At 42.5% G+C, this 121,896-nt stretch overlaps 1 protein-coding gene, 1 non-coding gene and 1 pseudogene across 2 annotated transcripts; 1 reads left to right on the forward strand and 2 right to left on the reverse strand.

The window, feature by feature from the left end:
- Positions 1-60,520: 60,520 nt before the first annotated feature.
- Positions 60,521-106,939, reverse strand: HSD17B3 (hydroxysteroid 17-beta dehydrogenase 3). Its single transcript, XM_028122215.2, has 11 exons — positions 106,786-106,939; positions 103,723-103,769; positions 75,036-75,111; positions 73,045-73,152; positions 71,913-71,980; positions 70,590-70,625; positions 67,747-67,781; positions 66,358-66,439; positions 65,641-65,706; positions 64,117-64,266; positions 60,521-60,619 (listed from the first exon to the last, which is right to left on the reverse strand). The coding sequence occupies exons 1-11, from the start codon at positions 106,937-106,939 to the stop codon at positions 60,521-60,523; spliced, it is 921 nt and encodes a 306-aa protein (XP_027978016.1).
- Positions 75,998-76,103, reverse strand: LOC114223403 (U6 spliceosomal RNA). Its single transcript, XR_003612142.1, has one exon. It is a non-coding gene; the product is annotated as a U6 spliceosomal RNA (small nuclear RNA).
- A 13,530-nt stretch (positions 106,940-120,469) lies between the features above and the next one.
- On the forward strand, positions 120,470-121,412 carry LOC114223372 (syntaxin-18 pseudogene; annotated as a pseudogene).
- Positions 121,413-121,896: the final 484 nt, after the last annotated feature.

A 121,896-nucleotide genomic window follows, 5' to 3' on the forward strand; every position in this document is an offset into this window, starting at 1 on the left:
TTGTTTCTATCCCATTTTCAGACTAAATTTTTACAATTAAAAAAACTGCGCAATGGTTGAAAGTAGACCCTATCTTTAAAATATACTTGTAAGTTTGAAAAAAATGACTAGCCCCTACTCATTTTTTACCACCTTATCCCAAAGTATGCAAGTAATAATGTTAATGATTAATGTAAGAAGAAAACATGTTGTATCTGTATTTAATATCCTTTTACTATTTGATTTGAACCTATTTTTAACACAAAGTATTGATAAGGTTGGGGTTTTTCTAATTCTAAGCTCTTTGACCACAAATAGAAACCAGCTGAGGACAGAAGGCTCTAAAATTGTCCTGCTTAGAAAAAAGTACTACGGAAGGAAACAGAGGGTATGCAGCTAACCCTACACATGAAAGAAGAGGAACCTTACTAATTGTTGGAATTTAGAGACAACTAATCAATTATTTTCTGGAATTAGCAGACAGCAGTTAGGGAAAGATTATCCCCGGTCATTTGAAGATTCCAAAGGAGAGCTAAGCATTGAAGAGCTGCAAGGTTTCCAAATCTCTAGTAATGAAAGTGAGAGAAAGACATAAAGACTCTGTTTAAAACAACATAAGAAAATGAGAGAAAAAAACAGTAACTAACAAATTTTAATTTGAGATTTGCACCCAAGTGCTTGTATTCCTTTAAATCTTGCTCTATGATACATTATACTTGAAAGGGCATTTAAACATTCTTTTTAATGCCAATATAAGTAAACATTATCCTTTTTAAGCTAAAAATTTTTTAACTAAATGGGAAAATGCTCTATATTCTATCTCTTCAGTCAATCACAACTATGGGAAGCCCCCTCTTTGGACCACAGAACTTAGCACAGGAGCCCCCCTTCACATGTATCAACACGCACAGGAAAATAAAGGTTTCCCTTAAGCATGTCTCATAAAACCAGGAATGATGAGAAATTTCCCCAGTGCTGTCAACATGGCTTTGAAATTTCCCATCTAAACTTTTAGTCTTCCTGGCTAAGTAGACAAGCCACAATTCTCAAGGCAAGCATAAAATATGATTCAAATAAACATCTACTGAGTTTTCAGTTTTAAAATTTACCTAATATTTATTGAATGTCTATTATATACAGGGAACTTGCTGAACATTTCCAGGAAACAAAGATGATCAAGACATAGATCTTGATCTTCAGGGAAGTTACAAACTACCAGAGAAAAAGAAAAAAAAATGTCTGCACAAATAATATCAAACCTACAGATATTTTCTTTAAGGGGAAATACTAAGAACTATCTTAGTATTCAGAAGATGGCTCCAACAGAAGGATCAGGGATGCGACATGAAGAAACTGTCATTTAAGCTGGATCTTGATAAGTTGGAGGGCATTAAGGGAAAGGAGCAATGACACAAAGCAATGGAGTTTATGCAGCCCATGGCCAAATCCAGCCAACAGATGTGTTTTCTTTGGCCTGAACAATGTGTGTGTGTTTTTTTAATGTTGAATCAATTGCCAGCATTTTAAAATTGAGATACCACAAAAAATTCTGGATTTTTAGCTTCTTTTGAAAAAATTTAAAGATGCTAACAGTGGGTCCACATCCCCACATACTAACAAGAGTCAGCTAGAGCTCTGTCACAGCTGCTCAGTCCAGAAAGGGCAACAGCTCACCAGTGTACCAGGAGCCCCACTCAGCCCACCTCATCCTTTATGGGTCCTGTGAGCCCCACCGTGGGAGCTCGCCAGTGACTCCTGATTTAAAGTAGGAGAGTGGGTCAGACCAGTGGTATGATGGTGAGTGTTTAGCAACAGACTTTCTAGGAAAGAAATTGTTTTAAAAAGCCCTGATTGTAGCATTTGCCAACTTCTGTGGTGGACTCTCACGACGGTCAATTTCAAGCTACCGTTTTGTCACTGAACGTGGAATTGGGAAAAGATGCACACTATGTGCACTCACAAGCCAGTAAAACCAACCCCAGCAGATTGCAGACTCACAAAGACCTGAGTTCCAAGTCAGGGCTTCCTGGGGATGTTCCTTACCTCTCCAAGCATCAGTGTCTTCCTATGTTAACAGGGAGAAACAACTACCTGCCTCTCAGGACTACTGTGAGTTTTAAATAGTTCCACAGGTCTGTCTACCAATTCAGCAGTTCACAGTTGTGACTAGCCTCCTGTGTAATCCCAATCCTGAGTTTTTTATGTCATACTGCATCTTTTTTATTTCTGGAATTCATATTTGGCCCTTTCTCTAAAATTTTCTATTATTTTAAAATAATATCTTGTGAATGGATGAAGAAGATGTGATATATATAGACATAGGTATAGATGTATATACACACACACAGTGGAACACTACTCAGCCACCAGAAAGAGTGAGATCTTGCCATTTGCAACGACATGGATAGAACTAGAGGGTATTATGCTAAGAGAAGTAAGTCAGTCAGAGAAAGACAAATACCATATGACTTCACTCATGTGTGGAATTTAAGAAACAAAACAAATGAACACAGGGGAAGGGAAGGAAAAAATAAAATAAAATGAAAATTGAGAGGGAGGCAAACCATAAGAGACTCTGAACTCTAGGAAACAAACTGAGGGTTGCTGGAGGGGAAGTACGAGGGAGGGATAATTGGGTGATGGGCATTAAGGAGGACACTTGATGTAATGAGCACTGGGTGTTGTATGCAACTGATGAATCACTATTCACTATATTCTACCTCTGAAACTAATAAAATAAATAAACAAACAAAATATCTTGCTTTTGCCTTCTGTGAAGTCATTACTTCCGTCACCTCCTTAAACAAGATGCTTCAGGTGGCCCTTTGTCTGTGCTGTTGGAGTGTGTGAGATCTCTCAGTGTTGCCTCTATTTCACTGAGGGCTTGTTTTCCACTGCAGTTGGAAGTTTTTCATGAGGGATCATCTTCAGGAGTTTGCAGGAGAACTGTAGCCTCTGCTACGACATGATGCAGTTGTGCAGATCTAGCCTACATTTGATATTAATTTATGGGCTCAGGATTCCCATAGTGCAGGAGTAATGGAGACTCCCAACTGTACATGGACAGCCTGAGGTTTAAATTTTAGCCTAAGTTTCTTTTTCTTCCTCAACCTTGAATAGGAAACCTTTCCTTGCCATAGCCCTGAACTGGGGAGTAGAATTTTTCTCCGGTGGTAGATGGACAGTCCTTAGAGACCTTTGGCTTCGTGCAGGGGGCTCACTTCCAGCCCCTCCCCATGCCTGGACTGAAGGCCTTCACCCCTACATGACATTCTTGGTCCCAATACTCTCTGACTCTGGATTTAGCTCCTGCTAGCCTCTCTGGCTTAGCTTCTGGCACCCAGGAATTCCCTTTCTGAATTTTGATTTTACGTTGAATTTTTGTGTTAAATCTGTTATATTTGGGTAGCAGGAGGAGACTGTTGACAGCCTGTCTGTGAGCAGTAAATGAGATAGTATAGGCTAAGTACCTAGGACAGCTCCTGGCACACACTAGGTGCCCCATAAATGCCGATCAGCCTCACAGAGGCAGGAAAGGCTCCAGCACCGCCTGGTTGTGGAAACACAGGACCACGAAGAGGGTCCCAAGGATGAGACTGAAAAGGGGGTTTCATCCAGGTCATGCGATGTGAGGGAGGCCACTATCAGACTATAGCATGGCCTCAGACAAGAGAACAGAATGAAGAATTTTGAACACGAGATGAGAGTCCTGCTTTTAGAATTAAATTCTGGAAACAGATCCAAGAGGGTTAATTAGGAGCCTCTTGCCACAGTAAAAGGAAGAGGCCCTGGAAATCTGAGTGGGGGACTAGTAGGGTAGCAACAATGAGGGAAGAGATGCAGGATCAGTACATTCTGAAGCCTGCCTAGCCGTGGACTATTACCAGGAGCATGTGTGTGTAGGAGGATACAAGAGTGAGGACATAGAGGATTTATTTAATTATATTTTGGCTGAAGTCCAAACAATAGAAGAAAACAGGGGCTGAGGCTGGTGATGAAGTTAATGCTACCTTGTGCTCACTATGGACTTAGTGTAAGTAAGGGGCAGGCACATTGGGCAGGAGTCCTTCCATTGGCCTCTCTAGGTCTACTCTCTACGTTTTCCAATGCATTGGGTGCCCTGGAGGTTGACCTACAGCAACACCATCAGATTACCTACCTTTATGGTTCCTGTTGGGTTTGGATAGCAAGGAGCCCTAGCAGCATCTAGAGGGAGGGAGGACAGTGAGGTTTGGCATTTATTCACCCCTTCTCCCCATAGGGTCACTTCAGTCTTTCTGCACCCCACAACTGGAGCCTCCTGTCAAGCAGGCCCTCTTGTTAGCCCTCTCTAGCTTCTGGCAGTAAGTATGTGCCTCCATTCATTCAGCTCTCTGTTACATAGGCTCAGGTCCTGTAGGTTTCCCAACAAAGTGCCCACATCTTTATAAAGAGTCCTTTTTAAGTTTTTTAAGCTGGTAAGAGCCACAGAAGTCATTTTGATCAGCTTCTGAATTTTATTGAAGAGGACATTGGAGCCAACAATTATGATTTGCACAAAGCAGGTCTGTGGCAAAGGGGGAACCAGGTAGAACACAGGTTCCCTGACTCTCCATCCAGAGGTGTCCTTCCAACCCATAAGTCCTGGCCTCCATAATGGTGGCATCATCCTTCCAAAGTCATGAGTGAGCCCATTGCATGTGTGGACCTACACACATGTAGACATACACATGGATAACACACATAAACAAAGACACACAGACACACACATAGAGAAAAACACACACACACAGAGAATGACACTCAGAAACAGATACACATATACAGACACACACACAGATACACACAGCGTTATGCAAGTAAAATCAGGTTAAAGAGGTTGTAAAAAGCCTTCTTGGGAAAATAAGACAGGAGCACCACAAGGGGTATATAGGAAAGGAGAGTAGAACTGTGCCATTTGCCACCCTGGTAGTAGAGATACCTAGGGACTGACTGCAGCCCAGCCTCAGGCTTCTTCTTGCACCCATTGGTCATGTTACCTCCTCTATTTGCTTGCTTCCTCACTGGGAGTGAGCACGGGTCCAGTGGATATGATTACCATGCTTTCCAAATCCCAAATAAGGATACATGCTTCAACATAGACCCATGGAGTGGCTTCCAGATACAAAGGGCAGTATGAGAGATGTGGTTTGAGCACTACTATTCTGAGACTTCTGGCCATCCCAATGGTTTATAGGGGAACAAGCATGAAACATAGGATATATATACATGTATACTATAATGGAATATTTCTCAGCCATCAAAAAGAATGAAATCTTGCCATTTGCAATGACATGGATGGAGCTAGAGAGTATAATGCTAAGCAAAATAAATCAGTCAGAGAAAGACAAATACCATACGATTTCACACATATGTGGAATTTAAGAAACAAAACAAAGGAGCAAAGTGGTGGGGGAGAGAGAGAGACGAACCAAGAAATAGACTCTTGGCTATAGAGAACAAACTGATGGTCACCAGAATGGATGTGGGTGGAGGGATGGGTAAAATAGGTGATGGGGATAAAGGAGGGCATTTGTTGCAACGAGCACTGGGTGTTGTATGTACGTGTTGAATCACTATATTGTACACCTTCCCATAGCCTTCCTAAAGGAAAGGACAGAGGGAGAGAAGATGGTGAGTGATGACCAAGTAGAAAGAAAGTCATAGAGGATGGTGACACACAGAGGACTGTGGCAGACCCCTCATTGGCCCTGACTGGTCTTGAGAAAGCATTAACGTTCCCAGGGGGCTACAGATGGAAGCACCCTTTTGTGTGAAAAGCTGTTGTTCAGGAGCATTTTATGACCTCACAGCTTTTTAACCAGAGGAACTTTACCAAGGAAAGTTTCCTTCAAAGTTTCTTTATGAAGTGTGTGAGCTGAATTCACTATTTCTCCTCCAGATTGAGCTCTGGTCTGAGATGTTTTTTTGTTATCTTTCATATTCTTTAAAAGAGAGAGAGAAAGAGAAATAGTTGAGTCAGTTTCCTAGAGAACAGTTTTAAAGAGAGGGAGAGATTACATTTGAGGCAGGAATCTCCTCTGAGGTTGGTTTTCCCAAGACTAAGACCCTGGCAATGCCCCATGGTCCATGACAGCCCTCTCAGCTTCTCCACATATCTTGTTGTGAGAACTAATTATTATTTTCCCTCACTTAAGTTCTTTTTGGGAAATTATTTGGAAAACCTGTAGTGTTGTCCTCAGAATTAAAGGAACCCCAAGCCTTATATCAGGAAATTGAAGTCACTTTGATGGCATGAAACAAAAAAATCAGGCTCGAGGAAGCACTGCCATATCAGGAGGTGACCATTCTAGAAATGACTGGTCCCTCTAACTTGGTGCTTCCCTGAAATTCTGAATTGGAGACAGTCAGTCAGCACTCACCTCCCTTGAGAATCTGTAAGAAATAAATGGCCCATCCATTGGATGGTCCAATGACAGAAGCCAAACTTGTTATCTTGGATCTATGGTTTCTTTTTTTTTTTTTTTTAAGATTTTATTTATTTGTCAGAGAGAGAGAGAGAACACAAGCAGGGGGAGGAGCAGAGGGAGAAGCAGGCTCCCCACTGAGCAAGGAGCCCACTGTGGGACTCCATCCCAGGACCCTGGGATCATGACCTGAGCTGAAGGCAGACGCTTAACCGACTGAGCCACCCAGGCGTCCCTGGAGCTATGGTTTTTATATGATCAAAAGCAAGCTACGGGTGAGGAAAGGGGGCACGGGAAGTGAGAAACTCACCAGCGCTTTGCTAGCTAAGAAGTGGGAGAGCTTCCTCACGCGGCAGTTGTAAACATCACAGGAGATGGTGTGTACGTAGCCCTCATCCAGAGGCAGTTATCATATCATTAGCTATTTTCCTGGCACTGCAATGAAAACATATATTTTTTAGATTGTGTGTTTCTGGAGAGTATCTGCAAAGGCCGGGGGAGCGTTTGCTTGTTTGTTTTTTCTTCTTCACTCATGCAGCCCTGGGGAGGTGAGCCCCTGGTTACAATGGGTGCCGACCACCTGCAGGGTGTCACACTCCCAGTAGAAAAATGGCTAGAGCTGTTCCTGATCTCTGACCCTCACTCCCACCCACCCTTAGGAGGAGAGCTTCTGTCCCAGTATTCATAAAAAATATCCAGACATTCCTTTTGCTTAGATCACACACCCACTCCTCAATGACATGCTCTGCCCAGGGATCTGGGCTGATGTTGGCTCACCCAGAATCCCCTGGAGATCCAGATGCAGTTGTTACAAAGAGGGAGGAGAGACTGATACAAGGATAATGGAAAGGTCCATGACACTGAGTCCCCTAGGTGTGCACATCTTGTCCAGGTTTTAAAGAGAAAGTATTGCGGGTTTTGTTTGGTTTCCGAAGCATTTTGTGCACGTTGCCATGAGTGAAGATTTAAGGGAGCTGTTTCATCCTCCCACTTTCTAAGTATTCACAACAAAGCAAATCACATTAAACTTTAATGCCACAATATAGAAACTTTTATGGCAGCGTTTCTCCACCTCAACACTATTGACGAGTTCAGCCAGATCTTTGTCGTGTGCTTCGAGGTGTAGCATGTTTAGTAGCATCCCTGGCCATTTGCAAGTTGTGACGATCCAAAATGTCTCCAGACATCTCCAAATGTTCCCTAGGGGCAAAATCGCTCGAGGTGAAGAGTCAGAGCTCTGTGAAAGCTCCTCTCTGGTGGCCGAGTTCACAGACAAAAACCCTGCACGGGGGTCAGGGACATGAGCTCTGGGATCATTCCATCCTCTCCTCTGTAGCGTGGGGATACCGCAGTTCCTGCCCCATGGGGCGGTTGTAAACATCACAAGAGATCGTGTGTACGCAGCCCTCATCCAGAGGCAGTTATCAATACCATTAGCTATTTTCTTGGCACTGCAATGAAAACATATATTGTTTAGATTGTGTGTTTCTGGAGAGTATCTGCAAGGGCCGGGGGAGTGTTTGCTTGTTTGTTTTTTCTTTTCTTTTTAAATCGGAGCCCTGCTGGGGAAGAGCAGCAAAGAAAACTTCTCTGCCCACTGTTTTTGTGGTTAGACCTCCTTGAGTCTTCCCTGTTCAAAGAGAGCCACTCCTTGTCTCTTGGAAAGGAGTGGCCAGTGGAGACAAAAGTCAGACAAGCTGCCGGTGAGCGGACGGCTTTCGGAGGCCGCCCCACGCAGGCCCTGGTGTGTGCTGTGGGGGCAGCGGCCACCCGACCTGCTCCCCCAGCTCTGCTCGCGAACACGCCTCCAGCTCAGTGGGCTCCCCCTGGGTGGTCCCCGCGGCAGGCGCCTGCGGCTGCCGGCGACCCCTATGCTCCTGGTGCAAGAGAAGGGCCGTCAAGATGGCAACCTTGCTTTGCTTCCCTAGAAGGCTGTGCTGGCTCTAAAACGTCAGCCATCATTTGGCTTGGCCTCCCTGCCTCCTCCACCTCTTTTTTAAAAAATCACATTCTATCAATCTCTGAAACCCTTAAGGAAGACGCAGGGGCACCAATCAGGAACTTGGGGGCTTCCCAACACGACATGGAAATCTGGGAAGCCGGACGTGGCGAATGCACTCCGATTTTACGACCCCGACTTTATGGCCAGCACAGAGGCAATAAAGAGCAGTCATCAACGAGACAGACGCCCGGCTGAATCTGCACACGGCACTTCAGCTCTCTGTGCGGCCTCTCCCTGTCCAGGGCGCCTTCCGACATGGCTTCCAGGGGCCTTCACAAGAAGTACGTCAAATGCTGCGTTCCTGGGAAACTGCGCAAGGGAGTGGCGTGGTGATCAAGCCTCGGAAATGGGAAGGCAGATGAGAAAGGGGTGGATTCTCGAAATCATGACCTGGTGAACCAGAATATTAAAACATGAAAATGAAAAGAAATTGGAGTACGTGCTAACTCGCAGCACAACTGTTCTAGATGAATTACCATCAAATTCTCGGTCACTAGTATATTTTAATTTAAGAATTTGTTTCACTACGTTTTTACAGGAAAGAGAAAAGATCCATTATCTTTTCATAGAAAATCCTGTGAGAAGAGCATTTTGTAAGTTAGATTTCCATCTCTGGGCTTTAGTTTTCTGATTTGTGGAAGTATGTGAATCAAAAAAAAAAGAATAATAATAATTTAAGGTCTCAGGACGTAAGAACAGTTAGCAATTGGCTGATGTTTCTGCTTTCCGGTTTCCAGAACTGTTTATTTTAAGACACTCTGCTTACATCAACACTATTTACATCCATTACATCCACGTAACAGTGATAACAATGTGTAATCTCATAAGGGGTATGATCAGTAGAGACTCAAAAAATGGGCAACCATGTTATTGGTTTTAACTTTTTTTTTTAATTCCATAGACTCCTCATAGTATTGACATTTCCTGTTAAACAAATGATGCCACTAAAAAAAAAAAAAAAGACGATAGAGATAGGGATCCGATTTGTGGTTAACAGAGGCGAGGGTGGAGGAGGGGAGCTGGAGGAAGGTGGTCAAAAGGCACAAACTTCCGGTTAAGAGAAGAGCACAGCATGATGACTGCCGTTAACACTGCTGTATGGGACCTGGCAAAGCCAGTGAGAGAGGAAAGGCTACAAGTTCTCATCACAAGAAAACAATTTTTTTCTTTTTATGCTTTCACTTTTTTATTGTATCTATGTGAGATGCCGGGTCCTCATCCCACCGCGTATGTAAATCAAACCATTCTGCTGCACACCTTACACTTACACAGTGAACTGTGCCAGTTATATCTCAATGAAACTGGAAAAATATGTAAATGAATGATTCCAGCTTGGAATCAATGAACAGAAAACTGAGCTACAACTTATAGAAATGCATGCCCAGGTGTGTGTGTGTGTGTGTGTGTGTGTGTGTGTGTGTGTGTGTGTGTATATATATATATATATATATATATATATATGCACATTATGGAAAAGATAACTTAATAAGCATAACTGAAATGTGCTCCCCAAAGTATTTAATAGTAAGTAATAAAGTGCAAGGGAGATTGAAAGTAAGAGAGACCAAAGTGTAGTCAGTCAATCTGGAAAGTGGAAGTCCTGTGTGGCATTATTAGTCTCTGGCTGCTGGCGGTCCTCCTTCTTGTCAGAGACACCGTGGAGTGACCGACTGTGAGAGCAGAAATCGTGGTTCTTAACGAACGACTGGGGGAACTACCGTGTGCACTCCCTTCACCTCTGATCTTGGTTGGCTATCCTGCCTTTGTCCTCAGGCCCCTCGCCTTCGGAAACGAGCATAAGCTCCCATGGCCAATCGAAGAACCAGTTGTAAAACATATTGCGATCAAGGGGGCCCAATTCAGGAGTGGCTGCGGGGAGTCCTCACAGGACGTTTGTCCCGGAGCAACATAGCTCCGCTCTCACTATCATTCTGCCAAAGAGGCTTTTCTCTTTTGTTTTGGAGGCTTCTTAAGCACTCATTTATAAACTCATTTTGTGACACGCAGTAAAGAGGCCAAACCAGAGGTCACCCTGCCAACCCAGAGGCACACAGCTTTTTCTTGTCACAAACTTTTAATATGAAGAAAGACCATGAATTTTGACTGTTTTTTATCAGAAGCACCACCCATATTTTTGTTGCAGAATGGAACCAGTTCTCAAAATCAAGATGACACAGAAGCCAGATCCAATTGGGGTCTTGTCCCAGCTCGGGAGCTGGTATTCTACTGTGTTCATAGAAAGTCCCCAAGGAAATAATCCTAAGAAACATTTGTATGAGGGCCTTCTGACAAGCTGCTGGCCACAGGGCATGCCCCTCTTCTCCTCTGGTGCACTGGTCATGACCCTCTTGTCAGCCAGGGTTGAAGGACCTGGCCTTCTGCAAGTAGATGCCTGGGACTCCAAACTCTGCAGTACTGGAGTCTGCAGGAGGAAGACCATCTGGCCCAGTGTAGCCAGATGCAACCTGAGGGGAAATATAGCCACAGAAGTCCCCTCACCCTTTAACTTGCCACTCTTTCTCTACTCACAGTGTTTATTTGGGACACCATGGGACAAAATGGGACCCAAAGATAAATCTTACCTGGGCCTATCTAAAATGCAGCCCACTTCCCACCTTAGATTTACTTGCGAGGTGAGAGCCTCAGCTAAAACTACCATGTTTAGGTCTTGTGGGCTAGCCAATCCCGGCCTCCACCACACTCTGTTTCCAGGTCACTGGTGGAAGAGTCTGTTCCTTGGTGTTAGTCTAACAAAGGGTCATGTTCTTTTTTCTTTTTTTAATTTTAAAGAGAGAGCATCTGGGTGAGGGGAGTGGCAGAGAGAGAGGGAGGAGGGAGAGCCTCTGACGCAGACCCCCCCTGAGCGTGGAGCCCAACGACGCGGAGCTCGATCTCATGACCCTGAGATTCTGACCTGAGCCAAAATCAAGAATTAAACGCTTAACTGACTGAGCCACCCAGGTGCCCCCAAAAGATCATACTCTTAAGGAGATCTTGTCCCTGAAGGATGGGGTGAAGAAGAGAGACAAGGCCCATAGCAACAGAACCTTAACTAACTACCCCAAAACTTTGTGGCTAACATAATGACTGCTTTGTTGTAACCCACGATTTTAACCATAAGAGTTTATTGGCAGGAGTTCGGGCAGGGCCTCTGCCTCATGAGGCAGCCACAAAGGTCACTCAGTGGCATTCAGCTAAGAGACGGCTTCACTGCCATGTCCCGCACCTTGGCAGGGACCGTTGGCAGGCTCACCTGGGACTGTCACGCCTTCAGCCTCCATGGCCTGGTTGATCCCAGGAGTGCCTGTTCGCGCTGCATCGCTTGTCGTGGCCCAGCCTCAGAAGTCTCATGGCATCACTCCACCACACCCCAGTGGCCAGAACAGTCACCCACCTGCCCAGATTCAGGGGCTGGGGACATGGAGCCCACCTCCCACAAGACATGTGCCAAAAACTGCAAGATGTCTCATCTGCCATTCCTAAGAACTATTCCCTCAGAATCCTGGTTCCTCTGGTCTTCTCAGTGACAGAAGGCCACCGACCCTCTGTCCCATCTTAGAGGCCTCCTCATGGGAGAGCCCCCCACCTCCCACCCAACCACTACTTTTGGTATATGTCACCAGTGACTTGTACTAGGCTCTTCTTCAGAAGAGCAGTTTGACATAACTTGTTCAAACCCCTCTAAATACGTGAATGAAAAACTTCTTTATTCCCTAGATCGAAAACCTCCATGATGCCCCATCACACACAGAATAAAATTACACTTCTACTGCAACCTCAGATAGCCCTGGCTGGCCTGACCCTGCCCACCTCTCTAAGCCTCTGTTTCTTGTCATACTTCCCCACTTGTCGTCATTAGCCACCCTGGTCTTTCTTTTCTCCACCTCACCAGGTTCATTCTCCTCAGGGCCTTTGCACTTCCTATTGCTTCTGTGGGAATGTCTACCCCTGTCCTTCACTTGGCCATTCCCCTGAGTCCTTCAGGTCCATCCCACGTGTCCTGAACTCAGGCCTCCCCTCACCACCTATTTTACTCCTGGTTACTGCACTCCATTCTATTGTTATTGACACAGACATCTAAAATCATCTCATGAGTTAAGGCTAATCTACATGAGAGCAGTTGGCCTCTGTGCAGCCAGCTCAGCATGGACTGCACTCAACTAATACTGGTTGAGTAAATGAATGAAAGAATAAATGAGTATGATTCCCCTGGCTGACTTCCCAACCCCACTGGCAGGACATGGGCTCCTTTCGGGCTCAATGTGAAATTCCACACAACTAGGTCAGAGCCCCCCAACCCCAGAATCATTTGTTGGAAGTTTGTGAACTCATCTCGCCCTTCCCGCTGTGCCTGGACTCAGATATCTGGAAGGCTGGGTGATGACTTTCAGTGGTCCCCCAGGAACAAGATACAAGTGCAGTTCCGGGAAGTCTGGGCATCCAGTAGCACTACAAGGTATGTATTCACCATAAACTATGAGTAAACCTGTTCCTCACTGAGAACCTGTCTACCACATCTGTCAGTGGATCCCTACTGCCAAGAGGGCCATTTAAACAACTTTATTCTAAAATGGGCAATAGAGCAGAGCTGACCTGGGTTCATAACCTGCTCCTCCCACTTACTCCAACTCAGCTTCCCCCCCATGCTCAGTTTCCTCAGCTACAAAATGATGTTGAAAATAATATTAACAATAATATGAGAACTAAGACACGTTAAGTGCTTAGAACATTGCATGGCACCTAGGCAATGATGAATAAGTATCAAATGATTATTAATCTGATTTTCAAAGCCTTCCATGAGCCAGCCCCCACTTACACTGATAAAAATCTTCTCTCCTTCCCTGAGTTTAGCTGACCCTCTGTCCAAACTAAACTGGTCTTCTCACTGCCTGAGAAAGTCCCATGTGCGTTCCAACACCAATGAGGAGGCTGGGAATATGCCTCCTCAATATCTAGTCTACCTCCTCTGGCCACTCTATATTTCCAAATCCCACCTTACTTTCTTCCCTGAACCCAGTTCAAACTCTAACCCCTCCAGACTAGAAAGAGTTCTCTCCTTCTGGTACAACATAATATGTATAAATTATTGATCAGTTAATCATGTGGCAGCCATTGGTTTTAAACCACAAATCTTTTATTGTCATTTCAGACTTTCACATGTTGAAGTTCTATCTCTTCGACTAGACTAAGTCTCCTTGAGAACATCCCGACTGGGCCTTCTCCAGAATGGGTGCTTAAGTCATCACTCTGGAATTGCCATGACTGCAACCTGGGATTTGCCTAGTGGATTAGGCACAACTGGACAAATAGCCTTGGTAAAATTTAAGGTCCATTAAAACCTTCAAGTCCAATCAGAAGGGAGGGAAGAATGAAACAAGATGAAACCAGAGAGGGAGACAAACCATAAGAGACTCTTAATCTCAGGAAACAAACTGAAGGTTGCTGGAGTGGAGGTGGGTAGGAGGGATGGGGTGGCTGGGTGATGGACACTGGGGAGGGTATGTGCTATGGTGAGCGCTGTGAACTGCGTAAGACTGATGAATCGCAGACCTGTACCCCTGAAACAAATAATACATTCTATATTAATAAAAAATAAATAAATAAATAAATAAAGATGAAAAACCTAAAAAAAAAAAAGAAGAGATTACTTTTAAATAACAGCTCCTGCTGACAGCTCCAAAGTCCCCAACAATCTGTCTTTAAATAACCAGCCTCCCAGAATTCAACCTCAGAGTAGAGAGGCCAAACATGTATTATATTCCCAGTCAATTGCTTGACTCTAGGACTTAGACTTTTCTGATTTTAAAAATTAAAGCTAAAGACGTTCATTGATTGTGTAAAGCAAAGACTTCATACCACGCAATAGTCTGACCCTGTGAAAAGGAATACTGACTATCCCCAAGTGGAGGATTCAATGGAAGGACTGTCAGCTGACAACTCAAGAAAGCAGTATCAACTTGCAGGGTGAATGGGGGGCCACAGCCATGAACAGCCTGCTCTGCTGGGGGAATATCCCTCTCCCGAGGACAAAGAGGTTTAATAGTTAACAGGAGTGTTGTTGGAGTGTTCTGAGCAAATGTGGCTGGTAGAACTGGGGCAACTGCCTCAGCACCCAATGGGTTTTGTTTGGGATTTCTTTCCAAAATGCTTTTAAAATTTTAGAACTGAATTTAAACTCAGTGCCATCTTCCCTTGAGCATCGCTTACCCAGAATCAACAGTTTATCCCTTTTTAATATAAGATTTATTTATCTGAGAGAAAGAGAGAGCAGGGGGAGGGGCAGAAGGAGAGGGAGAGAGAGAGATTTCAGCAGACTTCGCGCTCAGCATGGAGCCCAATTCGGGGCTCCATCAAACGACCCTGAGATCAGGATCTGAGCTGAAACCAAGAGTTGGACACTTAATTGACTGCACCACAACAGCTTATTCCTAAAGCACCTCTGGAAGGTCTTCAGAGATTTGCTTTTATGGTTTTGCTTTTCTCAAAATTAATTTTCTATGGTCTGCATCCTACTATGTGGCCATGACCACAAACCAGGAGCCCTATTGTGTAGACACCCTACAGACTAGAATTCGTCAAACTTTTCTGAATACCCATGCCTGAATAGGACAGTCTTCTGCTCTTACACTTAAGTATCTCCTGGGGCCTGGAATATGCTTCTTTTTCAGTACCTTTAGGTGAGGATTAAAACTATTTTGCAAGTGAGTTGCAGCATCTATGCCCCAGCCTCCATCATTAGCAAGCTTCTAAATCTGTAATGGACATCCACTTTTTACCAATCCCAAAATATCAATGGGCACAGACAAAAACAATCTGGAAGAAAAGCCTTCTCTCTCTACTCCTTGGAAAAGGGCAGCCCATCAGGACAAACTTTTAGATACCAACAACTCGAGTCCCCCTAAACACTTCTGCCAGCAAAGGTTGGATAGCCTAGACTTCCATCCTCACCAAACTATAACAAGGCACCCAATTCCTCACCAGGGTGGTGCCAAAGAAGGTCAAATGGGGAACGAGAACTTTCAACCCATTGGACAGTGACAAGCCCCTCCCAAGACACCGCATCCCCAGTGTCAATGGAAAACATGTGGGGAGCCTGGACTTCCACCTGTACCTGCAGGACCAAGGCGCCCCTCCCCCTCCTTGCTGGGGCAGTGTCAGGAGGCACAGTGGAGAGTCAAGACTTACACCACCTCTCAGCAGTAACAAGGCCACATCCCCCACAGTCAGTGGAGGCCACATGGGGAGCAGTAATAAGGCAACCTTCCCCATCCCAAGCAAAGTAGTATCAATGGAGGCTTAATGAGGAGCTTAAATTTTGAAAATTAAATATGGTTTATCCTTCAAGAAATTGCATGGCCCTAACTGGTGAGCACACGGGTCTGATGATTAGAGAGAACAGGTGATACCCTTGCCAGGGCACAGGATGACTTTCTCCATGTGAGGCTTTCCCACCATCTTACAAGACCTCATTCGTGTGGCTGGAACAGCCCTAAACATACCCCACAACTGCAAAAATAATTCCAATTGTAACCTGGGCCTTAAGATGCATCCACTTTGGGGAGGCATTTTTCAGGGCCTCGGCTCCCGAATTCTCGAGCTAAGTCATCTGTTTACCAAATCCAAAACCAATGCCAATTGATGTCCATGGGTTTGGGGTTTTATTTAAAGTGTGATGGAAACCGCTGGAGGGTTTTAAGTGGGGTTTATTAAGTTAGATTTATGGTTTTTAAATTTCTCTCCTTTTAGAGCACTGTGGATAATGGATTTGGGGAAGGGGAACAGGAGATCAGCAAGAGCAACAATCAGGTCACAGACAAGGGTGGCTTGAACAAAGGTGACAGAAACAGGGGGAAGGGATCAGATTTGAGTCACACTTCTATAGCAGGGCCACAAGGACCGCTGTTGGATTGGATCAGGAACATGAGAGGAAGTGAGAAACCGAGTGTTTCTCACCAAGGCAGCTGGGTGGATGGCAAAACCATTAACTGATCTGGGAAAGGCCAAGGGGAAGGAAGAAGGATAGAGACCTTCCAGAAGCAGAAATGGGGAGTAAGGAAGCCACCGAGCTCCACCTCCCACCCTGAGGGGCCGTAGTGTAAGAGAACAAGCTGCCTCTGCCACAGCAAGTGAGGTGCTCTGCTCTCAGAAGCAAGCCGGCCCCCATAAACACTGGAAGCCATGATGATGTCTGAGGGGACTGGGGATGTGGGGAACCAGCTCAGCCCAGGCCACAAGCCCCTGGAGCAGGGGGGAGGGTGGGAGAGAGGAGGCCTGGAACCATGGGGCTTTAAAGATGACTGAGGTGCCCAAGGTAAACAGGAATATGAGGCCCGTCCTGGGTCTGGAAGGAAACACTAATTGTTTTCTTCTAAGGAGTTCTGCTTTGGGGAAGGAGCAGTGGGCACAATGGGTGTGATGGGTGAGGGTCAACCTCGAGGCCTTACCTCTGGAGGGAAAGCAGAACCCCCCCACTGTTCTTCCCCGAGAAGAGCCGTCCATCTCTTCAAATGAGAAAAGCCCTCGATGTGTCTGGGAACTGTGCTCTGGGTGGAAGGTAGAGGAGCAAGCACAGGAGAATGACCAGCTGCTTCAATCGCGGCTGGTTTGCTCTGAAGACATCCAGAAGCCAACCCACTGTGCCTTAGTGAGGAATGAGTTCAGTCATAAGATGCTCATTTCTTATCTGTACCAGGGATTCATGTTTCTTCAATTAATGTGATGTTGGCCATATTTCTTATGGAATAATAAGCTTGGCTTCATTTTGCTAAAGTAACATTCATGCCCTCCCTGCCCTGGTTATATCACAAAATGTCCTCTTATTAACTGCTCATTCATTCATTCATTCATTCAACAAGTGCTTAATGAGCACCTACAACGTGACAGGCCCTGTCCTGAGCACTGGGGCTACTGAAGTGAACAAAATGGGAAGAGAAAAAACCAGACTGAAATCTCCGCCTGGCAGTTTATATTCTAATGAGGGAAGATAGAAAGCACTACAACATGAAACAATAGAAGAAAAGAAAACAGCAAGAGAAGCAACCTGTAGGCAGGGGACAAGTGCTCAGGGGAAAAGCAATGTTGGAGGCATCAGGAGTTGGTGTGGGGGCAGGGTGGCTGGAGAAGCTTCTGTGAGAAGGAGTGCTCTGAGCAAAGCTGGAAGGATATGCTCCATCCTGCCCAAACCACTTCTGAGGAACCCCTCAGTTTCTTTCCCAGCTCTGCCCGAAGGAAGGTAGAAGTGTCCGTCCACCCACATCCAAACCTTCTGAACCAGGTCCTGGCTGGAGCAGTAAATGCAGGGCCCCATTTTCTGTATTATGATCTACCACCTCTTCTCTCCCTGCTCCAGGGTCCTGCTTCTCCCACCTGCCCCCCTTTCTACCAGCTAGCCCCTCCTCCACTTGTCCGAATTGCTCTCGTCCCCTGAGCCCACTTGGAACTGATGTATGAATGCAGGGTCCGTGCAAGGACAGAGCGAGAGGAAATCCTTCCTCCTTGAGACTTACATGTGCACTAAGTTATCTCCATCTACAGCGACACCCTTCTGGCTTTTGGACCTTCCTGCAGAAGCTTCCTTCTGTTACCAACAGCGAGCTCGCATGTTTATCCAGGGTCCCTCATCTGCCCCTCTTGTTGCTCCTATGACTCTTTGCATCTCCCTTCTCACTGTCTTCGTCTTTCACAGACAACTGCTCATTGCTGAGCACAGGGAGACAGTGGATGATGAGTCCTGACTTCACCTAATCCCCAAGCCCCTTCCTGACCTGGTGGGCAAGCCTCTTTGGCCTCCTTCTGTTCCACCCAGCTGGAAAGCCAGAATGATGAGCAACCCTTCCCTGCAGACCAAAAATCACATCGGCTTCAAGCAGAACCCTCTTGGACTAATATATTTTACCAAAAAGCTCGACCTTTCATTGCCAAAAAGAGCATCTTGTGTCAATCATGGACATGAAGGGGCTGCCCCATGCAAAGGGGACTAAATTTTTAGGGAGAAGAAAAATTGCCAGAAAGAAATGAGAACATGGAAGAGGCAGCAAGAACAGCTCTTAGGGGGCCAAGTTGAAATAGAGAGAGTGTGCAAGAGCGAAAAGGGGGAGAAGCAAAACAGTAATGGGAGACAAAAGATGAGAGACTGAATAAACATGGGAAAATGGAAGTTAATAAGAGAAGAAAGCTGAAGAAAAAGCTAAAATTGGGTTATAAATACATCATGGTTCTTTTCCTTCAGCAATTGCGATGCAGCACAAAGCAGGCTCCTGCAAGCTGCCGTTAGCACATCGTTCACAGAGGAGTTTCCTCGTTGGGCTTTTATGTAGCAGTTCAGTTTCAATCCCAAAGAAATATGTCTAGGTAAACAATGAAATGTACAGCAGGGGGTGTAGCATGCTACCAGTTACATTCTTCAGCATATATATATAGATGCACAATCTCTCTCTCTCTCTCTCTCTCTCTCTCTCACACACACACACACACACACACACACACTCACATGTTTGTGTGGAGGGGGGTCATCTCTGATATGAGAGAAAAACAACTGATAACAGAGGTTGGTTGGGGGACAGGGGTAGGAAGTTACCTTACTGTTCGTTATATACCCTTTTAAATACTACATATGTTTTTTAAACATTTTACATATTACCAATTCAAAATCAAGATAGAGGAAAAACAGATAAAACTCAAGGATATTTTTTGAGCTTCAAAAAAAGGATAACACGGTGGCAGGGGGAGGGGGTTGGAATCTACAAAGCAAATTTCATTCAAAACTCTACATCCCCCCTTTTACCCCCAGATCTGAACAGAATGAGCCACAAGATAAGAGAGTACAATGCTGCAATGAAGCAATCCCAGCTTCCTTCCTTTGATCCTCTTGGGGGCACATCTTGGCTTGTAGATGTATAATATAAAATAAAATGATCTGCTCAAGTGTGAATTTACTCAGGGTTTGGGCATGTCACATGGAATAATAAATCATTCACTGTCTACAAAAAGAATCTGTAAAACAGACTACCACTGTGCCAATTTTTTCCCAAGTATCTAATTGTGGTTTCTTCATGTCTCAGGCATCATAAAAGTTAAACACCCTAAGTCCTGCATTTCTATAACCATTTAAGTGGATTGTGATCTAAACAGTAGCCAGGGACTCCTTGTCCACCCTACATCTCTATTTCTTGCTAGAGGCCTCAGGTCTATTTATCAAAATCAGCATTTTCTTTTCATTCCCCAGTAACTAAGGCTTTGCATGTTCAATCATGAGTGAAGAATTATAAAATAGTAAAACTTTCTCCTTAAGAGATCGATTCAAGTTTAGGGAGGAAACAAGTAAGACCTTTGCTTCTGCCCTAACCTGAAATAGCCTTTTACTCATCCGGACAATAGACAAACCAAGGACACAAAAGTCAGGCGATACATTGAGTCACGACAAGCCTTTAAATGAGGAAAATCATTAAATGTAAAATTCAGTGTCAAGGGCGCCTGGGTGGCTCAGTTGGTTAGGCGACTGCCTTTGGCTCAGGTCATGATCCTGGAGTCTGAGGATCGAGTCCCGCCTCGGGCTCCCTGCTCAGCGAGGAGCCTGCTTCTCCCTCTGACCCTCCCCCCCTCATGTACTCTCTCTCTCTCTCATTCTCACTCTCTCAAAATAAATAAATAAATCTTAAAAAAAAAAACTCACAATGTGAAAACAAACTTTAAATACATAGTGTGAGAAAGTGCACGGAAGAAGGCTTTGGGTTTCCCCCCACCATTACTATTTTTGGTAAGCAATGATTCACACCACTTTCTGGAAGGTTTTTATTTGGCTGTGGTGTTGGACAGATGGCCCCAGGATGTTCTCCCTGTGGGTGCCCCTGGGAGCACAGGATCCTTGAGTTGCCCCATGCTCCCTCAGTGGGGTGCTCCCTCAGCGGGGTGCCCTAAACAAGATTCGTGGGAATCTTCCTCTGAAGGAACTTGGCCACTTTCCGCCCTTGAAGATTCCTTGTTTTCAAGCACATGTGCAAGACACCAGCGTTGCTTAAGCTGCGCAATGGTGATTTATCCCAAATCCCAGGCAAGGCAAGCTATGCAGCCAACAGGAACCACAGACGTAAAATGATCCTTTAGAATCACTGAAACTGGAAATGCCAGCCCCTGGGGGTTCAGAAAGGAAAAGCAATTGGTATAAGAATGTTTCCCCTCCTCAGACACAGGTTCTCAGATGATAGTGTCAGCAATTATAGATGGACCGATGCCCACCACCTACCTGTTACTGGTCCCCTGGTGCTCTGCTGAAGTTAGGCCACCTCCCCAGGCTCTCCAGGCCCATTGTGTCCCCTCTTTAACGGGTCTATTTGCCTTCAGCGTTTCCACACTTTATAAGCCCCGCTAATGCCTTACAGGGCAGCTTCAGCCAAGCCCTCCCCAGTATGCACACTTTCTGTAAATCCTTGCCTGGCCCTTAGCCTCTAGTCACCCCTTCCAGAGTCACCTGTACAGCTCCCTCAACCTACACACTTCTGGGCTAAGGCCTAAATGACCAAAAATAAGTCAATCAAGTGGAGGGTTAGCAAGCATATTCCAGGAAGTGGGGAAAGAATGCGCAAAGTCCCTGAGGCCAGATAGAGTTTGGGCAAGACCAAAGAACTGCCAGAGGCCGGTGTTACTGGAAGATAGTAAAGTAAGGGGGCACGGCAGCCTAATGCCGGGCAAGAATCAGAGCCAGCGACCAGCCTGTGATTGTCACAGAGAAGAGTTTGCTTCTTTAGTCATTAAAAGGCTCCCAGCCTAATGCTGAAATGGCCTCATATACGTTGGAAGATCCCAATGGCTGCTATGTGGAGAAAAGATCAGGACAGGGTTAGGATGGGAAGGTGGAAATGAGGGCTTCTGGAATAGTCTGGAGTGAAGTGATGGAAGCTTGCCTAGCACTGGCGACCATGAAGGCAAAGAGAAGTGAACAGACTCAAGACAATTGTGGGAAGCAGATAGAAAAGGATTTGTTGATGGAGCAGATATGTGAAGGACAAGATGGACTGAGGAGAGACGAGAAAACCAAGATAGACTCCCAGGTTTCTGCCTTGAGCAGAGGGAGAGGGTGGCAACCTCCACTGAGATTGTGGAAACTGCTGGAAAGACAAGCTTCAGAAAAGAGCTCATGAGTTTGGTCTTGGAAGTGGGAGACATCCAAATGGAGACAACTAGAAGGCAGCTGGCCCTGTGATGGTAAAGCTGAGCTCCGGGGAAGGCCTGGGCTGGAGACAGGTATCCAGGAGCCGTCAGGGTGCAGATGATCTTTCAGGCCATGGCAATCAGCAGGAGCAGCTTGGCACGCCCAGACCCTCGGACTTCAACCGATGCCTCGCCTGCCATGGAGCCCCTGGCTTTCCTGGCCCAGGTGCCCTTGGGCTCATAAAAATCCCCCTCTCTCTTACCAAACTCTGACAAATTGTACATGCTGTCTTTTCCAACATGCTCGAAGCTTCTTAAGGGGATGTGAAAAAAGATTGATTTTGAAATCCAAAGTACAAGAAAAGCCTAGTGATAATGGGAAGGGTCCAATCTTACAAACCCAAAATGGTTCCCAGTTGCTGGCAGGATTTCCAGGCCCTTCTGCCCACACAGGAGCTGCTAGAGCAGCTAATCAGCAGAGGACCAGCCCTGCCAGGGGAAAATCTGATCATCTATCTAACAGCATCTGATAGCAACACCCGAACTTCCTGCCCCTCCTTTGAAAAATCTCTCCACACCCCCCAGCCCTCCGAAGAGACTCTGCATTGCAATCACGAGCTGAAGCTAGAAAGGGGCCTTGGCTTAAAGGATGTGCTGAAAGCCAGCAGAGAGAGATTGATGTGGATCGCTGGGCTGCCTGAGGCATGTGCTCGCCATCTGTCAGGCGGAGGGAGCCCTGCCAGCCCTACATGGTTATTCAGTATTAAAAGAATATTCGTGAGTTTGACTGACACCCTGGGCAGCCTCAGCCAAGACAGTTGGGCTCTGGGGTCCAGATGGGATGGAGGGGCCTCCGCTCTCCTGAGGGAGATGCCTCTGCAGGGCTGGGCCACCCAGGGTAAGCAGGCAGGCTCTCCGGGGCCTGGGAGTAGAGTGTGGCTGGCCCGCGCTGGGCAGGCCTAGGCCTGAGCGGGGACTTTCATGTGTGGCTGGGCTTCAAAGACAAGGGTGGAACTGAAAGGAAATGCTCGTCACACATTACTCCTGCTCCATATGCTCCTTCGGGGAACGGCAATGCCAGGCTTGCAGGGTGCCTCCCGCAATGGAAGGATCAACTGGAGGCTTTCTCTGAATACTTGGACGAATAGGTAAGTCTTTTGTAATAATTTCGGTCCAAGAATTGTCAAAAGCCCCTTTGAGTGCAAACCCTGCTGGCTCCGTGGACTATCCCAGTTGCCCTCCGAACAGCGACCCTCTGCCAGGAACGATCGGTATTCCCTCCCCGTGGAACACAGGAATGGCCAAGTGACCTGCTCTGTCAACAAAATGTAGGCAGAAGTGAAATGTGCCAGCTCTGGGCAGAAGCATCCAAAGCCAGCAGGTGGTTGGCCAATATCTCTTCTCCCTCTGTCACACCAGCAAGTTCCAGACACAGGTGCTCTTCAACCCTGGATCCCAAAGCCTAGCTAACATGGAGCAGAGCGATGGCCAGCCATAACAATGTGATGACGTGAGTGAGAAGCAAGCCTTTCTTTTTAAACCACTGAAATTCCAGGTCATCCTGACTGCTATGCTCACTGTCCCACCCACACCACCACCATGCCCTTCACACACCTGTGAGGTGTCGGAAGTTTCCGCTGGTTCCCAGCAACAAAACTGAGAAGACAAACTGGAGGAGGAGATTTCATTAAAGCCCCTTGCTCATTAGGTATTCACAACTAAAAACAGCACCGGGCCTGGAGCCACAAGAAGGTTGACTAAGAGGCATTGGGTTTGTGACAGAAATAAATGAAAACTGGAGACTCAATCAAAAGAAAAACAGACTCAAACCTCCCCACCACTGATGCCATGGTGTGAGGGTGTAAGAGGTGGTAACTCGGGGCAAGGAGAGTGGGTGGGCAAAACGTATGGGGGAGTCACCTAAGCCTCTCCCCGCTCTAAACACGTGTGAGCTCCTTTTTCTCACCAGACTGAATCTCTAACACTTTCATCTTGCTGTCTGATCTAATCTCTCTGGAGGTGGATTGGTAAAAATCAAGCTTTAGCAATAGTGCCTCTTTTGGTTCACTAAGAAAAAAGAATTCCACTCCTTTTAATCAATTCCAAGTTTATTGGCGAGTCTTTCAGGTGTGAGAGCTATCTGCACCCTTCAGGGCCCTCGCTGAGAACACTGAGAAATACCCGCAGCCAGGAGGGTTCCCATTTGGTTAGCAGGCCACTTTCAGCTCCGCAGCTAAGCCCCGACATCTTTCTCGAGAGCTGTTCCCCTGAGATGCTCCAGTTGGCTCTCAGAACTGAACTTCACATTTTCTGTTGTGTTGTCAGTTACCAAAAAGAGTAGGCTTACCCCCTTCAAAGAGAGGCTCTGGAAAACCTGCATCTGATTTAGTGTTCAGCTAACAACTCGGCACTCCAAACAGGTTGAAGTCATATGAACTGGGGGCACACGTGCTGTTTACACGAACACACATGGCTACACGTGTCAAGTGGCAACACTCTTTCCGCCACAAGGAGAGGGCCCTTCCAGTGCATTTCAGATGCCCGCCCAGGATACATGGGAGGTCTCTCCACCCCCGGAATGACAGCATTCTGTGACAAAGGATGGTCCGCAGGAGTGGCAAGTGGCTCTGGAATAAGGAAATATTTGCCTCGCTACAAAACTATCATCTAGTGGGACAATTTTTTTAATTTTCACTTTTTCCTTCTTCCTTCCCTCCCTCCCTTCCTTCCTCCCTTCCTTCTTTCCTTCCCCATCCTTCCCAGTATCAACGTGTGAGGCTATTGTGTGCCCCCTCATCCTTATCCTAGACACGCACCCCACACACCCTCCTGCCTCAGTTTGAAACTGTTAGACCCCATCGTTTTGGTATTTCTGCCCACAAATAAGCCTCAACTTCCTAGCAGGAAAAATTTAAAAAAAAGCACTTGTGTTAAAATCTAATGTTCTGAAAGTAGTTAATAGCAGTATAAAAAGGAGCATAAAGAGAAGTATGCTCTACCACCACACTTGGACATAACTTAGAAGGAAGCACAAATAAAAGGAGAGAAGGACATGACTTCCGGCGTACTTGGAGCATGCGCAGTACCAGCCTACGGACAGGTCTTAAAATGTTGTAGCCTCTCCTACGGCCTGCTCTAGCTCACGTTAAAATGCCGCAGCTGGAGCCTCCTTTGTGGTTTTTTTGCAGTGGGTCTTGGCCTTAATTCTTCCCTCTTGGAAAGAGGAAAGCACCCTTGGGAGCTAAAGCAATGGGGCTTTGTGGGTTTCAAGCCGGGAGTCATGGTTTCTCCCCCTATAACCCCTATCCTCCCTCAGGGCCCTCAGTTGTTTTGCCAAGGGACAGAACCATGAGTGGCTTCTGGCAGAAGGCACCCTATGATGGGACCTGGGTTGAGAGTCACTTGGATTAAGTACAGGCTGTGGGTTGTGTCTTGAGGCAACGCCAGGGAAACCTTCCTTTAGCATTGTCTAGACCTGCTAGTTTGACATTTCATCATGGGGAATGGTCATTCTTTTGGGGCTTCTGGATTTTACTATGCACTTAGTCCCTCAATAGGAAAACTTGTCAAAGGTCACACACACACACACACACACACACACACACACACACACACATACAGCCTACAGGCAACGAAGAGTCAAGCCCAATGGTTAGGGCAGAGAGTCTTGGAAACAGAAGGCCTTGCTGTGTGACCTTGGGCAAGCTACTTAACTTTTCCTTCTCTTTTCGGTAAAACGGGCACAGAAAAACCCACATCTTGGGTTTGGTGTGACAGAGAAACGACATAAGGGATGTCACATGCTCATTAACCCAGAAAGGGTCCAGTAAACTTTTTTTATATTTAGATATGGAGTTCATAGTGGAAGAAGTAAATAAGCCAGGGGAGGGACCCTTCACATTTCCTTCTCCTGTGGCTCTGGCGGTGAGAGGGGGTGAGGAAGAGCAGCAGCTAGGAGTTAGCTAATTGCACAACATAATGTCTTAGAGTGTTTCTCACTCATAAGCTGGGTGCTTAGTGGGTGCTTTCTGTCTAGAGCAGCACTGTCCCATAGAACCGGCTATAATGATGACAATGTTCTCTATCTGCGTGGCCCAACATGGTGGTCACTAGCCACATGTTGTCCTTGACAGAGGAACTGAAATGCTAATTTTATTTAATTTCACTTAATTTTATTTTTAATTTAGTTAGCCTTTGTGGCTAATGGCTACCATACTGGACAGTGCCGCTCTAGAGATTCATCCATAAATTCTGAAAAAAATGTCTTTTTATTTTTTATTTCTTCTCCTTTTCCTGGTTCCAATTTTGGTTTCTTCATATTTGGACAGCCTTGACTGATCCTCTTGTGTTTCTTATATTTTATTTTTTTCCACCTCTGCCTTTTCATTCTTCTTCTTGGGGCATTTATTTTCTATTTCAACTTTTTTATTGATATTTTTTCTTTTTGTTAACTTTCAGAAGCTCTTCTTACTGTCTGATTGGTTTTTTATTGTTTATTTTTTAAAGGGTTTTACAGTTGATACATAGATGTATTATATTACTTTATGTGTCAGAGTTTTTGTGGTAATTTTGTTGTTGTTGTCTTTACTTTTCTTGTGTTCTGGGCATTTTTTTTCCTCTTCCCTCCAGATTCTTGTATTCTGACTCTGTCAACCTTAGCGATGTTCCTTAAATATCTGATGATCCAGGATTATTTGCTTCTATTTAAAACTTAGGTGCTGAAGTCTGACTGAAAGCTTTGTGTGGGAGCCAGAGCTTCTCCATCTGTGGGATTCCCTTTGAGCCATTAGGCGACAAGCCCTCCTTTTGGGCCATTTGGTTTCTTAAGACAGGGCTCCCTCAGTTTCTTGCCTGTGACGGGGCAGGAGCAGGGCCAGCAGTGTGTCTGCTTTCGACGTTCTGAGAGCAAAGAAGGTTCAGTAAGAAATCTGGAGCTCCTGCCGTGCAATAGGAAGCCTTTCACCCTTTCTTCCCATTTTCAACCCCATATCTGACCCGCTTCTCTGTTCTGCATGCTGTCTCTGCTGTGCCCTAGCCCAGCGCTGATCTGGCTCAATGGTCACAAGATAACCTCCAGCCTCCCTGGGGGAGAGGGCTGTAGTTACTGGGTGAGTGGGAAGCTTCGTCCAGACCTTTATCAACCCTTGGCTTTTGCTCCACCTTCCATGCTACCTGGTCCCTTTGAGACCTGACAGCTTCTGGGTGACGAGTAAACCCTCTGTCACTTGTGTCCCCTCTGCCAGCACTTGGAATGGACACCGCGGGCCCTGCTCTAGCTATTATTACTTCTCCCACAGCTGTCTTCCCAAGACTTCCTGAAATCTCTCTTCTACTGATGTGCTGGCCTTTGTGGGTTGTACCCTTGTATTTCCTTTACTGTCATCTTAGTGATTTTTGAGGGCATAGGAGATAAACACATGTAGCCAATCCACCACTGCTTTTTGAATCAGATTGAAATTCTCTACACGGCTTTTATCCATCGATGGGCCCCACGCACATATTCACTCTTATCGCCCACAATGAATTCATACAGGTCTTTACCTCTAAGCAAATGGCACACCCATTCCCAACTTCATCCTATTGTTCACATTGCTTCCTTCACTTGGTATCACTTCCATAGTTCGTTTGAATGAATTTGACCTCAAATATCACTGCTTCCATTAAACATTCAATGACTGGCTCAGCCCATAATAGTATTTTGGTTCTAGCCCTATTTATGTATTTCTTCATACATTCATTCTTCTATTTATTGACTGGGAACTTGTTTCTAAAAGTCTTTTAAGTGAGCCAGAGTATAAACGTAAAATGGAACCATTAGAAGAGCATATCCTATCATGTATCCAGTTCTGCACTCTCAAAGAATGCCCCTTAAAATTGGCATCCCATGTTCTAGCAGCCAATATGAACAGGGAAATGTGATCAGTTATTCAAAACTGAACACTCAACATGACAGAATCCACCTTGGGGAAGTTAGATTATCCAGCCTGTGCCTACTGCTCAGGAGAATATCGATTACTTAAGGCCTGAGTTTTCATGAAGGAGATCCCCGGACATGCAATGAACTGCCATCTCAGCTACACCATCTCAGAATCCCCCAAGAGGGACTCCACAGGGCCACTGTGAAAGTGTCATTAAGCTTTCATAGCTAATACGGCAGAAGAAAACTATCACATTCTTTCGTCAAAGAATATTTGAAACCCTTGTTAGAAACAAGGACCTGGACCACCAGGCTAAACCAGGATGGCTTTTTCACTGGAACACCAGCACTGTCTCTTGGGAAGCACTTCAGACTTGAGTTACAGGCCCAGTGGATCACTTTTCACATGAATCCCTGGTTTTCTCTGAATTTCCCTCCTTATGATATGGTTATCCTCCCCACCACTCAGAACTAATACGAGAACCAACTGAGTTCATATCCAAACACTATGAAAATTTTTAAAATACTGTACAAACGCAATGTATTATTATCTTGTCATTGTGATTTTTCCTGAAATCTAAATTACCTTTGTGAGAAGCTGTACTGTCAAACCTCACATGGTGTGAAGATGACACACTCCGAGGCCTTCTAATATGTCAGGCTGACCTGTGTCCTGAAATACAAAGCCACTCCCAGTCAGATCCGAATGCCTTGAGCTTCGGACAGGGAACCTAACACAGCAAAGGCTCACTACAGGCAGAAATGCAGCCAGTCAAGATGGCAATGATGTAGTGGGCAGCCTCAGAGCCCTTCCACATACTCTGTCTCATTAGATGCCTGCAACAAGCCAGTGAGGTATGAGTTTTACTCTCAACTTACAGAGAAGTTAAATGAATTATGTAAAAATCACTTAGGAATGGTAGGGCATTCCTGAGTCTTAAATTTTGTTCAGCATCCACCACAGTCTAAAGAAGTTGTCTAATCAGGGACCATGATGTGGAGTCAGATGGACAGGGGAATTTTGAGTCTTCCCTTATCTGTAGCAGACACTCCTGCACACGCACACATATGTACACACACACACACTATAAAGAATCATTTGCAATCCAATGGCTCTACGAATAATTGTAGCAGGCACAAAACGGTAATAATAAAATAAAATCCTCCCTTCCGGGCATGGGCTGGGCGAGTTGTTTAAATCTGGTTTAAAGCTAGATTGAGGGAAACATGCTTTATGGAATCTTTGTTTAAAGCCTTGGCATATAAAGTCCTTTGTTTAGAGTCTGTTTCATGCCCCAGGAAAAGAACATTTTCTTTCTTGAGCTTTGTCTACAATCCCTAGAGTAGAAGCCCCTCTGCTCCCAGACGAGTCACTTGAAACATCTCTGGGGGCCGGGGAGGTTGGAAGGAAAAGAAGGCTGTTTTCCCACAACTACCAGCACGCTGAACACCACCAGCTCCCTGCTGGCCCCAGACTGCTGAGCACTTAGGAATCGCTCAGCTCGCAGGATTGGAGGCAACGTAGTTTTGCTTAAGAGTGTATGCCCACAGGGCACGTGGGTGGCTCAGTCGTTAAGCGTCTGCCTTGGGCTCAGGTCATGGTCCCAGGGTCCTGGGATTGAGCCCCGCATCGGGCTCCCTGCTCCGCGGAGAGCCTCCTTCTCCCTCTCCCTCTGCCTGCCGCTCTGCCTACTTGTGCTCTCTCTCTCTCTCTGTCAAATAAATAAAATCTTAAAAAAAAAAAAAAGAGTGTATGCCCACATGACTGATAGGCTGCAAGACGGGGGGTAAAAAGCAACCAACAATACAGGCCAATAAAGGTCTCCATGTGGAATTCCTGACTTCTGGTACTGGGCTGGGTAGTCTTTAAACCAACTCTCCCACTGAAAACAACCAAAAATGCTGATTTTTTTCCTTCTGTAGAGCATCAAAGAATTGATCATTATCATTATCAAGCCAGATCTAAATGAAACCAGAAACCCAGAGAGATAGCTGTGATCTGAAGCTCTTCGGCCCTGGGGCATTTGCTGAACTTGGCACGTTTGAGACCTAATTTTCACAGCCTGCTGGGGCACTGGGGAGGAAGATGACACCTAGGGACCACCCAAGGTGGGAGGTCTAATATAAAAGTGTGACCGTTGAGGCTGCCCCACCCTTCCCCCCGGGGAACCACAAAGAAAAATTGCCTGGTGCTGAGCAGAGCAGGGGGAGGGAAAGCCATCCCTGAAAAGTTGTACTGACAAGCCCGCCCTCACCAGTGTTTGCAGCCAAATATACAAAACCTCAAGCTGTGAATTTAGTTAAAAGTGTTCCAGATGGACAGTGGCCTCAGGTGGCAGAGGAAAGCACAGATGCTCCCTGAAGACACTCCCTCATTCCAAGCCTCAAAGAATTCCCACAAATAACTTTCTAAGGGCGACGAGTGACAGGGAAAAATAAGCACGCTAGGAAAAAGGCATCATGGCTGAAAAGGAGCTGAAACAAAGTCGAGGTGCCAGGCTTTTGTTGAATGCCTATTCCAGTATAGTCTCATTTTGGGGAAAATTGGGGAGGTGGAAATCTAAATGATGCGTGTTACTCTCAGAGCTAGGAAACTAGAGCCAGGTCTCCTGGTACTCTAATTAAAAAAGAGCCACCACAGGCCGGATCTGACCACACGAAGACCTGAGAACACTTTAGCCAAAAAGAGAACAGAGCATTAGAACAGGGGATTGTCCCCAGCACACAGGGGCATATTGGCTGCCTGGTAGCCTAGTTCCCTGAAATCTAAAGTCACTGGAAAATTGAAGATGTGCTTTGGGTAGCTCTTCTACCCTTTCCCTTGCCCCCCACTGTTTTCACTCCCACTTAAATCATGCGAGAAGGTGCCTACTCCTATTTCCAGCTGCTGGGCCCCGGCTGCTCCCTGACTAATCGGCCCACCTACCTCCAGTAGGGAACCCACTCGGGCCTGCTTTTAGTGCCCCAAGACCTGGAGGTCTCCCCTAATTCAAGATACCCTCAAAGTTAATCTGGCCAAAATTCACTCCATGGAAACTAACGAGTTTTCTGCTAATCCTACAAAATCTGACTAATGTGGTTTTTTTTTAAGATTTTGTATTTATTTGAGAGAGAGAGAGAGTTCAAGAGGGGGGACGGTCAGAGGGAGAAGCAGACTCCCTGCTGAGCGGGGAGCCCAATGCGGGACTCGATGCCGGGACTCCAGGATCATGACCTGAGCCGAAGGCAGTTGCTTAACCAACGGAGCCATCCAGGCGCCCCAGTCTGACTAATGTTGATCAAAAACCATTTTTATTGGCCTCAAGATCTTTGCACTCTTTTGTCAGTAACCATCTTCTGTTCAGTATCAGTGTCCATGACCGCATGAGGTCCGGCTCTTAGTCTCCCTATTTTCATGTCTCCTACAATTTTCCCAGGCACTTGGGCCAACCACCCACAGCACCACCACGAATCAAGCAGGGCTCCCTGGCCTCTCCCCCAGTCATCCCACGGCAGCTGAGCACCCTTCCACATCCCTGCCACCACTGAGCCAACTGTGTACTCCACACGGGCTTGAGCTTCATGACCCTGCCCCTTCACGTCTCTTTATACTCACTTCTCTACCCAGCCTGAGCTCCTGACCCGTCACTGTAACGTGGCCACCTCTGGGGGAAGCTCTGCTAGGTTTGCTAACCTCTGAACTGAGACCTGACAGCCAAGCAAGCAGCAGGCAGGCCAAATCTGAGGCAGGAGACCTCCAGGCAGAACGGTAAGCAGGTACAAAGACCCTGAGGTGGGGACACGCTTCCTAGGTCCCAGACACAGAAATAGGCCAATGCCCTGGATGGGGGTAAATGAAGGAGGTGTGACAGGAGAACAAGACTAAATAAATGTATGTGTGTGCAAACGTAGCTCAGGGACTGGCACGCGAGGACATGCTCAGTAAAATTGTATTTCCCTTCCTTCTCTGACCAGTGGCATCCAAACACTCCCAAGCTTCTTGCATGGAAAGTACTCTCACGCCGCCAGATGATGCAAGGGCCAAAGACTGGGGCAAAGCATTGGAATTCACCCCAAGCCCATGGAAAGCTGGTGGAGGGTTTCAAGCAAGGAAATGGCTAGTCTGAATCATATTTTTTAAGAATCATTTTGGCTGCTGTGTGGAGAAGGGATCGTCAGGGAGTGAGACCCATCAGGAAGTTGCTGCCTTCGGAAGGTGGATGGGGACGGTGGCTGGGCTAGGAGAGTGGCCTCAGTAACAGCTGAATGAAAGAGGAATGAATGGACAGGGGTATACGTTGGATGGAGAGCTCCCTGGACTTGCTGATGAAGTATGTCTCAGTGTCCCACATCCCCTGACTCTCTGGCTTCCCGCTGCCGGTATCTGCATCTCTGTCCTGAGACTTTTCCCCCAGAACCTCAGAAGTCACTCTGCCATGTGCCTGCAACAGGCAGGAAGGCTTGAGGATTTAATTAACACACCCTTGCCGCCCCCACTAGTAGCCCTGAGTCGGTTACTCTCAAGTTTGGTGTGTCAGTCCCCCGACTCCCTTGTGCCTTGGGCTGGCTAATTCTGAGATGTGAGTTTCCCCGAATTTCCCCATGGGACTGCTCCAGCCTTCCACTGGACTAGCTGGCTTAGTGCTCGCCTGCTCTTGGCCACCTCCCTCTCTTGCCTCTCAGGTCCTTCCAGGGGCATGGGCAGGAAGTAACCAAGCTCCCTGGTGGCATTCCAGGGCCCAAGGCCCTCCCGTCTGTCGTCCACAAGTAATAAAAGCCCATGTTTCCTGGTGGCTACCTTCATTCTCCACTTCACCTGGAGGGAGGCTCCAGGGTTCTGAGTTTGAGAGAGGCTAAAAGGCTTCACCTACTTAAAACATCTCCCTCTTCCCTGTGCCAGACCTAGAAGTTCAATTAGAATCACACTTCTGTCCACAGTGGCCCCAAGGGAATGGCGGGAGAGGCCACACGAGCATATCAGCCATAGGAACACACCATTTCCAGCTGGGTTTGAGAATTAGCAGCAAAAGAGAACAGAGACTCCAGTGAAAGTAAGAAGAGTAAATATTTTATATGAAAGCAGTGGTGATCTCTGGGTGGTGAGCTATGAGTGAGTTTTCTTCTCCTTGACTATACTTTCCAAGTCATCTAAACTGTATATGTGTATAAGAAATGGGATAGTCACAAGACACTAATTGTGAAGGGGAAAACTATAACTTTACATTGGAGAAACCTGGCAGACACCACTTAATCAAGTGATAAAAGTAATTTCCCCAGTAATGGTACAAAAGGACATCATCTGCCTCCTGACGGAATGTCCTGGGAAGAGCCCAGCGCCACCTCTGTGGGCTTCCGCCCTCTATCATGACAGAACATCAGACAAGGCCAAATTCAGGGACTTCTTGCAAAATACCTGGCCTATACTCTTCAAAAATGTCTAGGTCATAAAAGACAAAGCCAGACTAAGGAACTGCTCCAGATTAGAGATGCAGTAACTAACCCAAGGTGTGATCCCGAAAAGGATGTTCATGGGCAATGGGGGAAATATGAATGGGGTCTGGGAGTGAAATACTAGTTACAGCATCAGTGTTAATTTCCCCATTTGATCCTTAGACTATGGCCATGTTTTTAGGCAATACAGACTGAAGCACTGAGAGGCAAAGGGGCATCACACCTGCAAGTCACTCTCAAATGCTGTTGTTGAAGGGATTGGAGCAGAAAGTAAATGGGAACTCTTTGTATAATTGTTCCACTTTTTTATAAGCCCAAAATTACTCCAAAATAATAAGTTAAAAAATAAAATGTATATTAACTCTATAATAAGAAAAACTTTTCAGGAAGAAAAGGTGTCCATGTTAGAAGCCCGTGCTACGAACCCAGGGGATAGGTTTCTGCTGACAGCAAAGTTCCCAACAGCCAGGGAAGAACAAGGAACAAAACCCCTACTCTGCCCTCCCGAGCTGTCAGAGTGCCAGACACACACAAAGTTTGGCCTCTGAGGGCTTTACTGAAAGATAAGTGCTGATAAGGCCTGCAGGTCATCTTCATGAGCCGCCGGCCCCCCAGCTCGCAGAGAGGAGGCCAGCCCTGCCAGAGCGCTGTCCGACATAAGCCAGAGTAGAACAAGCTTCTTTTAAATCGAAAGCTGCTGCCGGTTCTCCCCCGCCCCGCCCCGGGTATGAGCAGCCCCACAGCGGGGTGGCCTCCAGAGTGGGGGCCCTGCTGTCACCCCTTCCCAGAGAGGCCGGGAGGTCACTGCCAAAGTCTTGTCCAGATTTATGGGGATGGCATTCTGTTTGGATAGGTTCAGGAAACTGATGGAAATCCCAACATCACTCTTAGTAAAAAGAGAAGCTACGAGAACCAACCAGTGGCCTAAGCCTGTGTCTTTCTCATCAAGCCCAGTGCAGAGTGGACCTGGGAAAACGTGTCCTTGGCCAGTCCTTGGGCGATGCCCGCCAGGCCCAGGGGACACTGCAGTCTATTTAGTGGTTGCTGACTTCCAACCCTGCTTCTTGCAGAGCAAAGGACCACATTTCCACATTTTCCATAACAACCATGCAAGTGTCTCCCCGACCCCCTCGCCACTCCCACCCCCGCCCCTGCCAGGCTGATCACACTGACTAGTTGTTGTCCCAAAGAAGTGTTACTTTGAAACATTGTCCAGTCAAGGTCTGAGCCACGTCCCCCTTTCAGCAGAGGCAGAGGCCAACCGTCTCCATGGGACCCTGGGCAGACTGACCCCAGCTGGATCAACAAAAGCAAACAGAGGCCATGATCACCAAAGATATAAAACGCGGCTCTCTCCCATTTATGGGGGGAGGTCCTCGTTATCCAACCCCCCATTTTTTCTTTTTAACTTCTGGAAGGTGTACCGATGACTCAAACCCACTCCAGTACTTCCCAACCTTCCAGAGAAAGGGCAGGACGAGGGGGCCCCCGTTGGAGCGCTAGCGCGGAGGCACACTGCCCTCGTGCGGTGGCTGTGGGCGCGACCGGTGGCCTGCGCTCCCACCCAGGCCCCTCACTCACCATCTCCGCCTCCGGGGGTGGGGGGTGGGGCAGTTAAACTAGAAGTTTGGCTTGCCTACATCACAACTAAAGATTGCCGTACAGAGCAGCTGGATGACTGATGCTGGGAAGGAGAACATTCCAAACGGGGAGTTAAAGCCACAGGTTTAAGGTCTGGCTCTGGAACTCTGAGCAGGGTGCTGGAATTCTCTGTTCTCTTCCACAAAAGGAGGAAAAGAATTTAAAGCTGTGTTGCTGACATCACAGAGTTGTTGTAAAGATTACATGAGGTAATGTGTGTGACGTAGATTGCATCACGTGCCCACGCACACAGCACGGTAGTCACTACCCGGTTTTAAAAGGATTTTCAAGAAACCCTGTGCCCTTTAACACTCTCCAACACAGTCCAGCCTGGCGCTCGGGCTCACCTGGGATCTTTTGGTTGTAAGGAACGGACATCTTCCCACCCACCTCCTTGAGCCCAAGGATGGGGTCGGGGCTGGGGTGCTGTAACACTGCAATGGGTACTGGTGAATTCCAAGGACAGAGCCAGCCCTTCGACCTCAGCGCAGGCTTAGACTCCGTGGGGTGTCCACTTTGATGATGCGCCACATCATAGCCCCTGCCACCTGGCCTTCCTCCATTTGACTCACCCCTCTGTCATTCTCATGGTTTCTGGCTCAGAGAAGCTGTGTCCCGGTTCAAACTGTGCTATCCGTTCACATTCCCCCGTTCATAAAATGCTGCCACCAGCCTCAATCTCTCCTTTTCCCACCCCCATGTTCCTGAAAAGAGAAATCTGATGAGCCCTCGTGGAGCCAAGCCACTGAGGGCACTGACCAGCCTGTGCATGGATCACACCCAGACCCAGGGGAAAATCTGCTTGTGTCTTGAAGCAGGGCCCTGAGCCAAACGGGGCAGTTATGTAGGCCAAAGACCCAGGCAGAAGGTGGGGAGGCTGAAGGCCCCACCCCTTTCTTGGATGCTGGCGTATAAGCTTTTTTCTTTTCTTTTCCTTGAGTTTCAGGGGCTACAAAGGCACCCTGAAGCAGAGAGCCAAAGCTTCAAGACTATTAGTTTTTATTCCCAGAAAAACTGGCCTATTCCAACATAAGGTCCAACCTGGTATTACCGACAAATGCTTTTGATGAAAGACTTTTCCAATTACCAAGAATGACTCAGAAGTGGGAATCAACACGGTAAATCATCATACCTGATTCATATTCAAAATAGAGACTACAAGTTCCTAAACTTGTGGTAGGTTGAGAAATATGAAGCAAGCTTTGTGGTCAAAAGAAGCTTGCATCTTTCCCCCTAAGGTCAGGAACACGGCAAGGATGTCCACTATCACCACTGCTATTCAACATAGTATTAGAAGTCCTAGACACAGCAATCAGACAACAAAAAGAAATAAAAGGCATCCAAATCGGCAAAGAAGAAGTCAAACTCTCACTGTTCGCAGATGATATGATACTTTACGTGGAAAACCCAAAAGACTCCTCCCCAAAACTGCTAGAACTCATACAGGAATTCAGTTAAGTGGCAGGATATAAAATCAATGCACAGAAATCAATGGCATTCTTATACACCAACAACAAGACAGAAGAGAGAGAAATTAAGGAGTCGATGCCATTTACAATTGCACCCAAAACCATAAGATACCTAGGAATAAATCTAACCAAAGAGGCAAAGGATCTGTACTCAGAAAACTGTAGAATACTCATGAAAGAAATTGAGGAAGACACAAAGAAATGGAAAAATGTTCCATGCTCATGGATTAGAAGAAAAAATATTGTGAAGATATCAATGCTACCTAGAGCAATCTACACATTCAATGCAATCCCCATCAAAATACCATTCACTTTTTTCAAAGAAATGGAACAAATAATCCTAAAATTTGTATAGAACCAGAAAAGACCTGAATAGCCAAAGAATGTTGAAAAAGAAAAGCAAAGCTGGTGGCATCACAATTCTGGACTTCCAGCTCTATTACAAAGCTGTCATCATCAAGACAGTATGGTATGGGCACAAAAACAGACACATAGATCAATGGAACAGAATAGAGAGCCCAGAAATGGACCCTCAACTCTATGGTCAACTCATCTTTGACGAAGCAGGAAAGAATGACCAATGGAAAAAAGACAGTCTCTTCAACAAATGGTGTTGGGAAAATTGGACAGCCACATGCAGAAGAATGAAACTGGACCATTTCCTTACACCACACACAAAAATAGACTCAAAATGGTTGAAAGACCTCAATGTGAGACAGGAGTCCATCAAAATCCTAAAGGAGAACACAGGCAGCAACCTCTTCGACCTCAGCCGCAGCAACTTCTTCCTAGAAACATCGCCAAAGGCAAGGGAAGCAAGGGCAAAAATGAACTATTGGGACTTCATCAAGATAAAAAGCTTTTGCACAGCAAAAGAAACAGTCAACAAAACCAAAAAACAACCGACAGAATGGGAGAAGATATTTGCAAATGACTTATCAGATAAAGGGCTGGTATCCAAAATCTATAAAGAACTTCTTAAACTTAACACCCAAAGAACAAATGATCCAATCAAGAAATGGGCAGAAGACACGAACAGACATTTTTCCAAAGAAGACATCCAAATGGCCAACAGACACATGAAAAAGTGCTCAGCATCGCTGGGCATCAGGGAAATCCAAATCAAAACCTCAATGAGATACCACCTCAAACCAGTTAGAATGGCTAAAATTAACAAGTCAGGAAATGACAGATGTTGGTGGGGATGCGGAGAAAGGGGAACCCTCCTACACTGTTGGTGGGAATGCAAGCTGGTGCAGCCACTCTGGAAAACAGTATAGAGATTCCTCAAAAAGTTGAAAATAGAGCTACCATACAATCCAGCAATTGCACTACTGGGTATTTACCCCAAAGATACAAATGTAGGGATCCAAAAGGGTACGTGCACCCCGATGTTTATAGCAGCAATGTCCACAGTAGCCAAACTGTGGAAAGAACCAAGATGTCCAATGACAGATGAATGGATAAAGAAGATGTGCTCTATATATACAATGGAATATTATGCAGCCATCAAAAGGAATGAGATCTTGCCATTTGCAACGATGTGGATGGAACTGGAGGGTGTTATGCTGAGAGAAATAAGTCCATCAGAGAAAGACATGTATCATATGACCTCACTGATATGAGGAATTCTTAATCTCAGGAAACAAACTGAGGGTTGCTGGAGTGGTGGGGGGTGAGAGGGATGGGGTGGCTGGGTGATAGACACTGGGGAGTGTACGTGCTATGGTGAGCACTGTGAAGTGTGCAAGACTGTTGAATCACAGATCTGTACCTCTGAAACAAATAATACAATATATGTTAAAAAAAGAAGAAGAAAATAGCAGGAGGGGAAGAATGAAGGGGGGAAATTGGAGGGGGAGATGAATCCTGAGAGACAATAGACTCTGAAAAACAAACTGAGGGTTCTAGAGGGGAGGGGGTGGGAGGATGGGTTAGCCTGGCGATGGGTATTAAAGAGGGCACACTCTGCATGGAGCACTGGGTGTTATACACAAACAATGAATCATGGAACACTACATCAAAAACTAATGATGTAATGTATGGTGATTAACATAACAATAAAAAATTTAAAAAAACAAACAAAAAAAGAAGCTTGCATCTTTTTATTTGCTAAAAAATTATTTTTTAAATCAATATAATCTTTAAAAAAAAGCTTCATGACTATTAAGTTAAGGCTCAACTGCACCTCGCCCTAGTTCTGTGAGCCTCTGGGGGGGCAGGTGCCTACTTGTGGCAGATGACAGGTGGGCTTGGCCTCAGTGGCTGGGGAGCAGGGTGGGCCTGTCTTCCAGCTCCACCTCGAGGAGCAGTGACTCTGAGGACAGGGACACGTGTGTTCTCCAAGCTGTCAGAGGACAGACGGCTCTTCAGCCTCCCTGACCCAGACAGACCTCTACATCCTCACCACAGATAAAAGATTCCAATTCATCAAGAATGACTTTTCCCGAATCCCATTCTTTTCATAACATTTTGCTCACAGGAAAAAATCAACAAGCTTTTCTGTGCCCTTTCTTTCCAACTAGATGTAAAAGAGAAGCCCCTTACACCAGATCTCCAATGCCTCGCACACCACCAGGCATATATTAGACAGACAACAAATACTTATTGATTGAATGGAGGAAAAAGAGAAAAAGAAAACTCAGCAAAGACTCTGAAGTAGGGTCAGAGTCACCAGATGGGGGCTCCCAGGAGGACACAGCCCCACTCAGTGACTCTAAGGGTCCCCAAAAGGATATAACCCAAACAGTCCTAGCCCAGAGAGAAGGGTCAGGCACAGTGTCCTCGGATATATTCCACTACCTGGAGCACGTGCTGTCACAGGATCTGAACCCCATATTGTTCTTGTGGCATCGTACAAAAGAGGTGTCAAGTGATAAGAAGGTTCTGAGAAAGACGAAAGATTGAATTTCAGATAAGCTTTGATGTTTTTAACAAGATTTCAACTAGCATAGATGTTAGGAGTGTTCTAGAAGAAAATAGCAAGATCTTGGATTAGCTCACAGCTCACATGTGTGTGATATTTCAAAATCTCTCAGCCAGAGGAACTTCACTCCAGGCCCAAACCCTCCCTGCCCCCCACCTCCACCCAGCTGCTGGGGTCCTTGGAAGCATTGCCTGGATCCGTAATGGCCAGTCTCAGACTGGCACAGGGCCTGTTACTTCACAGTCAGTAGGGAGTTAGTGAAAGACTCAGATTCTGCAAGAATGTGAAGCAGCTGGGGCTGTCACACACTGTTGGCGGGGGGGGGGGGGGATGTAAAATGGTATAACCACCTTGGGAAGTAGTTTGGTACTTTAAAAAAATTAAATAGATACTTTTCATGTGACTCAGCCACTCTATTCCTAGGTATTTACCCAAAAGAAATGCAAATACATGTCCACACAGAGACTTGAACATGAGTGTTTGTAACAACTTCATTTCTAATAGCTCTAAACTGAAAACAACCCAAATGTCCATCAACAGGTGAGTGGATAAATAAATTGCTGTACAGCCAATCCATGGAATACTACTCAGCAATAAAAAGGAATGATCTATACATACAACACCATGACATGAATGAATTTCCGAAATAATTATGTTGAGTGGAAGAAGCCAAACCAAAAAAAGAGTACATACTGTATGATTCTGTTTACATAAATTTTGGGGCACCTGGCTGGCTTAGTCAGTAGAGCATGTGACTCTTGATCTTGGGGTTCTGAGTTCGAGCCCCATGTAGGGCATAAAGATTACTTTTTAAAAAGTCTTCCATTTACATAAATTTCTAGGAAATGCAAATTAATCTACAGTGACAGAAAGTAGATCATTGGTTTCCTGGGGTTGGGATGGGGCAGGAGCGAGGGACTGTAAAGGGTACAGTGAAGTTTGGGGGGGCCTAGTTTGCTAGAGCAGCCATAACGAAATACCCCAGGCTGGGTGACCCAAACAACAGTTTAACAGGTAGCAATCAATATTGCAGTTGATTGTGATTGATTGTGGTCATAGTTTCAACACTTGTTCAACTATACACTTTTAACATGTACAAGGTTTTTGTATGTCAATTTTAGTCAATAAAACTGTTTTTAAAAACAATAACAACAAACATCAGATCCCTGGGCTCTGTCCCTTCGAGATAAGCTAGTCCAGGTCGTCAGGAGTAGAGTCCACAAATCTGTTTTCCAAATTGTCCTAATGACTCCAGGGCAACAATCAGGTGGCACATTTTAGGTGGCACAAATCAGAGAGGACAGCAACCCAAAGTCCACTCCCAGCATCACCCTCCACACCCAGGCATTCTCAGAAATATTTGGGGACAATCAATTGCCACATGCCCTGACAAGCATCTCCAAGCAAGGGAAACACCAGGAGGCAGTTTGGGAAAGTGAGCCTTTCAAAAATGCTATCTCCGCACATCCTAGGTGATCCCAGTAACACACCCTCTAAGTAAAATGGTGTATTTAGCCCCTGCTCTCATTCAGATGACTGTCCTTAAAACTCCCTTAAATAGAAATTCTCAGTCATGAAGTCCTTTCTTCTCTTAAAGAATCAACTCCAGCCTTGGTCAGTGACAGACACTCCCACACTACTCACTACACAGTGGTTCAAAACATCCTTCCTCATCTAGTCCATGTTGGGACCCCACCTATATCATCTCTTAGTCTTGCAGAACATGTACCCATTGGCCACCAGGATCTTTACAGATCCCACCCAGCTACCAAACATTTCCCAGCATGCATGTGTTCTCTTTTTGAGGGTGGTCAGTAAAGTATCTTCATAGGTAAGATCATATTGTAATGGTTCTGGTCTTGGTTCTAACAGCATAAAATTTAGGCAGTCTGCTTAACCTCTCCAAGCTTCAGTTTTCTTGTCTATAAATCGAATATCATGAGATCTTTGAGGCCAGCTTCCCTAAAGCGCTCATACTGTTAGTGGAGCAGTTCCTCCTCCCTCAGCAACTCCTTCTACTTTACACTCTGGACATCTCCTACTGGCATCTCTTGAGTTGCATTAGTGGTTTTGTTTTATCACTGTGGGAGTAGACAAATCAGGCCCATTACAGATACCACCTATGCGTCAGGCACTAGACTTAAAAGAAATGACACACACCCCATATCATGGACCAAGGAACAGGCTTTATTGGCGTCTGCTCAGCTGCCATAACCACAGACTGAGTGGCTTAAGCAACAGAAATTTATTTCTCAGAGTTCTGCAGGCTAGAAGTCCAAGATCAAGGTGTCCCCAGGTTTGGTTTCTTCTGAAGCCTCTCTAGCTTGCAGATGGTCACCTTTTCCCTGTGTCCTCACATAGTCTTTACCTCTGTGTGAGCAACCCTGGTGCTCTCTGTGTGCCCAAAATAAATTTCCTTTTCTTATAAAGACACTAGTCATATTGGATTTAAGACATCTACTCTAACAATCTCATTTTAATTTGGCGACCTATTTAAAGATCTTATCTCCTAACATGGTCATATTCTGAGGTTCCAAGGATTAGGACTTCCACATATGAAATGTGGGGAGACACAATTCCGGTCATACCACTGGGGAAACTCAATAGGAAAGATCAGCATTATCCCCACAAGGTGGGTTCCAGGGCCAGGGCTCTCTGATGAAGATGTAGTGTGGATTTGCATTCTAGGGGAGAGTCTCCAACCCTCACTGCCCTCCATTATAGGGAAATCCCAAGAGGAACCAAGTTAGTGAAGAGATTTACAAACTTCTTGGGCACCAATCTGGATTTGGGTTCCAACAGTTCAAAAGAGTTATCTGAGAAAGCCAACTGCCCAACACCTATGGACCTTGGGAAGTCATAGCTCATCCAGCTGGTGGAGGGGAAGAAGCCAAGGATCTTATGGGAGACCGAACCTGATTCAGTATCTCCTGTTGGGATTGGTGAGATCCCAGAGAGCTCACTGTCCAGGCAAAGCAGCAGAGTTTCACACATTATGCAATGTGTGCAAAGTGGAAGAGGAGAGTGGAAGACCATTGAGATACTTCAACTTTCTTTTATTTCCCTTAATCCTACAGTCCGTGTGGGACAGATTCACTGCTTAACATTGCAAACATCCTCATTCTTCTTATAGAACAACATCCTCTAGACCTAACTGAAATAAATAAAATAAATTAGAATGAAAAGAACAGGGTCCATTAAATATATATAAATACATACATACATACATAAAAATCTTCTAAGCTAGTTGTCCATGCTTTATATCACTATCCAACCAGCAGGGAAGAATCAGGCAAAAGAAAAAGAGAAAAATGTCAATGAGTCAATAGCTATGGAGTAAGCTGACTGTGTTAATTAAGAATCATCTCCCAAAAATATGCTGATCCAGGCAGTGTTAGAGGCAAGTTTTTTCAAACCTTCAGAGAATTGGAAATGTCTTTGCTATTTAAACTGTTCTGTAGAATAGAAACAAATGAAAAGCTTCCAAGTTTATTTTACTAAAACTAACACAATCCTGATGCCATGGCTGGTGGAAGGATAAATTAGCAGGCTTGTCCTAGAGCAGCCAGTGAGATAGAAGGAAACAAAGGTGTGGTATCATGAAGTCACATGGATAACAATCAAAATAAGAACCAAAAAGTGACTGCTGGATTAGCAATGTAAGGGTCATTGCTGACCTTGACAAGCATAGTCACAGCAGAGAGATGAGAACAGAAGCTGAATGGAATTGGCTGAACAGAGAATGTGAAGTGAGGAAATGGAGACAGTGACAAAGGGAAACTCTTTCAGGAAGCCCATGAAAAGGGACAGAGAGACGAGGCAGCAGCTGAGGGATGATGTAGAGAGAAGAAATATTATCTAATGGTACACACTAGAGCTTGTTTGTATGTTCATGAGAATGATCAAAGAGTTGGAAAGGAACTGACAGTGAAGAAAGGAGAGGAGACAATCATAGGCAAGATGGGATGGAAACCAAAGGACAGTGGCCTTGGATGAGAGCAGGGATCTTTCATTCATAGTAAAAGGAGGAAAGTAAAGAATGTGAACATTTAGGGGTGTGCAACTATGATGTGCATAAAGCTTTTGCTATAAGAACATTTATTGAAACATTGTTTATAACAAAAATAAGTAAATAAATAAACCAAATGCCCAATAGAGGCATTGGCTAAATACACTAGAATATTAAAAGTGATGTAATATACCTATAGCTGACATTTACTTAATGGTAAAAACTGAATGCTTCCACTTAATCTCAGAAACAAAACAAGGATTTTTCTGCTTTCATTACTCCAATTCAACATCCTACTGGAACTCCTAGCCAGTGTAATAAGGTAAGAAAGGGAAATAAAATCCATACAGATTGGAAAAGAAGAAAGAAAACTGTCCTGATTTGCAGATGACATGACTGTCTATGTAGAAAATACAAAAGAATCTTCAAAAAAGTTCTTTTTTAAAAAAAGATTTACTTATTTATTTCAGAGAGAGAGACTATGCACACGCAAGTCGGGGGGGTGGGTGGCAAGGGGAGAGAATCTTCAAACAGACTCCCTGCTGAGCACAGAGCCTGACATAGGGCTTGATCTCATAACCCATGAGATCATGACCTGAGCTGAAACCAAGAGTCAGATATTCAACCACCTGAGCCACTCAGGTGCCCCACAAAAAAGTTCTTAGTATAATAAGTGACCTTAGCAAAGCACAGGTTTTAAGGTCAGCATGCAAAAAAATTAATTTCTATATACTAGTAATGGAAAGTGAAATTTAAACCACAATACCATTTATAAATGCTGGGGAGAAAAGAGAAAGAAGAGTTAGGTATAAATTTAACACAATATGTATAAGATCTGTGTGCTTAAAACTACACAACTCTAATGAAAGAGATTAAAGAAGATCTAAATAAATGGAGAAACATACCCTGTTAATGGATTGTGAAGACTCAACATAGTAAAGACGTTAATTCTTCTCAAAGTGATCTACGAGTTTAACACAATTTCTATCAAAAATCCTGTCAGTATTCTTTGTAGATATAGACAAGCTAAATCTAAATTTTATTTTATTTTTTTTAAAGATTTTATTTATTTATTTGACAGAGAGAGAGACAGTGAGAGAGGGAACACAAGCAGGGGGAGCGGGAGAGGGAGAAGCAGGCTTCCCGCGGAGCAGGGAGCCCGATGTGGGACTTGATCCCAGGACCCTGGGACCATGACCTGAGCCAAAGGCAGAGGCTTAACTGACTGAGTCACCCAGGCGCCCCGCTAAATCTAAATTTTATACAGAAAGGCAAAGTAACTAAAATGATGTTTTTTTAAAGTGTTACCTGATTTTAAGACTTACTATAGCTATAGCAATAAAGCTAATGTGATGTCAGAAGAAGCATAAACACATAAATCAATGAAACAGAATAGAATTTTCAGAAATAGGCTCACACAAGAATGGCAAACTGAATTTAGACAAAGATGCAATAGGAAATCAATGGAAAAGGGGTGGTCTTTTCACAAAATGGTACTTGAGCAATTACGCACTCATAGGCAAAAACATGAACTTCAACCTAAATTTCAAACATTATACAAAAATTAACTTAAAATGGATCATAGATCTAAATGTAAAATTATAAAAGTTTTAGAGGAAAACAGGAGAAAACATTTGTGACCTAATATTACAAACAAAATTTTTAGATATGACAACAAAGGCACAATCCATAAAAGAAGATTTTAATCAATTGGACTTCACCAAAATTAAAAATGTTTGCTTGGCAAAAGATCTTACTATTAAGAGGATGAAAAGACAAGCGCACAGACAAGGGAGCAGAGGATTGCAGATCATATCTGCAAAACTCAAAGGACTTATATGCAGAATACATAAAATCTCTCTAGACCCTACAGTAAGTAACAAACAAACAAACAAAAAACCTATTTCAAAAATGGGTAAAAGACTGGAACAAGCACTTCACCAAAAAAGATACATGGATGGCAAAAAAAATCCATAAAAAGATGTTCAATATCATCTATTTGGTATAAACAGAAATAACTCCACCAGGTTTAAAAATGTGTATTCTACAAATTCACTGGGACACTCTCTGTTGAAGCTGAGTTGCCAAGTAAGAAGATCTCTATACTGTGAGGAAGCCCAAGCAGGTAGGCTTCAACTGACAGCTCCAGCTGAAGCCCCTGCCAATAGCTTACATCAGTTGCTAGATGTGTAAATAAAGAGACCTTCATATGATTCCAGTCCCCAGCCATTGTCACATCCATGCATCAAACATTCCCAGCTGAGACTCCACACACCCCGAAGCAGATACAAGTCTTTTCCAGCATGCCTTATATGAATTCATAACCTGCAGTATCCATAAGCACAATAAAATAGTTGCGCTAAGCTGCTAAGTTTTGGAGAAATTACCCAGCAATAGTAACCAGAGCAAACTGGCCCTCTTTGTTCTCTCTATAAAACCTACTGACTGCAAATCAGTGAGTATGCTCACTAAACATCTGCTACCAAGTATAAAGCTCCTCTCTGCTATGTACCCTTTCATTTCTTCCTAGCCATTAAGTTCTGTGCTTATGAAAAAGTATCATGTTGTTCCCAAACCTGTTTATGTCAGTTGTATTTATCATTATAATTATGCAATTGAATTTAAAGTTATATAAACCAATAAAATCTTGGCATCAAAAGAAAAAGAATTATTATTATGAAAACTGAGGTGAACACTTTGGAAAGACTCAATAAAAGCAAATCAATAAAAATTACTTCAGTTAAATGTGGACAAGACGACTGTGAAAGGTTGTTGGGGGCTTTTGAAAATCCAAAAGGATTCAGCATCCAGATTGTTTTTAAATGTCTTTAAAGAAGACATTCCCCTTTAAAGAAATAAAACCTATATATTGTAGTTGATGCATTATATGCATGTGATTTATGTGAGAAAGACTAGTTGCAATTCCAATCAGTGGATGCATACTTAAAAGAAAGGACTTGGCCCTACATCAAAAAGTTGGCAAAAGAATAAACTTTTATATGTTTTAAGTTAAAATAAAATGTTTAATACACTAACCCTTTGACCTAGTAAATTCACTCCTGGGTATAAACCTAAGAGAAATGGAAACATATGTCAAAAAAAAAAATTTAGACAAAAATGTCCATAGCAGTATTTGTCATGATAACCCAAATTGGAAACCTAAATGTCCATCAAGAGGAGAATGAATAAGCATTTTGTGATATATTCTTACATGAAATAATACTCAACAGTAAAAGGAACGAATACAACAACACAAGTGAATCTCAGAGACATGATACCAGAAAAAGCCAAACACAAAAGAATCCATACTGTATGATTTCATTTATATAAAATTCTAGCACACAAAACTAATCTATAGTGACAGAACTCAGGAAACTTTCTGAGGTAATGGAAATGCTCCATATCTTGATAGGATTATGGTTCACACACCTGTATCCATTTGTCAAAATTGTATAGTTGGGATTTGTGTATTTTAATGTAAGTAAATTTTACTTAAAGAAAATGGAATTTTATTTTATTTTTTAAAGATTTTATTTTTTTATTTGAGAGAGAAAGACAGAGCAAGAGAGGGAACACAAGCAGGGAGAGTGGGAGAGGGAGAAGCAGGCCTCCCGCTGAGGAGGGAGCCCAATGTGGGGCTCCATCCAAGGACTCTGGGATCACAACTGAGCCGAAGGCAGATGCTTAATGACTGAGCCACCCAGGCTCCCAGAAAATGGAATTTTAAAGCTTAAGTGGGGGATGGGCAGAAAATGAAATTATAGATAAAACAAGAACGGCAAAATGTTGATAATTATTGAATAGTGTAATGAGGGTATGATACACTATTCTAATTACTTTGTGTATGTTTGAAATTTTCCATAATAACTTTATTTTAAAACGTTTAAAGTATGTGTTATCCTCTATGATTCCCAGATTTAATCCACCTTTTTTTGATGAGCTGCCCAACTTCCTGCCCAAGTCAGGGGCCTCTGCCACATAGATCCTTTTGTGTTCTCTCCAGAGGGCTGAGTCACGGCTCTGGTGTGAGGTCGGCACATGGGAGCTTTTAAAACCACAGCCTACTGCTGGAGGGGGACTACGGCTCTCTGCCACATATTCTAACGCTTAACAAATATCTGCCTTGTTTTATAATTGATTCATGTCTTGGTACCTCATTAAAACTTTAAGTGAAAGGTGATGTGATATACCAGGAGGAAAAAACCATTAATTTTGTTATCAGGCAGAGTAGGGGTAAATCTCAGGTCTTGCATTTTTAATCTGTGTGGCTTATGACAATTTAATGTCTATGTCCTTCTCTGTAAAAGGGGGACAAAAATTGTGCACAGATTGCTGTTGTCTCCCCATCTCTGTTGCCCATTCTGTTTCACGGTAATAGAAGTCTTGGGATGTGTGTATGATGTTGCAAAAAGCCAGCCCTCCCTGCAGTTAAGTGTGGCAGGATGACTAAGCTCTGCCTATGAGAATAAAAGAATGTATCGGGTGACAGCTTCTAGGAATCTTCCTTAAAATGAAACTGGCATACACTCTATGCTCCTTTTTTATCATCCCTTTCTTCCATCTTGCTGCCTGAGTGTGAATGTGATGGCTGGAGATCCAGCCACCAGCTCTGAATCTCTATGAGTGAAATAGTGGTAAGACAGCAGGAGCCTGGGCACTTCGAAGCTTCATTCAGCTGAGCTACCATTCCTGCCCTTGACTGCCTATCTACAAATTTTCATAGGAAAAAGAAATTAATGTCTCCCATTTTTAAGCCACAGCTGGAGTCTCTATTACACAATTATAAGTTCACAAGTGAATTGAAACCTAAATAATATGATGAACTACTTCATTGTGTGTTGTGATAAGTGGAGATGCATATGTCCATAACACATATGGACAAAATAATACTAAATAATAGTCAGCTTTGCATCCTTTGAGTTAAAGTCTTGTTGGTTTTCTGTAAACTACTCTGGGTCTAGCATTAAGTAACAAATAACTGTGGGAGTAAATTAAGCATATCCCACTTCAGTTTTTATTGAAGGAATACATACTGATCCAAAGGGGAGTAATTAAAAAGTGCAATGGTCATTTGGCCAGGCAGGATTAACATAATTCTAAAACCAAAAATTGATGGGGGGAAATAATCATATATTGAGACAGACACCCTCATAAACCAAAAACCAAAGTTTCTCACCATCACTACTAGTGATATTTGGGGCCAAATGATTCTGTCTTGTGTGGAGGGAAGAGCGTTGAACTGTGTATTGTAGAATAATTAGAAGTAACCTTGGCCTCTACCCATGGGAGATTCCAGTAGCATCCTCCTTCCCTGAGCTGGGACAACCAAAAATGTCTCCAGACTTTGCAAAATGTCCTCAAGGGGACAAAATCACACCCCTGGTTGAGAACCACTACTAAAGATGGAGGTATAAGTTTATACAACTTTTCCAGAAAAAAAAATTTGTAATAAGTATTAGGAACTTTAAAAATGTTTAGATGTTTTCATCCAGAAATTCTACTTCAAGGAAATAATCAGTATGTAAAGATGCACACACATCAGTTTAAAAAGACAACCTCATTTCAAAATGAGTGAATGATCTGTGTATACAGATATACAAATACAAGATATACAAATGGCCAATAAGCACATGAACAGGAGCTTAACGTCATTAGCCAACAGAAAAATAAAAATCAAAACCACAATGAAATATCACTTCATACACACTAGGATGGTTATAATGAAAAACACCAATAATAACAAGTATTGGTGAGGACGTGGAGAGAAACTGGGGCCCTCACACACTGCAGGCAGGAACGTAAACATGGTACAGCCACTTTGGAAAATAGTCTAGCAGTTCCTCAGAAGGTTACCACATGATCCACAGTTCCACTCCTAAGTATCTACCCAAGAGAAATGAAAACACATGTCCACACATAAACATGTACACGAATGTTCATAGCAGCATTTATTCTTAATAGCCAAAATATAAAAACGGCCCAAACGTTCATCAACTGATGAACTGATAATTAAAATGTGATCTATCCACACACTAGACAATCAATCACTCAGCAGTAAAAATGAATGAAGTGCTGACACAGGGCTACAATACGGATGAAACTTGGAGATATTATGTTAAGCGAAGAAAAGCCAATAACTAAAAGTCACATATTACATGATTCTGTTTATATTAGAAGTCCAGAATAGGCAAATCCATGGAGACCGAAAGTAAATCAGCAGCTGCCTGGGGCTTGGGAGGGGGACATGGGGTGGGGAGAGGCTGCTGATGAGTATAAGTCTCCCAGGTCGGTGATGAAGTGTTCTAAAATTATTCCAAAATTGATTGTGGCAATGGTTGCACAACTCTGTGACTATACTAAAAACAATCTGAGTGTAAACTTAAACAGGAGAATTGTATAGCATGTGAATTAACAAGCCATTATAAAAATACTTACATGGGGGCACCTGGGTGGCTCAGTTGGTTGGGCATCTGCCTTTGGCTCAGGTCATAATCCCAGAATCCCAGGATTGAGTCCCGCATTGGGCTCCCTGCTCAGCGGGGAGTCTGCTTCTCCCTCTGCTCCTCCCCCTGCTCATGCCCTCTCTCTCTCTCTTTCTCAAATAAATAAATAAATAAATATTTAAAAACTAAAAATACTTACATCATCAGTATCAACAAAACAAAAATGCACATACAAGGACCCATCGATATGCTGTCTGCAAGGGACTCATTTTAGACCCAAAGACACCTCCAGATTTAAAGTGAGGGGGTAGAAAACGATTTACCTTGCTAATGGACATCAAAAGAAAGCTGGGGGGGGGCAATCCTTACAACAGACAAATTAGATTTTAAGCCAAAGACTATAATAAGAGATGAGGAGGACACTATATCATATTTAAAGGGTCTATCCAACAAGATCTAACAATTTTAAATATCTATGCCCCTAACATGGGAGCAGCCAATTATATAAGCCAATTAATAACAAGATCAAAGAAACACATCAACAATAATACAATAACAGTAGAGGACTTTAACACCCCCCTCATTGAAATGGACAGATCATCTAAGCAAAAGATCAACAAGAAAGTAAAGACTTTAAATGACACACTTGACCAGATGGACTTCACAGATATATTCAGAACGTTCCATCCCAAAGCAACAGAATACACATTCTTCTCTAGTGCACATGGAACATTCTCCAGAATAGATCATATCCTGGGTCACAAATCAGGTCTCAACTGGTACCAAAAGATTGGGATCATTCCCTGCATATTTTCGGACCACAGTGCTTTGAAACTAGAACTCAATCACAAGAGGAAAGTTGGAAAGAACTCAAATACATGGAGGCTAAAGAGCATCCTACTAAAGAATGAATGGGTCAACCAGGAAATTAAAGAAGAATTGAAAAAGTTCATGGAAACAAGTGAAAATGAAAACACAACTGTTCAAAATCTTTGGGATGCAGCAAAGGCAGTCCTAAGAGGAAAGTGTATAGCAATACAAGCCTTTCTCAAGACACAAGAAAGGTCTCAAATACACAACCTAACCCTACACCTAAAGGAGCTGGAGAAAAAAACAGCAAATAAAGCCTAAACCCAGCAGGAGAAGAGAAATAATAAAGATCAGAGAAGAAATCACTGAAATAGAAACCAAAAGAACAGTAGAACAGATCAATGAAACTAGAAGCTGGTTCTTTGAAAGAATTAATAAGATTGATAAACCCCTGGCCAGACTTATCAAAAAGAAAAGAGAAAGGACCCAAATAAATAAAATCATGAATGAAAGAGGAGAGATAACAACCAACACCAAAGAAATACAAACAATTATAAGAACATATTATGAACAACTATATGCCAGCAAATTAGACAATGTGGAAGCAATGGTGCATTCCTAAAGATGTATAAACTACCAAAATTGAACTAGAAAGAAATAGAAAACCTGAACACACTCATAACCACTAAGGAAATTGAAGCAGTCATCAAAAATCTCCCAACAAACAAGAGCCCAGGGCCAAATGGCTTCCCAGGGGAATTCTACCAAATATTTAAAGAAGAATACCTATCTTCTGAAACTGTTCCAAAAAATAGAAATGGAAGGAAAACTTCCAAACTCATTTTATGAGACCACCATTACCTTGATCCCAAAACAAGACAAAGACCCCATCAAAAAGGAGAATTACAGACCAATATCCCTGATGAACATGGATGCAAAAATTCTCACCAAAATACTAGCCAATAGGACCCAACAGTACATAAAAAAGGATTATTCACCATGACCAAGTGAAACTTATTCCTGGGCTGCAAGTTTGGTTCAACATCTGCAAATCAATCAATGTGATACAATACATTAATAAAAGAAAGAAGAAGAACCATATGATCCTCCCAATAGATGCAGGAAAAGCATTTGACAAAGTACAGCATCCTTTCTTGATCAAAACTCTTCACAGTGTAGGGATAGAGGGTACATACCTCAATATCATAAAAGCCATCTATGAAAAACCCACAGTGTATATCATTCTCAATGGGGAAAAACTGAGAGCTTTTCCCCTAAGGTCAGGAACACGGCAGGGATGTCCACTATCACCACTCTATTCAATATAGTACTAGAAGTCCTAGCCTCAGACAACAAAAAGAAATCAAAGGCATCTGAATTGGCAAAGAAGAAGTCAAACTCTCACTCTTTACAGATGATATGATACTTTATGTGGAAAACCCAAAAGAACTCCACCCCAAAACTGCTAGAACTCATACAGGAATTCAGTAAAGTGGCAGGATATAAAATCAATGTACGGAAATCAGTGGCATTTCTACACACCACCAACAACAAAACAGAAGAAAGAGAAATTAAAGAGTCGATCCCATTTACAATTGCACCCAAAACATAAGATACCTAGGAATAAATCTAACCAAAGAGGCAAAGGATCTGTACTCAGAAAACTGTAGAATACTCATGAAAGAAATTGAGGAAGACACAAAGAAATGGAAAAACGTTCCATGTTCACGGATTGGAAAAACAAATATTGTGAAAATGTCTATGCTACCTAGAGCAATCTACACATTTAATGCAATCCCTATCAAAATACCATCATCTTTTTTCAAAGAAATGGAACAAATAATCCTAAAATTTGTATGGAACCAGAAAGACCCCGAAGAGCCAGAGGAATGTTGAAAAAGAAAAGCAAAGCTGGTGGCATCACAATTCCAGACTTTAAGCTCTATTACAAAGCTGTCATCATCAAGACAGTATGGTACTGGCACAAAAACAGACACATAGATCAGTGGAACAGAATAGAGAGCCCAGAAATCGACCCTCAACTCTGTATTCAACTAATCTTCGACAAAGCAGGAAAGAATGTCCAATGGAAAAAAGTCTCTTCAACAAATAGTGTTGGGAAATTGGATAGCAGAAGAATGAAACTGGACCATTTCCTTACACCACACACAAAAATAGACTCAAAATGGATGAAAGACCTAAATGTGAGATAGGAGTCCATCAAAATCCTTGAGGAGAACAGAGACAGCAACCTCTTGGACCTCAGCTGCAGCAACTTCTTCCTAGAGACAACGCCAAAGGCAGGGGAAGCAAGGGCAAAAGTGAACTATTGGGACTTAATCAAGATAAAAACTTTTGCACAGCAAAGGAAACAGTCAAAAAACCAAAAGACAACCAACAGAATGGGAGAAGATATTTGCAAATGACATATCAGATAAAGGGTTAGTATCCAAAATCTATAAAGAACTTATCAAACTCAATACCCAAAAGAACAAATAATCCAATCAAGAAATGGGCAGAAGACATGAACAGATATTTTCCCAAAGAAGACATCCAAATGGCCAACAGACACATGAAAAAGTGCTCAACATCGCTGGGCATCAGTGAAATCCAAATCAAAACCTCAATGAAATACCACCTCTCAACAGTCAGAATGGCTAAAATTAACAAGTCAGGAAATGACAGATGTTGGCGGGGATGTGGAGAAAGGGGAACCCTCCTACACTGTTGGTGGGAATGCAAGCTGGTGCAGCCACTCTGGAAAACAGTATGGAGGCTCCTCAAAAAGTTGAAAATAGAGCTACCCTATGACCCAGCAATTGCATTACTGGGTATTTACCCCAAAGATACAAATGTAGTGATCCGGAGGGACACCTGCACCCCAATGTTTATAGCAGCAATGTCCACAATAGCCAAACTATGGAAAGAGCTAAGATGACCATCAAAAGATGAATGGATAAAGAAGATGTGGTATATATATACAATGGAATATTATGCAGCCATCAAAAAAAACCCATGAAATCTTGCCATTTGCAATGACATGGATGGAACTAGAGGGTATTCTGCTAAGCAAAATAAGTCAATCAGAGAAAGACAATTATCATATGATCTCACTGATATGAGGAATTTGAGAAATAAGACAGAGGATCAGAGGGGAAGGGAGGGAAAAATGAAACAAAGATGAAACCAGAGAGGGAGACAAACCATAAGAGACTCTTAATCTCAGGAAACAAACTGAGGGTTGCTGGAGTGGAGGGGGGTGGCTGGGTGATGGACATTGGGGAGGGTAAGTACTATGGTGAGTGCTGTGAATTATGTAAGACTGATGAATCACAGACCTGTACCCCTGAAACAAATAATACATTATATGTTAATTTAAAAAATAAAAATAAATTTTAAAAAGATGCACATACAACGATGTATGTTGTTATGTTATTTATAAGATCTTAAAAGTCAAAAATACCTAAATGCGAATCAAGAGATGGTAAAATAAATTATGCTTGGTCATATGAATAAGTATTAAGTAACCACAGTAAATCATCTTTTGAATACTTATTAACACAAGGAAATCTCATGCTGTAATCTTAAGGCAAAAGGCAGAATGGAAAATCTGCATTTAGACACACAGACACAGAGAAAATTTATTTTAAAAATCCACAATCAATGAAGAATAGTAATATTGGGTGATGGGATAAATGGTGATCTTTATTCTCTTCTCTTTCATGGATAGGTTCTGCCTTTCCTACTCTGCATAAATGCTTATAATCAGGAATTTATTTTTCAAAGCTTGAGAAAGAAAATTTATTTCCAAAACTGACTTAAAATTTATAAACTCTAAGAGCTGAATTATAGAACATGTGGTCAGGCCTTCTAATTTTACTGATGAGGTAACCAGAGCCCCAAGAGGCCCACTGTCAGCCATCTCATCAGTGTGTGAACCTGAAACAGTCCTTTTCTCTTCTTTGTTCCTTTTCTTTGTCTCTTGATGAACCCCCAGCACACCTACATACACACACACACACACACACACAAAGGCAGCACAAAAAAATGAGAGAAAAAACTTGAGGGCATTATGCTAAGACAAATAGGTCAAGCAGAGAAAGACAAATACTAATATGATCTCACTTATGTGTAGGATCTCAAAGAAAAAACAAAAAACAAAACACCAGTGTTCATAGATACAGAGAACAGATTAGTGATTACCAGAGGTTGGTGGTAGGGAGTGGGCGAAATGGGTGAAGGTGGTCAGAAGGTGCAAACTTCCAGTTATAAAATAAGTAAGTCCTGGGGATGTAATATATAGCATAGTGACAGTAGTTAGTAATACCATATCTGCGTTTGAAAGTTGCTAAGAGAGCAGATCTTAAAGTTCTCACGAGAAAAAAAAATTGTAACCATGTGTGATGATGGATGTTAACTAGACTTATGTGGTGATCATTTTGTGATATATGCATATATCAAATCATTATGTTGTACACCTGGAACTAATATAACGTTATGTGTCAATTATATCTCAATTTAAAAAAAAAAAAAGTTTTGAGGGATTTCTTTCCTCGAATTGGATTCTGTTCTAAAATTCCTACAGGATTAGATAGAAAGACCCACCCAGCCCATTAGAGGGCAGAAGCAAGTCAGGCCAGGCTGAGCCCTAAACATGGTGGATAAACTACAGTGAGAATAAACATCATTCTTTGGCATCAGAAGCAGACAAACTTGATTAAAATCATGCTGACCCTGGGATGACTGTCTTCAGTTTTCTCTGGCAAGTGTTGGCTAATGGAGTCTGTTTGAAGTGGGGCATTCTGGTTCCCATCCCACAAGAGCAATACATGGATGATGCCCCAGGGAGCTGCCCCGACAACAGCTCCCAAGTCTTTGCAGAGCAGCAGCCCATAATCACCTCATTCTCTTGCTCCAAGTGTTGTCAGAGGGATTCTCCAGGCTTTGGCATCCTGGGAGGGAGCACAGATGGAAGTCTGGAAGAACACAGAGTGAATCCTTCTATCAAAATGACCAGCAGCTGATGCTGTTCCTTGGGGTTCCAAGCCCTCCAAACAAAAAAAAGAGAATCAGGCGAGGGACAAGAGCCCGGTACTGCTCAGCGGAAACAAAAGTTCAGAGATATTTGGCAAGCCTCCCTCTTCCCAAATGATTCCCAGATGATGGTAAATTTGGAAAGCGGTCAGTGTTGAAATTGAGGTACGTGGGATTGGCTGCAGAGCCTGACTGCTCCCCTCTCTTCACAACATGTGATAGTGAAAAACACAGTGTTGGGGGACTAGTGCTCACCCCTTGCTCTTAAGTCCAATTAAAGAACCTTATCCCAGGCAGGTAAGGCTTTACTATATAGCCTGGAAGACGACCCACTTTCAAATCCCAGCTCTGCCACTCACTGGTCAGGTGAACCTATGGGCACTACTCAATTTTTCTGTGTCTTCATTTCCTCATCTGTAAAATGAAGGTAATATTAATAATAGTTCCTACTTTCTAAGTTGTCATGAGGATTTACCTAGTCCCTGACTCATTATTAGTATTCAACAAATGTCAGCTAGTTTCTAGGGCTAATGGTTACTGGGATAAAGATCTTAAAATATAGAGCTTTTCTACCCTCACTGCAATTCAACATCCTGGGGCCTTTATTATGAAGAAATCCTCCCTTAATTTAAAAGCCCTTGGGGCACCTGGGTGGCTCAGTTGGTTAAGTATCCAACTCTTGATTTCAGTCATGATCTCAGGGTTGTGAGACTGAGCTCGTGTCAGGCTCCACACTCAGCAGGGAGTCTACTGGAGTTTCTCTCCCCCTGCCCCTCCCACCCACATAATAAATAAATAAATCTTTTTTAAAAATAAAGGGCCTCAAAAAGCTTGCTAGACAATCAGTCATTCAGATCAATCCAGGATTAATACATTGGATAAACCCACATATTACACAACTGAAATCTATATCAAAGATCTGCCCCAGGTTGTGTACGCTGAAGAGCATTTCTTTGCTCACCTAAACTGCTGGTTGTGGAAGTTCCTTCCCAAAGGCAAATTTACTAAGATTGGATGTGAAGGTTTAGAAACATAATGTCTACACTTTTAAAGAAGTTGCTCCATCAATAGCTGAAATGCCAAGTAATTCCCCATGATCCATGCTAGGACAAACACTTACTGTAAGATTAATTAGTATGGCTCATTGTATTTTCTAAAGATGGCCACAACAATATGTGGGTACTTCTCCCATCAGGAGATGGGCTTTGTGTTCCCTCCCACTGAATCTGGAAGGGCTTGAGAAGAATGTCATATGACTTCAAGGCTAATCATATAAGACAGTATGGCTTCCTCCTAGTTTTCTCTGGGATGTTCATTCTTGAAACCCAGCCACCAAGCTGTGAGTAAAACCAAGCAGAACATAGAGGGGCCATGTATAGGTTTCCATCCAGCAGTCCCAGCTGGGGTCCCAGACAATAACTGCCATCAATTCCCAGACATGTAACTAAGCAATCATTCAGATGTTTCCAGCTCCAGAGGCTGACTCATTTCCAGCCTTTGTGTCTTCCCAACTAAGCGCCCAGATATCATGGAGCAAGACAAATCATCCCACTGTGACCTTTTGGACCTATGAAATCTGTGAGCATAAGAAAATGGTTGTCATTTTATGCCACTAAGTTGGGGGATCACTGGTTACATGGCAATAATAACTGGAAGCTAGCAAGCATGGTTGTCTCACATTTAAGCAGATTAGGCTTTAATGTCTGTAAGATAGCTCCTACTTTGCTTAAATCTTGAATTCCACAATAGGATACTTATTTTTTGGGTTTAAAATATTGTCCCTTTTGAAACATAGAGTTGAGTATAGGCATCAGCCCAGTGTCCCAATTCAGGAGCTATCAACTATTAATGGTATGACTTTGAGAAAAGCACTTAATATGTGGGTCTTATGCTGCATCCCTTCCCTCCAAATCCAATCTCTGTTCTTCCCCCACTCCCCAACCTGGTGTCTCAGGAGATTAACTTTATGAATTACATCAGTGAGCTAGCTTCCCGTTAGATGTGACAGTTGGGAGGCACTAGCAGGAGACCCAGAAGACAGCAGGAGAATGAAGTTGAGGTATTTAGTCCTGCAAAGGAAAAACATTCTATTTCTCCTCTCAACACTCTATTCTCAATAGTTCTGGTCATCAAATGTGTGGAGAGGTTTTCCCACACCAAGCAATTCTCAGACACCAGTTGGGTGCCCTACAATTTACCTCAATTCTGACACTTTTTACCTGAAGGGAGCATCAGATCCCACAGGTTGAAGGCTGTCCTACAAGACTGCCCCCACTTCAGATGCCAATTGCAAGTCCAGGTTGTCCCCTGGCTATGAATTGAAAGTCCCTACAACCCCTCCCTAGGTTCAATCATTTGCTGGAACGGCTCACAGAACTGAGGACAACAGTTTACTCACTAGATTACCAATTTATCATAAAGGAATACAACTCAGGAACAGCTAGATGTAAGAGATGCATGGGGCAAGGTATATAGGAAGAGGTATGGAGCTTCCATGCCCTCTCCAGGCACACCACCTTCTTAGCATCTCCACATGTTCACCAATCTGGAAGCTCTCCAAACTCCATAGTTTATACAGCCTTCATGACATAGTCATGATTGATCAAATTATTGGTCTTTGGTGATTGAATTCAACCTCCATCCTCTCTACCCTCCCCAAAGGTTGAGGAATAAAGACTGAAAGTTCCAACCTTCTAATCACATGGTCAGTTCCCCTGGCATCCAGCTCCCATCCTTAGGGGCTTTCCAAAAGTTGCCTCATTAATATAAACTGTGGTTGAAAGGGTCTTGTTATGAATAACAAATGTCACACTTATTGCTCTTATCACCTGGGAAGTTCCAAGGAATGGGGATGAAGATGACATACATATTTCTTATTATAAATCACAATATCACAATTCCTCTCTCCCTGTCTATGAGGTGGCCAAATTCTGGCAGCATCTCTCAGCTAGAGGTCAAGCTCCTCTGAGGCAGTGTTCCTTACCCTGTTCTTTCTCGGTCCCTCTTCTTCTTCCTCTCCCTCCCCCCAATCACCACCTCCCTCGCTTTGTCTATCTCACTGGGTTTATAAATGCTCCCTTCCCAGCCCCCTCAGGCTTTGTGTTAAGGAAAGCACCACTCTCCTAGTTCTGATGACTTCCCTACACCCTCCCCACATATTTGCAAATAATTCCCCCAATTGCTCAATCACGCCTTCTGTTTCCTCTGGAGACCCTGACCGATAAAGAGTTCCTGATTCTTCGTTGTCAGAAAAAAGTCCACCCATCCAGCCTAATCCCAGATCAGGCAAGATAATCAGCCAAGCGCAGTCTCAGTCAGGACCAGTGACAAAAAGAGAAAGCACGCTGAGCATTTCAAAGAGAAGGGATTTGTAGAAGGAATTGGTGACACCACAGCAGAACATTGAAAGAGCAAAAAGAGGATATTTAGTAACTCAAGTTATCAGTAACTGCAGGGCTGGTAGAACCAGCAGAGGAGGTGGTGTTTCTAGGAACCAGGTGTTCCAAGGGGGAGCCTCTGCATGGTTAATGCTCAGTTCCCTAAAGGGGGCACTGTGGGACTGGTGCTAACATCCGGCTTCCTGGTTGGTGCGGAGTCTGGCTAATGCTGTCCCCTCCTCAGAGGGATGGTAACAAGAATACAAACAGGAAGGAGTTTCCCTCAACCCTCACCTTCTTTTACTCTCCCAAATTTGCCTCCCATGGGCAGAATCTAACACAAAGCCTGCTGGCATAAGCACCTTAAGACCTGAGCCTGAAATTTCCCAGCCCAACATCAACAATCAGAGTATGAAATGTGGAGCTTAAGACAGAAGACACCAGGTAAATAACCAATACCTATGGGCACCATAAAAACATTCTGTACTGTAGTTATTATTGTTACCCATAACTGAGAAAATTTAAATAGATAGCCATGCCTCAGAATGAATTTTTCCCAGTTCTTCTCCCCAGAGCAGGTTTAATAAAAGCTATGATATTTCAGGCCATGATTTCCGAGCTTACCAAGGTTTTAAATGCTCTATCTACCCTGTGCTTCCCCCCAAACATCAAAATGCCCCATAAATTACAACCAAATCTCCCAGACTCCTTTTATAACTAGAGCAGCAGTACATAAATTCTTTTCTCACACCATAAATGCCAATGATGGTCTCAGAAAAGATGAGTGCCACCAAGCCTCCGCAATGCCTAGAGCATGGTGATGTCTTGGGGGAAGCACAGGGTAGATTGACCAAGGCCAGCCAAAACATGGTCACCAGCTAGTATGCTCCCCCTCCGGCTCCCTCAAGAGCTGACGGCCAGGAGTTCTCCCAACACACCACCTCCACATGTTGACAAGTAAAGCCCTTGGCCCAGCACCCCCAAAGCTGGAGACCTATAAAAATTTCATTTCTGCAGGTATCAAACTCCTGCATTAGTGTAATGGTTTTTCAGCTATTTTTATCAATGTATGCTTTTCTGTTTTATTTTTATGAACACACTCTGACATAGAACCCCAAATATAAATAAAATAGATACAGCTGGTTCTGCATTCGTTGAAATGGGAGGCCCCAGAAACTGGCCTGTTGTAGCTGTTGCCCCCACACCTTCCCCTAGATTTTCCTGGGTCTCTGAGGAGCCCCGTTTGAGTGCTCTAGAACCATAGCAGTCTTGGTAAAGTTTAGTAACATTTGACATTCTTTTTTTTTTTTTTTTTTGAGAGAGACAATGAGATAAAGAGAGAGAGCACGAGAGGGGAGAGGGTCAGAGGGAGAAGCAGACTCCCCGCCGAGCAGGGAGCCCGATGTGGGACCCAATCCCGGGACTCCAGGATCATGACCCGAGCCGAAGGCAGTCGCTTAACCAACTGAGCCACCCAGGCGCCCGAACATTTGACATTCTTTAACATAGCTATAAAAGTAGCTTATGTGTATAAATGTTCTCAATATTCACAGTATCAGAGGCTCTCTTCTCACCACATTTATACTATAATCCTACATAGAAATTCTTCCAGTTTCCCCTAAGATACCCTCATCTTGTCACACACAAAACCCTAAAACCCCACCACACAACACATGTGTTGACATCACAGCTTTCCCAAAGATCTCCAGACTCAAGTAAAATGGCAAAAAAAAAAATAATAGTAATAAACGTTGTATTTGGGGAATGTATTTGTGACACAGCCTCGCCAGCTTCAGGAGAGTTCAGGGGCTGTTCTGCTCCTTAGTTTTCTGCAGCCAACAGGGAACATGGTGAAGAGAACAATGCTGGATGACACATCAGCCCACTTGGACTATATGGTGTTGGTATTCTGCTTGAGGTAGTCCATGTATTTCTTCTGGAATGTGCTGCTGTACAAAACCCATGATGGGATCAGCCTCAGGAAGCTCCGCTTAAATAGACAAAAACATGAGTGTTTGGGGAAGAAAGAAGAGCAAGCAAGTTAGAAGGAAACAGCTCAGTGTATAATCATCATCTTTAAAAATATTTTTCTGACTGCTGAAAGTCAGTCTCAAAATCTTTTAAGTGCATGCTAAAATGTAAAGGTCTTATGACACTTTCTCAGTAAACAAGGTTTTCTCAGAAACCAAAACAGTCACTTGTAGAATCAGCCCCAAGGAAGTTCTAAATTAAGAGAACTGTGCCCCGAGTAACACCCTACCCCCCTTTCTCCTTCTCTTAGCAAGCACTTCCTCTTCCTACTGTTCAATCTCCCAGTGTCTTCATGTTCTTTTTACCAAGGTTCTACTAAAATGAGATTCCAGAAAACAACCAGAAATGCTTTTACCACCTGGCACAATGCCTGAGGCATAGTAGGCACTAAGCAAATACACAAATGCATCGATGAGTTCATGAACAAAAGTCAGACACAGCAAAGTATAAATCACTAACATTGAACATTTGCTTGGAAAAGTGGCAGGGGGGGCATGGAGGGGGGCTTCAAGTCAAGGCATGAATGCTTAGTTGGATGCACATCAGGCAGTAGGCACAGGCGTTGGAAGAACTTTTGCCCTCAAATCATACCCATGTCCTGTAAGACAAGTCCAGAACCCAGAAGCAGTCATTCTGCCCACAGTGTAATCCTGTGCATCCAACATTCCTCAACCTACCTACTCCCCACCGAACAACAGGATTTCAACCAGAGGAAAATGTGAGCTTTTCAGGGAGTGTTCCTATTCTTCAGACAGCTCAGATTCTCAGACTTTTGCACTCACTGAGATATTTCAAAGCAGGGGACCGAAGATGACTTCTGGGGAAACAAAATAGAACCCTTCATCCACTAGCCAAGTCAATGAGTGAATGCAAATTTTTCCTTAGGAACTTCATTTTTCTCTTTAGAGCTTTTTAATGTCACAGCAAAATCAAGCCCTTTCATTAGCTTTGCCTTAAACTAAATGCTTTGGCTTAGTGAAGTCAGCCAAATTAAAGTTCCAGGTCCCTAGAAAATGTTCTAAAAGTCTCTGCTTCTGCCTCCATTGTTGTCTACCTCCTCCCAACCTAGAAGGATGGTTTAGAAGAAACGAGGGAAAGCATGGCATTGGATAAAGGTGGACTTAAACCCCAGTTTCACCATTACCAGCCAAGTGGCCTTGGACATCTGATCTAGCTCTGAATTTCAGTTTCCAACTGTAAAACAGGAATCAAATGATCTGTCTTACAAGATGATTAGGAGAATTAAGTGAAGTAACCCCCCTGTACCACATGGACTCTACATTAGAGGCTCTATTCCAGCCCTAGTTCCTGCCCTAAAACTCCTTGGGAGTGAAGAGCATGTGGTCTTTACCTTGCCTTTTTCTAATAGAAGGTTCACTTATTTACCAGTCAATTCTACTTGATTGCTCAAACTTTAGAGTCAATGATTTTTCTAAATTCCAGCAAACACCAAATTGGCCTTAAGGGCTTTAATGATTTATATATTCTCCTTTATCTTCTCTTTTGCTTCAACAGGCACAAAGACTCTTTTGCCTAGTCTGTTCTTGGCATTTATTTGCCAGAAGAGATTTGATTTTTTACACAAGAAATCAAAAGAGAAAAGCCCCAAAAAAATGTTTTTGCAACTTTTGACATCTAGAATTGCATTGTGTAGCAAGACGATAACATTGCAAGCCAGGCTATGGTCTCAAGACTGATGCTGATGGGTTCCATATAAGACATCAACATCCCAAAGGATGTGTATCCTTCTGTATGTGGACCTAGGCTGGGTGGAGGGCTGGGGGACCAGGGGATTCAGGTGAAGAATATGAACATGTGATAAATAAGTAAGGGGGGCACTGAGGGCAAAGGAGGAGATATTGCCCCCATCCTTCGGGAGTGCAACCACAGAACACTATCTCAGCATGGCAAGAGAGGTGCTGACATTCGGTTTTCCAGCATCAGTCAAGTCCATGTCGGTGCTGATACAGAAGTGAGAGCCAAAGGGCCTTTATGAACCAAAGATCCAGATGGACCATAGGCCTATGACTGCATGGGGGGAGTAGCAGAGATTCAGGGCTCTGCAGTGCTCAGTAGGTGGGAGTTCACTGGCCAAGCCGAAAGGGTCATTGCTCCCCAGAACCATAAATCAGCAAGGTGCACAACCACCAGGTAGATATGGGACAAAGCCACACACACTTAAGGACCAGCAGGAGATCATGAAGATTCTTCTCCCTGATATCATCTTAGTGAGAGAGGCAGGAGAAAAGGATGCTCCCAGAAAGACTGAATTCTTCAAATAATTAACAGAGAGCAAATTTCCTAAATATCCAGTTTAGGTTACTAGGTCAAACTAAATTTAAACTCATTGGACATTCCATTAATTTGTTCTCCTGCCATGCAGCAAGTAGTAATCTGGAGAAAGACCAGATCAGCAATAGGCAAAATCAAGATCTTATATTCTTTCTGTATGTCCACTTTGTAGTATGTGTTAAATTGGTTATTCTGCACATTGTTGAGGCTCTACAGTGGAAGTTGCAAATGATCCTTTAAGACAATTCAATATCTCTTCTAGAGTCTCCAGAAGTCCCAGGGGGTAACAGAATGCTTGGGAAGATATAGTGTATTCCTTCTAGCACCTAAGAGAAAAAGAGAGTAGGGAGAAACCTAATTCCCATGACAGAAAAGCACATGAGGCAGAGGAGAAAGTTGACATATGAAGGGAAAGTAAAGATCTGCCTAAAATTTTTTGGTGACACTGGAAACAGAACCACCCTGGCACTATGTGTTCAGTATCAGTGTGCAAAAGTTAAGTTTACCTTTGTTTCATGTTTGTGTTTGCTTCTAAAAGCAGCCCAGGGATGGTAAGAACTCCTCATACCATATGCCACTGACTGAATCTTACTTCCAGTTTCAACGGAGTCCATGTTGTGCTAGAACCAACTTGTACTTGCTCTCAAGAGCCAATTATACACATTACTAAATTCAGGGGCAGTGACAACACAATGGGAGCTTTAAATCAGCCATGGGGCGGGGGGGTTATTTAAACCATGGTAATCAGCAAACCCTACAAACCGAAGTGTTTGGGGTTTTTTCCTGGATAGGCAGATATTAAAACATTTCTTAACACAGGGAGCCAGAGAAGACAGCAGCACCCAGTCCCACCCAGGGATGATCCCTGTGTCTTGGTCTGCCCTCCCCGAGAGCTCAGGAAGCCACCTTACTTTCTGAGGAAAGAGGTGAGGGTATTTGCCAATGTGGGGGTTATCTCTGGGCTGAGCCCCCAGGCCCCCAGCCTCCCGCCTTTGCCACATATGCTCTTTCACACGGCTGTGTGACAACTTAGCAGCATGGCCTCTGGCAGCATGATCCTTGCCGTGAGAGGACAGGGTTGGTTGTTCCAATAGCAAAGAAGAACTCTGCTGGGATTGCCCACACACCTGCCTCCGGAGCTTTGAGAAAGAAATTGTCAGTTACCAAGAGTTCGTGGGTGAGGCAACCACAGGTTTCATCTCCAATCGTGATGTAATTCAGTGATTCCTTAACAAAGTCATCGGCGGTCTTGGTTACCATGTTGGTGTGTAGATACTTCGTCATTGGGGTGGAAACAGCATATGGGGTCAGCACCTACAATGGGGAATAAAGGCCATAACACGGGAGCAATCTGCCCGCCCCTGAGAAGTGAACCCCTATTCTAGCCCTCCCTTCATTTGCCAACTTGTAAGAAGTTGGCATTCTTCTGTAAGAAGCCTCAGGATCTCCCCTGATGATGGAGCACTGGAAAGGCATAGAGCTGGCACAGAACTGTGACTCAGAAAAACTGGTTTCTTGTTTAACTTTATCACTAACTCAAGCTGAGGCCTTAGCCACACAACGTCACCTGGTTCAAATGTACACAAGGTGACTGAGGACATGAATTATCTCTTAGAACATGGTGGCTGGACCAGCAATAAAAACACAGGACAGTTAAATTTGAAAGCCAGACAAACAAGAAAAAAAATTTCAGTATAATATGTCCCAAGTATTGCATGGGGTATACTTATACTAAAAAAAATAAAAGTTATTATCTGAAATTCAAATTGAACTGGATGTCCTGTATTTTATGTGGCACCCTTATGCAAGAGGCTTATTTCTAACACATATGGCCAAAGTTGGAGCAATTTAAAGTTCTTTGGATTCCCACTTTCACACTTCAGTTACAAGCCAGGAGTGACACATGCCTGATCATCTTTCCTGTCGTGATAAGAAAAATAAACAACCACACACTGTGGCCTGCAAAGCCGACACCATCAGTATGTACAGCAATCATTTTAAAGATTTAACTGTGAGTGTGCCTTTTTCATTTCTAATAGTAGGTTATAAAACTTCTTCCCAAACAATGACAAAAATTTCTGCAAATTGTTTATTCCAGGTTCCAGAAAGCACTTAACTCTAACTATGTTGCTGAACCAAGCCCACGCCTGTCCCTGACACCTCAAGACTACAGATGGCTGTGACAACCCAGTTCTGTTGACAGCTGGGATAGGGTCATCTCGATGGTTCTGCCATGGCTGGTGAAAGAGGAAGCCAAGGACCTCTTCCCCAGCTGCTCAAGAACCACAGTGTGGGGATCTTTGTGGCCCATCACAGATGAACAGCTCCCAAAGTACCCCCAGCCCCCGCTCCCTGCCTCATTTTGTTTCTTCTCCACAATTCCTCCCACCTAAGCCTGTCTCCTGTACCTGGGTCAGAGAGTCAAGGGTGGTTAGACAAGACCCCAGTTTCTGTCTTGATGCAGTTCTCACTCACAGCACCGCCTCCTGCAGGGCATGCATGAGGGAGCAGCAGGCCGAACTAGGGTGGCTCAGTTGCCACTGTGAGGGTCACGGGAACTCCCATGGTGTCATCCAGACCCCCCCCCCCCGGCCGTGCATGCACAGCTGGTCCTGCATGGGGCAGTGGCCCCAGCCCCATGGGGCACTGCCGTTCCTCATCCCAAGGACCCAGAGCTGTTGACCTCACCTGGATAATGATTCCTTTCCTTTTATATTCGGCTTGCAGTGCCTTGGAAAACATGCACACAAAAGCCTGGAGCAAGAAGGAGAAAACACCTATGGGGAGAGCTTGCTTTGTCATGGAGGCACCTTTTTCAGATTTCAAAGGGCACTGCAGGGAGCCTACTTGCTTGCCCTTAAAATGCAGCAGTTTTTCTGATGGGAGTTAGGACTTTGTTTCTTGGCCTGGAAAAAGCCCCCTCAATGAGCAAGAACATACATTTTGGGATAAATACATGCCGAGGGCCACTGCATATGGATGACCCTACCCAGGGAGAGCTCTCCCTTGTCTCTCTGCCTGGGAACACCCCCACCACCAAGGGTTTGTTTTTAGGACTAGGGCATGGGGACACCTGGCCAGGCCCCCAGGACAGAAGAAAGTTCCAGTGTTACTTGCTGGCAGCAAGAGAACAGGGCTCCAGGCAAGGAGGTGAGTGGGGCCCAGAGTCCCATGGGGGCTGCGCTTATCCCGCTGCAGGGCTCCATCCGCCCCGGGGCCATGGCTTTTTCTAATTTGTACCCAGACATCTGCTGGCCAGCCCTGTACATAGAATCCCCCTGGACACTTTTCCTCCAGGCCAATACATCCATCAGCTTGCCAGATGATCTGAAGTCTAGAGGAAAATGCCAACTGGGAGAAACAAGATGAAGGAGAAGGAAGCTTGGGCTCCATGCTATCACTCACCTTGGAGGCCGAATACATGGAGTAGAGAGGCCAGGGAAAGAGGGCCACCCCAGAAGAAATGTTCAAGATAAGGCCTTTCTGCCTAAAACACAAAGAAATAGAGTTCTGAATAGTTTGCTGCCTGATGACCCACACCCTGAAAGGAAAGAAAGCGAAGGGACTCCTGTGACTTTCACTGGGAAATTCCATCCTCTCTAGACTTCCATGTTCATGGCGAGTTCTGCTCCCAGAACAGTGAGTGGTGCATCCCCACGGCCTGGATCACAACACCAAAGAGTGGTGCCACCCAGCAGACAGTTGACATCAAGGGCTGGTGACTGGAAACAGGGGTTCTGCTACAACAAAGATCCCCCAGCAAAATGCCAAGGACCAACTCAGCTCAACCAGTCTTATCAAGGGGGAAGGAACCCTTCTTTCTCAAATGTGACCCCACGAGCTCAAGGTCCCTTTTAACCCCTAAAGAGGACCCACACCAGGACAGATGTCAAATGCAGAATCCTGTCTTGAGTGGAATTTGACAGTCCATCATCTGCTCACACAGGAACCCACACACGAGTCTCCAGGGTCCTTACTTAATCTTTTTGAAACTGGGTAATTTTAATCCTTCTCAAATAGATGGGTTCAATCCAGGAAAAACCAAGGAACTGCAAATTAGACTATAAGGCCAAGCCTCTCTTCCCCTACGGAAGATAAAACTATCAACCATTTGCATTTAATGAATACCATGTGAGAAAAGCCAGTTCTCTAAGGGCTGTTGTAATAGGATAATAAAACCATGGACTAAATAGAAACACCGAGAGGTGGTGATTTTTACCACTAAGTTTGGGTAATAGCAAGAGACGGCCTTGATCTCAGGCCAACCTCTGAAGTTTCTTTTATGTTCAACATGAGTTAATATTTTTAATATAATGTGTGCTGAAATGGCTGTTCTCTTCCTCCAGTAGATGCTACACTTGACTTTCAAATATGCTTATCTGTTTGCAAAGCTGGCCTGGTCCAGAATGTTACATTTTCTTCTGCAATCTCCATGTCCTTCATCACAGTTTTACCATTGGTTAAAGCTGCAGCCAGATGAATCCTATCTGCCCACCACCTTCACCCCACCCCAAGTCCCCAGGTCAGCTAACTGCCAGGCCAGGGAGGCCATGCCGTTCTGTGCTTTTTCCAAAAAAAAAAAAAAAAAAAAAAAGACCTTGGGGCGCCTGGATGGCTCAATCATTAAGTGTCTGCCTTCGGCTCAGGTCATGATCCCAGGGTCCTGGGATCGAGCCCTGCATCTGGCTCCCTGCTTCTCCCTCTCCCTCTCCCCCTGCTTGTGTTCCCTCTCTCACTGTGTCTATCTCTGTCAAATAAATAAATAAATAAAATCTTTAAAAACAAAGACCTTACCTTGATTCCATCTGTTTCAGAATTAGCTGTGTCATCTATAAGAGAAGGGATAAAGTTAAGCCCTCTTGACAAAGGAGTGGAGTATCCAGGGGGTGGGGGCTTAAGGAAGCAGGTGCTGGAGGAAGCCAGAAAATGAGCTTAATCTCTCAGGTGGCCTTGAAAATCTGCTGGCACTCGTTGGAGGTAATTCTGGCAACACTAGAGTCTGACTAAAACCCACAGAAGGCAACCTAGATGAAGAGAAAATGGTTAGAGGTCTCTGATTTCTTCCCCATAAAGCTAAAGTCTTCCTGGAAAATGTAGGCAGTGAAAAACTATGGAAATTGGCTTCTGGCCATGAGATCAACACTGAGGTTCCCCAGATACTCGTCATTCTGGCATAAGTAGGTTGGCCATCATACAGGCTTAAGTAGGTTGGCCATCATAAACCTCACTCATGAGTTAGAAGTGAGGGGACCTCAGGAAACCTAACCAGTGTCCATGAACAATTCACATACAAGGCACAAGCTAGAGGACATCTCAGTCCAACAGCAGCCACATAAGCAGCTTGCAGGTGGTCTCTGAAATAGCTCCATAGGTGGACCATGTCTGTCTGTCCATTGGAATTACAGCAGTGTTGAGAAGTCCTTTCCCTGTCCCAACTTGCTGGCCCTGGAAGAGGTCTTCCTGACCAGTTCTGGAACTTAAATAGCCCATTAAAAGAGCTTTTCACTTCATAATTACAAGGCACCCCTTTAAAGAATTAAGGAAGAGGCAAACCCACAGGCTGAAATGTTCTCAAAAGTACAATTGAGTGGCATCAGAAGCAGGGGCAGGTTTGAGGAGAAAGGATCCAAACACATGGAGAAGGGCAGAGAAATAAAGGAGACTGAAGACCAGAAGACAAATTTCACCTATTTTTCCCTGTTGTCTGGGGGCCCTGCAGGAGCTTCTTAGTAGGCTCTGTCCCCACCATAGGGCACGCCCTTAAGCCCAACCCTGGGGACGTCCAGATACTGTTTCCACTGTCCTGGGGCAGCAGTGGGGGGTGTAGTGGCAGTAGACTACCTCCTGAAATGCTGGGTTTGGAGGGAGGTGGGAGAGGCACGAGGACTAGGTCATGCCCTTAGCTTCCCCTGGGCTCTGCCCACCTCATGAAGGGCACCACAGGGGCACTGTTGGACAGCACCAGCATTTCCTCAAAGCCTCCCAACTGAATCCCCTATTCTTACGGGTCGAATGATCCCAACAGAGAGACAACATTGGACTTTGTGGGTCTCTCTGTATCAAAGCTCCCGAAATTTAGTCTCTTACCCGAACTTCCCTTTGCCCACAAACTCATTCCTGCATCTCTGCCCTTGACAGAGAACTCTACTATTTCCAGATGGCTCCTTTGGGGTAACTAGGTGATGCTAGTCATGCTTCCAACCAGTGTGGCCAACTGAGGCATGGCGTACTTAGAAAGCGAATCTTCAATTAGTTTTCCTCCCTATTTGAGGAAATTAGTGTCTATCAATATATATAAAAAAATTTTTTTTAGCAAATCAAAGCAATTCTCTGCTAAAGGAGTCAGAGGGTTGTCAAATACATTCGGAAAACCCTGTGAGCAAATGGACCAAGCCTGAAAGATCAATGTGTAAAATAACATGAAAGATTTTAGTGGTAAGGCAGCAGACAACAGTTGGACATATAAAACTTACAATTACATCAGCTGGGGTTTGAAAAACTATTGATTGCTCAGCATAAAAAGAATGTATGTACCAATAAAAACTGAGCAGGAAACTATAAAATACCAGTATGCTTACAGAAGAACAACCAACAATCAACTCAGCTTATCCACCTAAAAATAATTTTACATGGTTTGTTCAGCATCCATCTCCCTCCTTATGTTAAGGAGGTTTCCTTTGGGAAACCAGCCCTCCTCTGCCAGGCCATGCTGTAAAGATGAGACCTGCTGCTCCCTAACTGGGATCCCTCCACCATTCACTGCTGTGAATCAGAGTGGTCACAAGGACTGCCATGCACAGTTGTGAATTTTGTAGACTGAGCAAGGAGTCCAGTTGTGGGGGTGACTGTAAGCCGAAAGCCAAGGGTTCACTCACAGGCAGTTAGAACAGCTCTCCCCATTCAAAGGAAAGGGAAATATTGTGTTCACCCAAAAGCATCATCTCTCCACTCTTAGGCAGCACCTTTTTCTAAATTGTCTGCCCAGAGGGGGTGCCATTTTCTTATTCATTCAAAGGCACAATATAGGACCGCATTGTGATAATCATGCCTATAAATGCTGATGCAGTTGACTCTAATCAAAGAACCTGAGTGCAAAATGGCACCTGACACATCCCTTAATCCAACACTCTTTCAATAGCAGATGAAGAATCTGAAGGTCAAGGGAGTTAAACAACAACACTGCCCAACTAACTAGTAGTTGAGATCAGAATACATACAAACTTGAGTTTCACTTCAACAAATATTTATTGAACATCAAAAGTCCAGAAAATCCAACCCAGGCCTTCTGTCATTTTTCCAAACCGACTGAACTTTCCACTGTTAACAAAGACTAAAACTAGAGGAAGGTACTATTTTTTTTAAGTCGCCCTAGAATCCTGAATAAGTTTCCATGTCATCAGACCTAATATGTTCTGACATGTGACAAAACTGGGTGCAAAAATAAGATTCAGATACTCTGGAGAATACATTCATCACTGTATTTTCTTGATGAAAACAGAATAAGACAATTAAAGACCACTACATGGCTTCTCAATCAAGTGCAGTTCAAAGTCTTTGACATTGGCAATTCTCCCGAATTGCCAGATTTCAACAGCTACTACATTTTAACACATTTATCACATATATTGACTACATACCTTCACTACTGAGGTGATGTTACAATGGATGAGACTCTGTAATAAATAATCACAACCACAAATTAGCTGGAGGATTTGAGACATTCTTTTGAGAAGTAGTCTGTGCTAGAGAACCATAAAGTGGGCAACAGTGTGTGTCTGAGCAGTGCCCCTCGCTTGCACAGCCTGGAAATTAGGCTCCTAATTGATGGCCACCAAGCATGCACTGCAACTGGTAAACATCCGAGAGCTGCAATGATTCTATAAGAATGTGATCTTGAATAGAAGCTAATTAAGAATTCCCTTCAAAATTTAGGGATTTTCCTTCAAAACACGGTATTTCAAAGGGAGATGGTTAATTTCCATCTGGAGGAAGCGAGGTTGGCATATGTGGACCTAGAAGACAATAGCATAGAGAATAGAACGGTGAATGATAATATTAGGTAGAGGTTCTGGGCTACAAGGCGCCAGACAGAGAAACTACTGGAACCACCCAAGACAGAAAGGAAAAGAGGGACAGATAGAAGCAAGCACTAATGCAGACATAAATAGGGAAAGAAAAACAAGAACGGAGCCTGCTTAATGGAGAGACTCAGACTTGTGCCAGAACCAGGGAGTTAGATGGGGCTAGACGTGTGGTGAGGTGGGGATTTTGCAAGGTTGTGCTGCAGTGCCCAAGCTGGGCGGCATTATTTACCCATGCAGTTGACTTGGGGCTTAAATAGGACCACGGGAACACCAGGACAGCCTGTTTAGAATGGGAATAACTCCATGATTTCGAAAGTCAGGGCCTGGAGAAGAGTCAGCCAACAGTGCTTTCAAGGACTGTTAAATGCTTAACAAATGCACTCATGCCTCACAATGGGATCCATGGGTCCATCGAGCTCACTGCGCTTGCAACACCCCCACACACAGAGTTTCTATCACATGACCTTCCTCACGCTGAAAGCTGAAAGAAATCTTACGACTTGGGAAGACAGAGAGAGCCAAAGAACTGGCCTTCTCCCACTTATAACCACAGATGTAAATTTATGAGCTGACACAAAGCCCCAAAAGATTAAAGCAGAACATGGAACCCCAAAAGAATGGGACAGTGGACATGTAAGTTCTGATGTGCAGAGAAGAAGGAAGATGTCTCTATTCCAGAAATGGTCATGAAAAGTTGTGCCCTCGCCTGTGTATCAAGTACTAAGGTAAAGAGAGAGGCCACACACATCCATGTGGAATACAGAATTTCAGCCTGACCGTCTCCCAGGTACCCCTTCCCAGGCCCTAGTGACTACCCAGCCAGGGGGCCCAGTCCACAGTGAGAGGAGATCATCCACAGAAAGAGCCCAGGCCTACCTGGATTTCATCTGGTGTATCAAGGAAGTGGCTCGGGAGAAGGTTTGGAAGCATTCCGACATTGTTGACTGACAGAAGCAAAATAAAAAGATGTCAGAAGAGCCAGTAGCAAATGTTTATTAAAAGCCTAAACATGTTTACATTCAACCCCAGAAGTTCCTTTTCTTGGGAAGTTTTCCTAAGGAAATACGTACAGAAAAAATTTATAGACAAGGCTGTTCTTTGCAACATGATTTGATAACAGTGAGGAAATTGGAAGGGAAAACAGTTGTCCTATAATAGGGAGCACATCAGGTGGACCGCCGAGCAGCCGTACGGTGGAATGCGGCACACTTACTCAACGCTGTTGCCGCTTAGCAGTTTAAAGACACGGGGAAACATTTGTGGTGTGCCGTTTTTTTAAAAAATGTTACAAAACAGTATGTAAATTTCATCCCAGTTTTGAACATTTATGTCTATGTGTCTGGAAGGATATACACCAAAATGTTATCTGAGGCTGTTGAGATTTTAAGAAATTTGTAAATCTTTTATGTGCTCATGTATTCTTTTTGGTTTTTCTGCAATAATGTGGGTTTACATTTTTATTAGTAAAAAATACAATTATTTTTTAAAATTCAACAGGAAGTTTAGAAATCAAATCTTCCTTCCAAGTACAATAGAGATGCTGTGCTCTGTATGAGATCATAAAATATCTTATCACAGAAAAAATATTAAATATTATTATTATTATCTTGTTTCCTGAATACCAGAGTCAATTCTCAAAGAACCATGCTGACTCACTATTTCATGAATCAATCACAGCAATGTTTGTTTGCTAAACTAACTCTTTAGGATGGTGTTTCTGAGACTCCTCCTGTCTAATGTCAGTATCAGTAGGAAAAAATCCATTTTCACATTATAAATATGGTTGGGAAGGTTGAAATATCTTAGTTTCATGCATTCCAAAGCCATAAATAAATTTGCTAATCCAATATGCCTCTTGAAGAATTGAGCTGTAATATTCTGTTGAATGCTACGGCTTAAAAGACAGTCCAGACTTAAGTTCAAGTTTGCCGCAGAAAAATCAAGTGTCACTAAGATAATTACTTCACTGATGTCTTACAATCAGCTTTGCATTTTGCAATTTACTTACCTAAAATTCCAATTTCTAAGCCTTTAAGTTTTTCTCTAATATACTCATATATGTTGTCTTTGGTAAAATCTGCTTGTATAATCTTCACACTACTCCCCGTAGTGCACTCTGCATTGGAGACAACAGTTACTCTTGAGTGAACAGGAATCCAAATCCCTCCCTTGTTTATGGACTTCTCCAATGCTCCTGTAATGTGCTAAAAGATTGGTGAGTGATGGTTTCTGGTGTTTCTAAGAGTTATGACGGTGACAAGTGTATGCACCAAAATAAATTTAATGCAGTGGTTCTCCAAGTGGGGTCCACAGACCACAGCATCAGCAACACTGGGAACTTGTTAGAAACACAAATTCTCAGGCTCCACCCCAGACCTACTGAGCCAGAAACCCTGAGACTAGAGCCCAGCAATCTGTTATTGCACGCACTCCCAGTGACCCTGCTCCATGCTCAAGTCTGAGACCCCTGGTCTACAGGCTGTAAGAGCATAAGGTGATGTTGCCTCTGCTCAGTGTCAGGTCCCCTTGGCTTACACAGAGCAATCCTTTGTGTTTGTCTAACACTGTAGCATTCACAAAGCATTTACATACACAATATCTTATTTTAATCCTCTCTACAACCTTGTAAAGTAGATATTATACCCATTTTCAAGAGGAGAAAACTGAGGCTCAGAGGGGCTAACTTGCCCAAAGACACCCACACTCTGTTCCCTCCACATCCATGCCGCTCCACTGTTCCATGTGGACTTGACCTTGTGCGGGAGCTTTCGGCAGATATAAAAGCAACAAGTAGATTTCACCAAGTGCTGCCTGCTCAGATATGGGCTTAAACCCAATATTTCTGGGACAAGTGATCTTGAGGCTTAGTTTGGGGAGTGGGAGGTGCTTTCAGTCCAAAGATACTCCTTGCTTTTCAAGAGGACAATAAAAAGCACATCTTAACATTATGAGGGAGACACTGAAGAATGTCCTAGTCCTTGTCAGAGTACTTTTGATATCCAGACACGGAACAAAAGCAGAATTCATTAGTTGAAGGGCACTGAGCCTCCACTGGGCCTCCAGCCCCACACCTCCCACATCCTTCTCCTATCCCCAACTTCCCCCAGGGACACAGCACCCTTCCCTGGCAGCCTGTCCCAGTCCTCACAAGTCTTCATAACTGAAGACTCATTCCCTTGAGTTAAGGAGATGACAAATTACTAAATTAATAATTAATTATTAAAATAAATTGGGGCACCTGGGTGGCTCAGTCTTTAAGCGTCTGCCTTCGGCTCAGGTCATGGTCCCAGGGTCCTGGGATCGAGCCCCGCATCAGGCTCCCTGCTCGGCGGGAAGCCTGCTTCTCCCTCCCCCACTCCCACTGCTTGTGTTCCCTCTCTCGCTGTGTCTCTCTCTGTCAAATAAATGAATAAAATCTTTTAAAAAATTATTAAAATAAATTACCCAAAAAGGGATATGATTATTATTAACTAAGAACACTTCACAGTGAGTCATAATACTAAAACATTGTAATGTAAGTGCTGCCTCATAGAATTGTACGGTGTACAACCTTCACAACTATACATGGCAGCCCTGGATCAAATCTTTAAAAAAAAAAATCTGACAGCCACCAGTAAGCATCAACCCTCACCTTCCTGCAAGAAACAGGGCATAGACATAGGGAAATGAAGTCCCAAACAGATCCTGTTTTTGAAGGGAGTAGCAGAAGCAACAAGGCAGCTGGGCCCTCTGGATGAGCAGAGCTAATTCTGGAGATGAAGACACTGGACCAAAGGAGATAGTGGACCTATGTGTGCCTGAGTCTGTTCCTACTTCACCTAGCCCAAGGAATCCCTGCCGAACTAAAGCTGCTTATGTTCTGCACTTAACTTTGTCCAGTGAGCACCCCACAGAAGGGCCAGCGCCCCAGGCGTGCTGATGGAGCCTCTACAGGTGGGACAGAGCATACTTGGTCGGTGGGCTCCCCAAACATCTCCCTGATCTCTCGGGGTCACTCACCAATCTCTGCGGCAGCAGCCTGTAGTTTTTTCAGTGTCCGGCTGATAAGCACAACATTGAGTCCTTGTCTTGCTAGCTGGGAGCAGGGGAGGGAAAACCAAAAAAGAGAAAGATGATAAGCAGATAGGGAAGGCTCGTTTTAAAGGTGAATTGGAGCATCACCCACTTGGTCACAGCATGGCGTGCTTGCTTCTCCTGGCTTTAAATGCGACAAAGGCTCCGGATTATGAGCGGGACAGCCGCACTGGGTGAAGCTACAGGTGACATGACAGTGGTCGTTGACTTCCAGGTTCATCATGTGCCGAGAACTATTCTAAGTGGCTTTTGTCTACAGACCCACGATCTGAATGCCCTCTCATCAGAAGTGTCTGGGCTCAAGCGGTATTGGAATTCCACATTTGGGGGGTGTTATAGTACCGTTCAGATAACAAGTCTGGGCAGCTCCCCCTGTTACTAGAGGTATTTCTGCAGGAACTTTTGAGCTGCTCCCTGCAAGGGCCCTCTTGTCATGGCTCACTGTACTTGGGCACCAGTGCCCAAGGTCACGAGCCTGCGTCCTCTCTGTTCTCTGGCTCCCAGCAGGACAAAAATTGGAATAAGGAACCGGAGGGTAAACCGAGGCCTCCCTGAGATCAGGAAGGAGCGCCTCTTCAGAGTGGGTAGTGCCTTGACGCAGGGGGCTGAGTGGCAGCATGCGCATTAACATGGCACAGGCGAAAGGCAAACTCGCTGTGCCCGAGACTCATCACACCTAAAACTGCCACCATAAGAAAAGCTAGAGCTTTCCCTGAAGACAAAAGGAAACACCAGCATTCATTTAAATGGAGACTGACGACATTTGAGTTAGTAACCACGGGGCCCATTAAGGGAAATCTTTCTCTGTGGTTTTAATTCAGTGATTTATACTTTTATTTTTTTTAATTGTGATAAAACACATATAGCATAAAATCTGCCATCTTAACAAATATATGGACTGTTTCATGAATCTACATGTCATCCTTGTGCAGAGCCCTGCTAATCTTCTCTATATCGTTCCAGATTTAGCATATGGGCTGCAGGAGCAAGCACTGTGCCATTATTTTAATACGGGATTATATATTACAGAAAACACATAAAAAGCTGAATCAAAGACCATAATATGTGATCTCCAATAGCCAACAACTCAATCTTCAAGCCAGTGGTTTCCAAATTACCCAGGGAGATGTCAAATTCCCACGCAAACCATCCAAATAAAAATGTCTGGGTTTGAAGCATCAGCATTTACATCTTTTTCTATTTTAATTTATTAAATGATATTATGAAATACGCAAGTAATGCCCATTGTAAAAGATGTCCCAGAGGCCCCCCAGGATTACTTCCCTTCCTGCCCCCAGGCTCCTGTGGCCTTCAGTTCAGGTGTTGACCCTTTTACCTTTTTCTCTGCATCTACATGCATATAGAAGTACATACAGAAATAAACATTTGTTTTGTGGGGTTTCTTTTTCCTTTCACACCTCATAAATGGCATTGTAAATACTGTGTTTTTACCTTAATGGTGTGTCTTATCTCTAAATATCATATCTATCTCCGAATCAGTCTGGCTTGAGCCACTTGATCCTTTTTTATTGCTTCAGAGTGTCCCGTAGTTCACTGTTGGGTGAGCACTTAAGTTACTTTCAAGTTTTCCTATTACCAGTATAGCTACAACAAACCCCTTTCTGTATAGCTCTTTGTGTATACAAGTAAATTAATTGCTAGAGCAGATGTGTAAGAAGTGGCATTGTTGTATCAAAGGGTGCTTGCTTTTTAAATTTTAACAGTGTTGCCAAAATGCCCTCCCTTAAAACCATACCACCAAAAATACAACCATAGTTATTTCTTCACACTCCGGCCAATAGTTTTATTAGCAACCTTTTCAACCTTTCCCAACCTAATGGTCAAGAAATTATATCCCTATATTGTTTTAACTTGTATTTTTCCAATTATCAGTGGGCCTGAGCACTTTTTTGTATGTTTCTGTGAGTTACCAGTGTATACACTTTGCTCTTTCTTCTACTGGGTTGTCATTTTCTTATAAATTTGTAGGTGTCTTGTGGTTTTTTTAATATATTCTGGGTATTCATTAGTTGCCTACTATATATTTAGCAAGTATTTTCTCTCTTCTTTTTGGCCACCTTGACTATACATTATATATTAATTTTCATGTTATCAAGTTTGTAGATATTTACTATGGCTTCTTAAAAATTTCTGTTATGAACTTCCCTACTCTAAGGATATGAATATATTTTCCTATAACCCTTTACAGTGTTTTTATCTTTCTTGTTTCTTTTTTAGAATAATGTGAGCATGAAATCACCCAGCATTATTTTTTTCAAAATGGGTGGCAATTTTCCTGACAACATTTTTCTATTTTTCCATTCCTTCTTGATTTAAAATGCTAACTTAGTCATATGCCACATTCTTATAGGTACATGGGTCTATTTCCGATCTACCTGGTCTGTTTCACTGACTTACTGGCCAATTTCTGTGCCAGTGCCACTTGTGATTTAATCACAATCTTATAAGAGGCTTTGATATTTGATACGTGGAACTGGAGGTTCCTACCATTTATTATTCTCTTTCAAAATGTGTTTATCTTCTGAGTTTAACTTTCCAAATAAATGATAAAATTGTCTAGTCAAGTAGTATAGAGGAATTAGAGATATGTAGGAGAAATAATATTTTACAATCTTATGATTTTTGCAGGAATCAGTTGTCTCATCCATAAATTTGGTATCCATTTATCCCAATCTCATGTGTTCTTCTAAAAACTTTTAGAAGCTTCTTCATGTAAATCTTGGATATTTCTTGTTAGTTTGCATTAGTTAGCATAACATTAGCTCACATCGCAAAGAAGTCCAAAATTTCAGTGGTTTCACACAATGAATTTGTTGGTTGTCTTATATAGTAAATTCTATTTCACATAGTCATTCAGGTCCCATGGCTGAGAAAGTCTTTGTCATCTTCAACAGTGGGTTTCTAAGACTGTTTTCGGTGTTCACAGCCAGCCAGTGCAAAGATTAAAAGAAGATAGAGAAGATACATCCCCTCCTTTAACCACCTTGACCAAGAAGGGACACACATCATTTCTGCTTGATTTCATTGGCCAGTTTAGTCACATGGCCCCACATAGATGGAAGGGAGTCTGGGAAATGCGCCGGCTGGGCAGCCACTTCCAGCTACAACTCTCCACCGTGGAAAAAAAGAGTAGGGATCTGGGAGGACATTTAGCTGTTCCTGCCACCAATACCTTACATTTATTTGTTGTCATCATGAATTAAGTTATTATGGAAAGCAGAAGAAACTCTAGGTTGAAATACCTCGTTTCAATTCCTGTTTCCATCACTTAAACCTGTGTGCACAAGTTACTCAAACCAGACTTTCCTCATTGGCAAATTGAGGACGCTGATAGACATACTTCATTAAATTGTTCTGAGAATCAAATGAAAAAACACACTAGAAGTGCATGGTGCAGAGCCTATCACATAACAAGCACCCAATAGTGTCAGTATTTGTTCTATATATCCTACTCTGCTACTCTTTGTGATTAGGAACTCTGCCCAGCCACCGAGCCAAACGAATTCTTTTATTCATTGTAATAGTTTCTTCATCAATGCTTGGCTTTCCATCTTAGACAATGATATTCTCTACAAGGTACAGTTTTGTCCCTTCCTCTCCAATATTTGCATACTTTTGGCCTCTTTATCTTGGCTAATATCTCCTGCACTCTGTTAAGCTAATATATGGTCTGTTCTCTACCATACTGAGAACATTTGTAATGTTTCTCAATACAAAGTATGAGGTTTCCTGTTATTTCTGGAAGTTATTTTTTTATCAACTTGAGAACATTTTCATCTATTCCTTTCTGCCAAATCACTACTTTTTTAAATGGCTGGATTCTGTTTGCTAATACTTAACTTGGATCCCAATTCTCTTATGCTATCTTTGTCCCATTTTGATATCAGAATCATACTAATCTGTCTACACAATTCCTGAAACATGTAGGGTCACCTACTTGTCCCAGCATTTTCCCAGTTTTAAAACTCAAAGTCCCACATCCCAGGATCTGCCCCAGTCCCAGGCAAATCAAACTGGTTGGTCATCCTGGAAATGTTTTGGTTTTTTTTTTTTTCTTATTCCTTGAAGATTTAATAATATTTTTTGTAAAAATATCTGGGTTTCTTATTTAGGTATAGCTATTCATAACTGCCTCTTCCATCTCAGGCATGACTTGAACCAACTTTGATCATTTATGTTTCCATAGAAAATCATATCTTTCATCTAGATTTTTAAATTATTAACACAAAGATTTAAATAGTCTTTTCTTCCTCCTCTCCTTTTTTTTTTTAAATCTCCTTGTCTGTTGCTAGGATCCTAATGTTGTTCCTTTTCTTTTTTTCTTTTTCTTGAGTTTTTGAAAGATTTCTTCCCTTTTCTGTTACTTTTTTTTAAGAACAGTTTTGAATGATCAATCATTTCTGTGTCGCCTCTGTCACCCATTTTTGTTCTTCTCTTTATTAATTTCCACCTTCTGTCTCTTTTGGATTTATTTTGTTGTTCCCTTTCTCAAATTTCTTGAAAACTAAGACTACTTAGAGTCTTCCTTATTTTCTAAAAGAGGCATTTAAAGCCAAAAATCTTCATCGGCACAGCACTTAGACCATAAATCACAGGAGTGTTCATTTTTATTTTTTCTTTAATATTGGAGCAACACCGAAGTATAACTTTTTAATATAGATGAGAGGGTGGATATCATTTTCTAAGATCACTTTTAATTTTATTGCAAAGTAGTCAGTAAACACATGGTATGTTTTTTGCTATTTGTAACTTATCACAATTTTCTTTTTAGCACAATAAGTGGACTTTTATGAACATTCCACGTGTATCCTTAAGGAATGTGTATTTGCTCTTTGTTGGCTAAGTTTTATATATTTTTGTCTCTTAAATTAAAGTTGAGGTTTACCAAATGGCTTACCAACTACTGGTTAAACTGGTATGAGAGGGTTTTCAAATTCCTTATAACCTTGATTATTTTTATTTATGTAATAAGATGTTAAATTACAAGTTTCACCAGAAGTACAAAGACCCAATAGAAATCAGATCACAAAGTGATTTCAGAGAGAGAACCAAGAAAAAAATATTTAAAATAAATCTAAGAACCGATAATGTGATCCTTGAGCCCATCCCCAGGGCATCCCACACTCATATTAAAAAATATATATATGACAAGATAAAGAGCATGGCAATTAAGAGAGTTTCATGAAGAGGATTTCTTTGGTTCTTTCTGCTGCCAAGCCGTGACTCCTATCCCCAACGTCAGGGTGAGGGAGGAGCATTACCTACCTCTTGCCTCAAGTCAAGGGAGTGGGATACCATCCCTCTCATTTTATATTTTATATGCATTGTACCTTCTTGTTTATCACTACCCACCTTTGTTTTTGCCTGAATCAGTTAATCAGCAATGCTGTGGTCACAAGTTAACCCTGAAGTCTCAGCAGTTCAACATAACAAAAGCTTATCTCTTACTCATTATGCTCAAACTGTAGACCCATTTGACCAATGCTCCCCCAAATCTATAGAGCAAGAACCATGGCTTCTCAGTGCTCTGTCTGATTTTGGAGCTTTCTGCTGCTGTGGGCTAGGCCACCATTCAGACTCGGTTGAGTTTTTTTCCTGGACCAGATATGGGAGAGAACCTTTGTGCAGTGAGATTCCATGCAAAATGTCCACCACAAGGCAAACAGACCTCAGCAAAAGCAGAGCTGAGGGAGGAATTCAGGGCTGGGAGGTCAGGGTGCAAGATGAGAGCTCATTCACAAGAGCCATGTGAGAGGAGCTCGCTGTGGTGGAGAACCCAGGAAAGTGCTCCATAAGGAGCATGAGCGTCAAACCGTTACCAGGCCCAGACAGCCAGTCTCCCTCTCTTAATGACACCAGGCATTTCCTTCCTTCTCTCTGCTCACCCTCTATAAACTCCTGCTCCCCACCCCTGGCAGGCTCAGACACCTCAGCGGGCAACCAGGAAAGAGAAACAACCCATAGCGCTATGTCACATCCCATGAGCATGGCCTCCAAAGCAGGTCCCAGCTGCAAGAAGGGAGAAGATTTAACTTTAGTTCATGTTCAGCATCTTTTTATTTTTTTTAAAGATTTTTATTTATTTATTTAACAGAGAGAGAGAGACAGCGAGAGAGGGAACACAAGCAGGGGGAGTGGGAGAGGGAGAAGCAGGCTTCCCGCGGAGCAGGGAGCCCCATGCGGGGCTTGATCCTAGGACCCTGGGATCATGACCTGAGCCGAAGGCAGACGCTTAACGACTGAGCCACCCAGGCGCCCCCATGTTCAGCATCTTGATTATTGCTGGTGATTGGACACTGGGACTGTGGAATCGAAATCTGTTCACATCTGGAAGTGACCAGAAGACTTCGTTTTACCTAAGAGGGATCAGTGAAGTAATAGGACCAGAGGCAGAGAAAGAACCAGAGCTGTGGGACAGGTTCAAAGAGACAAAGGGAAACTGTGACCATGAGTGTGCTCCGTGAGTCCTGCCAAGACCACTTATCTAAACAACTGGTCACACTATATTATTTCTGTATCTGAAAAAGTCATGGAAATCTCCCACAGTGGTTGCAAATTCATCAAATCCTTCTATTTCAATCAGTTTCTACTTTCAGTATTTTGAAGTTATATCATCAGAAATAGAATAGGCTCAATATGAATAATATGAAGCTTATCAATAAGAACATTTTTATTATTTTGAATTTTATTTTGTCTAATACTGATATTGCTCCCACTCCTTTCCTTTCTTTTTTGCATTTTCCTAGGATATATTTTTCCATCCCTTTACCTTCAACCTTCCCATATTTAACATTGGATTTTATTTTTTCAGCTCCTTTTGAATATTTGTTATTTATTAGGAAATATAACCAAGTCACATTTATTGAAATTGAAAATTTCCTACAATGGCTCTGGCTATCTTGTTTTAGTTTTTCTATTCACTGTGTTTCCTTTGTTATTGTTCTCACTTTGTAGTAAGCAAGACAGGATAGGCAAAGCTGGAGTGACAAAATAGTCCCAAATCTCAGCAGCATAATACAAGAGAGGTTTGTTTTTCCTCACACCATGTCTTCTGCAGAGAACCGGACAGTCCAGGCCACCCCCCATCATGTGACGACTCAGGGATCTAGGTTTTTTCCCAGGGCTCAAATTGAGATGAGGGAAGCAAAGGACCTAGGTGCAAAATTTAAGGAGGGCCTCACTCTCAGGTTCATGGTCACCACCCATGCCTCACCTTAGCCCCAGCCGTAACTTTTCTATCCATTGGCTCCACTATCTCAACACCAGGCCTCCACGGTTTTGCCTAATATTGGGCAGCTGAGAACTGAACCTGATTATACTATAGCAAAGACAAATTCATATTTTTTTGGAAAATAAGTTACAAAAACAAAAACAGCCTTTTTTTTTTCCAAACTAAATACAGAAAGACCAATTCTATATCTGGATTAGTAAAACATTTCCATAAATGAAAAAATATTCACAAAACAGTAAACATTTCATAAAAATACTTACAAGCAAAAGAATATACACCAAACATATTAACAAGGTTGCGTGTGGGAGGAAGAGAAATGGGAAATGGGAATGAAAGAAAAGAAATTGAGAGACGGACCTTGTACGGATTGATGATAGCAATTCAATCGCCTGTGTCTTGGATTAACAAACAAGAAAGAGGGTATTTCTGGTTTTTGTTTGTTTGTTTTGTTATTTAGATTCCACATATAAGTAAAATCATATGGCATCTAGGTTGTTTTTTTCTGTCTGGCTTATCTCACTTAGCATAAAGCCCTCTAGATCCATCCATGTTGTTGAGAATGGCAAGATTTCATTCTTTTTTATGACTGAGTAACATTCCATTGTGTATACATACCATGTCTTCTTTATCCATTCATCCCTCAGTGGACACTTACATTGTTTCCATATCTTAGCTACTGTAAGTAATGCATAGGAGATGGGCAAAACAGGTGAAGGAGATTAAGAGGTATACAAACTTCGAGTTATAAAATAAGTAAGTCACAGGTATGGAAAGTACAGCATAGGGAATATGGTCAATAATATTGTAATAACTTCTTATGGTGACAGAGGGCAACTATACTCATTGCGGTGAGCACTGAGTAATGTATAAAATTGTCTAATCATTGTGTCATATACTAACATAATGTTTATGTCAACTACATGTCAATTAAAAATGTATATATATATATTAAATTCTACTGTAAAAAAATAAGAAAAAGAAGGAAGAAAAATAAAAAGAGAGTGAGGTGAGGAACAGGGAAGGAAGGAAAATAGAAAACACTAGAGCACACCTGCCTGGGCAGACCTGTATTTTTGTGGAAATAAGTGTAGTAGATGTATCATCTCCCTACCATCTGTTACTTATTAATTATACCAATTCTAAGTTTTACAATAACCATGCTACCAAAGCTAATTTTCTTGTTTGTAAAAGCTTATTTTACAGCTGCCTTTAGCCATTCTAGTTTATTTTTTAGCTAAGGTTACCCCAACCTTATCAATGAATAAGCCCATTTGCATACTTTCTGACAAAGAATTTTATATTTCCATGTTAAGTTGTGAAAGAAAACTTCATCCCAAACTTAAACACAGGCAAAATGATGATTGCTTGATTTTTTTTTTTTTAAAGATCACCCTAGAATGTTTTCTAAGAAGCCTTGACCTCAACTTAGACTTTGGGGCATGTAACTTTGCTGTTAACAGAATTTTAACAGTCCTTAGCCAAAGAAGGTACAGCCAGCTCACAGCCAGCAAAGTTAGGGACAGAGGACTTGTCAGGACTTCATAGTCTGGCAGAAAAACTAACCCAGAGGTGACACAGTTATTACCCTGTAGAAAGTTGGCCCATGTTATACCTAACTTGGCAATATTATTGTGCATTCCTTTCCAAATGACTATTTAAATCCTTATTTCTCAAACACTCTGCAGTCAGCACTTTGGGTCCTACTGGATCCTTCCTTACTAAGTTGAATAAAACTTTAACAAGTGCTACCATGTATCTTTGTTTGAGAATTGTGTTTGTACAACACTGAAGATAAAATATTGGTCAATCCTTTAAGTTATTGGGCTAAAGGGCCACAACAGTTAGACTATAACCCTAATATCCACAAGATTTCAGAAATGACTGTACTGTGTTCTAGTAAAGACAAAAAATATCAGAGCAGAGTTTTTAAATCTCACTTTATGATATTTTCAAGAAATACACCTAAAACATAACGTCACAGAAAGGTTGAAACTAAAAGGAGAAAACAATTTCGTACATAAGGTGAATACCAACCAAAAAGAAAAAAGGCATGGCTTTATTAATGTCAGTCAAAATGGCTATTAAAGCATGTAAGTGTTACTAGAAATAGAGAGTAGTAAAAAGTTCAGGTCGTCAAAAAGATATAGCGATTCTAATCCTGTATTACCTAATAAAATAACCTTAGGAGAGTTGCAAGGAGAGTTGAAAAATACACCATCAGAATAGGAGATTTTAATTTCCCTTTTTGGTAATTGTTGGATGATACACACAAACATTTGGTAATGATACAGGGTATTGAACCCACATAAATAATACACTTGATCTAATAGGCATGTATATACACTAAACAATTGCAGGTAACATTCTTTCAAAAGTTGAGTCTTTAAAAAAAAATGGATGAAACTGGCAAATCTCCAGGAAAATTAATCAAAAAGAGGGAAGGCACAAGTAGACCATAAACAATATTAGGAATGAAAAGGTGGGCATAATTAGAGATCCAGCTGAGATTTAAAATACAGAGAGGGGGTTAAGAGAGGAAACTGAACACAATAGTTAATTTTGCTACCTCCTGAAATCCCATTAAATGGGAAACAACTTTTTCTCAAGAAAAACATGAATCCACAGGGAGTAAAAAGAGACAAGAGCAACCCCAAATTTTTGATTCCTAGAAAGTAGACCGACAGAATCCCAAGTCTTACAACAGAAATGGGAAAATTGATACCACTAAAATCCTCAAAAGTCCCAGGCACTGCCAGCACCAAAGCTGGGGCAAAGGGGAAGCTAAATGGGGGGGGGGGGGTGCGGAAATTGGGCAAGAGCTGTTAGAGAAGTCATTAGAGCCCTAGATACCCACCTCCGTTCCACACGTTGAAGATAGGGGTCCTCTCTGAAAGCAAGGGGATGCCCAAACTATGCCCCTACCAGTTCTGACTCCAGAAAGATGGCAGCCAGGCCTCTGCTATTCAGGCAGGAGGTTAGTTCTTCTCTGGGGAACCTCACCCACATCAAGACACTGGCTGGGGGCTTCCCGGCAGGCAGCATGAGCCACTCACACTCAGCTCCGAGCCCCCCAGCTCAGACAGTCCAGCCAGAGTTCTCATCCCCCTCAGCCAGCTCTCAATCCCGGACAGACCAAGGGTTATCTGTGGAAAGCTGCTAATGTGAAAGATAGAGAGCCAAACAGGGAAAAAAAAAAAAGCAACTTGGAAGGAGAAAAACAGTTTTTTGAAAGCAGGAAAAAAAAATACATATATATATGTATATATATATACATATATATATATATCCCAGAGGGATAAGAGAAGTTGTTACTCTCTTCAAAGAACAGGCTGCTCTACAAACATGCAAACAGAACACAAACGAGCTCTCTGAAGTGGAAACAATTTCTAATTTCTTAAAAAATTTTGCATTCTTAAATTTTTTGAAATTTGAAATTTCAAAAGCAAATAGCAAAAAGTGAAAAATTCAATAAAATGGAGGATAAAATTTCCTTTTGCAGAAAGGAAAGCAGAGACAAAATGGAAATTGCGAGGGAAAAAAGAGACAAGTAGAGGATGATTTCAGGATCTGAATAATAGGAGTTCCAGAAAAAAAAAAAACTGCGTCTGAGTAATTGGAATTCTGGGAAGTAGAGAGAAAGTGGGGAGAGTGTAGTGGGGAGAGAGTAAATGCCCTGGTGCAACTTGCTTTATGGGGTGACCTGGCTGTGTCCCCCACTGCCTAACCTCTCGATACTTCTGCTCACTTTCTGAACATTCTCAATTATTTTGTGAATCAAATGACTACCTTGGACTAAATTCCTCTCCTGCTTTCATTTTTTGAACACAGGAAGAGAATGCTACAAAAAAATTATGCCAATAAATTTTAAAACTTAGGTGAAATATAGTTTGAGAAAAACATAAATGTCCAAAACTTATTCAAGAAAAAATTAAAAATTCAAATAGTTCTATAACCACTAAAAATAACAATAATAATAATAAGGTGATGCTGATAATGGTATAAATGAGTAGTTTAAATTGTCCCACAAAGAAAACTCCAGTGACAGATGGTTTTACAGATAAGTTCTATCAAATATCCAAAAAAAAAAAAAAAAAGATCATGCGTAAATTGTGCAACCTTTTTCAACTATGAAAAAAAGGTAAAATTCCTCCATTCAGTTTATGAGGTCAATATAACTCTGACACCAAAACTTTGGAAGCTAGTTGGCATTATCTAGTAATGTTGACAATGCATAACCTATAGGTCAGCAATTCTGCCCTGGGGCATGTTCTCAACTCTTGCACAACACCTTCAGGAGGCATGGACAAAGTGTTCATACCAGCAAAAATGTCTATCAACAAAACAAAGTATAATAAATTGGGATATATGTATGTCACAGAATATTAGACAATACTGAAAATGAATGAACTGTGTTCTACACACATCAGTATGGGTGAATTTCAAAAGCATAATAATGACCCATAAGAAACAGATTACAGAAGACAAATGAATCAATTCACATTAGGTTCAAAACAAACACTGCAGGGCGCCTGGGTGGCTCAGTTGGTTAAGCGACTGCCTTCAGCTCAGGTCATGATCCCGGGGTCCCGGGATCGAGTCCCACATCGGGCTCCCTGCTCAGCAGGGAGTCTGCTTCTCCCTCTGACCCTCCTCTCTCTCATGCTGTCTCTCATTCTCTCTCTCAAATAAATAAATAAAATCTTTAAAAAAAAAAAAACACTGCAACCAATATGTTGTTTAGGGATACGTGCATGTGTAATATAACTTTTATTTTTAAGTCAGAAAATTGTTAACACAATGTTCATGATCATGCCTCTATTTGTGGGGGTAACAGAGGGGGGACACAAAGACATGACATGCGTGACTGGACGGCAGGCTTCAAGGATGCTGGGGATGTTCTCATTCTTAAGCTGAGTGATAAGGGACACATTTCTCATTTTATGACTTTTTGTAATCATGTCTATGGATTATATACACTCCTGTCTGATCCATCTCTCTCTCTCTGTCTCACACACATGCACACTCCAGTAATGTGGGATAGTCAAAGCCTGGGTCAGGAGTTATAGGGTTGAGGTCAAGCCGCTCAGTAACAAGGCAATGAGTCCAGGGGAACATAAAACTAATTAAAAGCTGCAATTTTCACTTAAGGCAAGAGAATATTCTCTTCAGGAAAGAGAATAATGTGAGAGTGCAACAGGGGTACTTTAGAGGAGAGGCATTTAGACATTAGGAAGAAGAATTTCCTTGCTGAAAAGACCATAAATTGCCAAGTAAATGTGTGAGGACACTCAAAAATAGAGCAAAGCAGCTCTTTTTCTTGGGTTGGCCTGAGGCAGAGCTGGCCAAGTGATTTTAATCCAAGGGCCAACTCCGTGCCAGTACCTGTGACTGCCGGGAACACGGACGGGAGAAGCACTATGCCCTGGTCGGCCACACTGGGGCTGGGAGCCCTGCCTGCAGTGGCGCCGTCCCAGATGTTGGGGAGCACCACTGGAACTGCCCAGAGGTGGAGGAATAAAACCACACAATTTTTAGTCATGCATTTTCCTTCCAGTATTCTCTGGGCAGTAATAAAGAACATATACATCAGAGAAACAAAAAGTAGATGACGGCCTTTCTGCTGTTTTCTTCTTTACATCTCTTAAAAAAAAAAAAAAAAAAAAAAAAAAAATATATATATATATATATATATATATATAAACATCATTAACCATCAGAGAAAGGCAAATTAAAACCACAATGAGACATCAGTACCCAGCTATCAGAACGGCGATCATAAAAAATAGTGACAACGCCAAATGCTGGAGAGCATGTGAAGAAAATGGATTACTCATCCATTGCTGGTGGGTAGGGTACAGTCACTCTGGGAAATAATTAGGCAAAACTTAAAACTTAAAAAAAAAAAACAGATGAACTAATCATGCAACTATCCCACCACCCAGCAATTGCACTCCTGAGCATTTATCCCAGAAAAATAGAAACTTCTCTTCACACAAAAATTTATATACAAATGTTTATAGCAGCTTCATTCATGTGCCAAAAACTGGTAATAACCTAACCCAGATGCCCTTTAGTGGATGACTAGTTGGACAAACGGGCACATTCATACCACGGAATACTACTCAGCCACAAAATGGAACAGACTATTGATACAAGAACCCACCCAGATCTCTAGAGAACTGTGCTGGGTGACAAAAAAAGAAAAAAAGAAAGTCAATCCAAAAAGGTTCATAGTGTATGATTCCATTTATATAACATTCTTGAAATAACAAAATTATAGAAATGGGGACCAGATTAGTGGTTGCCCGGGGTTAAGGAGGGAGAGGGACATGTGTGTGTGGAGTGGGTGGGTACTGTGTGGAGCTCACCTGGGAAGCCAGAGGGGCTGGCCCTGTTTAGGGTTAGTTGGGTGGCTTTTTGCACCAGCCAGAGCAGCTATACCTGCTCCCTTAGGGAGCCCTGCCTGTGACCAGGCAGCACCCACTGGGAACCCTGAATGGCTGGAACCCTGGGAGGCAGTAAATTTGATGTCTTTGACCTAAGCCTACTTGGGTGTTTGTAATTATAGGGATTTTCTTGTAGCCTCCAGTAATTAGAGGCAGATTAAGACTACAGTTCTCCTCCCCCACAACCCAGTCAGCAGACGGTGTGTTACAAAATGCAAGCAAGGCTCCAACCAAACCCTGCCACATAGAAACATTTATTAGTAGGCCGGCGTCAAAACAGTCATGAACCTGTTCTTACAGGTTTGTGGAGTCCCAGCTCTCCGTCCCTTACGCACTCTGTGAGTGCCTTGCATGCAGCTCATCCCAGGTAGATATGATAATGCTCCTCTGCTGGAGACAGGATATGGTCAACCCTCTAGTGGGGTCAGGAATCCTCCACGAAGTGACTAAAGAGACTAAATCAGCTCAAGGCCAAGGGCCTACTCTGCTGCCCTCACAGATCTGACATTTTTGTTCCTACAAGGGTGGAAGTGACTGTACAAGATTTCTAGCCAATCCACATATCTTGAACTGCATTTCTTCAGGAAATTATTTATAACATCTATTAGGCTAAGGGAAAACCGTCTAATGAAAGTCCAGCTAGCTGAAGCATAAATGTTGATGAATTCTGATTTAGCATCTTTAAAAATTAATTGAATACTGGATTTAGCCAGGGTCCTGGCTAGAAACAGATAGCACAGTCTAACTGGGTAACTTGAGGAGAGTTTAATAAAAGGATGTTTTTACAATGTATGGGTATGGTGTAAGGAAACGACAATACTCTGGGGCTAAAAACAGCAGAGCCTCTGTCACCTGTGTGCCCCAAAGGGCTGGGGAATGAACAGTGGCCAGAACTGGAGAAGGCAGCTGTGTGCAAAGGGCCGCCTGACAGAGTTATACCTGCAGGAGAAGGATACAACCAGCACCCTAGACCGCAGGGAGACAACTGGAAAAGAACCCCACTCTCCTCCCACCTCATCTGTTGCCAGAGTCTCCCACTGGTCAAACCTAGCTGAAACCAGAGTCCAGCTGAGCCCGTTGGGGCAGGTCAGCCTCCTGGGGCACAGAGCAGGGTGAGGAAGGACAGAGAGTAGGTCTGGAGGGGCAAGAAGAAACCCAACACACACCACCTCTGGGTGTTAGCTTTAACTGATAACCAATCACTGCAGAAATGTGGACTAAGGAGGAAGGAAAGATGGCGGAGGAGTAAGGGACCCTATTTCAACTGGTCCCCGGAATTGAGCTGGATATCTACCAGACCACTCTGAGCACCCATGAAACCAGATCTGGATCTCTACAAACAGAATATCGCCGGCGGTTGGTTTCGAGGTACTAAGCGGGGTGCTGTGATCCTGCGGGCAGATATCTGAGGATAAACGGCAGCGGGAGGGTGCCCGGCCGTGGTGATCCTACACCGCCAGTGAGCGACACCTCGTGCGCTGGGGATGGGGCACAGACTCGCATGCAGACCAGTAGTGGTGGGGAAAGGACTTTAGGGCAGCCCCAGGGTGGAAACCTGGAGCGGTGGGGTTGCGCGTGTGAACTGGGGGCAGCTGGCGATTTTAGAAGCACAAAGGGCAGAGACATGCCCCGACCTGGAGGCAGGACTGGGAGCGCTGTGGATGGGGTGCACAACCCAGGATGCTGCAGTTTATAGCAGCACAGACAGAAACGGAGACAGTGTGACCTGGAGAGCTCACTGAAGAACAGACTGTGATCTCTCTGCTCTGAGGCAGAGGGTTGGAAACAGTCTCTTCTGCTCTGACTCTTGGAAGACACTCAGAAAGCCACCAGGTAAAGCCACCAGAGGACAAAAGCCCCCAAAACTGATTCCTGCTGAGCCCATCCCCAGCCACAGGGGGGCAGGGCAACTCCACTCAGACAGGGTTGCCTGAGTAACAGCGCGGCAGGCCCCTCCCCCAGAAGACAGGCTGGGAAAACAAGAGGCCAGCAACCCTAAGGTCCCAAGAAAACAGCTGCATCTTGCTTGGGTTCTGGTCAATAATTTGGACGCTGTACATTCCCTCAAACACCCATCAACAGAATGACTAGGAGGAGGAGGCCCCAAAATGGAAAAGACTCAGAGATTGTGACTTATGCTGCAGATTTACAAATGGATGCAGATATAACCAAGATGTCGGAGTGGAATTCAGGCTAGCAATTGTGAAGACAATGGCTAGAATGGAGAAATCAATTAATGGCAACATAAAGTCTCTAAGGGCAAAAATGAAAGCTGAATTGGCAGAACGTAAAAATGCTATCAATGAGATCCAATCCAATCTAGATAATCTAACAGCTAGAGTAAGTGAGGCAGAAGAAAAAATAAGCGACCTGGAAGACAATATAATGGATAAAAAGGGAAAAGAGGAGGCCAGGGAAAAACAACTCAGAATCCATGAAAATAGAATCAGAGAAATAAATGACACCATGAAGCGTTCCAATGTCAGAATAATTGGAATCCCGGAGGGAGTGGAGACAGAGAGAGGACTGGAAGATGTATTTGAGCAAATCATAGCTGAGAACTTGCCTAATCTGGGGAATGAAACAAACATTCACGTCCTAGAGGCAGAGAGGCCCCCTCCCAAGATCAAGGAAAACAGGTCAACACCCCAGCATGTAATAGTAAAACTTGCAAATCTTAGAACCAAGGAAACCATCTTCAGGGCAGTGAGGTGGAAGAGATTCCTTATGGACAGAGGGAGGAACATCAGAATAATGTCAGACCTATCCACAGAGACCTGGCAAGCCAGAAAGGCCTGACAAGACATATTCAGGGTACTAAATGAGAAGAACATGCAGCCAAGAATACTTTATGTGGCAAGACTGTCATTTAGAATGGATGGGGAGATGCAGAGCTTCCACGACCAGCAGAAACTGAAAGAATATGTGACCACTAAGCCAGCCCTGCAAGAAATATTAAGGGGGGTTCTATAAAAGGAGAAAGACCCCAAGAGTGATATACAACAGAAATTTACAGGGACAATCTATAAAAATAACGTCTTCATGGGCAACATGATGACGATTAATTCATATCTTTCAATAATCACTCTCAATGTGAATGGCCTAAATGCTCCCATAAAACAGCACAGGGTTGCAGACTGGATAAAAAGACAGGACCCATCCATATGCTGCCTACAAGAGACTCATTTTGAACCTAAAGATACATCCAGACTGAAAGTGAAGGGATGGAGATCCATCTTCCATGCCAACGGACCTCAAAAGAAAGCTGGAGTAGCAATTCTTATATCAGACAAATTAGATTTTAAACTAAAGTCTGTAATTGGAGACACAGAAGGACACTATATCATTCTTAAAGGGTCTATCCAACAGGAAGATCTAACAATTGTAAATATCTATGCCCCTAACATGGGAGCAGCCATCTACATAAGCCAACCATTAACCAAAATACAGAGTCATATTGATAACAATACGTTAATTGTAGGAGACGTCAATACTCCACTCTCAGCAATGGACAGATCACCTAAGCAGAAAATCAACAAGGAAACAAGAGCTTTGAATGATACACTGGATCAGATGGACCTCATAGATATTTACAGAACATTCCATCCTAAAACAACAGAATACTCATTCTTCTTGAGCACATGTGGAACTTTCTCCAGAATAGACCACATACTGGGTCACAAATCAGGTCTCAACCGATACCAAAAGATTGAGATTATTCCCTTTATTCTCTGTGGTCTGATATTCTCAGACCACAATCCTTTAAACTGGAACTCAATTTCAAGAAAAAATTTGGCAGAAATTCAAACACTTGGAAGCTAAAGACCACTCTGCTCAAGAATGTTTGGGTCAACCAGGAAAACAAAGAAGAACTTAAATAATTCATGGAAATCAATAAGAACAAAAACACGTCGGTCCAAAACCTATGGGATACTGCAAAGGCAGTCCTAAGGAGGAAATACATAGCCATCCAAGCCTCACTCAAAAAAATAGAAAAATCCCAAATTCACCAACTAACTCTACACCTTAAAGAACTAGAGAAAAAGCAACAAACGATGCCTAAGCCACGCATTAGAAGAGAAATAATTAAGATTAGAGCAGAGATCAATGAATTAGAAACCAGAGACACAGTAGATCAGATCAACGAAACTAGAAGGTGGTTCTTTGAAAGAATTAATAAGATCGATAAACCACTGGCCAGACTTATCCAAAAGAAAAGAGAAAGGACCCAAATTAATAAAATTATTAATGAAAGGGGAGAGATCACGACTAACACCAAGGAAATAGAAATAATTATTAGAAATTATTATCAACAACTATATGCCAATAAACTGAGCAATCTGGATAAAATGGAGACCTTCCTGGAAACCTATAAGCTGCCAAGACTGAAAGAGGAAGAAATTGACAACCTGAATAGACCAATAACCAGTAATGAGATTGAAGCAGTGATCAAAAACCTCCCAAAAAACAAGAGTCCAGGGCCTGATGGATTCCCTGGGGAATTCTACCAAACATTCAAAGAAGAAATAATACCTATTCTACTGAAGCTGTTTCAAAAAATAGAAACAGAAGGAAAACTTCCAAACTCATTCTATGAGGCCAGCATTACCTGAATCCCCAAACCAGGCAAAGACCCCATCAAAAAGGCGAATTTCAGACCGATATCCCTGATGAAGATAGATTCCAAAATCCTCAACAAAATCCTAGCTAATAGGATCCAACAGTACATTAAAAGGATCATCCGCCACAACCAAGTGGAATTTATCCCCAGGATGCAAGGGTGGTTCAACATTCGCAAATCAATCAATGTGATAAGAACACATTAAAAAGAGGAGAGAAGAACCATATGGTCCTCTCAATTGATGCAGAAAAAGCATTTGACATACAACATCCTTTCCTGATTAAAAGTCTTCAGAGTATAGGGATAGAGGGAACATTCCTCAAGTTCATAAAATCCATCTATGAAAAACTCACAGCAAATATCATCCTCAATGGGGAAAAGCTGAAAGCCTTTCCCTTAAGATTGGGAACACGTCAAGGATGCCCACCCTCGCCACTATTGTTCAACATAGTACTAGAAGTCCTAGCAACAGCAATCAGACAACAAAAAGAAATAAAAGGTATTCAAATTGGCAAAGAAGTCAAACTCTCTCTTTTCACAGATGACATGGTACTTTATGTGGAAAACCCAAAGGACTCCACCCCCAAATTACTAGAACTCATACAGCAATTCAGTTATGTGGCAGGATACAAAATCAATGCACAGAAATCATTTGCTTCCTTATACACTAACAATGCAACTGTAGAAAGAGAAATTAGAGAAACGATTCCATTTACAATAGCACCAAAAACCATAAGATACCTCGGAATAAACCTAACCAAAGAGGTAAAGGATCTATACTCTAGGGACTACAGAACACTCATGAAAGAAATTGAAGAAGACACAAAAAGATGGAAAAACATTCCATGCTCACGGATCAGAAGAATAAACATTGTTAAAATGTCTATGCTACCCAGAGCAATCTATACCTTCAATGCCATCCCAATCAAAATTCCAATGACATTTTTCAAAGTGCTGGAACAAACAATCCTAAAATTTGTATGGAATCAGAAAAGACCCCGAATCGCCAAGGAAATGTTGAAAAAGAGAAACAAAGCTGGGGGCATCACGTTGCCCGATTTCAAGCTATATTACAAAGCTGTGATCACCAAGACAGCATGGTACTGGCACAAAAACAGACATATTGACCAACGGAACAGAATAGAGAACCCAGATATGGACCCTCAACTCTATGGTCAAATAATCTTTGACAAAGCAGAAAAAAACATGCAATGGAAAAAAGACAGTCTCTTCAATAAATGGTGCTGGGAAAATTGGACAGCCACATGCAGAAGAATGAAACTCGACCATTCTCTAACACCATTCACAAAGATAAACTCAAAGTGGATGAAAGATCTCAATGTGAGACAGGAATCCATCAAAATCCTAGAGGAGAACATAGGCAGTAACCTCTTTGACATCGTCCACAACAACTTCTTTCAAGATACATCTCCAAAGGCTAGTGAAACAAAAGCAAAAATGAACTTTTGGGACTTCATCAAGATAAAAAGCTTCTGCATAGCAAAGGAAACAGTCAACAAAACAAAGAGGCAACCCACAGAATGGGAGAAGATATTTGCAAGTGACACTACAGATTAAGGGCTGGTATCCAAGATCTATAAAGAACTTCTCAAACTCAACACCCAAAAAACAAATAATCAAGTCAAAAAGTGGGCAGAAGATATGAACAGACATTTCTCTGAAAAAGACATACAAATGGCTAACAGACACATGAAAAAATGTTCATCATCATTAGCCATCAGGGAAATTCAAATCAAAACCACATTGAGATAACACCTTACACCAGTTAGAATGGCAAAAATGGAAAGGGAAAGAAACAACAAATGTTGGTGAGGTTGTGGAGAAAGGGGAACCTTCTTACACTGTTGGTGGGAATGCAAGTGGGTACAGCCACTTTGGAAAACAGTGTGGAGGTGCCTCAAAAAATTAAAAATAGAGCTACCCTATGACCCAGCAATTGCACTGCTGGGTATTTACCCCAAAGACACAGATATAGTGAAAAGAAGGGCCATATGCACCCCAATGTTCATAGCAGCAATGTCCACAATAGCCAAACTGTGGAAAAAGCCGAGATGCCCTTCAACAGATGAATGGATAAAGAAGATGTGGTCCATATATACAATGGAATATTACTCAGCCATCAGAAAGGATGAATACCCAACTTTCGCATCAACATGGATGGGACTGGAGGAGATTACGCTAAGTGAAATAAGTCAAGCAGAGAAAGTCAATTATCATATGGTTTCACTTATTTGTGGAACATAAGGAACAGCATGGAGGACATTAGGAGAAGGAAGGGAAAAATGAAGGGAGGGAATCGGAGGGAGAGACGAACCATGAGAGACTCTGGACTCTGAGAAACAAACAGGGTTTTAGAGGGGAGGGGGGATGGGTTAGCCAGGTGATGGGTATTAAGGAGGGCACGTACTGCATGGAGCACTGGGTGGTATACAAAAACAATGGATCATGGATCACCACATCAAAAACTAAATATGTATTGTATGGCGACTAACATAATGTAATAAAATTAAAAAAAAAAAGAAAGAAAGAAATGTGGACTAAGACTCACCTAACTTAAACATAAATTTACCATACGACCCAGCAATTCCACTCCTAGGTGATCTACCCAAGAAAAAGGGAAATGTATATGCACACCAAAACTTGCATACGAATGCTCACCTCAGCATTATTATACAGATGGTCCCTGACTTATGATGGTTTGATTTCGGATTTACCGACCTCACAATGGTGCAAAAGTGATACACATTCAGTAGAAACCATACTCTGAATTTTGATCTTTTCCAGGGCTAGTGATATGAGGTATTATCCTCTCTCATGATGCTAGGCAGCAGCCACCACAGCTCCCATCAGCCAGCGATCATGAGGGTGAAGGACCCATAACACTGACAACCATTCTGTACCCACACAACCGTTCTGTTTTTCACTTTCAGTACAGCGTTCCATAAACTACATGACATAGTCAATACTTTATTATAAAATAGGCTTTGCATTAGGTGATTTTGCCCAACTATAAGCTAATGTAAGTGTTCTGAGCACATTTAAGGTAGGCTAAGCTCAGCTATGATGTTCAGTAATTTAGGGATGTTAAGTGCATTTACTACTTGTGATATTTTCAACTTATAAGGGGTTTATAGGGATGTAACCCCATTATAAGTTGAGAAAGATCGATATAGCCAAGAAATGGGAACAACCTAAGCATTCATCAACCGGTCAGTAAATAAATTGGGTATATCCATACAAAGAAATATTATTCTGCAATAAAAAAGGAAACACTACCGACACACACTGCAACACTGATGAACCTCAAACATTATGCTAAGTGAAAGAAGCCAATCAAAAAGGACTACATATTGTGGGGTAGCATTTGTACAAAATGTTCAAAAAGATCAATGGCAGCCCAGGGCTGGGACAGGAATAGGGAATTAATTATAACCAAGCATGAGGAATCTTATTAGGGTGATGGAAATGTTCTACAACTGGATGGTGATGAGGATGAACACTTGGTTAAGTTACTAAAAATCCTTGAATTGTATACTTAAAACAGGTAGATTTTATGGTATGTGAGTTAAATCTCAAGAAGCTGTGTAAAATAGAAAACTGACCCACATGCTATCATTATCATTTCAGCTGAAGTATTTTAAAATAAATTTACATTCACTCTAACTGGTGATCTTCAGCCATAAAAGATCATCACAAGCCCCACCTCTGGCCTAGAATCTCTACAGTGAGGTTTCACTTTATAAAAAAAAGTTAATCAATATCCAGATATACAAAAAAGATAATTAAGGGTGATCCTCTACATCTGTTGTTCCCTTTCAATAGTCAATATCCTAGGACATTTAAACATGATATACAAAAAAGTGTATTTACTGATAGTTTGGCTGGAACACAGCTATTATTTAAAAGGTCCTAAAAACCACAGAAAATCTCTCAAAGACTATGATGTCAATTTTGAGTGACTCTAGATAAAGCTAAATTCTGGCCAGACTGAGCAAAGGAGGGGAAAGCGGAAGAAGGTTCTCTAAAATAAAAACATCTTCAGCTGTGCATGTCTTGTGCTTTCCTCTAAAAAAACAACCACCACAGAAAAATCAAGCCAAGAAGAGTGAACCCTGAGGTAAACTATGGGCTCTGGGTGGTAATGAAGTGTGAGTGTAGGTTCATCCATCGTAACAAATGTCACTCTAGTGGGGGATGTCAGTAGTGTGTGGCTACACATGTTTGGGGATAGAGGGGTTATGCGAACTCTCTGTACCTTCCACTCAATTTTGTGGTCACCCTTAAACTGTTCTAAAAAAATTAAGTCCATTTAAATTTTTAAAAATAAATGGAAGATAAAAAGATTAAAAAATAAAAAGCCAGTACTGTCCCATTTCAAGACTGACCCTGGGGCACCTCAGTGGCTCAGTCGTTAAGCGTCTGCCTTCGGCTCAGGTCATGATCTCAGTGTCCTGGGATCGAGCCCCACATCGGGCTCCTGGCTCAGCAGGGAGCCTGCTTCTCCCTCTCCCGCTCCCCCTGCTTGTGTTCCCTCTCTCGCTGTGTCTCTCTCTGTCAAATAAATAAATAAAATGTTTTAAAAAAAAAAAAAAGACTGACCCTGCCAGTGATATCACAGAGTTTTCTCTCTCTCTTCCTACGGAAAACACTCCCCACACACACCTCCAAACCCCCATTTTGAGCCTTGGAATCCATGAAAATGGCGGCCAAAGAATTAAGCACCTTTGTCTCACAATTCACTTCATCAGCCTCCTGAAGAGAAGATTGTCCATTAAATGGAAAACAATTTGCATTCTCAGCACGAAGGATGCTTGCTTCCTGGTGGGCTTATAGCCTCTCCTCAGTTGTGCCATTCCTCTCAAGAGCCGCAGACATTTTAAAGGTTCTATGTGAAGCAGTCTGGGCCAGGAGGGGGGCACGGAAAATACTTGTCTGGGCTAGCATTGTTCCCTTTGTCCACTTAGGCAGGGCTCAATTTTATTTCTAGAATGTCCCAGCTGACAGGCTCCGTACACAGGTTTTGCCTCTTTTCTTTCAGGGAGTTGAGCTGCAGAAGCCCTCCCTTTCCCAGGATGCACTGTGGCACCGTCCTACAGAAGGTCTGAGGCAGAGATGAATGTGCCCTGTTCCCTTCTTTATGTTAGGGCCTGCCTCAGGGAAGGTGCTTGTTGCTGCTAATCTATAACAGGTGGTAGGAACGCCAGGGAAAACAAGGCCTCATCTGTATGGCAGTGAATAAAAGAAATTCAGGTGCTACAGGAGCAAAACTGGTGTGAAGACAGGGTAAAGCAGTGGCCTCAGAGGGAGGGAATAGTGGACCCGTCTCGTGCTTCCTCCCCCAGCCCGTCCCTCACCACAATTGTTTTCCACCTTCTTCCAGTACTACTTGAAATTCCCTTAGCAGGAGGCAAAGCCTCTCTTGCCACACTAAATATAAGTACAGATTAAGCTAAAATGCAATATAGAATAGGATCCCAGAAAGATGGAGAAGTACTTTGCCCTATTCCTACCATGATATGCAACTTAATTGTGCAACCTGGACATAATACATAAAGATCAAATGACTCTAAAAGATAGGGAGAAGATGAGCAAGGGGCCTCAAGACCCAAGAAACAGCACAGTGGTGAGTTCCTGGGTTTTCTTTTTGTCTCATATATCCCAGACTTATTGGTGGAAAAGCTGGCAATTCAGAAACACCCCAGGTACAAACCTAAGAAGTCCCAACAAAAGCCTGCTCTCTCTAACCAAAGGACCAGAAAAGAGACAGACTAGCAAGGCAGCAAACTTTATTTTTTTTAAAGATTTTTTTTATTTATTTGAGAGAGAGAGAATGAGAGAAAGCACGAGAGGGAAGAGGGTCAGAGGGAGAAGCCGACTCCCTGCCGAGCAGGGAGCCCAATGTGGGACTCGATCCCGGGACTCCAGGATCATGACCTGAGCCGAAGGCAGTCGCTTAACCAACTGAGCCACCCAGGTGCCCAAGGCAGCAAACTTTAGAAAAGAACTGCTTTACTCCAGGTAAACAGCTCAAAACAAACAAAGAAACAAAAAACCAAACACCCTATGGTCCCACCCCAACCCCATCCCCAAAGGCTGAGTCAGGAGCTGAGACTTCCACCCTGGTGAGACCCCCCCCCGCGGCCAGGTTGGCATCAGGGAAGGCTGAGTGGGGAGGTAGAACATTCATCCCAGCCACCCCCTCCCATGTCAGCACACCTGAACTTCTACTTCCATCTAGCAGTGCCAAGGCAACCTTTCCCTTCCCTCCCTTCACCCTACCCCTGCAATGGTAAAAGAGGAAGCCTAGTGGAGAGTCAGGACTTTCACTACCACCCGAGTAGTGGTGAGGCCACCTCCTCCAAATACCACTGGCAGCCTCCTGAGGAGCAGTAAGGAGGCACTCTTGCCTCTCCCACCCTGAGTGGCCCAGTATGGAGCCAGCACTCCCACCCCCACCCAGCAGTAAAAAGGAGGCAGCATCCCCCCCACCCCTGTAACGGAGGCCAAGTAGAAAGCCTGGGCTTCTACCTTACCTGGCACCCCCTCCTCCCTCCGCTGAAGCAGTGTTGGTACAGAACCAAAAGAGATTTAAATAAGATCCAGAGTCTCATAACGGAAAACTAAAAATGACTACAATTCAAAAGTCACTCATCATACCAAGAACAAGGAAGATCTCAATTTGAGTGAGATAAAAACATTCAATAGATGGCCACATTAAGATGACACAGATGTTAGGCTTCTTGGACTAGGATTTTATTTTTTATTATTTTTTTAAGATTTTATTTATTTATTTGGCAGAGGGAGAAGCAGGCTCCCCGCTGAGCAAGGACCCCAGTGCGGGACTCGATCCCAGAACTCTGGGATCAATACCTGAGCTGAAGGCAGACACTTAACCGACTGAGCCACCCAGGCGCCCCTTGGACTGGGATTCTAAAGCAGCCATCCTAAGAATGCTTTGACAAGCAATTACAAACATTTTTAAAACAAATGCAAAAAGAGAAAGTTTCAGTAAAGAAATAGAAGATATAAAGAAGAATCAAATGGAAACTTTAGGGCTGAAAATAAAATAAATGAATTAAAAACTCAATGGATGGGCTCAGTAGCAGAATGGAGGGGACCAAGGAAAGAATCAGTGGATTAAAAGATAAAAAAAATAGAAATTACCCACTCTAAACAACAGAAATAAATACAATGAAGAAAATGAACAGCATTTCAGAAACCCATTAGACTATAAGAAAGATCTAACATCCATGTGATTGGAGTCCCAGAAAAAGAGAAGAAGGCTGGGCAGAAAAAGTATTGAAAGAATAATGAAAGAATTCAAGAGGCTGAGCAAACCTCAAACACGATAAACCTAAAGAAATCCACTCCAAGAAACATCATAACTAAGAAAACTAAAGTCAAGGGGAAAAGTCCTGAAAGCATTTGAGAGAGAAACACCTTATCAGGGGGCACCTGGGTGGCTCAGTTGGTTAAGCGACTGCCTTTGGCTCAGGTCATGATCCTGGAGTCCCGGGATCGAGTCCCACATCGGGCTCCCTGCTCGGCAGGGAGTCTGCCTCTCCCTCTGACCCTCTTCCCTCTCGTGCTCTCTATCGCTCTCATTCTCTCTCTCTCTCAAATAAATAAATAAATCTTTAAAAAAAAAAAAAAAGAAACACCTTATCGGGGAAGACAACAATTCAAATTACATCAGACTGATCAGAAACCAGAGAGGCAAGAAGAAAACCACACAACATTTCGCAAGTGCTGAAAGCAAAGGACTGTCAGTGCTAAATCCTATACCCAGCAAAATTATCCTTCAGGAATGAAGGGGAAATTGAGACATTCTGTGTTGAAGGAAAACAAAGAGACCTACTCTAAAAAATAGCTAGAGGTAGTTCTTTAAACAGAAAGGATATGACAAAAGAATGGAACTTGGAATATCAGGGGGAAAGAAAGAATAAAGGAAAGAGTACAAATATGGGTAAGTACAATACATTGTCCCTCTCAAAAAACACAGTATCTAGGAAAGAAAGAACAGTTTAAACATCCAGTAATAAGCTAACCTTGGAGAGCTTACTCTAGGCAAAGCATTTTGCCCACCTCATCCCATTAAACCTTTACAAAAGCTGCAGGGGGATTACCAGGGCCTCCAGTTTATTGATGTGGGAATTCTGCAGTAAGCATATGAAGCAGGGTTTGAATGCACAGATGTCTGATTGATTCCCAACCTTGGGCTCTTAACGCTTAGGTCGGTCAATCTGCAGCATCTCACTCTGAACTGCTTTCCTTGGAGAAGCAGTTGGCAAGCAGACCAGAACAGGCTCTCTGGAAGGCAAAGAGCCTGAATGAAGGAGAAGTAAGGAACCCAGAAAACTGTTTAACACAGACTTAGAAAAGAACAACAGGAAATGAAGAAAAAGATTCTACAAGAAAGAGCAAAGCAAGAATTAGAACAGAAACAACTTAGAAGTTGGGAGGTACCTTTTGTCCTGGTAAAGACACAAAAGCCCAGAGAGGATGGGCAACTTGTCCAAAATCTCCAGACAGTTAGTGCTAGAGCGAGGACAGGAACCCACAGTTCCTGACCCCCAGGCCATTGCTTTTGGAAACAGTAAAGAAATGAATGGCTAAGTTTTCACATGGTCTCCTCTAAGTAGAAAGAAAGTGTCCCAAGTCTTAAACCATCAAGGGGACCATTAGTAGGTCAGGTCAGCATGACTTTGAAGAAAGAATCTGGAAAATCATGAAGAAGGATTTCAAGGCAATCCAGAGAACTAAGAAAGAGGTAAGGCCATGGATCTTTTGGATAAGGGGTTAGGCCCTCTCCAGAAACCTGGTCTAAGGTGGAAAATAGTTATATAAAAGGTGATATAGTTCTAATGCAAATAGCTGGAAAAAGCTTTCCTTCTGATTTTTGGGTGAGGAAGACACAAGGCTTTGGAAAGTGGTTGCTGAATGGTCTCCCTAACCTCCACACTCAAATATGACCCCTTATCTCCTGAGTGTTGGGCACTACCAGTCATCAGAAAGTTGCTATATACAAATTAGGGTAACAGCAAAGAACTCTTTAGCCCAAAAAAGAGTTGAAGCAGAATGTCCGTACCAAAGAAAGTATCCTTGGAAGTTAGGGGACAGACCTGAAACAGTGCCGCTGATATACCTTGCACTGTCCACTTCACACAAGATGTTTTGGTGTCTATCATGACTCGGGCCTTTGGGGACAGGAGGATGCATGGGTCCCGCCTGTCGTTGAATGCAGTTTTTGTAACTGAAGTGCTTTTCATTATATTTTTAAGCATTACTGATTTTTTTCATCCTTTTGTAATTTCAAGGATTTGTTTCTTCTGTTGTCTTCCACGTGATTCTAGAGGTCAGTGTAATAGGGCAGGATGAAGAAATAATAGGAATTCCAGGACACAATATTTCATGAATTAAAATGCAGAATTTGTAAGAATAATCATCATAACAGTAATGGCAACATACAAAACTACATATACTATAAGTGCATTTTTAAAAACTATAACTACCCATATATCTATCCATCTGCAGATAAACACAAGGCCTGGAAGAAAATACTCAGAGACACTAATCGAATTCCAGTGACTCTCAGCCCTATCATATCCTCTCTTTAGGTAATATTTTTTTAAAGATTTTATTTACTTATTTGACAGAGAGAGACACAGTGAGAGAAGGAACACAAGCAGGGGGAGTGGGAGAGGGAGAAGCAGGCTTCCCACCGAGCAGGGAGCAGGATGAGGGGCTCGATCCCAGGACCCTGGGATCGTGACCTGAGCTGAAGGCAGACGCTTAACGACTGAGCCACCCAGGCGCCCCTTTACATAATATTTTATAATGCCCATTAATCTTCTTGAAATGATGGTCATAGGTAATATGTCCTGCCTACACAAATAATTTTTTTAAAAATCAATTTATACCCTACCTATAATGTAAGGATAAATAAAAGGAAAGTAGTTTATAGTTTTAATTGTATTTAAACACATGAACTTTTATGGTACAATTACACTAGAAAATAACAATGTCCCCATAAATTCCTAAAACAACTCCTATGGGATGAACCTGGCACCTCTGAATATCACTGTGTTTTTTTGAAAGATATCCAGAGAGTGAGATTATGATTTTTAAGTTTTCTTTTTATAGAGAATATTTGCCTTCATAAATTCATGTCTGTGGCTTTCATAACCAGAAGCCTAGTGTTGGGGGTGCCTGTCATGTGATCACAGTGTATCCAATACAAGGGGGGAGAAATTCTCAAAGAACGAAACTTACCTCAAATGAATAAGCTTTTCCAATCCCATCTCCTGCTCCAGTGATCACTGCAAAAAGCAGAGATGGTTTTAAAGGACAGACTTAATCTTTAAAGTGCTCTTTCACACCAGCTACATTTTTTTGCAGGCTTACTGCCTAGGACATAATATTTCAAAGCAGTGCCCTTCTGCTCTACAGCCCTATTCCACTCAACTCTGGAGCTTCCAGCTCTGACTCCCCTCATTACATGTTCCAAATGAAGCTCTTTGGGGTTTTTTTTTTTTTTAATTTTTTGGTGGGGTTGGTAAGGCTGTGGAAGATAGTCTCCAAAAGGAAACAAAGAACCTCAGCCAGGGAACATTTCATTCAGACCCCAAATGGTGTACCCTATTATCTCTCTACCCACACACTCAACTCTTACAGTAAGGACATTTCAAGATTCTTCCTAAAAGTCGAGTGTTTCCCTCTTCCCATCCCACCCCCACAGGACAGCAGCACTCAAAGTCCATGGGAGATAAGGAACTTAACAAAGAGGAAAACACAGAAATGCCAAAAAGTGATATAATGAAATGAAGGGACCTGAAGAATCTGCAGTCAGGGTATCTATTGATTAACCTGTAATGATCAGATTGACCAAGTCCTGTTATATCCAACATTAACACACATATTTTATGACTGAGTTCTAGGGTAAAATTCATTCGAGTGAATGTCACAATTTGAAATTGTACTACAGTTCAGTATTTATGTATCTGCAATTTACCTTTGAACAACAATTGGAGGGTATACTTTCCAAGTGTGAATAAAACATATATTTAGCTTATTGGAGAGTAAAAGCCAAGCTGTACAAGCTTCCAGAAACACACTGGCAGAGTGTTCTCATTTTCTTTTTTTCTTTTTAAGATTTTATTTATTTATTTATTTATTTGAGAGAGAGAAAGAGCGTGAGTGGCCGGTTGGTGGGGAGGAGCAGGAGAGGGACTAGCAGCCTCCACGCTGAGCATGAAATCCAACTTGCTGCTCGATCTCATGACCCTGAGATCATGACCTGAGCTGAAATCAAGAGTCAGACACTTAACCTACTGAGCCACCCAGGTGCCCCAGAGCACTCTCATTTGCATAACAGCTGATAGTTTTGTTTGTTCACTTGGAGCCTTCTAGGTGAATCCATGCATATTATCTGTTCCTCTTGGTGCAGGTGCTATGCTCAGGGTTATCTTCTGCCTCACCTTCCCCTCCCTTATGGGAACCTTCCAAATCACCCAGTATAGGATCTGGACTAGAGCTAAGATAATAACATCAATAAATGGCTGGTTTTTATTGAGTGCTTACTTTCTGCCATGTACTGTTTCAGGTGTTTTAGATGCAGCATCTCGTTTAATATTCAAAGCAAGTTTATAATGCAGGGACCATTGTTTTCCTTAGTTTATAGAGGAGGAAGCTGAGGGAGAGAAAGTTAGTAACTCAGTCAAGGTCACATTGCTAAAAATGATGACAACAACAGGTTTGAAACCCGGCTATCTGATTTTGGGGATACAATTCTATAAAGATACACCAGTGACATAATTTCCTAATCAACCACAGAGTTCTGAGGAGTTAAGCAATTTCATCTTTAGTAATTGGATTTTCTTCTGGCTCTCCACCAGAAATACATGCTCTCCCAGAGATCTGCCTATGCTCAAAGACATTTTAATCTTGCTAGTGATAATTCTATTCAATATTGAGTCAAATAATAGGTTAAGATTATGTTTTTTTAATGTGAGTCAACAAATACTCTTGTCTTTGGCCCCATGTGAACTTCTTTTGGAGTGTGTGTTTGCAGAAGGGCTTTGCCTTACACTGATGAGCAGCCCTTGTACAGAGTTTTAAGAACCACCCCACCCCCTGCCAAGTGTGTGGGCATTTGGATCTGTGTGGAGCAGGATATTTGGATCCAGAGCACTCAAGTTCAAGCTATTTAGCAAGTTTTCTGAAGATACTTCCCCAAGAGTGAAGGAGTGTTCACAGACACACACACACACACTTCAAATGTAACGTGCAACAGTTAAAAACCCATTTTTCATTCATTCCAAACAACTTCCATACGGCAATTGTTTTATATCTGCTACTAAGGTTGTACAGTTACCAGCTTTAGCAAGTAAAGATACAGCATGCCCAGCTAAATTTGAGTTTCAAGTAAGCAGCAAATAATTTTTTAGTATAAGTATGTCCTGCATAATATTTGGGATGTCATATACTAAAAAATTATTCCTTATTTATCTAAAATTCAAATTTAACTCTATCCTATATTTTACCTGGAAGCCCTATAAGGTTGTTTATAATCTCTCCTATTTAGCCTGGCATGGTACCTTTAAAGCTGTTTAAATTCTTTGGGTTGTTTTTTTAAGTCACTGGATTCCTTGGATTTCTTCATGTAACCTTAGCACTTCATTCAAAGAGATGCTGAAACCATAGCCTCATGTTTTTCACCTTAAACCCAGTCATCAGGCTGAAATTCTGCGTGGTAGTTCCAGAAGATAAATCCCATTCATTGGTAGGCAGTGATTAATCCACTTGGGACACAAACCAGACCGAGATTCCATATCTAACCATCTCAAACATGTCTTCCTATAGGGACCTTTGTTACCTTGATTTTGTAATACCCTCACTTCATGAAAGGGCTCAGAGAAATTTTTTTAAATTAAGTGAAGTACAATTATTTGTATTTCTGAATTTTGAAACACACCCTTCCACAAAATAGCCGTACCCTGTGCCTTCAAAAATCTGGAGAAAAGGATGCAGAAATTTCTGCAGTACTTATTATTTGTGTCACCAGAAACTCCAAAAAGGAGAAAACCTAACTAATAAGGATGAGAGGACAAGCACAGAGGCAAGAATTGGGTGGCATTCTTCCAGTTAATTCTTCTCATGCCCCACATCTTCTCTTTTAGACAATTCCAGTTTCACTCATGCTTTCTAGACACCCAAATAAAAGTCTCCCAAAAGAATTACATCTTTGCTCTCAAAAGGAAAAAATGCAATTTATACTTTGAGATATACATGATAATAAGACATAACAAGAAACAAGAGATGGAAAGCTGTCTTTACCTGCCCATTGTCCCATTGACTTCAAGAAAGACTTTGGCAAAACTTTCCAGAAGTGCCGGAAAATATAACTGGAGAATCTCACACACTTCACCAGGTACACCAGGCACACCAGCAGCCCTACGAAAATGAAGAACTGTTCCAGAGCCACCTCCATGACTGTACTCCACCAGTTTCAGACCTGGCCTGGCCCCTCCACAGACCTCCGAGGGCGTGGCTGCTCTGGAGGCGGGTCAGTCACCCTTTGGAGTCACCAGCTGCATTCCACTGTGTAGAGACGTTTAGATTAGAGTAACTTCTTTACACAATCCTCTCATTCACAGGCTTCAGAATAAAGTATTCTTTCTAATATTTTTACAACACCGTTGGGCTTTTGTGACCATGGGGGAGCTGGTGAAGAAGTAAAAGGACATGAAGAAAGATGAAGCCTGGACAAAGAAAAAATGGCTGTGCAGGCTTCTCTCCTTAAATTTGGAAGCTAAAAAGGAGGCTAAGAAGGATGCAAAATCCTGTAAGTCATGCATTTATTTATTCAACAAATATTTATTGACTGTCTACCAGGTAGCATTGCTGTTCAAGGCTTTGGGAATACATAATAGTAAACAGGGCCATGTCACTGCCGTGGGGGAGCTGAGATTCTAGTATGGGAGACAGACAATATGCCAATAAATAAGATAATGTCAGATATCAGTGCCATGAAAAAGTGCTATTGAGTGACCTGTTCAAGTGGCTAGTGGACAATTACTTTAAAGAGTGTGCTCAGGAAAGGAACTCTATGAAGAAGCAGCATTTCTAGCTGAAATTTGAATTAAGAGAAGGAGCAAAGAAGCCCTGCCAAGATGAGGTTCCCCATCCAGGCTGAAGGAACAGCTAGCACAAACGCCCTGAGAAAGATCCATGTATTTGAGGAATAAATAGCACTACATAGCAGAAGGAACCCTCTGTAGAGAACAGGGAAAGAAAAAGTCAAGGAAGGTAGAGGCAAGGGGAGGAGCCAGATTCTCTTGGTGAGGAGATTGGACTTTAGTCTACAAGCAACAGGAAGCCACTGAAGAAGCTCAGACAGTAGAGTCATATAACCTGAATCATGCTTTTAGAAGATCACTCTGGATGGTAAGAGAAGAGGACCTTTTTGGGGTGGGAATGGAGAGTGGGCATGACCACCAAAGCAGGTGGAGTGAGGAGATAATGGCAGTCATCCAAGAAGACTATCCCAAAGCTCAGTCCTTTGCCCTCTTCTCTTTCCTATCCACGCTCACTCATTTGGTGACGTTACCCCATCCCTTGATTGTAAGGACTCCATATGCTGAGGACCTGCAAACATATCATTTCAACTGTAACCCAGGCGGTGTCATCCAGACTTGCATATCAAACTACCTACCTGACACCTCCATTTGAATGCCTAATATGCATCTCAAACTTAATATGTATAAAACTGGTTTCTGATATTATCTCCAAATGTCAAAACCTGCTCCTCTTGCAGACTTTCCTATCCCAGGGAATGGCAGCTCTCATCTTCCAGTTGTTCAGTTTAGAAATCTTGGAGATATCCTTGACTCCTCTCTTTCACATACTGCAGCTAGTCTGTCTCCTATTGACAGATGATTGGATTTATTTTTAGTTTTAGATTATGCCGAACAACACTGCTGTGAATATTCTTGTATTTCTACTTTATCATACATTTGCAAGTTCCTCTCTCTCTCTCTCTGCCTCTGTCTGTCTGTCTGTCTGTCTCTCTCTCTCTCTCACACACACACACACACACACACACACACACACAATTGTTAGGTCCTACATGTTATACAACTTCAGTTCTACTAGGGTTTCAGTCAGGTCCACTCAGAAGACAACAAACCACACAGCAATTTGGATTATTGTTAAATATAAAAATTATTAACTGTTAAATACAAAAAAATATTAACTATTTATAGGGAATTAGCTACTAAAAGTCCATAAAAAAGAACTCAGAAGACCCTAGGGCTGAAGGAGAGTATCTAAGGGACAAGCAAATGTGGACCCACGGCTGGGTTTCAAACCTCACTGGAGAGTGTGGGATTGCAGGCGCCTGGATGGTGAAGAAGTTCTCTGGGTTGCCCGAGACAGAGCTCTTCCAGTTAAGAGTATAAGACTAATTAGCAGGGAATTGCTACCTGGGACAGGAAACCCCCACTGGGATGCTGACAATCCTGAGGCAAGCCCTGCTGGGACTCAATTTGGGGAGAACTGACAGTTTTGCAATATTGAGTCTTTCAGCTCTAAACATGATCTACCTCTTCTTTTTGGTCTTCTTAATGTGTTTCTTAATGTTGATCAATACATTTTTATAATTTCTCCTAAGATGTTTGTATTTGTAAAAGTTTATATTAAGAAAAATATCAAAAACATACAAAAGTAGGAGACTAAGTTAATAAACTCCCATTTACCCATATGTTATAGGTAACTATAATATTATATAAGTAACTATAGCCTACTAAATAAATGCCTTTATTTAATGTGATTTGTGTACCGGAAATTAGCCGTCCTTTCGCTGGCCATTGTTACTTTGCACATACCCACTTTTCTTACCCTCCCCACCCCATAACAGCGAGGACTCTTTAAAAGAATAGCATAAAAACAGTGCTGTTATTACAACTGAACCATTAACAGTAATTCTCTAATACTATCAAAACTCAGCCAATACTAAACATCTCTGATTGTTCATACATATATTTAAACTTTTTTTTTTTTTTTTTTAAGAGAGAGAGTGTGTGAGCAGGGGAGGGGCAGAGGGAGAGGAGAGAAAGAATCTTAAGCAGGCATGAGCATGGAGCCTGACATGGGGCTCGATCTCACAATCCTGAGATCATGACCTGAGCTGAAATCAAGAGCTGGACCCTTAATTGACTGAGCCACCCAGATGCCCTGTTCATACATATTTTTAAGTTGACTTTTTGAATCAGGATTTTTCTTAAAGGCCTACACATTGCATTAAGTTGATGTGTCTCTTAAAGTTTCCCTCTCTCACTCTTTAAAAAAAAATTCTTTTACTAGCATTTATTTGTTAAAGAAATTAAGTTGTTTATCTTATAGAGTTTCCCACATTTTGAATTTTGCTGATTATATCTCCATGGTGTTACCCAAACATGTTCCTCTGTCTCTTATATTTCTTCTAAACTGTTAGATCTAGAGCAAGGACAGAAAACTTTTTCCTTAAGGGGCCAGAAAGTGAAGATTTTAGGCTTAGTGGGCCCTATGGTCTCTGTTGCAAAGACCCTGGCCATTGTAATGCAAAAGCAGTCACAAGTACTTAGTAATAAATACAATAAGAATGGATGGATCTCAAGGGCATTATGCTAAATGAAATAAGTTAGACAAAGGAAGACAAATACTGTAAGATCTCTCTTATATGTGGAATATAAATATATATATTTATAACCCCCCAGAAGTGGGGGTTGGGGGTTAGAAGAAATGGGTAAAATGTTTTTGTTTTTGTTTAGTTTAAATAAATTAAATCTTTTTAAAAGAAAGTAAGAAAGGGGTTGAGGAGAGAGATGTGCAAGAGTATCAGGAATTATGTGTGATTAAAATGTTCCCACCTTCTACAATGTAGTGATCCGAAGGGGCACCTGCACCCCAATGTTCACAGCAGCAATGTCCACAATAGTCAAACTGTGGAAGGAGCCAAGATGCCCATCGACGGCGGAATGGATAAAGAAGGTGTGGTCCATATATACAATGGAATACTACTCAGCCATCAGAAAGGATGAATCTTTCAAATTTACACTGACACAGGTGGAACTGGAGGGGATTATGCTGAGTGAAATATGTTGGCTTAATTGAATTTAAATTTTAAAAAATGTCCCCATCTTCTCCAGTCTTCAGAAGTTATTAATGCCCAAATAACAGTAGTCTAAGACTCTATTCTACTGCCTTTAAGGAGTCCAGTATTTCATTAGGTTTCCCCCCTCAAGTAATTCTTGGGAACCCCTAAAAAAACTGTTCCCCAAGTTCTCCCCATCTAGCCAGGAAATTTTATATTCTCTGGCTCTGGAACAATACTCCTCTCTGCTGGTCATGCCTTGCCATCTCGTTGCTTCTCTAGGCTGTCGTCTCTCTGTTCTTTCCCAAAGGCAAATAAAAACATTTAGTTATAAAACAGTTTAAATCTACATTTAGGGGGGGAAATTAATGTTGCAGTTCGATAATTTGCTACTTATATTCAATTTTTATTCCAAAACAGAATACTTAACATCTCAGTCTGAAGCATTTGCATATATACATATATATACATGAATAAAATGGGAATCAGGGAGTGGTAGATGCATTAACATTACCACAAGGTTCATCAAAATGTTGCTTCCAGAATTAAAGGACAATCTGCACCCTAAAAATACAACCTTCAAAATGACAGTTCATTGTAACTCTCCAAATAATAGTTCTCCAATGCAAAAAAATTTAAGATCTTGTGTCCACCAGCTATAGAGGTGGCAATGTAAACTTTGTGAATCAAAGAGAAATTCTGTAACAAGTGATGTGATCTCTGGATTTTGCTTACATATACAGAAACAGTTATAATCAGCATGGCCAATCTAGAGCCAAATATATACTGAAAGAGCAGTCTAAGAGGTCCTTGGTAGAGAAACTCTGGGATAATCTGATGATTGAAACTTCCTATATTGAGTTAAAATATCCATACTATCCAAAGCAATCTATAGATTCAATGTAATCCCTATCAAAATACGAACAGCAATTTTCACAGAACTAGAACAAATAAGACTAAAATTTGTATGGAACCACAAAAGACCCTGAATAGCCAAAGCAATCTTGAGAGAGAAGAACAAAGCTGAAAGTATCACAATTCCAGATTTCAAACTATACTACAAAGCTGTAGTAATTAAAATAATATGGTACTGGCACAAAAATAGACACATGGATCAATGGAAGAGAATAGAATGCCCAGAACTAAACCCACACTTATATGGTCAATTAGTCTATGACAAAGGAGGCAAGAATATACAGTGGGGAAAAGGCAATCTCTTCAACAAATGGTGTCGGTAAAACTGAACAGCTACATGCAAAAGAATGAAACTGGACCACTTTCTTACACCACATACAAAAAATACACTCCAAACGAATTAAAGACCTAAATGTGAGACCTGAAACCATAAAAATACTAGAAGAAAACATAGGTAGTAATCTCTTGGATGGTGGCCTTAGCAACATTTTTCTGTATATGTCTCCTCTCGCAGGGAAACAAAAGCAAAAATAAACTATTTGGATTACACCAAAATAAAAAGGCTTTGCACAGTAAAAGGAACCATCAACAAAACAAAAAGGCAGCCTACTGAATGAGAGAAGATATTTGCAAATGATACATCCAAAAGAGGTTAATATCCAAAATATATAAAGAACTTACACCACTCAATACCAAAAAACCCCAAATAATCCAATTTAAAAATGGGCAGAGGATCCGAATAAACATTTTTTCAAGGAAGACATACAGATGGCCAACAGACAATGAAAAGATGCTCAACCTCACTGATCATCAGGGAAATGCAAATCAAAGCCACAATGAGATATGAGCTCACAAATGTCAGAATGTCTAAAATCAAAAAGACAAGAACTAACAAGTGTTGGTGAGGATGCAGAGAAAAAGGAACCCTCATGCTCTGTTGGGAATATAAATTGGTGAAGCTTCTATGGAAGACAGTATGAAAGACCCTCAAAAAATTAAATATTGAGTTACCATATGATCCAGTAATTTCACTGCTGGGTATTTACCCCCCAAAAAACCCACAAAAACACTAATTCAAAAAGATACATGCACCCCTATATTTATTGCAGCATTATTTACAATAGCCAAAATATGGAAGCAACCTGTGTCCATCAATAGATGAATGGATAAGGAGGATGTGAGATACACACACACACACACACATACACACACACACACACTAGAATGATGGACCTAGAGGTCATTATGTTAAGTGAAATAAGTCATCAAAGAAAGACAAATACTATATTATTTCACTTATATGTGGAATTTAAAAAAACAAAACAAATAAATAAACAAAAAGCAGAAACAGACCCATAAATACAGACAACAAACTGATGTTTGCTGGGGGAAAGAATGGGGAGATGGGCAAAATGGGTGAAGGAGAGTAGGAGATACAGCCTTCCAGTTATGGAATGAATAAGTCACAACATAGGGAATATAGTCAATGGTACTGTAATAGTGTTGTATGGTGACAGATGGGAGCTACACTTGTAAGCATAGCATACAGTATAGAGTTGTTGAATCACTGTGTTGTACACTTGAAACTAATGTAACACTGTATGTCAACTATACTTGAAAGAAAGAAAGAAAGAGAGAGAGAGAGAACGAAGAAGAAGAGGAAGGAAGGAAGGAAAGAAGGAAGGAAGGAAGGAAGGAAGGAAGGAAGGAAGGAAGGAAGGAAGGAAGGAAAGAAAGAAAGGAAAGAAAGAAAGAAAGAAAGAAAGAAAGAAAGAAAGAAAGAAAGAAAGAAAGAAAGAAAGAAAGAAAGAAAGAAAGAAAGAAAGAAAGGAAGAAAGAAAGAAAGAAAAAGGAAGGAAGGAAGGAAGGAAGGAAGGAAGGAAGGAAGGAAGGAAGGAAGGGAGGGAGGAAGAAATTTCCTAATGTGAAGGAGCTATGAAGAGGAGAAGAGGCTATGGATAATTTCATATATATATGAATAAATATGTAATTTATATATATAAATACTGAAAGATAGAATCTGAAAGGAAAGACCAGCACATAAATAGCAGGACTGTCTTAGCCTGAGATTTTCTTGATATGAAGGCCTTGTGAAGATAATTATATTGGAAAGTGATTCCAGTGAGCAGGACTTAGGTTGGGACCAGAAGATTGAACAGGGAAAGAGGGAAAGACCCGGATGTGTCCTTGGGCTGGTCACTGCTGAGGCTCCATCCTGAGGAAAGCTCTGAGAAACTGTAGAATGCCCTGCTACCTCTTCTCCCTTAAGTACAGCAGTAAAGTGTGTTTATGCACTGGCCCTGTGCCCACTGACCAAGGTTGCACCATGGGCTCTTACTTCCCTCAGTTCCAGATTTGCCTGTATGTCAGATGACTAGTGAGATCCTGTGGGTGAAGAGGAGCCCCAGGGAGGAAAGTGAGACACACCAGCTACTGTCAAGTTCAGCCTACATTCCTCTCTAAACTGTGCCATTTGTTGATCATATCACTTTCAGTTAAGATCTTTATCGGGAGCAGCTTCTCAGTTCAAGGGTCAATTGCTCATAAAGCTATGAGCTGCCTAAAGAAAGCACAAATAATATGGACAGTAAGCTAAAATTAGAGCAAATGAGATGGCCTTTGCTGATAGCAGCTCCCCATTCCTTCCCTTTTTTTCAGGCCACCCTATATTTAGTACACTCTGTGTATCAGATGCTGCATTACGTACTTTACGAGGATTATATATCTTGTCTAATCCTCATGAGATGAGCATTATTGCTCTTCCCATTGAAGGGGGGTTGGCAGAAGTGGGTGTTGTTGATCAGCTATCTCAATGCATCTACATCTGCTGCCAAAAGAGTAAAAGTCTTAGATGTTTGATAAATATGAAGACAACAAGTAACTATCTTTGCTAAGGTTTGGTAAAAAGCCAAGCCACCCCTCCCCATCACTCTTTTCCACGCCTCTGATTCATTTTTCTTCTGAGTATATTATTTACTGGTTTATCTATTTGCTTCTTGTTGGTCTCCTGCCACTAGAACGTCAGCTCTATTGGATAGAGACTTCGTTTGTTTTGTGAGAACAGTGTCTGGAAATAGTAGGTAGTCAATAAATATTTACCATTGAATGAAAAAGGGAAAAATGAGCTTTCACTGGGTTGGGTGCCATGAAGTTTATTGTGTTTAAGAACTTTTTGATGAAGAGATGATATATACCCAGACAGGTAAGGTGCAAATTGCAAAGTCTCGGGGAGCAGGTGTAGATCTCAACTGGAAGCCCATGAAATGAGGAAATGCAAAAATGAGAATGAAAAAAGTTTGAATGGGATTCATTCACAATCACCCCATTATCAAATGTTTCTTTAGGTGTTTTATCTATTCCAATACATAATAGAGAACACAACAGTTGCAAACAGTGTGATAAAAATATATAGGAGCAAGCAAAGGGGAATCAGAAGCTGGAGAAATTTAGAAGAAACAGGCCTGAAGAAGGATCTCTATAGGATATTTGTAAGGGCCTGAACTTCTCTCCAAAGCTTCCATGTGAGTGATCTGTGGTATATGTTAGGGAAAAGGATTATAGAAAGTTTTACACTAGAAAGACCTGAAGGGAATTTGACTTTGTGGCCAAATTTTAAGAGTCAAAGATGGCAAAGCTAAGGTTTTCTGTGGATGTAGTTCATCCAGAAATGGAGAACAAGCTTTCCTAAAGAAAAAACACAACAAACAAACAATTATGTAAAAATTAGCTTCCTGGGCGCCTGGGTGGCTCAGTTGGTTAAGCGACTGCCTTCGGCTCAGGTCATGATCCAGGAGTCCCTGGATCGAGTCCCACATCAGGCTCCCTGCTCGGCAGAGAGTCTGCTTCTCCCTCTGACCCTCCCCCCTCTCATGTGCTCTCTCTCTCTCTCTCATTCTCTCTGTCTCAAATAAAAAAAAAAAAAAATCTTTAATAAAAAAAAAAAAAAAAATTAGCTTCCTGAGGGTGAATTTCCTGAAAGTGGTGAGGTCTTGAAAATCTGAGAGAAAAAAAGGAACAAAACAAATTCTCTTGGGCTTGGGGGATGTGGAGGGTGGAGGTGGATGTTAGGTGCCCAGCCGGTAGTTGAAGTGGAGCTCTTTGACCAGTGAATCACTTGTTTTCTTGGTCAAAGGTGAATTTGTCAGACCTCCAAAGTGTTCCAAGATCCTAAGGGTCCCAGTAAATATGTGCCCACTCCTCCTTCTTTGTGCTATAGAGAGAGACCAAGGACAGCTGCTCCAAGATGGTTCACTTTGGCAGGTAGATGATGCTGAGCAGAAAACAATCAAGGCCCAGAAGACTCAGGAAGAAACTTTGACCTCCCCTTCCACACTCTGCCTAAAGGAAAGGGGAGAGCTGTCACCACAGATAACTATATCATGATATGAACTAGGTATGGTAGACAAGGAGCACAAACTAGCATGGCTGTTTTGATCAAAGTTCTCTCTATGTCCCATTGTTTCTGAGTGGTCTGGCAAACATTGGTTTGCCAAACACTTACTCTCTTTCATCTTTCTGTGAATTACTTTCCTTCCCTTTGAAGTCCCAGACCCCTACCCCCTTCTCCTTAGTTCAGGATGGCATATATAGCTAATTTTGCCTAACTGTCTTTGGACTCTCGTGTCTATATTTCCCCATACATATAGAACCAAATTTGATTTTCTCTCGTTAATCTGTCTCATGTTAATTTAACTCTTGGTCCAGTTAGCAGAACCTCGAATGGCAAAGGAAAACCTTTTCCTCCCCAATAGTATCAAAGCCCCTCTACCACAGTTGTCTGCAGGGCTACATTTCCTTGTCTATGGGGCTGAGTATGGCTTAGGTCTGGAGGCTGGAATCAGAAGAGACATTCCTGATTCCTACACACCCATGTTTTTTTCCCTTCATTTGGTGGTGGAACTCTAGGGGACCAAATCCCAGGCTAGCATTTCTGGCCTTTCCTAAAACTCTCTGTGCTGTTCTAACAAATAATATCACTGTTATGTAAGTGATATAAGACAGTAACATGCTGCCTAGAGAAGTATATTTTGTGCTTTGATTTTTTTTCTTTTCTTTTAGCAAAAATTTGTTGTTCCCATCCATTTCTGCTAGGGCAGAAATAAAGTCCACTTAGCGAGGAGACCATTTTTAGCACAGTGTGGGTAGGCCTTGGCTTGCACAAATGAGACGCTCCAGCCTCTATGCTGACTCTCCCAAGATTTTCAGACAGGGCCCGGCCTCCCTAGTGCAGAATGACTGGTGATTACAAATTTTATAAAATCTCACTGGATCACATGGTTAGTAGAGTCCTGAGTTAGAGGTGAGTCTGGACTGAGGAAATACTTTTTGCCTAGTAGAAATTACATGCATCATTAAACAGATTATGAAGTCAGCATCATTTCTCCCAGCTACCTAGGCTGGAAAAATTAGGGTCCTCTGGAAATTTCTCTCTTTCCTTGATAGATAGAAGCAGTCACCAAATCCAACATTAGAACCAATCCCTCCCAGTGATTCTTTCCTTTCCATGCCCTGCCATCTCCATGGCATAGCTCATGGTCTGGGAGGCAGTGAGGAGGAAGGCATGGACTGAGAAAGATGTTCCAGATGTGCATTTTGGCTCTGTCATGTGACTTGGACAAGCTAAACTTTATGCCCCTCAAGTTACTCTTATAAAATGGGATTAATACTTCTTAATTTGCAGAGCTACTGTGAAGTTTAAATGAAATAACATCTATAGTAGTACAGGTGACTAAACAGTGTAGTCCCAATTATACATTTATATGTGACAATTAGCAAAAAAGAAATGTAGGGATAGTCACCAAAATGTTAATGTTTTTATATTGAGATGGTGGATTTAAGGGCTTGTTTTTTTAATTGTATCTTTGTGCTTTTCTATACTTTTTAAATTTCCACAATTTATTACTTTTGTAACTAAAAATCATAAATTGGAATTAAAATTCCACCAAACCTTTAAGAACCAACTGAGTTGATACTTCTTTTATTAAAACTTCCCAGCTCTTCCCATTGGCAGAGATCCTTCTCTGAGCAAGTTACAGAATCACTCTGAGACCTAGCTTGCTCGCCTATAAAATGAGGACTGGGGGCACCCGGGTGACTCAGTCAGTTCATGATCTCGGGGTCATGAGATTGATCCCCGCCTCAGGCTCAGAGCGGAGTCTTCTTGAGATTTTTTCTCCCTCTCCCTCTGCCCCTCCCCCACTTGAGCTCTCTCTCTAAATAAATAAATAAGTAAATAAAATCTTTAAAAAAATAAAATAAAATAGGGGCACCTGGGTGGCTCAGTCATTAAGCATCTGCCTTCAGCTCAGGTCATGATCCCAGGGTCCTGGGATCGAGCCCCACATCAGGCTCTCTGCTCAGTGGGAAGCCTGCTTCTCCCTCTCCCACTCCCCCCGCTTGTGTTCACTCTCTCACTGTCTCTCTCTGTCAAATAAATAAATAAAATCTTTAAAAAAATAAAATAAAATAAAATAAGGACTAAAACCTTTAAATGAAAAATATATATACAGTATTATGCATATAGACTATATTATACATAAATATATTTTATATATTATATATTGATTATATATTTTATATATTCTCTCTATATAATATTCTATATATACATATAAATATAAATATAGATATCAATACTTGGGCTATAAGAAGTACTTGATAAATGCACTTTTCTTTTTCTGAATACCAGAAACAAACAAGCAAAAAAACAAAAAACTGTTAACTATGTGAATGACTGTGTTCTGATAAAATTTAATTTACAAAAAGTCAGTGGGCCGGATTTGGACTATAGGCCATAGTTTGCCAACTCCTGCCCTAAAAACTTGATTAGATTCGGGGTTTGATTTTCTGGCAAGCCTTCTTCATAGGCGGTGCTGTGTGTTCCCAGAGGAGGTACATGATGTCTGGTTGTCTCCTCTTCTGAAACTAGCATCACTCGTAATCAGTGCCTAGATCCAGGCTTTAATTATGAGTTGCAAAAATGGTGATATTCTAATTCTATCATTTTTCTTCCTTTATTCTAAAAAACAAAACAAAACAAACAAAACACCTAAACTACAGGACTGCACAGAACACTGAAATATAGTTAATACAGAAAAGGTGAAGTAAGTGCTTGATTCTTTCTCTTTATTTACCAGACTTTACATCCTACATCCTACAAGATGGACCAAAGACCTGGTTGGTTGTTTTCTGTGGTTTGTCTGGTTTTTGTTTTTGCGGGTTTTTTGGTGAGAGAATCATTATGAAACATGGATTTCAACATTTTTATTTGTTTCAATCCTTTGTAGTTATTATTCTTATCAGTGCTCAACATGGCGCAACTCTGGCCAGTGGGACCTCTTCAAGTTCACTCCTGGGTTTTTTGGACAAGATCAACAAGACCCCAGCAGTCTTTGCTAGTGTCTGTGTTTTTCCAGAATGAAAAACTGCTTCAGACACAGAATGTGCCTTTTCTCAGAGGAGCCTGATTCCTTTTAGTGGAAAACCACATCTAGAGATTATAGATTAGACACCAAGAGTACTCTTTGTTACTAAATTTGTCCTTATTTTTTTTTAAGATTTTATTTATTTATTTGACAGAGACACAGCAAGAGAGGGAACACAAGCAGGGGCAGTGGGTGAGGGAGAAGCAGGCTTCCCATGGAGCAGGGAGCATGATGTGGGGCTCGATCCCAGGACCCTGAGACCATGACCTGAGCTGAAGGCAGATGCTTAATGACTGAGCCACCCAGGCACCCCAGTTTGTCATTATTTCTAACCCTTTCTAGGGCAAAACTGGGGAACTCTTTTAAGTGAATATACTTCATGAGTCAAAGTTAGGATTATGTGAGTTTTACTTAATATCTTTTATTTTATATTTGGATTATTTTTCTCTGACACTGAATATCTTGATTCTTAACACATAGACTTTGTCCTCTGAGGTGTAAATATATTTGTTTCTTTCACTTTCGTTTTTTTCAGAGATTGCATCTTTTTTAATTCTCTGTGGTTTAACTTTGTTTTATAAATGTATAAAACATTTACATGGCTTCAAAGTCAAATTTACAATAGAAAATTCATTCAGGAAAGTCTTGAATCTATCCTTTTATTTATTTATTTATTTGAGAGAGAGAGAGAGTTGGGGGAGAGACAGACAGAAAGAGAGAGAGAATCTCAAGCATACTCAATGCTGAGCATGGAGCCTGACACGGGGCTTGATCTTAAGACCCTGAGATTATGACCTGAGGCTCATCATGAGAGGAGTGGAGGAAAAAGTCAGAAGGCACACAGACAGAATGTCCTGAATCTGAGCATCTCCAGGAAGGGCTTGGGATTTTCTGGCTTCATCCTAAGGGGCGTGCTTTCTTTGTCCACAAGTTTCAGTGTCTGATGACAGAAAGGAAACAGAGATTCTGAGCTGCTGAGAGCCTCAGTTTCCTGAAAACTACCACAGAGCAGCAGCTACTGGTCGGCTAGGTTGCTGACCCTTGACAAACCCCAGCACCCAAAAGGTATCCCCAAGTACACATATTCATTCACAGAAAACAAAAATGATTCATAAGGCCAAGTAACCAAGACTTTAAAGTTGAAGTGGTTTTTCCACCCTTGTCCCCATCTGATAAATTCCTAGTCATCCTTCCAATATGCCTTCTCTGTAGAGCGATGCTCTCTTTAGAGTTCTTCCCACCATAATTAGAAACAAGAATGATAACAATAATATTATTATTAACAACAGAAACTAACTTTTGTTGGTCACTGGGGGCCAAAGCAATGCCAAAACACTCTCCATGCCTTATCTCATTTAATTCTTACAATAACCCTTGGAGGAAGGTGCTGTCTTCATTTGATGGATTGGATGGTTGTAGGTTGGGGGAGAAAAAGGCCTGTGGCCTCCATCTCGGTGCCTTGCACACCTACTCTGTCCTAGCCCTTACTGCACCCAACTGGTCACCATCCATGTGCTCTGTCCCGCACAAGATTTTACGCACTGGCAAACTGAGAAGTTATCTTCTGGAACACAGTGCAGATTATATGAATGCTTATAGCCACATTGTGCCTGAATGTGGATCAGATAGACCAGGGACGCTCAGACATTGGTGAGGATCTGCTCAGAAGCCATTAGGCAACTAAGAACACCAGCCCACAGAGATACATTTCCAGCAAGAACAGGAGTGCTGTTTCAGATTTCACAGCATGTTACTTTAAAACAGTATGCAAACTTCACTCAGGACAAAGAACCACCGGAGTTAAGCAAGTGGTGATGAGAAAAGATTATCTAAGTTGGAACCAGAACCAAATACAAAGACAAGAGAATCCATGTCTTCTGAGAAAATTCACAGAAACCTTCAAAAGTCTCTGAAGAAAAACCTTTCACTGAGGAATATCCAAACAAGACTCTGAGCAAAGCACAACCTGAATCGGGCACCCGGGGAGACAGCAAGGGGAAAATGAATTATCCCTGCAAGAAACACAAATGTTTGGACAAGAAAATCAGTGCCTAATTGGTGAAGTGAACAGCCTATTGGATGAAGCAGGGCAAATCAAAGGAAAAGTGGTTGAAATTTCCAGACTCTAACAGATAGTCACAGAGAAGGTTTTACAACAAGAAGCTGAGATGGATGGCATTCACCAATTAGTCGTAGAAGTCCCTGAGGATTTCAAGGAGGGCGATGAAGAGCGGCTTGAGTGTGGGCGCTCTTCTTCCTGGCGATGTGCTCCTTCTCCTTGCTCTTCTTCGATCGCTAGCACAGCTTGTCTAGGCAACGTCTGCGGCCGGCGCTGCCCGGTGCCCGGTTACTCCTGGCAGACGGTGAGCTGTCCGGGGTCTCCAGCATCAGAGTGCTTTGTGACCAGATGTTCCCCCAGGGCTGAGACAAACCCATGTACGCTCACAGAGGGTACACTCAAACCTGTGGTTTTAAGCTTATTTTGTAGCTGAAAAACAATGAAGTTGAAAAGAAAGGAGAAAACTAAACTCAAATGATTGTGCAAAAAAAAAAAAAGTAACTGAAGTCTGAAATTGACATATGTAACCACCATTTTCCTGAGGGCTTAGATACTATATAGAAATAGAAATAGAAATGTGTGTATATGTATATATACAGAATATATATAACTCTTCTCTAAACTAGGTTCTATTCTTTAAGCAAACTCAGCTGTCCGAAACTCCAGTGTCCCTGTACTTGCGATACATTTAATATGCAGGAAAAATATTAACACAGCAGGGAAAAGTCCAAGTTAACAAATGGTGTCGCTATTATTTGTAGTACAATAGCCAGAAGTAAGCAAAGTATCAAGGATATTAAATTAATTTTCTTGGTCCCATCCATTGTAAAATGGCTTTTGCAACATCTTAATTTAGTAAGAATAAAAGAAATTTGGAGACCTGGGGCATTAGGCTACATTTCCTCTTTAGCCTCCTT

The sequence above is a fragment of the Eumetopias jubatus genome, unplaced genomic scaffold (genome assembly GCF_037043125.1).
Source record: "Eumetopias jubatus isolate StellerSeaLion01/CBP00866 unplaced genomic scaffold, mEumJub1_p1.0 scaffold_15, whole genome shotgun sequence".
Classification (NCBI taxonomy): domain Eukaryota; kingdom Metazoa; phylum Chordata; class Mammalia; order Carnivora; family Otariidae; genus Eumetopias; species Eumetopias jubatus.

What these genes read in the sequence shown, in the direction of transcription:
- HSD17B3 (XM_028122215.2), bottom strand. Translation starts at nt 106,939, where the DNA reads ATGGAGGTGGCTCTGGAACAGTTCTTCATTTTCGTAGGGCTGCTGGTG. An exon ending in CTTAGAAATTGGAATTTTAG is followed by an intron (nt 71,981 to 73,044) that starts GTAAGTAAATTG and finishes TGCTTCTGTCAG; the next exon opens with TCAACAATGTCGGAATGCTT. An exon ending in GGAAAGGAATCATTATCCAG is followed by an intron (nt 64,267 to 65,640) that starts GTGAGGTCAACA and finishes TCCCCATTGTAG; the next exon opens with GTGCTGACCCCATATGCTGT.